This window comes from Epinephelus fuscoguttatus, linkage group LG16, assembly GCF_011397635.1.
Source record: "Epinephelus fuscoguttatus linkage group LG16, E.fuscoguttatus.final_Chr_v1".
Taxonomy (NCBI): Eukaryota; Metazoa; Chordata; class Actinopteri; order Perciformes; family Serranidae; genus Epinephelus; species Epinephelus fuscoguttatus.
Window position 1 is genome coordinate 12,560,517 of NC_064767.1, and position 144,179 is coordinate 12,704,695.

At 40.5% G+C, this 144,179-nt stretch overlaps 5 protein-coding genes across 6 annotated transcripts; 4 read left to right on the top strand and 1 right to left on the bottom strand.

The window, feature by feature from the left end:
- The first annotated feature begins 2,795 nt into the window (after window positions 1-2,795).
- Window positions 2,796-18,987, top strand: kif11 (kinesin family member 11). The gene is made up of 27 exons (XM_049600937.1): window positions 2,796-2,958; window positions 3,181-3,290; window positions 5,756-5,885; window positions 7,260-7,357; window positions 7,467-7,545; window positions 7,682-7,867; window positions 8,211-8,335; window positions 8,455-8,545; window positions 9,111-9,256; window positions 9,334-9,430; window positions 9,572-9,667; window positions 9,787-9,875; window positions 10,832-10,919; window positions 11,893-11,966; window positions 12,075-12,189; window positions 12,628-12,699; window positions 14,602-14,737; window positions 15,130-15,302; window positions 15,485-15,610; window positions 15,795-15,950; window positions 16,330-16,469; window positions 16,584-16,744; window positions 16,833-16,951; window positions 17,261-17,483; window positions 17,930-18,099; window positions 18,472-18,582; window positions 18,716-18,987. The coding sequence occupies exons 2-27, from the start codon at window positions 3,217-3,219 to the stop codon at window positions 18,824-18,826; spliced, it is 3,186 nt and encodes a 1,061-aa protein (XP_049456894.1). The 5' UTR covers window positions 2,796-2,958; window positions 3,181-3,216; the 3' UTR covers window positions 18,827-18,987.
- A 4,842-nt stretch (window positions 18,988-23,829) lies between these two features.
- Window positions 23,830-27,368, top strand: LOC125903592 (uncharacterized). The gene has a single exon (XM_049600601.1). The coding sequence runs from the start codon at window positions 23,958-23,960 to the stop codon at window positions 24,846-24,848; it is 891 nt and encodes a 296-aa protein (XP_049456558.1). The 5' UTR covers window positions 23,830-23,957; the 3' UTR covers window positions 24,849-27,368.
- Window positions 27,369-29,874: 2,506 nt separating this feature from the next.
- Window positions 29,875-51,896, top strand: slc22a15 (solute carrier family 22 member 15). The gene is made up of 13 exons (XM_049600325.1): window positions 29,875-30,016; window positions 31,579-31,728; window positions 31,827-31,959; window positions 35,408-35,572; window positions 35,853-35,982; window positions 37,493-37,553; window positions 38,353-38,519; window positions 40,644-40,784; window positions 42,302-42,387; window positions 43,800-43,908; window positions 44,002-44,074; window positions 47,198-47,356; window positions 48,259-51,896. The coding sequence occupies exons 1-13, from the start codon at window positions 29,933-29,935 to the stop codon at window positions 48,283-48,285; spliced, it is 1,485 nt and encodes a 494-aa protein (XP_049456282.1). The 5' UTR covers window positions 29,875-29,932; the 3' UTR covers window positions 48,286-51,896.
- A 148-nt stretch (window positions 51,897-52,044) lies between these two features.
- Window positions 52,045-63,290, bottom strand: LOC125903415 (uncharacterized). Of its 2 annotated transcripts, XM_049600326.1 has the most exons (3): window positions 63,201-63,290; window positions 62,978-63,111; window positions 52,045-55,067 (listed from the first exon to the last, which is right to left on the bottom strand). In XM_049600326.1, exon 3 carries the CDS (start codon window positions 54,847-54,849, stop codon window positions 53,389-53,391), a length of 1,461 nt encoding a protein of 486 aa, XP_049456283.1. In that variant the 5' UTR covers window positions 54,850-55,067; window positions 62,978-63,111; window positions 63,201-63,290; the 3' UTR covers window positions 52,045-53,388. The 2 variants fall into 2 exon arrangements, with proteins under 2 accessions (XP_049456283.1, XP_049456284.1); XM_049600327.1 differs by lacking the exons at window positions 62,978-63,111; window positions 63,201-63,290 and adding an exon at window positions 61,742-62,081.
- A 6,046-nt stretch (window positions 63,291-69,336) lies between these two features.
- On the top strand, window positions 69,337-108,027 carry LOC125903437 (TBC1 domain family member 12-like). The gene is made up of 13 exons (XM_049600372.1): window positions 69,337-71,080; window positions 83,443-83,578; window positions 95,732-95,856; window positions 97,814-97,896; window positions 98,169-98,286; window positions 98,381-98,487; window positions 98,782-98,865; window positions 99,081-99,175; window positions 99,517-99,588; window positions 101,770-101,898; window positions 101,995-102,104; window positions 102,308-102,566; window positions 102,875-108,027. The coding sequence occupies exons 1-13, from the start codon at window positions 69,639-69,641 to the stop codon at window positions 102,944-102,946; spliced, it is 2,832 nt and encodes a 943-aa protein (XP_049456329.1). The 5' UTR covers window positions 69,337-69,638; the 3' UTR covers window positions 102,947-108,027.
- The last annotated feature ends 36,152 nt before the right edge of the window (window positions 108,028-144,179 follow it).

The window sequence follows — 144,179 nt, forward strand, 5'->3', positions numbered from 1 at the left end:
TGTAGTGCAGTAAAAAGTACAATATGTATCTACCAAAATATTACAGACTCTCAGTTTTTGAATTTAAAGTAGGTCTATACTCCAATAATATCACAACACCCACCCATCAATCAATCTACAACTTTTAGCCACACAGAGCTAAGCTTCATTAGTTAGCTAGGTAGCAACAGCATGCTATGTCCTCCCGCCTGTTTCACTCAGAAATACAACACGATACTGAAGCTACAAACTCTTAAGATGCTGTTTCATTGACTTTTACATATAAGTAGCCTATTTGTATTTACTTTTAGGAAACTGTCAAGTCCTAAAAGTCCTAAAAATATGCAAAAATAAAATACAAATTCACATATGTTTCCGTCCACTCCTGCTGTGTGATTATGAGTTCACTGGTTGATGGAGCTAGTGGTGCTAATGCTCCAGTTGATGCCGTTACACCACTGCAGGAGAAGAAGGTCAAATCTCACAGGATGGAAGTATGACATTTCTGTTTGTTTCATGTACTAATGTGAGGAAGGTTACAGCCTCTTCATCGCTCTGCACACATCTGATGTTCTCAGTGCTTCACTTTCAGCCACACGCTTCATGCAGGTCATCATTTATCCATGAAGTCTGTGTCTGCTTGTTTTTACACCTCAGACAAGGAGAAGCTTTTTTGTGACATTAAACAACAACAAAAAAAAGAACATTTTTTTGTTTTCATTTCATGTTTGTCTTTGAATTCATGCATGCATAAATGTGTGTGTGTGTGTGTGTGTGTGTGTGTGTGTGTGTGTGTGTGTGTGTGTGCATGTGTGTGTTAGAGGGGTTGCCAGAGCAAAAAGGGCAACCCCCTCATCCTCCTCAGGGGGCTGAGTGGGCGGACGGTCCACAGCAGATGGATTGCTGCTCGACATTGGTCACTTCATAAACCTGAAACACATTTATAATATTAACATGATAGTTTTGATTTATTTATTTAAATTGTTTTTTTAGTCATTGAATTGAAATACTGTGTTAAGAAGTGTTTTTATGGAGTGAGAGGAGGTGTTACTGAAATTAATTCATCTGTACATTTCTGTGCCCTTTGTGTGTCTTTGTGTTGTTATATATATGAATATCAAATAGATATTCAGTTTTTATTTAAATAAAAAGCCATACAATATTGTGTGTGTGTGCAAATGAATGTTTAGAGCAGCAACCAAAATGTTTGTTGTTTTTATTTTGTTTAATATTAAAGTAAAAGTTAAACATGTCTGTAATAATTATAATTACATTCATAAACATGATTGTGTGTATGTGAAACTGCTAGATTGAGTTCTCTCACAGTAAACCTGTTTTCTCATGGTGTTTCAGCTGAGTGTTTCTAAAAGCAGAAAACAAGGTTTCTGCTGAAGTCTGAAAAAATGGTTATCTACTATTGCACCATAAATAAAATAGATATTAATAAAAATTAAAACATTTAACAACTTCAGCTCATATGAACCTTCAATGGAATGCCAACAGCACTCTGTCTGCTCCAGTAGTGCCCCGAAATAATATTATTTTGTAGGAATATTTACACTTGTTTAGTATACGCAAGTAGATTTATTCGGCCAACACAGCAGAAACATTGTTAGGCCTCAGCATCCAAGGCTTCAGCCTTGAATGTTTTATGAACAGCACCATATCTGAATATAAAGGCTAAGTACCTTTTTCAAAAATAAGAATAGGCCTTAAAATGAAACAGAATAATTTCAAATAAATAAATATAAGCTTTGGATTTAATAATGTGTCATTCCATTCATGCATTAAAGTAAAAATAATATGCTTTTGTTGACCAAAAAGGTAAGTTTTGGTCCTCTGTTTCACACACTTTAATGTTGCAGCTGGTAAAGGTGGAGCTCTTTTTAAATACTTTATCCACTGCTGGAGAGTTGAATCTATAATAATACATCATAATTCATTAGTTGATTCTATTTTGGGTTATTAATCTGACGCTAAAAAGTAACTACAGCAGACGAATAAATGTTATAAAGTAAAAAATACAATATGTCCCTTTGTAGAGGAGCATAAAGTAGCATAAAATGGGAATACTTATTTACATGTACCTCAAAACTGTCTAAATTTTAATGATAGCTGTTGAAAAGTATTCTCTTTCTACTCTATACTGATTACTAATAACTACTTATATTTAAATAAATGTTTTAAAGGCAAATAAGCTGCCAGAGAGCATAAAAAAGCATCAAAATTGTCAATTTATGTCATGTAGGATCCTCCATGCCCCCCTACAGTGGTCTGGGCTAAACCCCCAGAGTCTGTAAATCCTAGAAACACCCCTGCAACTTAGGGCGATCCTCTGCTACCACGTGGAAGACATGCTGTAATTATTTTTTTTTGCATAATTTATTACAATAAAATGACTAAAATTGTGCTCACTGCACATTAAAGATGTTTTGAACAAATATTAGACCTACATAAAGCAAATTAAGAGTGTTTCTAAAGTATTTCACTGAATAAATATCCTCCTAAAAGTATAATGAATTATTGTTTTGTTTTTTTTTTAAATAAAGACCTATAATGTGTGCATTAGAGTGTTAGGAAAAAAAATCAGAGTACGTGTTAATAAGAATATTTCAGATAAACATCTTTGTTACCTGCAACAACAGTTTTCAGTACAATGTCGCCACCTAGTGGAACTATTCCGGTACTTATACTATACTATCTCCCGTCATGCTCCGCGCCGAAGCCGTCACGTGTGTCCTCCTGACCAATGGCGTTGTTTGTTTGGCCGTTACTGTCCTGTCATTGGTTCAGGAAAATTTAAAAGTACCGTTTGAAATATTTTTCTGTCGGAGGTTTTAGTGCGCCAGAGGCTGGCTGTGGAAAGACAGTGCTGGCGGAGGAGGCAGAAGACGTTAAATATAATTTACAAATAATTTTATTAGCGGAAACAATAAGCGGATAACGAAAAAAAGGAAGAGAACGACACACCGTGATTCGGTAAGTTACGCTGGGCTAACGCCAATTTAGATTTAAGCTAGCGCTAGCGCTACCTAACATGCTAATTCTCACTCTTCTTTAGCTTACAGCTTTTCTCTCATATATTTAAATGCTAACCGACTACCGTCTGTGATATTTGACAGCAGCTGTTAATGGATAATATTGTCTCAGCATTATTGGTGTATTCATGTGCTAATTTAAAGTGTGTAACTGTACTTCCAGACTGATTTTTGCGGAGGACAACGTCTCTCTGCAGCCATGGCTTCACACAACCTGAGCGGATTAAAACGGGAGGAGAAGGGGAGAAACATCCAGGTCGTTGTCAGATGCAGGTACGGACAAAAAACTACTTCAGGTTATGTTTATCTCTTTTGTGGTCAGTGTTGAACATTGTGTCAACAGTAAATAAACTTTAACAGGATCTAAGTCTGTTAAAATGTGCTGTAATGTGGCAGCAGTGGTGGAATTTAACTTACATGTACATTGAGTTACCTACAAGTACGTAGTAATTTAAAACACTTGTACTTGTTATGTGACTTTACACTTCTAACTTGAAGTACAGCTTAAACGGTTAATTGATTTTTTTTCCCAGAAATTTAATTAGCAACTATTTTGATGATGTAAAGCCATGTCATATTTGCAGTTTCACTAATGTGAAGACTCCTTTTGATAATGTGAATAATTGCAGTGTATCAGTAGTAATGCTGAGGTTGTCACTTTGGGGTCTGGGTCATTGTGAAACCATTTCCTACTATTTTCACTATATTTTAAAAACTAAATAATCAAAAAGATTTAAAAAATAATGAGTAGATTAATCCATAATGACGATAACTATGTTGGACATAGTAGTATAACAGTCACAGCAATGTCTATGTTTTTAATGCTTTACGTACATGTTCCTGATCCTATTTACATACTTTTGCTGAAGTAACATTTTCACACGGGCTATTTTATGTTGTGGCATCATTGCAATACTTCCTCAACAACTGGTCACATTTATTTACATGTATATGAGTTTAATTTATTCATTGACTGACTCAAAGTTAGATTTAGGGCTTAATACTCAATACTAGGGTTATAGTTAAGGTGTATATATCTGTATCTATCAATCGATCTATTCGGTTAATTGAAATATTATCAAATGGCCAAGCTGCAACTTTTTAAAAAAGGCTAAATGTGTCATGACATACCATTATAAATGAAACATTGTGGTGCTACAAAGATGCCTTTTTTAAAATTTAAAAGTAATACACACACAGAGAATTATAATGAGGTGCTGATAAGTGTCGCACACTCTGGCTCCGTATGCATTTCTTATATTCTGATGGCGTGTCAGCCTTTGGGCTGTCTTCAAGCTCGACAAACACAATGAGACACAGGTACACTGATCTGTTGTATGGACCACACCTTTTTCCACACTGTCGATGGTGACTAGGTGATCATGCCACAACATTAGTTTGAACAGTTAACAATTTTGAGGCCTTTTATCAAATCAAGACCTTTAATCAAAATGTTGTCGGGTGGTACAGCCAATCACATGCCATCGAAACAAATGACAACAGCCACTACGTATTGTCTACCACATTTCAGTGTAATATATTCTTTAATTTACAATATTCAACGATGTTAAAAAGGCTTATTTGATGATATGCAAAAATTATCATTCTAACTAGCATATCGTTTTGCACTACATCTGACCCCTTATTTTGGGAAGTAGACAAACACCTGTAGACCTGTAGACAATGCTACAACAGCATGTGATACTGTTGTGTACTGTACTTCATTCAAGTCACAGAGTTAAGCCTCTGTTTTTCTGAATGAAAAGTTGCTGACAATCTTTCAAAAACCCAGAATGCTGTTTAACAACCTTTCCTGCTGTTTTGAAGGTGTTTTACAAATCCTTAAAGACTCTTGTGAACATCTGGATCAAAGCATATTCTGTTTGCTGCACCATAAAAGAGATTTAAGTAGTTTCCCGTAGTGCGACTCAGACTGGCTGCTTGTTTTATTAGAACAAGTAAAACACATGACCTGTCAGGTATGGGAAATAACATTACTATAGAGAAATGTAAGTGATATTAAAACCTTTCACCTCGCACAAGCACCATTTCAGCTTCCCATGTTTGTTTCCATATTTCTTATTGTGATATAATTTTAATTAAGATTATTAAAATATTTATAGATTCTGGTAATACCTTCAGAAAAGGTGTATGACTTCAACGATCTTGTGGATTTTTCAGAGACCATCCAGGCTTTATCGTTTATAAAACCAACTGTCAATTGAGTGTGATGATAATACATGATGAGACATAAACTGCGGCTTCATTTTTCCATTCTTAAAGGAAAAGATTAACCTTTAATCCCAGCTGTAAGTCTGAGACTGAGGCATTGACGAAAGACAGCAACTACAGCTCTCTCGTCAGTGATTTTTAGAACACTCAGAGTAACATGGATGAGTGCTGCTGCTGATGTTAAACAGCTATAAAATGGTAAAAGGTTAAGCAGTCAGACAGCAGTAAGTAGTGTTGTGTAAAAGAGCGACACTCCTTTTGCCCTAAAATATCTCAAATCTTCTTTTCAATCCATTTCCAGCATGTTTTAAATGTTTATCAAAAGAGCGTGTTGTAATTAATTCGACTTTATGCATAAAATACATGTTGTTGTTGTTGTTGTTGTTGTTGTTGTAGGATGTGTAGCTGGTTGGTAAATTAATCTGTCAACCAGCCTCCTGACAAATCCCATTTCTAAGTGTGATGTATCAGAGAAGTCACATGTGTCTCTGCTGCGTCGTTTTCAGGCCTTTTAACACGATGGAGCGCAAATCATCCTACGGAGTCATGGAGTGCGATTCAAACAGGAAGGAGGTGACCGTGAAGACGGGAGGGATAAACGACAAGGCGTCACGAAAGACCTACACATTTGACATGGTGAGTGGATGCAGATGTGCATTTTGTCTTTGTGCACTGAAGTATGACACAATGTGGTGTTTTTTCTGTGGGGGATCTTTGTGTAGTCCTAAACATGAGCTGATCGGACATATTTTAATGGACCTGTATGAAAATCTGATCCTGACTTCACTGGACTCTGCTCTGTTTTGTCCACTTAAGCCTGAAATAAAACTGAAAAATGAAACTTGTCTGTTGTGCAAGAAGCTTCACGCTGTACAACTGCAAGTGTGTTTGTAGTTCCAAAACTCCAACAGAGTGATACGTCTTTTCTCTCATGGATCACGTCACATCAGTTTCAGGAGTCACATTCTCTCTGTTAATCTTTCTTTTGTATCATATCAACAATTTAAGCTAATTAGCCTTGTACAATAAGGATCATCAAGTGCAACATCAAAGAAATAATCATGAGCATTCTGTATTGACCATGTGCTCCTTACACTTACCCATATTTCAGATCTGATACTGTACACACACCCTAATGCAACCCACCTAAACTGATTTTGGCATTGTATATATTGTGTAGATTTTGCACCTTATTGTTATCTTAGACTTTATATTTGCATTCTTACTTTGTATTGTAAGTGCTGCAGCGCAGTTTCCCTCAGGACAAATAAAGTTTTATCTTAATATTTTTAAACTGGGACCTTCAGTATTAAATCAAGCTGTTAAATGTAAGTTATGTCAGTAGTAGGTACACCTGTTATTTCAGTGTGTCAGATGCATGTTTAAAAGAATACTTCACCCGCAAAATGACCATTTGTGTTCCAGCTACTCTGCGCATGTCACGTAAATTCTCGAAGAATTTAATGTTTTTCTTACATGCCTCCAAAGTGAATGGAGAATCCAAAAGGGCCAACATTCTTCCTGAATTGAATGCTACTTGTCCATGCATGAGACTGTTTGTACCAACATGTTTTTATATCGTAATTTTATGTGAATATTTTCGTGGTGGGAAAGCACTGAGCATATGACTCTATAAACGAGACTGCACACGTTGTGTGAGAGTTTCTAAATGGATGTTTTGATTTAGTTTTGCTGTTGTTAAACGTGGCCCCCATTTATTTCAATACATGAAGAATATTTGCCTTTTATGGATTCTGCGTTCACTGCGGAGGCATGTGAGGGGGGGAAAAAAGTTTTCCTCATATATTCAACATGACAAGCACAGAGCCATAGATATACAAATGGTCATTTAGCAGGTGTCTTATACCTTAAATCAACATTTAGGTAAATATGAAAACTTTATCAGAACGTCCACAGTTGATAGCATGGAATAGGAAGGTGTACCTCATTGCAGAAGTCCACTGTAGGTTAATTCTCTCTGTTGCATTTTTTTTAAATGTTTTTCTATAGGTGTTTGGTCCAGCTGCCAAACAGATTGATGTGTACAGAAGTGTTGTTTGCCCCATTTTGGATGAAGTCATCATGGGATACAACTGCACTGTTTTTGCGTGAGTCTTCACTTCTGTTCTGCACTGTACTGTAGTTATTCATTGATATGCTTATTTTTTCCCATTAACATTAAATAATAACTTGTCGCCTCTCTGCTGTGTTGTTCAGCTACGGTCAGACTGGAACAGGAAAGACGTTCACCATGGAGGGAGAGAGGAGTCCAGACGAGGAGTTCACCTGGGAGGAGGTGAGGAAAGAGCCATAAATTACTTGTATCTCTTCTGCCTCCTTTTTTTTTTTTCTTGAACTGCATAATCAGATCAGACAGTTACAGAGCTGTATGTGGCTGAAAATAAGCTGATTAACTGTTTGGATTTTTTTAGGACCCTCTGGCTGGCATCATCCCCAGGACGCTGCACCAGATCTTTGAGAAGCTTTCCGAGAACGGCACCGAGTTCTCCGTCAAAGTCTCCCTGCTGGAGATCTACAACGAGGAGCTGTTCGACCTGCTCAGCCCCAGCGAGGACGTCAACGAGCGTCTGCAGCTCTTTGACGACCCGCGTAACAAGGTAACCTGTGTCAAATATCTGCTGTTATGATTCCAGGATTTGTCTTTGGAAAGTATCCTCCACTCCGCTGTATTACTTCTGTCTTCTTTAAAGGAACTGGGAAATGCATATTTTGCTTTTCTGAAATTGTCTTATTTTGCTTTTCCTCAGAAAAAAGCAATAGAAATATATTTCCTAAATTTCACAGTACCCAGTGAGGTGTTTCTGAAAGCTGTGAGGGACAGAACTTGATCAAGCTCAATACATGTCTCTTAAAATGTAGATTATGTGCGAATATTGTTGCATTGTGTTGACATTTTTCTGTCTTTGATCTCTGTTCTGACGGCTGTGTTGTGTGCTGCAGCGCGGTGTGGTGGTGAAGGGTCTGGAGGAGGTGACGGTTCACAACAAAGATGAGGTTTATCAGATTTTGGAGAGAGGATCAGCCAAGAGGAGGACGGCCTCCACGCTCATGAACGCCTACTCCAGGTACTCACTGAGGAGACTAAACTGTACTGCACTCTTCTGGATGATTTCTGTACCAGATACGAACAATATCTGCTACTTTGGATGATTGTTTACTGTTTCCCTCTCGTATCTCTGTGTAGTCGCTCCCACTCTGTGTTCTCGGTCACCATCCACATGAAGGAGATTACCCTGGATGGAGAGGAGCTGGTGAAGATCGGTAAACTCAATCTGGTAATGATCCTTTATGATAAATATGAGCAGTTTAATGTAATAATGTGATACTTGCTTATAGATCAATACACCAATCTTTAAAGAAAATCTTTAAGTAATCCTTCTCTAACAGTGATTATTAGGTTAAAATAAGGTCATTATAAGTTATCAGTTATGTATATTGTTATATTTAAAGTGGAAATAGATGAGTGTTCTGCTTTAACTTGTCATTATGAAATGACTGATCGCTGTAAAATATTGACACCACTGGTGTTTAGATTGCTTTAGATTGGTTCCCTGTCACCAGACACGACCTCCCGGGGAAAATCACGGCACAATTTATAGCGCAAACAAAGTGCATCAACCAATATGTAACCAAAACAAAAAGAGGATAGCACTTTGGTTATTCCTGCTAGCTGTCACTTCCAATACTGGGGGTAACTGCAAAGAACTTATGACGATACTCACTGGTAACTGGAGACGTTGGCTACTGACAAACAATTGAATTCTGAACAGTCTGGAGTCAATTAACAGATTTTTGATTCAGGCAAGAAAAGAAGCTGTAAACATGCCTCCTCTCCCCCAGGTGGATCTCGCCGGTAGTGAGAACATCGGGCGTTCGGGTGCGGTGGACAAGCGAGCTCGCGAGGCGGGGAACATCAACCAGTCTCTGCTGACGCTGGGCCGAGTGATCACCGCTCTGGTGGACAAAAGGCCTCACATCCCATACAGGTAGAGTCAGCGTTCATTTGTGAATCAAATCAAAGTCAAATTACTAGTTAGATAAATAATGTGTACTTTTCCCACAGAGAGTCCAAGCTGACCAGAATCCTGCAGGACTCTCTGGGAGGACGAACCAAAACCTCCATCATCGCCACCGTGTCGCCTTCCTCCAGCAACCTGGAAGTACGTCCAGTTGTCTCTGTGGAAACATGTGTCTCCATGTGCTAATGTTCCTTCCAGAGATAACATTTCTGTTGTTTATACGCACTTGACTCTGATTCAGTGCATGCTGCTGATGATGTAATATTCATTCTGTCCGTGCAGGAGACTCTGAGCACGCTGGAGTACGCCAGCAGAGCCAAGAACATCATGAACAAACCTGAGGTCAACCAGAAACTCACCAAGAGGACACTCATCAAGGTAGATGGGTCTAAAGGCCGAATATCTGCTGCATGTTGGGAATGGTGTTTGATTCAAACGGTGAAGTCAAACAACACATTTCAGCATCTTTAATGAAAATATTGTTTGTTTCTATGCAGGAATACACAGAGGAGATCGAGCGTCTGAAGCGTGACCTGGCCGCCACTCGAGACAAAAACGGAGTTTACCTGTCTGCAGAGAACTACGAGTAGGTCACATGAAAGCACCAGGAACACAGTTTTATTTGTTTTACTGGAAGTTATTCTTTATCCACATAACACCTGGTACATCACAAAAACCTGTGGAGCTGAACATTTTGAAGTTACGGCCAGAGAATTTGTCGTTTTTTAATTGCTTGTGACAATTAATCAATTATTCTAAATTGCTGTTTATTTTCTGAGGTTTAGATGCCTTATTTAAGAGTGTTAAAATTTAACTTCCTGTTAAGTAGCTCCAGTCTGTAGAGCTGCAACAATTAATTCATTAGTTATAAATAAATAATCAACTAATTTGATAATTGAAAAGAAAAGAAGTCAAAAGCTTCTTGAATATAATTTTTTTTCTGGTTTCTTTCCTTTCCTATGACAGTAAACTGAGTATCTTTGGGTTGTGGAAACATCAAGTGATTTTAGGAGGCCATCTTGAGCTTTGGGAAACAGATTTTTCTGACATTTTATCGACCTAACAAATCATCAGTTAATAGAGAAAATAAACAACGGATTAATCAACAATGAAAATTATCACTAGTTGCAGCCCTGTTATTGCTCATGATTCATGAATGCATCCATTGAGCAAACCCGTTAATCGTTCAAGAAATAATAACAATACCCCCAAAAAAGTCCAACTTTATCTGAATGTGCCATTCAAAAATCATTGTAGAGAAGATATCAGGTTATTTATTGCCACTTGGGTTTTTTAATGTGCTTTGCTTTTTATTTTTTATAATAAACTCAGGTGGTTATTGTGTGTTTGAAATTATTTTTCCATACACTTGTTTTTATTTAAGAAAGGAAGGCTTTTATTTGAAGAAACAGTGTTTTTAATAAGATGTACATTCACATTTAGAGATGTTGGAGGCAGTTTGCTGTACGTTGTGTCGTCTGTTCTGCTGTTTCAGGTATGAACTAACAGTTCTGTGTTTGTGTGTGTGTGTGTGTGTTTCAGGCAGATGATGACTCAGATCAGCGCTCATGAGGAGCACTCAGTTGAGTACACCGAAAGGATCGCTGTCATGGAGGAGGAACTGAGGAAGGTACGTGAGCTTCAGGTTACTCAACATGGCGTCAAGCTATGACTTGAAAAACAGCTTGCACCACTTAAGTTATTTACCATTTAGAATTAAAATATTTACTAAAATTTACACCAGAGCTGCAACAATTTATTTTCTGTCAATCAATTAATCAACTAAACAGCAACTACTTTGATAATCGATTAACTGCCATTTATAAAGCAAAAATTCTAATCACTGTCAAGTTCCAGCTTCTCAAATGGGATGGTTTGCTGTTTTTCTTTGTCATATATGACAGTAAAACTGACTTTCTTAAGGTCAGTCAGACAAAACAAGCAAACTGAAGACATTATTGTTGCCTCTGACAAATTGTGAATACAATTTTTTAAACATTAAACGGGTATGAAGTCAGTTCTTATTAACTGTTGTCATCTGGGAACATGTCGAAAGCTGAGAGACAGGGATTTTCCCACAGCTTAATAAACTTGTGACAACACTAGTGTTACTGATTTCACCTCTGTAATGTGACCAGGGTCCCTATTGGCGTTGGGTTTTAATCCAAAATATTACCAAATAATGGCTTTTGCTTTTTGCTTTGACACCAAATCCTTCGTCATCATCTTGAAACGTTTTATTAACGGGTAGCCCCTTGACATGAACCATGTCATTTTTGAGGGGGGGGGGGTCCGACACAAAACGTACAACACACCTCATTACAGTGGACACAATCACAACATACAACATAGATACATGGCTCTCATTTACCGACCCACCCTCACATCATTCCCATGAGCCCACAATACCTGCACATAATCAAAGGGATGTAAATGCCACAGGACACCTGGAGGACCAATATGATGATGATAATAACAATAAAAAGCTCATCTTGTTGATCAGCTGTTTTAACTCTTGTCACGTGATGTGAAACCTGACTCCAGCTGCTGTGCTGTCTCCTTTATATCAGTAAATGTCACTCACACTTTGTTTCTCTCTGCAGGTGACAGAGCTGTTTTCTGACAGTAAAACCAAGCTGGAGCAGTGTACTGTAGACCTCGATGAGAAGCAGCAGAGGTGAGGGATTGTTCTTATAAATCCTTTAACATTTGAAATGAGACCGCAGGAGTTTAAACCAGAGTCAAGCTCTACATTTGAAGGATGTTTTTTGTCTGTGTGTGTCAGGCTGGAGGAGACGAGCAAAGACCTGCAGCAGACCAAAGACAAGCTGAGTCAGGAGGAGTTCATCTGCTCAGAGCTCACCTCAGCTCAGGAATCCCTCTACGACACAGCGGGACAGGTACGGACGAGCCTCACTGACGCTGACACATGATGCTTCAATGTACATGACGCTCAATTTGAAGTGTGTTTATCTGCTGAGGTTTCATTAACTATATTTAGGTGTTGGCTTGTTTGAATTTGCTTTTCTGTCCTTCTCTTTTTCTGTTCCTTTTTTTTTGCCCATGTATTTTCCATACTGATAATAATGTCACTGTTTCTTGTATCATACTCAGTGCAACTTCCTGTCTTTTAGCTGCTTTGGACCAAACTTCCTTTTCTCCGAAAAGTTTAAGAGTAACCTCTTTTGCACTCAGCTTTTAAAATTGACAGACATTTACAAGTGCCATGGATTTGAATACATGCTTAAGTTTCAAAATGAGTTACTTAGTTTGTATTTGGTGAGAATTTTGAATGTTAAATAATATTTGTGTTTTCATTTTTGTGTTTTCTCTCTCAGCTGCTGAGTACAGTGAATGCCAGCACCAGTGACGTGTCGGGCCTGCATGACAAGCTGGACAGGAAGAAAAAGGTCACATTTTTCAATCGGTATATCCCTAAACTTAGCGACGTCATTGTCCCAGATCAGCTGAGGACATGACACGAGGAGAGAATTCCCCATATTGCCTAATCTAAATGAAACCCTTAAACAAGAAGAAAGAAGAAATGCATTGCCTCAGAGCTGGAAAACTGCTTTCTGAGCACATGAAAAGTTTTTAGGTTTTGCAGATTTGTGGTTTTCGCAGGACTCCTTGACATCAAAAAGATTTAGAGACCCACAAGTTGCACCAAACAGATGAGAGTTAAATCAGAGTCTGTATTCTCAGAAGGCCCAAGGGAATGATAAACTGATGAAATGTAATGTGTTTTGTTAATAATTGCTTGCACGACAGCTCTCAGAGGAATTTGACAGTAAAAGTAAACATGAGTGAGACAAAGAATGACTTTATTTTGAGCAAAACAAAACAAAACATCAACATGCTTGAAAAGGAGTAGTACACTATATATCATCCCACCCCTTCTCAGTATTCATGTCTCACTTAAAAAGGAAATGATCAGGGCGTCGGTAGCGTGGTGGATAGTGCCGATGCCCCGTGTATAGAGGCAATGCCTCGCTGCAGCGGTCGCAAGTTCGACTCCGGCTTGCAACCCTTTGCTGCATGTCAACCCCCACTCTCTCTTGCCCTATTTCACTCTGTCCTGTTCATTAAAGGCACCCCCCCCCCAAAAAAAACCCCAAAAAAGATCAACAGCTATCCCAAACTTATTTACAACCATTATTAAAGAAGAATAAACAGTCTCAGATATGAAATATACAAACCCCATCTCAATCAAGCCCAGATAAATAAATAAACTAGCCCATCAGCGTAACCCCTCTTCATCTGCATACCTACTAAATATACTGTCTGTACATCTTTTTAAAGAGCTCTGTAGTTGTGCTTCCCTTCAACTCATCTAACCCAGTCCATATATCCACCCCATACACTGAAATACACAGACTTGTCAAGGTTGTACGAACACAATGTTATCCCCCCCCCCTGTCACAAAACATTTTCTGAATATTGCCCAGAATTAGACTATCTCTTGCTTTGTACATTGATTTGTATGGTTTTGAATTTAACCAAGTCCTCGAATTTCAGTGCACATGACTTTTAAAAACAGTGTGTTCGTGTGTTCCCTATGTCCAAACATTATGTACTGTCCTAATGGTGCTTTTTTTTTCTTTTTTTTCTTTTTTTTTTTTTTTTTTTTGTAATATGTGTAATGTATGTGAATTACTTTTATAGGTGTTACCAGACCTCCACACAGTAATTAAGATGCAGTAAAACGAGTGAGCAGTAGATGATTTATAGTGATTTATGGCCCAGTGTGACTGCACTGCTCCTCACCAGCTTTGATTGGATGTGACTTATTAGAGATCTCCAGCTGATTTTGTGATCCAGTGTCACTCTAAGGAATATATTTTCAGGCACTTTTTCTACATCAATATTAATTGTCTTAATTTGCACTTGCTTATCGATTTTTCGACTTCCAAATAACATGATTCTCAAAAGCAGCTGTAAAGCCTCTCCAGAGCTTAAAATATGTAATGATAGAATTATATTTTAATTATTGATTAATCTGTTTAGTATTTGTAGGATTAATTGAGTAATCTCATATGATAAAAAATTACAGAAAATTATGAAAAAGCCTGTCACTTCAAATGTTGTGTTTTGTCCGACCTACAATCCAAAACTCAAAGATAGTCAGGTTAAAAGAATAAAGTTTCCTCTCGCTAATGAAAAGTTGTATTCATGAGCAATTAAAGCACCTTTGCCTAAAAAAGTGAATGAAGTACACAAATACGACCTTTAAGTGGCCGTAAAGATCAGCAACTCCATCTGTGCACCGGTAACTTTACAGGACTAACAAAACACTTGATCTGAATCCGCAGGTGGAGCAGCACAACAGTCAGATCCAGCAGAGTTTTTCTCAGCGGATGGAGGGAGCGTTCAGCAACATGCAGCGCTGCGTTCAGCAGCAAGGAGCCAAACACCACAACATGCTGAGCGGCTACTCGCAGGCCATCGGTGAGAACACAGAGCTGCAGGGATCCAACCTGTAGGAAAGAGATAAACGTGTGAAGTATAGAATAATCAGAGGGTCACTAAAATCGACTCTGAGGAGCAGGAATGTGCTGAAGGAGGAAAGGTCAGGGGTCACCAAAATCATTAGCATTCAATTCTTGCCATCCATTGGACATCCACAGAAATTTTATTGAAACTTGGTTCAGAAATATTGTTCCTGCCCTCAGAAATTAAGAAGGTTTAGGACCAGAGATACTGCTGGAAGGACAGGTATGAAGTGTAACCTACAAATATTTAGGAAAAAGTTTATCTCAGAAAATGAAAAAGCAAATTTAGTTTCAATTTTATTTACAGATTAATAAAGGTTACTAATGTCTCTGTGCTTTCCTGTCCAGACGGTGTGCTGGTGATGAATGAGGCGGCACTGAAGGGAGCTCTGACCACCGTCGAGTCCGTCGTGGGAGGAGTCGGGCAGCTGGTGGCCGAGGGCGTCGCTCGCTGTCAGGACAGAGTGAAGCAACAGGAGGCGCTGTGTCAGCAGGACAAGGAGAGTCTGCTGCAGCTGCTGGTGAGGACAGAGACAATCTCCACAGTTTAACTGACAAGACGAGGGTTTCTCAAGGCGAATGTATTTGGTTTGAAACTGTTGTTGTGACTTTTTTTTTTTTTTTTTTTCTAATCAGGCCATTATTATCCCAAAATCAAAGTTCAGATTTCCTCAGATTTTGTTAAATGTTTTTGTGTTTGTAGGAAGAGCATCGACAGGACATGGAGGAGGTGCTGGTGGTTCGGACTCTGATGGGTTTGTCAGCTGTGAAGGAGCTCAACGACACTCTGAGAGCCACCGTGGAGACGCAGCGAGCTCTGGCTGACAAGGTGAGTCCATGTCTCTGAAAGGAAAGGAAAGAATCACCTAAAATGATTTTCAGTAGTTAATTGTCTTCATTTGTGTTATGAAATAAGTGATTTATAAACACGTTACTTAACACCTGTTGTCACAGTGTCTTACATGAACTTGTGCTGAAGGCACCTTATCATTGTCACTGTCTCCTGCTCTCAGGTGGAGGCGATGAAGGAGGTGGGCGTGTTCTTCGGCAGCTTGGTTCGGGAGCTGGCCGGGCTGCGGGAAGAAGCCGTGCAGGGTCTGAGCTCACTGCAGGCTGAACATGACAAGCTGGAGGACGAGATCAGACAGGCGCAGGACAGACACCAGACGGTAAGAAGTGAGCTGTGAAACAAGACGCAGACTGATTGTTTCAGCAGCTTCTGTCCAGCTTCCGTTTGAATGAGACAAGAGAGATTAAAGTTCTTTTGTCAAAGACGACAATTCTACTTGACACCATCCTGTGCACCTCGTTAATCGTCTATGCACATTGCGTTTTTGCAGCAGAGCCCTAAACATCTCAAGTCATACCTGATCAGATTTTATTGATAAGGCTCCATTTTTCATCTCTGTGATGCATATTGTCACATTTCCATGTCTATAGAAATTGTCACCCACCTACTTTATAGAAGGCGAGTTAGTTACGTTGGTCACAGATATTTCTGTGAATGTAAAATGAAACTAACGTCATCACTGTGCTTCCTGCTGTCAGGGTATGAAGCAGACCATCCAGTGCCTGCAGGACCAGCTCAACTTGCTCGCCATGGAGGCCATGAGGGACTACACCGACCTGCGCTCAGCCTCCAAAGCTCTGCAGAAACCTCTACAGCTCCTCCAGGAGAACATCACCAGGTGAGTGTCAGACACATGGACAAGCTACAAACACAAATCCTTGTCAAAGTCAGATTTAGGGTAAATTTTCAGCCACTGAAATTGTCTTACATCATTTTGTGTGCCTGTGTGCAGCGGGTGCAGCACAGTAGAGCGTCAGGCCTCGGCTCAGGCAGACCTCCTCTCCTCCACCTCCTCCTCCCTCGCCTCCTCTCTGCGTCTGACCACCAACGAGAGCCAGCAGGCCCTGGAGGAGATGACGGGCTGCTGCTCTCACCTCCACAGCTCTGTGTCTGGTACACAACACATCTTTTAACCCTTAAACCTTCATCTAAAGTACAGTCAGTGTGCATTGTTGCTGATGCTGTTGATTGGTGGCTGCAGGTCTGGTCGAACGTGACGTCCAGTGGAGCTCCAGAGTCAGGGAGCATGCAGAGAGTAAAGCCCAGGAACACCTCTCCCTGACGGGGAAGATTTCCACTGAAGCGCAGACTCTCCATCAGGTAAATATGGCCTCTGACCTCTGCATGTTTTAACTTTTATTTCTTAACTAGATTTTTCTGTGGAGTTTTTCTTTAAGTGAACACATTCATGTCTTATTCACTGATGATTTTATCTGTTAAACTCCAGTGTATGTGTCTTAATTTTCTTTTTATGTATGTAGAATGTTTTATGGGTGAAAGTCAACTCCAGATTTCCTATAATGTGGGTCAGTAAGTTTGAGGTTTCACTGTATCGCAACAGACGCTTCACCCTGGGAGATGAAAGTTGTTGTAGCATGCCTGTACTCTAAACCCTTATTTTTTCTCCAGAGCGTGGAAATGCGCTGCAGTGAACAGCTGAGAACAGCCGAGGAGGAGCTGTCTGGTCGGAAGGAGGAGGTGAAGCGGGCTCTGGTGGCTGTGCAGAACCAGACCTCCCAAGACCGGACTGTCCTGGACCAACAGCAGGCCGAGCTGCAGGAGTACGTGGAGACGAGCCAACAGGTGGTCCAGGGCTTCCTGCAGGAGGAACTGCAGCAGGACGTTCCCACGGGTAAATTAAATTCTCGCTGTGTTAAAAATGTAATATTCTGCTGTAGTTTTTTGTGTATGAGAGAACATATTGAGTCTTGTGTTTTCGAGTCCTTGAGCTGGTCCACATGTTTCCCACGGTCATGGAAAAACTGGAAAAGTCATAAAAATAAAGTGATGGAATTATGTTGTGCGTAATGTTATTGTTACAGTAATCTTTGATGTATTATCTTCCAGGTAATGTAACATAACGTAACATAATTTTCTCCTCACGTTCTGTCTCCCGTTGTGTATGCCAGCTAGCTGAAATAATGTTTGAACCGAGTTTGAGTCTGATATGCTTTTAAAAAAAAAAAATAGAAAAATCATTATGGGTCCTTGAAAAGTCCTGAAAAGTTTTAAATGTCCATGAAAATGTGAGTTAACCCAGAGTCCAGGTCACTAACGCAGTTCTGCTGTTGCCTTCAGGTGCGACCCCCCAGCGTCGGGAGTTTGTCTATCCCAGGCGGCTGGAGAAGTCGCGAAGCCGCGGTGAGCTGCTGGAGATCCTGAGGAGGCAGCAGGAGGAGCTGCAGGCCGCTATGGAGGAAGAAGAGGAGGAGCAGGAGGAGGAAGACAAACACAGCCAGGTTGATCACGTACGTTAACTCTTGTTTTTTTTCCTTTAGTTTCTCCTGCTGATTGTTGTTGAGCCTCCACATTGTTGGTTGTAGGATGGTTCAGGTTCACATAAGCTTATTTAATACCTGATAGATTTATATGTTTTATTGAGTCCAGTTTAAATGCATTCATTATATTGACTAACTTAATTGTCTGGCATGCTTCTCTGGACATTTTTGGTTCATACACTTCAACAATGGTGGTTCATTCCCTGTTTTTCAGGTCATTCACATTTATTTATGTATTTTATTTATTTTGCTAAGCTGAACTTGCAAAAATGCTACCTGCTGGCTGGACTAGTGTTATTTTTGCTCAGTTTTCACCACCACGTTGCTCTTTGTTGTGTTTAGGACTCTCTGGAGGACGAGCTGAGTACTTGTAATGAAAGCGTGGCCACGGAGGCGTCCTTCAACGACGAGAACCTCGTCTTCAACGAGAGCAAACGCGTTCCCTTCTTCAAGGTGGGCGGCAAAAACAACACACTTTTTATTTTAGTTAAAGGTTGAAAAATGTCTCCAAAGGAATGCACATGTGACTTTCAGCACATTTTATCATACATTGATAACAATGATTTTATAATTTTACATTTTCCAGCAAAAGAAGGGCAGCAAGAAGGAGGCGAAGACCCTCTCCAGGCCGAAAGCAACAGAAAATGAAGCCTCAACACCTCAGAAATCCAGACTGCCACTCCGCTGTCAGAACTAAAACAGTTTTTAATATATTCTTCTGTAACAATGTTATTACTGTCCAACTCTTGTATTTTAAGTCTTTCTTGTCTTCTGAATGTGGATGTTGTGTCACGAGGTATCACTTGTTTTTAGTACCAGAATGGTCTCGACGTTTTCAAGTTGCTTGTAAAATTAAAGAGATTTATCTACTTGTTTTATATGTTGGTGAATTATTGACTCCAGTAGATACAATTCAGTTGTTTATTCTGAGAGGTGAACAGGATTTCTCACGTTGGTCCAAAATGAGAAACTTAGATTTGGTGAAAATGTTTTGACAGAAGAAACAGGATCTGTCACAATACCTGCACGTGTACTATTCACAAGTGGTCTAGTTACGTATTTCCGGTAATTTAAGCTCCTCAGACTGTGTGCAGGACTTTCAGAACTCATGAGGCTCTTGATTTGGACAACAGCATCAGCAGCTCAACCAAGCCAGGCTAGCTGTCCCCAAGAAGTTTAACTACTCCTGAAGTGAGCACAAATGTGGGTATAGTCAGGTTCACAAAGTCCAGAGGGGTATTCCAGGTAGGAGGTTCAACAAACTCTGAGTCTAACCCTGAACTCTGAGTTGATTTACCCTGAGATGGGAAACTCTGAGTTACCGGTTCCAGAACAGCTGATCTGAGTTAGTTCAGTCAACTCTGAGTATGTTCACTCTGAGTTCAGCCGACAATAAAAAGCCATCATCAATGGAGCTCTGACTCCACGATTCACTATGGCAACAGGTAAATAAAAGAGCGCCTCCATTTTAATCCAGTGGATGTAGAGATATTAATGCATGTGTAGCAGACGGTGCACGTTTATCTGTAAAAGAAGAGCCTGAGTCAGAGCGAGGAAAGTGTAAATAAGTTTACCATAAAGTTAATAAAGTTTTATTCAGTGTTGTCCGTTTATTCATCATTTATCAGACTTACATAATTCTTAATGAAGATAAAGTGGTGGAATCTGACTGTGTATCAGGCTGTAGATACATTACATTATATTAATAATCTATAATAATATATTTGTTCAGATTTAATCTGATGGGGAAAACACAGGAGGCAGCAACTGAAAAACAGGAAGATTTAAAACATATAGGCTAGGCTATAGATCAAAGACATAAAGACATGACTAAACTCACAGTGTGACCCAGTAATAATATGTTTGGTGATTTGCACTTGAAAAGATGTTAAGGTTAAAATACAGTAGATTTTAAAATGCTGGACATCTATTTGTATCTTGACTCAACAGCATTCAGTGACTTTATTTCAGCTACAAATGTAGTAAATTTAAAGACACTGAAACGCTGCACCATTGCTCACTCAGAAATATGAACATATAATCCCCAATATTAGGCTATAGGAATTATGTTCCATCAGTGCGACCAATGACATCAGTGATCATTAGTCATTGATACTACGTGTCTAAAGCTTCATACCGATTTTTAAAATTTAAATAATTAGACCTACACATTATGTGCAATAAACATTTCAGAGCTGCTCTAACAGACTGACAGTCTGGTCCTTGTGCACAGTGTTATACAAAATAATAAATATAAAAAGGACAGAGGTTTGATTCTGAGCTGAGGGTGAATTCTCGCTGTGTAATATTTGAATGTAAAGACAAAAACTGATGTCCAAAGAAATGATTGATGTGCATAAACTCAGTAACTTAAGACAGTCCTGAGAAACAAACTAATATCCAGCAGGATTTAGACTGTGACAGACGGACTGAATGAATGAGGAAATGAAACAGGGTGTAAGAGGGAGGAGGCAGAGAAAAACTCAGGGTTTATTGAAGAAAACCTGTCAGCGAGCAGGTTAGGTTCACAGACTCAGTTACCATGGTGATTGACTCAGAGTTTGATTTACCTCTCTTTCTGGAACTGAAAACCCAGAGTTTCCCTCATCTCAGGGTTAACATACTCAGAGTTTTCACTAAACCCGCTTTCTGGAATACCCCACTGATTTCAATCTTTGTTCAAAATCTTTGGGGAGTTTCCAAACATGTTTGGAAAGTTTAGAGTATGACAAACCCCATCTTGCACTTTAAAAATGGTGACCACCCATAACATGTTTTTAGCTGGATCCCTCGTGGTACATCAAATTGTTTCGGAGTTTAGTAAACTACATATTTTTTCAAGCCAAGAAAACAAATGGAACCATTTCCAATACATTTAAAATATAACCTGACCCTGCATCTGTACTAGAAAAAACAGATCTGTCAGGATGCTCAAAAAAGAAGACAAGGTGATATCTGATTTCATGTAAAATGCAAAGAAACAGAACATGAAGTTCTAAGTTTTAAGTGTAATTTGGGTGTTAACCTCCTACAACCCTGTGTGCTCATATACTTTTGGGATTGCTGCACCTTTTGCTTTACTTTTGCTTAACAAGACCTGTTGTCCTCTTTCGTGGACACTTTTTTTTGGCCATCGAGAGCTAACAAAAGCACACTACTCTAAATCAGTGGTTCCCAACTTTTACAGCCACAGGGTCCAGATTAGATGCCAAGTCCGTCTACAGCCGATCCCAATTCAGAAGTGGACAAAGTCCAAAACCTGATAAAACCTTATGGTGAAACTCCTTTATTCTTCTTTCTTTCGTAATTATGTTTGTAGTTTGATATTGCATACAATTTTTGGCCAATTCTAGCAACAGTAACAAGCTAGGACCCTGTTAATTAGAAGTTTGAGGACACTGGGACTTTATTATTGTGCTGTGGCAGCATTTCACACAGGTGTGAAACAAGATGTGACAGACTGTTTCTACAGACAATAAGGACATTCCTAGCTTGGTGTATGGAGCAAGGGAAAATTCATACAGAGTCACAAATCCATCAAATCACAAAGCTTTTGCCGTGTTCTGGCATTAAAATAATCAGTTATACACTTTATTATACAGTGTGACTAATTAAGATAGTTCTGTTGAGTTCAGTTCATTTTGGTCATTCTCCAACTTATAAAACACAAATGCACTTGTCGATAGACAATACATAAACACTGAGTTAAAGCTTTTTTTTAGCAATGTAAAACAACAAAACCGAAAAGGTGTAGGCTGAAACCTTAGCTTATTACATCTACCCTTTAAACATTAATTGTTTCTATCAGCTCCCTTTAAATTATACAGAGAAATAAGAAACTGACTGAAATCCACCCACCCATCCACTGAGCTACATTTGACACATTTGATTTCATCACGTGCTGTAATGCCAAAAATATAGAACGACCTAGCGTGATAGTAGTTAGTATACATATTGACACCCTGACTATACGTAAACCCTGTCCTACGTTAGTTTAAAAATAATATTTGTAGTTCGAAGTACAAGGACGACAGGAAGGCGCCCAATTACTTTCGGTTTCCACCGGTGTAACGGTGAATAACGTCTCCCCTTCAAATCACGTTCCACTCCGGATACCGGAAACTGCCTGTCTAAACGCGTAACTTACATATCACACATAATAACCAACTGTATAATGTTAGCCTGATTATTCGGTGTAGTTTTTGATGTTTTTCAACGTGCCTTCTTTTTTTCTTATCCAAATTTTCTTCAAATCTGCTGAAGAACGTCATTCTGGATGTGACCGGATGTGACGTAGTGTAGCTGCCCAACGCTAATGCCTGTGCACTTTAAATAGAATTGATTAAAAAAACAGTTAAAATCATTAAATAGAATTAAATATATCGTAAATATGTAATAGCAAGCTGTGTTAGTCGGTTGTGGCAGACGTATTCAGATATTTTAAGTCCTGTATTAAAACTAAAAGTACAAAAGTAAAAAAGTAGTCATTACACAGAATTTTTCTTTTTTTTTTTATGTATAGCCTACCAGTACTGTTATTATTATTGCTGCACTGATGTGTTCATCACTTAAATGTTGCAGCTGCTTACAGAGGAGCTCATTTTAATTACTTCATAAACTGCTGGTTGTTTAATTTATTTTATTTTAATAATACATCGTAATTTATTAATTGATTTATATGTTATATCAATCTGAATCTGTAATGTTTATTGTATTTATTATCTCGTATTTTTCTCTAGACATGGCAAGTTTATTTGTATAGCACATTTCAGCAACGAGGCTATTCAAAGTGCTTTACATAAAACATACATCAAGTAAAAGCAATAAAGGCAACATAAAAAGACATTAAATACAATCAAAAAGAGTTGCATTGGAAATAAAATACTACAATTAATTAAAAAGAGTTTAGTTAAAAAGAAAAAAAAGCTAAAACAGAATAAGTTACAGTGCAGTGTGAGGTAGCCTCAAGTTTGATTTAGTAATAGGCAGTGGCAAACATAAAAGTCTTCAGCTCTGATTTAAAAGAACTGAGAGTTGCAGCAGACCTGCAGTTTTCTGGGAGTTTGTTCCAGATATGTAGAGCATAAAAACTGAATGCTGCTTCTCCATGTTTGGTTTTGACTCTGGGAACAGAAAGCAGACCCGTCCCAAACAACCTGAGAGGTCTGGATGGTTCGTAACGTAGCAGCAGATCAGAAATATATTTTGGCCCTTAACCATTCAGTGCTTTATAAACCAACAACAGTATTTTAAAGTCACTTCTTTGACAGACAGGAAGCCGATCTGAGAACTGGAGTGATATGATTCACTTTCTTGGTCTTAGTGAGGACTCGAGCAGCAGCGTTCTGAATCAACTGCAGCTGTCTGATGGATTTTTTAGGGAGACCTGTGAAGACACCATTACAGTAGTCGAGTCTACTAAAGATAAATGCATGGACAAGTTTTTCCAAATCCTGCTGATATAGACTATTGTCTTTTTTTATGTGGTATGCTATGGAACTTTCTCTGTGTCCTTTACTATTATTATTATTATTATTATTATTATTATTATTATTATGTAATTATTAAGTGCAGGAAATTCGGTTTGGTTTCAGTGAGAGATCTGAATATGTCTTTCACCACTGGCAGTGACGCGGACACCTAAAACTAAATTCTTCCGGGTCCTTTTTTCCCCCTCCACATGACATAATTTTTCGTTGCTTCAGCAGAAACGCAGAACGAGGAAGGAAGGGTGTGGACGCATTGCCGAACTGTGGCGAACCGGGAAAGTCGTCGTTTTCGCTGATATGAAGGTGGATATTTATCCAGGCCTGCACTGAACCGTGGACATGGAGAAGATGGCGGCGTTGTGGCTCCTGTTTGCGGGGCTGAATTTCGCTCTGGCCGAAGATATACCGCAATACTTCATGGAGGGCGGCAAACTGACGCTGGACTTGAGGCCTCCATCTTCTGAACCGATCAACTACATCCTGTGGAAGTTCAGGGGTAACCTGCTGGGTGAATGGGTGAAAGATAAGGTTGGCTTGACCTATTACGGCACCTTTGAGGGCCGCACAACCCTGGACACAAACACTGGACGTCTGGAAATCAGCAGCATGACTAAAGCTGACGTTGGGGTGTATTCAGTGGAGATCAACAACAAGCTTCAGCCTGATCAATATAAGGCTGTGTTAATCGAAGAAGTCTCCCAGCCTGAGGTAGTAATAAGACCCTTGATATGTGGCACTACCCCGGAGAGCTGTACCGCGACCTGTGAAGCAAACACCACAGATGCTGGACCCGTCACCTACAGCTGGCAGATGGGAGACGGAGAGTGGAAGGAGTCGGGGAAGAACATGAACATCACCAAGGCTGACACTGCGGACGTGAAGACCTTTACATGCCGGGTTAAGAACCCACTCGGTAAGAAAGAAAGTGAACGCAAAGACAACCCGCTCTTCGGGAAGGACACGCCTGACGGCCTCGGTGCTGGGGGGATTGTGGGCATCATTTTCGGTGTGCTCATCGGGGTTGCTGCTGCGGTGACGGGTGTGGCGTGGCATCTGAAGATAGGCCCCTTTAGCCCTGATGGTACAACTGAACAGCCACTTAATGCTACCCGCACTCCAGAAGAGCCCCCTGGAGCTGAAAATCGAGAGCAACCTAATGACACTCCAACTGAGATAGTTCCTCTCAACAGTCCAGCAGCCCCAAGCGCTAACGGAGACCAAATCCCATGAAGTACTGGAGCTATATTCCTCATGGAGACACCATCAGATTTGTCCTCAGACTGCTTTTACTACATACATGTCAAGACAACATCCATGTTTTTATTAGCCCTCAAGCTGTGTGCCTCATCAACTGTTACTGGCAGCAGATTTTCACACTGCTGTCCCAAAGCAGTGAAGCTGGTCTGACAACAGACACATGGTGTATGTGTGTAGGTATTTGCTCATGGGAGCTGGGCGGTGTAGAACAAAACTAATTAGGAGATATAAAAGAAGGGAAGATAGATTGATTCAGTGCCAATTCAGCTACATTTCAGCCCTCAATTCGTAGTGTTAGAACAAACACACATGATCCAAAAAATATACGCCCAGCTCTGACAAAGTCATGCTTTTATTTTGCTAGTGACCAGGGTGGACTGCAGGAAATACATATGAGGAAGTGTAATACTCTTAAGAGATGATGAGCTCATTGAAGCTGAAAAAAAAATGCTTTGGTTGTAATAACTCACCCGCCATGGCTGTGGCAGTGTTTTATACCCTGCTTCACTCGACAGTGAAAGAAGATGGAGGTTGGAGACTAACTGAATGTGCCTCGTGTAAATATATTGTGCTTTTGAGATGAGCAACAGATGCGAAAAGATGACTGATGACTTTTAGGTGCATGTTCAGGGTTGATGCAGCAACTCATTTGGACCATCTGTATTTATATGAATAATCTGAATCAGTCTGCTTAAAGTTGTTTGGTAATCATCTGTTTTTATACAGTGTTTTCTGTAATTTGTGCTCTTTTTAGCTTTTATCTGTGTTTTATCCTCCTTTTCTTCAGTCGAGTATTTTCCTGTTTGCACTTCATGAATAAGGTAAAGATGAGGAAAACGAGCTTTTAATGTCGCTGGTTTTTAATTTATTTTATTAGGCTTTTTAAAGATGGAGTGCCTTTTAAATAAATGTGTGGCTCTACTACGGAGACTGTACATATTTTGTATTTCTCTTATTCAGTGATCAAACGAGGAAAACAAAAACATGAGGAAAAGGGGTACATGTACATTTGAATTTATAGAAAAAAAATGTTTTTCATGCAGTAGTTCAGTTTCATTTCATGCTCACACCGCTCTACATTTGCATTTATGGATTCAAAACTTAGCAAATAAAATGTGAAGATTTAAAGTAAAAACACGTCGTCCATCCACATCTTTTTATTTTCATATGTAACAAAAATAACAACAACTGTGTGTAGATTAATTTCAGTCCCACACGACTTTTTAAAAACGTAGAATTAAACATGAAAACCAACTGCGTGTGAATATCGACAGCTGAATTTAATTCAAAAGCATCGCTGAAAATGCAGAAATGTAAAACAAATTACCTGACAGATCTGAAAATCAAGAAGCTGAACTGCATTAAATGAATAAGCTAGGAGCTGAAATACATCATAACGATGGCCGAAGAGCAAAACCTCCTATCTGAAAAGCGCACACTGTTAATGCACACTGTTATTATGTGTCACAATACCGACTAGGTATTAGTGCCTCACAAAATGCAGGTAGGAGGTTTTCCCCACTCTTCCTGGGTCATTCTGTGGATGGGAGGTTTTGCACTTTGGCCAAAAGGTTTGTGCATTTGTAAATGCATTCGTAGAATTAAAGTAGAAGTGTTTCTGTGTTAGTATTAGAGGATTCAGGATTCATACTTCACCTGTTGCACTGCTGACAGAATATTTGTTAGAACTTTCCAATTTATGTTCTCAAAGTGATCGCTCCAGTGGTGCGATGAGAAGCTGCAGGGCAATGTATTTTATGTCTAAGAATGTTGTTACTGCTTTTGTTGTACTTTATTTTGCTGCCATTAAACAACACATTTGCCATAAACAAGCTCCACAATTTCAAACCGAAAAGTAGAAATCTTGTAATTCTCCCGAGCTTACACAAACATGTCAAATCAGTGGTTCAGTCCTGCTCTCATCATTGCAGAAACATTAAAATATGAGACCATTTCTTCCCGTCCAACATCCAGAGACTGTTATCTATCTTCATGACTACATTAGATTATGTAATGGTATCACAGTGTAATTCCCTGCTCTCTAAGAAAACATCCCTCTCCGCCTTTAGTTTATCTAAAATTCTGCTACTAGGATTTTGACTCAGTTAGGAAACCACACCTCACAGATCCCGGCTTCCTTCACTAGAGTAGATTTTAAGCTGTTTCTAATTATTTACGAAGCCCTCAGAGGCCTTGTGCCAAGTTATCTGATCTGTTATTGCCCTTTGTCCCTTCTCCCACCCTGAGATTAATTTACAAAAGTAATACAGCCTTTGTTGTCAGAGTTCCTCCAGAATCCAGAGTTGCAAACTTTGTCTCGTCTTTAAATCACTTTTAAAAAGCCACTTTTTATGAATTCCTTTTGGGTGATTTCACTTATGTTTTATGACATTGACATGTGCAAAGTGTTTGGCTCTCTTGTGCTCTGTTTTTATTGTAAAGCACTTGAATTGTGTTTTGAAAGGTGCAATAAATAAAGTACAATATTATTAATCTGTCAATGACTGTTCATTAGACACATCACTGCCGTGCAACAGTCTCGAATAACATGCAGGTCCTGCATCACTCAGATACTGTGTTTTATTCTCCTGCAGGCAAGTAAGGATTACTGAAGGGACCTACCTTGCACATGCCTGGAGCATGGGTGTGTAAGTATGATAATAATCACATATTTATAAGGCGCATTTCAAAACAGTTACAAAGCGCTTCACATGTCAGTAATTAAAACAGACAAGACATGAAAACAACAACTTTATAAAGAACTGATTAAAACACTTCAGTGTATAACTGAGGAAATAACAGACAGTCTAAATGAACTTAAAACTCGAAGTAAATCATGAAAGGCTCTCTGATAAAAGTGTGTTTTAAGAGGGGACTTTAAAGAGATCACTGACTCTGTCCCTTTTAGTCTTCAGCCAGGCATCTGGAATAGACAAAAGAGCTCTGCCTGAGGACCTCAAAGTACATCCTTGTGTGCACGCCACTAAGAGACATAGACACAACATAGGATTTAGCAGTCCGCTAACTTGAACGAGGATAAAATTATTTAATCTTGTAGCTCTTCTAGACTTTACAAATCTTATCAGACTGAATGGAGTAAATCCTGATAGTGAAATTAGTCGTTTAACGGGTTGTGATGCTCAAAAAAATGTATCCCTGATTTACAGATGTCTTTTTTGCCATCTAAGTCAATGAGTAAAAGTCTTTCTGGGCTGTAGGGTATCATGTGACGGACCCTGATGGTGTAATTTCACAGGTAAAAATCGTCCTCAAAGCCTGTGACACTTCCTTGGGGCCTGGTACCTGTTCCAAGGAAATAACAGTACCGCACCATACAGATGTCTCTTTAAGTTTTATTTCCATCCTTCAATCCTCCGCAGACACTGTGAAAACCACAAAATAAAAAACATAAAAACAAAATCTGAAATACAAATTTTTCTTAATTACTTGTAGAATCTCTCAACAAATGTCCAGGATTTAGACGTGCCCAACAATGGCCTCTGACGTGAATTTTCTGATAATAGACAGGTCCCAAAAACTTAGCACAAAAACAGAAAATATAATGAAGTGTCCAAACAGGCCACTTAAACAAATATTATAATCAGATACAAACCAAATAAAGGTGCAAAATGACAATTACCATGTGCGCGTCTTGGACCATGCAGAATATTAATATTTTGGGGTCGGTGTACTTCCTTTGCTCTGTAGCCATGTTAGCGCTCTCTCTAGTCATGTTGTGACCTATAACTCTTAATCAAAATAAATGTACATAAAGAACAATTCATTTTTCTGTAACTGGACAATATTTTTAAGGTGGTATATTTTAAATCATTTTAAGTTACCTTTTTAACAACATATTTCTTACATTTTTTATTCAGTTTTTAATGACAGTGAATTTAAATGTGAATGAAATTCTGACAGGAAATGTGAAATGCATTTCAATTAAATTTCAGTGAAAATGTCCCTCAGACAGATACAGCATGTGTGTACAGAGTGTGTCAGTAAACCCGGAACTCCGTTAGCGCGTTTAGCACTTCCGGTTCTCTCGTCTAAAGTCAATACGTTTTTTGAATGGGATTTTGGTAAAATGCCCCAAATAAGGTCTGTGGTTAACAAAAGCTTAAGCGAGTTTCAGGTTTTGTTCTACGACATAAAACACGTCAGTAAATGCCCTACTTGTGAATTTTGAAGCTTTACTGTGTCGTAAAAAAAGGCGGTTGCTAACAAGTTGCTCAATACGACTACAAACCCTGTCGGGGACATTAAACGTCATCACCCCCGAACAGACGAGAGTGCTGGCAGTCCGCCATTACAGCTTCTTATTTAGCTTAAACAGTCCGATTTCCCCATTATACAATGTTTTTAAAATAAAGCGGCCGAAATCAGTTGAAAGCTTAGTGGCGGTGACGTCAAGAGTCATGCGACCGTGGAGTAGTCATGTAGATCGTTAAAGCCTAACGTTAGCGTTTTACTTCTGGCGATCGCATTTAAGCTTCAAATGCAGTATGAAAGGTGTTCAGATGTGAAGACTATCTCGCTGGACAAAACCTGTAAGTATCATAAACTTGTGTTAGCCACAGAGCTTATTTTCTGACATAATCCAAAACGCAATGCAAAAATCACATTCACGTTCTCTTCCGGGAACCAGCGCTATGCTAAACTTCCGGGTTTTGACGTCAGCCCTGGCACACTCTATTGGTCCTCTGTTGGAGAGGTGGGGGGGCTTTTGATTATTTGTGCCCAGGGTCCCATTTTCTGATATTCCGCCCCTGTTTACAGATAGTGGGATACTTTTAGGAATCAGTGTGCGTGTAATGAAGTGACCTCGCTCATTTATCAACTGTGATATTAGTAAAACATTATTTTGGACCACTTGTCATAGAAAATTCATTTTATCTTGTACTTAATATTTGAGACGGTACCTGTCGTTATTTGCAAATGGACGCGGAAGTGAAACCGGAAGTGAGCGCGGATGATCCTCTCACATTACGCACATTACTGTCCTCTCTGGTGGTGATGCTAAACTAGAGAGCCGCCGCTTGGCCGCCTTACCTGGAATGGATTTAGAGGAAGCTTTTCAAGTTGTCGGCGAGTTTGGACCTTACCAGAAGCGGGCGGTGTCTGTCCTTGTTCTGACACAGGTCAGCGAATTAAAAAATATGTGTTTTATAAACGCGAAACCAGAAATGCTCCTGCAAAACAGTCGTAGCGGGACAGAGGTAACGTTAACGCTACGTGGCTCTCAGGCTCCAACAGTAAACAGAGGGATGTTTAACGTTAAGCCTTTGAGTGTGGACCAACAAAATAACATTTATCTATAAAATACTTTTACGTTTGAGCTGTCACGGCTTGCTTACAATTCAGCAAGGCTCAAGCTTCGAAAGTGCACTTCTCGAGATAGAGAACTTTGCACCAGACTTCGTTCAAAAAACGGGATGATTAGTGTTGCCTTGTTTATAGGCATGTTTAGAAATGAAGCAGCCCATATCTCGATGTACTTTACGTATGTATTTGAGCAACTCATTAGTTCGGCATATCATAGAAAGAAATATTAGTAACGGAAGTATATTATTCCCGCGTTGTTTACTGAACAAAATAACACCCCCGCGCGTCGCATTCCTAACGTTACAGCGACACGCACCGCTAAAGATACATTTTTTACAAAGGAAAATAGCTCTAAGCCACATTAAATGTCTGCCGAATTTATCACAAAAGCCTAAAAATGCCCTAAAGGGTTGAAATAATTCCCTGTTTGTCCTACATTGCCTCCAATATCAAATGTAATGGAAAATGTAGCGGTATTTTAATGAGGTTTGTCATAGAACAAATTTTACATTTACTAGAAGGCCATAGCTCACACGGATGTCAAACCTATGCCGAATTCATCACAACAGCCCACATATTCCCGGATGGTTTTAAGTAAATTCCCACTTTCTCTGTATTGTCTCCAACATCAAATATAATCGTAAACTTTCGCGTATTGATATGAAGTTTGTCAAAGAGAAGTGTTTACTGAAAGGAAATAGCACACAGGGATGCCGAAAGCAAGCCGAATTTATCACAACAGCCCACGTTTTCCCACATGGCTTAAAATAATTTCTTACTTGGTCTGTATTGTCACCGGTATCAAATTTGATCTTAAACATCTGCATTTTTAAATGAAGTTTGCTATAGCGCCCTTTTTTGGTTAAGCTTGTAAACCCTAGTTGTCTTAAACCTCACCAAACCAAGTAAGGAGAGCTTAAAAACATTTTAGCAGGGGCGGAAATATTGCACTGGGGCCCCTAGGGTCAAGGGGCCTGTAGAAAGAGCAGGCCCTTGCAAGTGATTCTGATTGCCACCTTGGAAATATACCTGTGTTCAAAGATACTATGCACTAGGGCCCATCATAATAGGGTCTACCTCCAATGCTGTATCCAGGTCTCTTTATACATCCATGAGCCCAACGAAACACTGGCTGTAGATAGGGCAATCCTCACTACTAGATGCCACTAAATCCCCTAAATCAGAGTTTCAGATGACATATATTGCTGTCAGCCAGGTCTGAAACACAGAACATGGTCTAATCCTTTTTATGACGGGTGTGAACATGTTTTTAGAGCATGCTGATAGTCGCAGTGGTGGTGCTTGTAATATGATGCGTGTTATTTCTAGCAGAACCGTCTCTCAGCTGGTTGATACTGTGCTGATCTGTGTGTTTCAGGTGTACATGGCCTGTCAGTCCATGCTGATTGTTCTGATTGGATTCACGCCACAGTATCGCATCGAGCAGCAGGACGGTGTCCCATCCAACCAGCAGGAGCTCCTCCAACACGTCACCTTTACCGAGGACGTCGACTCCATAGTGACAGAGGTTAGGGAGCCAGAGTTCATGTTTACTCAGCAAAGACCTCTGATTCAGCATGTGTGCTTGTTTGGGTCCGTGAAGTCCACTGTCTCTGTGTTCCCCAGTGGTTTCTCATCAAGCAGCAGGCATATAAGGTCAGCCTAGCTGGATCGTTGTTCTTCGCCGGGCTTCTGGTCGGGAACATCATCTTTGGGCCACTCTCTGACAGGATCGGCAGGAGACCTGTCTACTTGACATGTGAGGAAAACCAATGGCCACGATAAGTCAGATTTGTCTCAGTGAAGTTGTCCTGGAGCTGTTTGTTATTGTAGGGCCATATGTTAAAATGTAGATTATTTAAGTTTTAGGCCTGTTTTGATTTTACAGATTTTAATTTACAGCTTTGAATTTATAGAAAATAACCACAATGTAGAGCTGCAAAATAGTTTTTTTCCCATGGTCATGAAATTCCTGGAAAAGTTATGATATACAGTACAGGCCAAAAGTTTGGACACACCTTCTCATTCAATGCGTTTTCTTTATTTTCATGACTATTTACATTGTAGATTCTCACTGAAGGCATCAAAACTATGAATGAACACATGTGGAGTTATGTACTTAACAAAAAAAGGTGAAATAACTGAAAACATGTTTTATATTCTAGTTTCTTCAAAATAGCCACCCTTTGCTCTGATTACTGCTTTGCACACTCTTGGCATTCTCTCCATGAGCTTCAAGAGGTAGTCACCTGAAATGGTTTTCCAACAGTCTTGAAGGAGTTCCCAGAGGTGTTTAGCACTTGTTGGCCCCTTTGCCTTCACTCTGCGGTCCAGCTCACCCCAAACCATCTCGACTGGGTTCAGGTCCGGTGACTGTGGAGGCCAGGTCATCTGCAGCATTCCATCACTCTCCTTCTTGGTCAAATAGCCCTTACACAGCCTGGAGGTGTGTTTGGGGTCATTGTCCTGTTGAAAAATAAATGATCGTCCAACTAAACGCAAACCGGATGGGATGGCATGTCGCTGCAGGATGCTGTGGTAGCCATGCTGGTTCAGTGTGCCTTCAATTTTGAATAAATCCCCAACAGTGTCACCAGCAAAACACCCCCACACCATCACACCTCCTCCTCCATGCTTCACAGTGGGAACCAGGCATGTGGAATCCATCCGTTCACCTTTTCTGCGTCTCACAAAGACACGGCGGTTGGAACCAAAGATCTCAAATTTGGACTCATCAGACCAAAGCACAGATTTCCACTGGTCTAATGTCCATTCCTTGTGTTTCTTGGCCCAAACAAATCTCTTCTGCTTGTTGCCTCTCCTTAGCAGTGGTTTCCTAGCAGCTATTTGACCATGAAGGCCTGATTGGCGCAGTCTCCTCTTAACAGTTGTTCTAGAGATGGGTCTGCTGCTAGAACTCTGTGTGGCATTCATCTGGTCTCTGATCTGAGCTGCTGTTAACTTGCCATTTCTGAGGCTGGTGACTCGGATGAACTTATCCTCAGAAGCAGAGGTGACTCTTGGTCTTCCTTTCCTGGGTCGGTCCTCATGTGTGCCAGTTTCGTTGTAGCGCTTGATGGTTTTTGCGACTCCACTTGGGGACACATTTAAAGTTTTTGCAATTTTCCGGACGGACTGACCTTCATTTCTTAAAGTAATGATGGCCACTCGTTTTTCTTTAGTTAGCTGATTGGTTCTTGCCATAATATGAATTTTAACAGTTGTCCAATAGGGCTGTCGGCTGTGTATTAACCTGACTTCTGCACAACACAACTGATGGTCCCAACCCCATTGATAAAGCAAGAAATTCCACTAATTAACCCTGATAAGGCACACCTGTGAAGTGGAAACCATTTCAGGTGACTACCTCTTGAAGCTCATGGAGAGAATGCCAAGAGTGTGCAAAGCAGTAATCAGAGCAAAGGGTGGCTATTTTGAAGAAACTAGAATATAAAACATGTTTTCAGTTATTTCACCTTTTTTTGTTAAGTACATAACTCCACATGTGTTCATTCATAGTTTTGATGCCTTCAGTGAGAATCTACAATGTAAATAGTCATGAAAATAAAGAAAACGCATTGAATGAGAAGGTGTGTCCAAACTTTTGGCCTGTACTGTATACAAATGTTTCTTCCAGGCCTGGAAATGGTTTGTAATTAACAAAATGTTTCGGAAAAGTTTTGCATATACATGGCTTTGGCTATTATTTAAAATGTGTTAAAAATACCAAAACATGTCTCAGTGTTACGCGATACATGTCCCTTGTATTACTAATTTAAAATCTAGTGTTGTTTAAACAACTGAAGGGACATGACAGCGGTTAACTTTGATGTATTACTTATCAGGAACACTCAGTTTCAGGCAAGGTTGCAAAACAAGTATTGGACATGCCCTTAAAACAAACATTTGTTCAACAAGAAAAAAATGCATACAAACTTGTCAAAACTATGAACTAAAGACCCGTAAAAATGCATTGACATATATAAATATATATATATATATATATATATATATATATATATATATATATATGATCTTAGGTTTTGAGATATCGTCTTAGATTTTGAATATTGTAAGAAATTGTAATATCGTAAGTGTTATAAAGGCTGTATTACAGTAAAGTGATGTAATTTCCTGATCTTACCAGAATGTTCCAGCTAGTGTATATTTTGTCTTTATCCATTATCGTGTCACTGTCAATATTGTCAGAATAATCCAGAGTTTCCTCTGTCTTACATCCGTTGAGTCAGGATGAGCTGCAGACTCAGTTAATTGGCTTTCCCATAAATCCCTCATGATAACAACGATTCCAATGAGTTCTGTGCAATGGAGAAAGAGAATGCTGATTCTGGATGGGCATTCTGTATCAGCAGATGTCCTGTTATGAGGAGTTAGGAAAGTAAAAATGCATTGGTGCAGTTTTTTTCTTCACCAGCAAGTTGTCTAACTGTGTGTGCCTGCTGGACAGGAAGTGAGCAGTGGGTTTATCAGAGCTAACTGGAAAAATTGAGATTAAACCAGACTGCAAATGTGCAGTCAAACCAAAACAGAAATAGAAAGAGGCGTAAAGAGACAGTTCACACCACAGGGCTCAACAATAAGGATTGCCCGATTGCCCGGGGCAAGTAAAACTCAAGGTCGGGCATGTAAACTAACAACTCACTTGCCCGATCGGGCAAGTTGCTAAAAATCGTAAAAGTTAATAACTAATTGATAAAATAAATGTATTTTAAAACGTGCTCTTCTGCTCTGATGCAGCGGTCTCTCTGCCTGAAGTCACAGGCACAGCTGTGTAACAATGTCCTGCCCACAGCCCCCATTGATATTATTTTGCGCGATGGACGCTTCATATAATAACATAACAATATACTATTTATGGTGTTATGCCATCGTGCCATTTCTGTCTCTACATGGTCACGCGTTAACAATTCTCCTCTGCTCACTGTATCGTGCACGGCGGAGTTCCGCCACACACAGGTAAGCACGCTAGAGCGGCTCGGGCCGCATTTTCCTGACCAAACCTGACCCCGAGCCCGGTGCAGTTTATCTGCATTAAACCTTTGGTAACATGTTTTCTTTTTGGTTTTGTATTAACTTGAATATCAGTCAGATGGCATATATTACAATTGGCATACATAATAAAAATCCCCTCTTAATCCAGGTCCCTGCTCCTCCTCGTTCTCCTCACCTCTGTCTGTGTCTCTCAGGTCTGTTTTTTGAGGTGGTCTTTGGTTACGTGACCGCCTTGGCCCCCAGCTACGAGGTCTTCGCCCTGTCTCGTTTCCTGGTGGGGCTGATGAACGGCGGCATCAATGTCTCCTGCTTCGTTCTCACTCAGGAGTACGTGGGCAAGTCCTACTGGGCCATGACTGGTATGTGAACACCAAAACAATCCCATCAGACATCACTTCATACGATGTCTTGGTTTTTTCTTGCTGCCAATTTAGCTGAATGTTTTTTGGTTATAGCTTTTAGAATAGGAGGATTTTAAAGTGAGTGTAGAGCTTAGTGATATCATATCAGATTGTACCGTAGCTGATTTTGGAAGGATTTAGTTGCAGGTTTGGGCTTGAACAGGCCATGCAGCTCTCACTCCATCCACAGAATGACCCTGCTTTGTCCTAACTACGTGATATTTCTTTCTTTCTCCAGGGACGTTAGTCAACATGAGTTTTGCAGTCGGCATCGCCCTGTTTGGAGCTCTGGGCTACCTTGTCCGGCCGTGGAGGAACCTGGCCATAGTCGCTAACTCATCTGGTGTCCTGTTCTTCCTGCTGTCTGTGTGAGTACAAACCTCAGAGAGATGACTTCCTGCCCACATCCACATAATATCGAGACAAGTATGATGCACTAATGGCTTTTAAAAGCCTCTCTCTCTCGGGGGATGACTAAAACCCACAGAACAAATGGGATGGATTATTGTGTCAAGTGTGATCAGCACTCGTTTTGATGCAATGCGGGAATTTAAAGAATGTAAATAAAATGCAAATAAATCAGAATACAATAAATTTAACAAACTTAGGAGTTTTGCATCTTTGATCTTATTTTCTAAGATTCACATAAAGCTTTAAAAGACCAATAACCATTTCCAATCATGCTTTTGTGTTTTATAAGCATTTGCTGTGATGAAGTACACAACAAAAGTCCAGCTAAGGCTACTGTGCACCTCGGTGTCCTTAGCTGGAGGGTCCATGTTGACAGTGTGTGCTCTTGGCTACAGCAAAGGCTTTATTTCTCAAGGTGTGGTGGATCAGAGGATTGTGTTTTTATGTTATCAGGCTGTCCTAGAGAGTGTTGTCGGGTATGGTCTGTCAGCATGGTGTGGGATACTGACGATGGAGTTAAAATCTAAACTTGCTTATCTGGTTCATGCAGCCATGAAGGTCATGGTTAGGAAGGAACACCAGTCCCTCCAGTCACAGTGTGAGCAGTCTGTTCTCAAACAAGCACAGATAACACTGTCTGACTCTTCTCACATTCTCCATGCTGAGTACGAGCTAATACCCTTGGGCAGACGATACAGAATGGCCAAATTTAAACTATATCGTTTTAAAAATTAATTTGCGCCAATCTCAGATAAGCTTTTATAATAATGATGTTTGATGCTTTCGGGGCGTGTTGTGTTTTGCTTATGGTGCTCTGGTGTGTGCTGGTGTTATGTGCAATACTGTATGTGTAGTATGTGTTTCATTTCCTCTGGACTACTATTGTAAGGAAGCAATACTTGTGCAACTCCTGAGTCCAAGACAAATTTCTCTACAAGGACAATGAAGTATATCGTATCATATCGTGTCGTATTGTATCACAGCGTATCGTATCGTAATAATCGTATCATATCGTGTCAATTAATTTTTATACAACACAGATATTAATAGAAACCAATAATTACCTGGAACTAAAGAAAAAAAAATACAAAAATTCATTTAAAAAAATCTTAACCTGTCAAACAAGTATTTAAAAATTAAAAAATAATCACCAAAGTAACATATAAACAACGTGTGTTTGTAAGTTAAGGAGATAAAATTATAAACACACTGTTTTACTTTTCTCTAGTGCTTTTTTGCATTTAGTAGTAGTAAAAATCTTAAGAGTGATCTAGTTGCTTACCATCGTGGTAATGTTATGAGTATTAATGAGCACTAGATGAATATTAAACAACCTCCACATTTCTGATGCATGTTTTTGGAAAAAGAATCCGCTGTCGGAAAAATGTAAATCTAATGCAACCCCAGTTTGTTGAAACAAAAAAACATTTGTGCCAATACAATAATCTCTCGCCTTCTCTCCTCCAGAGCTCTTCCAGAGTCTCCTCGTTGGCTGTATTCTCAGGGTCAGACGGAGCGAGCTGAAGAGGTAAAATATATTAATGGAAGTGTCATGTTGGGGGAAGTTGGGTGTCTATAAAGCTGATAGATTTAAATGTAGCATATAGAGCTTTTATCACTCAGAGAAAACAGCATTTTTTTTGTAAATCTCCACATCATCTTACAACAGAATGAATTGTGGCAGAGAAGTCAGAAAATGTCCCTTTTTCCTGCTTGACTTATTACGTGTAATCCACAATGAGCTCTGGGAAGGTAGGGCTTAGAAATTATAAGATGTTTGACTAAAATGACCACAGGAAGGTCATCTGCCAGGTAGGGTTGAAACGTGGTCATTTTTCTGATGGTTTTACCATTTCAAATTTTGATTTTCATTAAAATTGTGTTGATTACTGCCCTTTGAAAAAGTCAGAGCAGGTTTGTTTTGTTATAACCTTGTTTACAGAGTAGGCGTGCAGCAGGCAAACCCAGTAAGGCCACTGGTCCCTGATTCTTGTCTTACAGACGCTTGAGCAAACATTTATAAAAACAGGTTGTTTTTATATTAGAGCATATTTGATATGATTTCATATGTTTACACAAGTTACTAGATATGTTGTTATTGTAATGTTCATGCAAACGAAAAGTAAACCTTGGTGAAATGATTGCAGTTTGTGCATCAGTACTGTAGTAATATTGATGACTGTGATTATCTGTAAGCTCTGTTTTAGTTTTCATGCTGTGTCATCTCTACTGCCAGGATTTAAACCATTTTACCTTAGCGTCTATCTATCACTGAATTGTGCGTCATTTTGAAACACTGTCCGATATTGTTCGTCTCCTGTTTTCAGGTTCTGCGCTACATGGCGCTGAGGAACGGCAACACTGCCAACAACCTGATGCTGCAACGTGTCGGTGCTGCAAAGGCCGGTAACCGCAACAACAGGGGAGCGGGTGTCCTGCAGCTGGTGATCCATCCAGTCCTCCGTCTGAGGACCATGGTGCTCATGTTTGTCTGGTGAGTGTACCACCACAGAAGAAGAGCAAAACATGCAAACTGCTAAAACAAATTTAGGAAAGCAGAGTTGTTGGTTTAAATCCTGTTGCTACCACAGACTCAAATCAGAGCCACCACTAATACTTTAACTACAGTATCACTTCTACCAGCACTGCCAGAACTTCACATAGAATCTCTGCTCATATTGAAACTACTAGAGCTAACCTGAATGCTTTGAACTTTAAAAGTGTCAATCCATGAAAGGAGGTGGCCAGTGTCAGACACAAATGAGGCCAGTGTTTTCAGCAAGTGAGATGAATTGCTGATGGTTGTCTGTGACTGTCAGCTGTAGGGAAGCCCTTGATTTGCATGTAGAGATGAGGCTCACAGAACACCCTCTCCTTCCCTCTCTAATAGTCTCTCTGACACAAACACACACAGCAGTGGCATTAAGTCCTTTATTTCCACAGTATAGCCCCATTTCCACCACCACATTTTTGGTATGGTACCTTTGGAACCAATAGTAACCCTTCAGACATGGTACCTAGACCCTAGGGTTTCCACCACAAACAGTACTCTTAAATGTGGGCGGGGTTGTTGTCACTGCTCTGTCCAGCACTCACTGTATTTCCTCATCATCAGTGACACAGATGGAAATCAGCACCTCATCATCCACAGAACGAGGCTGCACACCCACATTTTCAGAACAAACTAAAACAGGCTGTAGTGAGAATCTCTCTCCATGGGATCTTAAAAATAGCTGGTTTGTGCATTTAGTCCTTCTCAGGGTCACATTGTGATGGCGTAACAGATTTTAAATCGATTTCCTCGGCTCAAGGAAAGTTTTAAAAATATAAAACCTCCAAGGATCAAAAAGTCATGTGAGAAAGAGTCATAATTGACCTTGTTTGCAGTTCGAGGTGTCCTGTCAACATGTTTACAGACATGACTTTGACAGTTGTTTTTGCTGCAATACTGCGAGTGGCCACTGGGGAAGAATTGGAGGCATGCTGCTTATAATACTTAAAATTTCCCACTGTTTTTAAATGAAAATGTAGCTTCTCTGTTTTTCTGTAGGCTATTGGATTGATTGTCATGGCATTTAGGTGATCACATTGCAATACAGTATGTCATAAATGTCCTATCATACTGTTGGAAGGAGCGGGCTGATAACTATTTTAATACAGACTTTATGCCTTATGGGGCTGGTTATGACTTTATGACTTGGTTTTGTGTCTGCAAATAATTTTACTTTATCAAAATGCAAGAATAAAGTTGCTGGAGCTCTGAGTATTGCCATAAATTTAATGTCACAAATGTTGCGCACTTTGTCCTTCAACCTGTCTGAGGTTACAAACGGTCGAATCGTCTGTAGGAACTAGCAGAATGTTTGTTTCTATATAGTTACCAAAGTGAACAGGTGATGGACGGTAGAAGTGAATCATAGCCAGGAAATTCGACATCTTGTATAACTGCGGTGGTTTGTGGTCGACACCATACCATGGTAATTATGTCATAAAGGTCACTGTCAGGTAACAGAGTGTGAGAAGGACTGTGTTTCTTTTATCGATCGTTATGCTGCACAAAAAAACCTATCTAACACTGACAAACGCATCTCTACATGTCCACAACTAAAAAAACTTTTCTCTGACTCAACCCTGTGGACTGTTTTTCGCTTTATCATGGCTGCTAAAGATCCAAAACAGACTTTTGACCTCAACTTTTTGTAACAGTTTTCGTTTTCTGTCCAGTTAGCTGCCTCAGTGAGCTTCAAGACTTGAAAAAATATGTTTCTTTTTCTTTCTTTTCTTAGCGGAGTAAATCTGTTCAGTTTGATGGTACTCCCACAGGTCAAACAGTTGTAGTGATTTCTGCTGCACAGTTGGCAGTAAACGAACTCCCCTGGGGGAAAAGACGGTGCAGGATGTGCCTCTGGAGACAGGAAAAAAAACAAGATAAATGTCAAAGAGCAGTTAAGTGTCTGTGAGTTCACTCACCAGAAACTATTATGATACTACCAAAAACCAGAAACACAGGAGATGTATTTTTCACTATTTATCACTTTTTAAACCAGTTTGTGTGTTTGTTATCATATCTACTTACCTGCTGTGTGTGTGTATGCATGTGTGTGTTTGTATGTTGCAGGTATGCGTGCAGTCTGGTGTACTATGGTCTGACTCTGGGGGCCAGTGACACATCTGGTAGCCGTTATGTCAACGTAGCCATGTATGGCCTGGTGGAGCTGCCTGCCTACCCGCTCTGCATATACTTCATCAACAAACACTGGTGAGACACACACACACACACACACACATACACACAATGACAACCCAGTGTGACACCTGATACTTGCAGCTCACACCTCCATGTTTGGTCTTCCTGTTTGGGGGAGTTGTTAGTGTATGCTGAGTATTAAACCTTGTATCTCTTGCTATTTGAGGATTTATTTTCTGATTTGTTACCTTTATACAGTTCTTTTTACGTATTGGTTCGTATTTCTGTGTAGTATACAGAGTATGCCCCTAGTTTTCAATGCAAGGATAGAAACCAAATGGCAACTTCTGGGGCTGAAAAATGAGGCCAACACTGAAGTGCCAAAAACTGCAGTTCATCTAACGGCCACTTGAGGCTGACTCCAGAAACAAGTTAATCTCCATAAACCCCGTGTTAAAATACCCAACTTTATAGCAGAAATAAACATGTTTACAGCCTGGTGCTAAAAACGGTTTTGGTCTGTACAGCTGATTTCAACTTTTATGACAACAGTACAGAGGCTGAATTTTTATACACTCACCTGTTTACATTTTATTAAGGCTCAAAGATACATATAATTAAAGGCAGGGCCGCTTGGTGTCCTCGGCTTCTCAGTCAAATCCGCCCCTTGCTCCAACTCCCAACCTCCAACCACCCTCTCGCCCAAATATGGTCACCTCTGACTCCAAAAAATCAAGGTGGTGACCGCTGTAATTCTAAACTCAAGGCTTCACAACAGGATTACAAATACCAATGGCTGACGTCACGGTAGATATGTCCATTATTGTTAAGGTCTGTTATAGAAACACCACCGCAGAAATGGCAGAAAGGTTAAATTTGAGTGTTTTTCGCCATCCAATCTTGTGGAAAATGCGCAAGGAGCAGTGCAGAGAGAGAAACACAGGACCAATAATGCATGGAGGCAAATAAGTGAGGAGGTTGGCCTGTCAGGTGTGCAGCCAGTTTCAGGAAATACTTTGTTAAAAGCAGTATGATCTACTACGCATGCCATGCACTTTATATGTTACACATGCTACCAGTGTTAGCTAGCTAAACATGCTGTCGAACTTTTCACTGAGAAAAATATAGTATTATGGGCCCTTGATAAGTTATGGAAAGTTTTGAAGTTTTGTCCATGAAGATGTGTGGGAGCCTGTGAGTAGAGCTGTATTACATTCATTAGTCTGTTGGCTAATATGTTTTTATGCTAACTTCCTGTGGGACGGTGCACACAGTCAGTCCGAAATCTGCCGCAAAGTTCAGTTTTTCAATGTACTGGAGGCAAATCCCAACCGAAAAAAAGAGGTTCTCTTTGGTGTGACTGGACTTCTGGTTGACCTGCACACGTACACAGAGCTGTGTGGAAACGAGGCATGAGTCTGTTGATTTGTACGTGTATATATTTTCATTAGCTGCCTTCATCTTATCTTGTTTTTGTCAACTTTGTGTCTATGGCTTTAGAAAATGTTAAAGGCTTGAGGCAGATAATGTTGTGAGGTGTCCAGGATGAAGCATGCACTGATGAGTTGTTGTTGTGTCCTGTCCTCCAGGGCTGGGAGGAGGAAGAGCATGGCTAGCTTCCTGTGTCTGGCTGGCTCCGCCTGCCTCTGCACCATGTTCATCCCTGAAAACACAGGTGAGACACTGGCGGCTACGTTTACGTGCACACTAATATTACGAACGTCACTTTTCATGCATTCAGAATGTGCGTTGAAATAGTGTTTTTTACCGCAGTTTGTGACACACAGCCTCTTGCCTGTTTACAGTCGGCTCTGTGCGTTGTCATGGATGCATTGTACACAAACCAACTCGCCAACATTGTGATATGTGCAAATATCGCAACACTGACCTGTTCAGGGAGGTGGTTGTAGGAATGAAAGAGGGAGGCTGTGTTGGCACAGTCTGACAAGGCCTGTTTTGATGCAAAAAACAAAATGTTCCAGCTGTTCTACTTTTCCATTAATCAGAGTATCAGTGTCTTTCTTGTATTAAGAGCAAAAACCAGACTATTTTATGCATTTAAACGTACTCAGTGACACTCACTTACACAGAGGAATATACCTCTGAGCACAGCTGAAGTGGGTTTAAATATGGATGAAACACACCCAGCAGGTCCTGACCAGTTGAACATGTCGAGTAATTCAAACTAGCTGTTCTCTGAGGCTGATGTAACTATGTTGCACTACCACAGTGTCAGCCAGCTGTCATCAAACCAGCAGTCTTACTAGTGTCAGTGAAACACTGGAAAAATATGTGACACAAGTAACTTCTTATTTCCTTGTCAGTTCACAGAGATTTTAATAGGCATTTCATAGCAGGGAGGCTTTTACAGCAAGTGATGATGATTTATCAAGTTGTGTTTGTGCCCACACCCAAACTCTGATTTTAACTGGTCCATCCAGTCTTCACTTTACTTTTAAACTAATGCTCTTATCTCAGACCACCTGAAATCAATTCCACATTTGATGAAAGGGACAGTGCGGATATTTTGAAGTGGGGTTTTATAGTGTTCTTAACCACAGTTAAGAAGTATTGGTGTAATGTACTGCTGTGGAGGAGAGCAGCAGCACAACGTATTAGCCAGCTAAAAAAATCAATATCAGTTTAACGTATGCTCCACCAAACTGGGGGCGTGCCAACCGCCATCCACTGCAGGTAATACACTGACTTTGGATAAATACCTCAAACAACCCCTCTTCAAAAGATCTGAACTATCTCCTTAAGATTAGTTTGGATTAAATATAGACTAAAACTAACTGTTCAGGGGTGAGCTGTAGTTTTCAGAGATTGCTATGACTCCTAGAAATCATTATCCTGGGGTTTTAGCCAACTTCTGTTGCCCTACTGTGATGTATTCTAGGGTTACAGATTTCCACAATAAACACAAATATAAAAGGCTTGCAGCGTCCAAACTCCAGAGATTTGTAAGAATGGTAGCTGCTGCTCCTGTGGTCCAAAATACTGATTAAGCTATGAATTATTGTTCTGAGTCCCATCAAACATTTGCTCCATGTTGTGTGGTCAGCGCTGGTTAATTTGTGCCTGCAGGGACGTTGCTGAGCATTACGTCGTTGGCGCTTCTGGGAAAACTAATGGTCAGTGCAGCGTTCAACATCGCCTACGTCTACACCTCTGAACTCTACCCAACTGTTATCAGGTAAACTAACCAGTCACAATCTGCATGTTCTGCATCACACATACATCATGCTGTCTGAAGTTGACCCAGTGTGCCTTTATTTATTTATTTCAGGAACGCTGGTTTGGGCGTTTGTTCTATGTCGTGCAGAGTTGGAGGAATCCTCGCACCGTTTGTTCCTTCCATGGTAAGAGGGTGTTTGTTTGCAGCTTAATAGTCCACATTTTCTCTTGACAGAACATGAGCATCAGCACCAGAAAGCACTTTATCACAGTTTCTATATGACATGAAATATATGACATTCATTGACCTTCATTAGGAGCCAGAAGGAGTGGGTGGGGACATAAAACTAGCGGGTAAATTAGTCTTAAATGGATAGTTTGGATCTTTGTAAGTGGGATTATACGGGGTATTTATCCAAATTCAGTGTATTACTTACAGTAGATGTCAGTCGGCATGTCCCCAGTGTGGAGAAGCAGGCTGGAGTCTGAGGGGAAACTAAAAACAACAAAAAGTATTTCAACCAGCTGAAAAATCAATATCCGATAAGGTGTACGCCATATTTTAAATATTTTCACCTCTTTACCTTACCGTTACACAGCGATTTCCAGTGGGGAACTGAAGCCATTATATTGCTTCCCTTAAAGCTAGACTCCATTGAGAAAAGCAATAATTTAACACCGCTGAAGTCAGAAGCTGCTGTTCTACCGTTGCCTCTATTACTTGTTTTGTTTGTGCTATTGTGTGACTTTGGCGTTTAAAAGGGTTGGATCAGAGTCATTAAAGTCACACAATGGCACAAATTAACTCACTGATTGAGGCTTCTGTGTTCAGAGAGCTAAAATGACTGTTTTTGTCAATGGAGTCTGGTGGTTTTGACGAGAGTATAGATGTGGAAGTAAAGCTGTTGAGGGCTTCCCCATCAGAACCAGGTGTTTGTGGCAAGGGGTGAAAATACTCTCGGTACAGCGCACACTTAAAGTGTCATTGAGTTTTTGGGTGGCTAAAATAAGTTTTGCTGCGGCCCTCCGGCCACAGCAGCATGTTGCTTAGCTTCTGTGTAGTCACAACTGCTGCTTCTTGAAACTGAGGGCGTGCCGACTGCTATCTACTGCGTGTAATGCACTACTATGGAAAGTACCTCAAACAACCCCACTTAAAAATATCTGAACTTTCCCTTCATAATACATTCAGAAATAATGTTCACACCCTTTATTTTTGAAGTATAATTTACATGTGCATCAGTCAACAAAGGAGGCATGTACATGACCTGCATGTTGTGTTTACAATACACGGTTGTGCTGAACTAGTCAGAAACCTGGCACCTGCCTTTAAAAATGCCTTTTACATGACACTTTAAATGAAGTACATAATATTACATTCCCTCCTACATGAGACTTTCCAACAGCATACATGGTGAAAGATGTTAACAGCAGAAATTTCCCCTTTGAATGAGTTAACATCACCTCAGCTAACCCCTGTGGGCAGTTGGTGTGACGTGAACCTTGGGTTACAGTGACGCCTAGTGGTGGTAAAGGTGAACCAAAATCTCAAGGCACACCTGTATTTATATCTGTGCACAACAGCCTCTATAATGTGTTATCACTCTTATAGCGACGTAAATGATTGTTTTAATTTCCTAATATCGAACAAGAATTGACAACCAACTGTTAGTCATGAAATATTTATTAACAAGATGCATCAAGAATCCATTTTAAACTTTTAAAATGACATCAAAGCACCAATAACACAACCATTTAAATGGGAAATAATGTAAGATAATATAATGTGTCACATACTTATAATTCAGTCGCACGAACAGCAACAAATAGTTCCCCAGGAAGTTTTTTATAAATTAAATTACATTTTTTTAGGTAGAGTGTGCCTCTTTCTCACGAAATTGGTGCACACAGCAGACCGATACACTCAATAAAAAACTCCTTCATAACTATTTGTACAGGCCCAGTTGAATATTGCAATGATAATGTGTAGGTATTCCAAAATCCTGCGGCACACCTGGATTTGCACCTGGATTTTTTGAATGTTCTATGAATTTGTCATTTAAAACATATAAACAAGTACTGTAAAGACGGTCTGTTCATAAAGCCAGACTGCCTATGCCAGGGGTCTGCAACCTTTGCCATTAAAAGAGCCATTTTTGATCAAAAATAATTTGAAAAATCTGCGTGGAGCCGCAAAACATGTTTGAGCCTTATAATCAAGGTAAATAGCCTATTAAGTCTAAATTAGCGTATACTTATGGTCTAAATAAGCATTTGTTGATATGTTTTACCACAAGGTGGACACTGTGCAGGGCACTATTAATAATTATCTGGTACTTTGATTTTGCAGAGCTGGCAGTGAGAGCAAACAAATCTGTCCACGCACTACTACATTCTCTATTTTATTCAATTTACTTTTTTGGATTTGGCATCCATAGCTAACCAGCCACTGCTGGGTTGGTGCAATATAATAGGGCTATGTGCAATATAATGAACTGTGCAATACAAGGACATTTCAGTTTTCATCCTCTTTTTCTATGGTCACTCCTGATCTAGTTCCTCCTACTGTTTATTACTTACTATGTGTATATTTGTACTGTTTCTCAATGTTTCTCCTGTATCTCCTGTGCTATTTATGCATTTTGTTTTTATGTTACTAAAGTAACAACAACCTGCCTAGGGACAACAGATGGAAATTAGCCGTGGGCTACAATCTGGCATATTTACATGTACTACTGCACTATGTTTATTAATATGTACTGTCCCTACCTTAAATAAATAAATTGTAATTGTAATTGCTATCAAGGTTCAGCAACATTCAGATTCATAGAATGAATTTCCATAGACTTCTTTTCTCAAAGGCTCAAGGAGCCACTGGACAGGGGCTTAAGAGCCACATGTGGCTCCAGAGCCACAGGTTGCCTACCCCTGGTCTATGCAGTAGAAGACACAAATACTTTTGATACTGGTGCTCCATGAACAGAGGAAATAGATTAAAAGGGCTGTGGCCTTGGCTTTGCTCAAGAGGAAGGAAACTTACAACTGCCAGAGTACACTGACGTAGTGTTTCCCACCCAGAAACAATCTGGCAGCCGGCTGGTAACAAATGATCTCTTATAGAAATCAGGGTTCCTTTACAGTACATTCCCTCACATTACCCACAGTGTTATGGTACAAAGCTGGGTGAAAGTGTCCCTTTAAGTGGCTTTCCAACACAACTCTTACAACACAGGTTTTTCAGAAATATTAATTGTTCACTTGTGTGTTTTTCTGATGTCATTGTCTGTGCCTTTGTGTGTGTGTTGCAGCGGGCTCTCCACGCGTCCATGCCCTTCACTGTGTTCTGTCTGAGCGGCCTGTCTGCAGGCTGTCTGGGCCTCCTGCTGCCTGAAACCCTCAACAGACCTGCAGCAGAGACTCTGGAGGAGCTCAGCAGCCCGACCCACAGCCGAGTGCTGGAGAGCAAGGTGACACAACACTGCACATTCATCCAAACTACACTGCACTGTCATGCACACAGCACAGGAAACTGAGGTAGATGCTAAGTGAAATTGTGTTGTAGTGTCCTGCCTGCGAGAGGCTGCTGGAAGTGGGATTCTATTCTTTATGTTTTAAGCTATTGTGTTTCATTAGTGTGTCATGTTTTAATTGTGCAGTGTTGGTTGCTTCTGCGAACTTCTTTTCCCTCGCATATTTGGAGCCATATTTAGCACACAGCACACAGTTCATTGTATTATTTGCCGTTCCTATCGAAAGTGTAGATTGAGCTTTTTCTGTGTGGCTTCTTTGGAGTCTATAACCGAGTTTTCCTCAGCAACTTTTTGCCGTACAGGGTTTGTTTCGACATCCTTGAATATGACGTTGGACATGACCACAGCTAGAAACACTGATGCGTGTAGATGATTGGCCTACACACATTGGCCTACACTGGTGGACTCGCTCCACGCCTCCAAATTTGTGGGTTGCACAAAAAGCATGCAGTTGTAAAGAATACCCACACTGACACCAAAAATAGTCACAAAATGCGGCCATTCAGAAGCAGACTGGAGCCCTGTAATCAAAAGCAGAATGCATTGATTTGCAAAGAGATGTATTTTCAATTAAATACAGTACAAAGACAAGATGTTTTGTAGTTTAGCAGTCCGGGGTCGCTGTCGTCGTAATTTACAACCTACACACAGCCTGGAAGCCGCCCACTGGCCCACTGGCCCACTGGCACTGTCTGCTTGTGTCTCCTGGTCTTTAACTGTTACGTCCTTAATCAGAGTGAGCGCCGGTGTGCTCAGCCACTCACTGCACGGAAGGCAGGGTAGGGCGATAAACAGGAAAACAAACATACATGTCTTACTTTTCTTTTTTGTTCCTCCAGGCTCTTTTATATGAAGATGACAAATGAAAAATCAAAGCACAAATGAAGCCAGCGGCCTCCAGTTGTCATCACCAGAGCAGCTCAGAGCAGCGGCACAGATTGTCCTCACCTCATTCCTTAATATGGAACTACTGCCTCAAAAAACGGTGAACTGACCTTTTAAATTAACTTGAGGGACCGATCACCATGTTTACGTCTGTGAACTCTGACATTTCAAATGGGGTGTGGGAAGTAGATGCTGCCTTCAGAGAGTGTGCGTAACAGACTCGACGGTTCCTCATGTATGTAATTTTACAGAAACAGTCGAACAGTCGACCCCGATCCTTTTATTTAATTTCCTGAATATCGTCATGGTGCTTGTGCCTTACTCGGAGGTTGACAGCCGAGAGAGGCAGCAAAGATATGACTGAACTGATTCATGACTGCCATTACATGTCAGAGATGGCGGGAAGTTGGAAAACCAAACTTGCCGCCAGTGACAGTTCCCAAAACAGAGTTATTTGACATGACGCCACACATTTTTAGTTTACACATGTGCAGTTTTTCTTAAAATACAGTGAAGTTAGATTTTTTTAGGAGTGCATTTATTTCCAGGAGGAAATGAGCCTGATGCTCTTGTGTCTCCGGCAGCGTCTCTAGCTCCATCCTGTACACATGCTAAAGTGTTAGCATGCAGTTGCTAAGAGTAGACACACACTAATTGGGGAATGTTTACAGATTTGATTGGGTACAACGTTAGCTGTTGTCATGGGAACAGGAGCTGAGTTTGACACATGTTGTCAAGATTAAAATCTAGCTGAATGTTTTTTTGGGTGTCCGACACTGTAAAAGGTCACAGTACATGTTCAAACCTGTGACTATGAGTGTGTTTACATGCACGGTTTTCAAAGCAAGTGGACCCTTTTCCAGTTGACCTATTATGTCTCAGAACAAACAATCAACAAACAAGTGAGCTACGGTTAGATAGCGGCAAACTGGTACCATGGTGGACAACTGTACAGCTCTGTTCATTTTGTACGTCAGAAAACGCACAGCTCTGGATGTAGATTTCGCCATGTTGTTACTGGCTTCTTCTTCTGTCAGGCATTTAATGCTATTCGACTTCTGGGAAGAATTCAACTCCCAATTACATTACCTAGGTGTGTTAGTCCGACTTTGACAAATTCAATTTAGTGTGATTACAGTCGGACTAAAATGTTTATATGTATTTTAAAAGTCTGGTTTTAGTCGGCTAAGACAATAAATACATTTTTTCTAATGTCGTGTAAACATACTGACTGAAACTAAGTCCTTGTCAAGCAAGAGTGACGATTCTCACTTGACCAATCAATGGACTGCTTAAACTGAACTCAGCTGAACAGGATTGCTTGGTGAAAACGAGAGTCTTGATGCCAAACATATTACCCTGCTGATCCATCAGGGCACCGTCATACAGGACATAGTTTAAGTTTTCTGTGCAGCAGGTTTCACTCATCAGAGTTTTAGCTCTTTGTGTAGATGACAGGAAAACCCGTCGCTTTTTTAGCAATAGAGTTTAAGTTATACATTCTTGTGGCATAGAGGTGAAGTCACATTACACTCACTTCCTGCGATTTTTCTCCCATTCACTTTAATGGCAGTTTGTGTGACTCACAGGTCAGCACTACACTGGACACAACTTGATCACTCTCAAACTGTACCGTGCCAGCAAGAAATATAAATGAATAAGTAACAAGCAAAGAAAATAAAACACAATGCCCGGCAGTCAGCTTTTTAATAAACTCATCAAAGCTTTAATCATTTCATCATCATTTTATGCAAAATCATGCAACACTACAGCCTGAGGGTCGGTCATGAGCTGAAGGCGGAAGTTTTTGGACCTCGTGGGGGAATCATTATTATTGTGTAGGTCAGATTTTTTTTTTTTTTTACTTCAACTTTATTACTATTATTATCCCGAAGGAAATGTGATCCGCAGCAGGCATTGAGACGCCAGAAATACGTAAAGTACAACATCAGAAACAAATACAAAACTGACTGCATGAAGCTGGTGACAAGTGGGTCCAATACAAGTCAGTCATTTCACCCCAGCTGTGGGCTGAGTTATGTTTATTTTCTCTTATCATGTGTGGAGGGGTTTAAAGGCCACAACTAAAATATAAATGATTATCTAATTAAATGCTTAAACAGATGAATAAATGTATAAATATATTGCTGGACAAGTTTGACAAGAAGAAACATAGCGACGCTGGTTCTGTTTAGTGGGGTGCAGCAGTTTTTCTGCGTCAATAGAGCGACAAAAATGAATTTGGACAAAAAAAGAAAATTATGCTTTTGACCGATGTCTGAGCCCCATTTTAACATCACATTTCACCACCCCATAGCATCCTCGTGTGCACTGCAATGCACAGAAGGACATTTCCTGTGATCTTTTCTGGCCAACAATAATTCATTTCAATTTAAAAATACATCAGCAACCAGCTTATCTTCGGTTTTTCCCAAATCTGTTTAACGTTAAAACAGAACTAAGGAGGAAGCAAATCTGGTTGAAGTTAATAATCTGACATTTGAGTGACTCCTTCTTTACAACGATGATTCCCAACTGGTTGGTCCCGCTCCAAAAGTGGGTCCTGAGGGTATTCTGAATGGACCACAAGTGACTCACAAATGTTTTAAATCTGTAAAACCATACCTTATTTTGAAGTACAGTGAATTTCTGGCACAGAGCTTTTACTTTGAAGTGCTGTTTCCTGCTGTAACGGTCAGCTGTATGACAGAGACAGCAAAATAGCCCAATGACACAGCCAAACGCAAGTATGACGCTGAATATTTTCACCTCTGTGGACCTTGAACAAATGACTAAGGCGAAATCTGGACCCCGTAGCTGCACCAGTTGGGAATCACTGCTCTATAACATGTAAAGCAGTGATTCCCAAAGGAAAATGTTGTTGGAAATTCTGCCGTGTTTCAAGCATGCTCAACTGTAATTGGAGCAAAGAGCAAAAAGGGCGGGACCTCATTTATTTAAGCATTTTATTATATGATTATTGATGTATTTATATATTTAGTTTCAGCCCTTAAACCCTCTATGAACCTCAAGGTCTGTGTGTGTGTTTATGTGTGTTTTGGATGCAGTCTTTGCCTCTTAACAAATCTGTAATTGATGAAAAGTCTCAGACACACATTTATGTAAAAGAGTAAACAGAATTTACACATAGTGTCAGCAGCAAAGCAAGAGGTGCTAACAGAAATTAATCTTCAGTCAAAACCACCACTCTTCTTCTTCTGTGTGTGCGTCAAATGATTTTATCACTGCCGTCTGTGCCTTTAACTCCAAAGTTCAGATTTCAGATGTGAAATGTTGACACTAAATCCTATGTAAGATATAATTTAGATGTAAATAGAGATATGAAGATATTAGTCGACTGAGATGTTTTATATGACATCATTTTGTATGGTGTATACAATCATGCTATTACAGTGTGTGCTATGTAGACGATGTAAAATGTCTCTGGGTCCTTAAGATTTTAAATGATCTATTTATGCTGAAGTCAGTAAGCGGTTGAAAAATCCAGTTGTCTCGTTTCGTTCACTATGATGACACTCAGGTGGATGCAGAACATACTGTTGTTTATACAATTAAAGTTTGTGTCTCCTAACACTTCCCAGTGTCATTTTCTCATTCTGTCATAGTTCAACTTTTTTATCTGCCAATAGAAAGAGCCTGGTTTTGATCTTAAAGTCAACCCATAATTCAATACACGGGTCAGTATGAAACATGCACATACATTTACTTACTGTACTAATCACAAATTTAAGTTACTTCTTTTCATGCCACCCAATACTTTACACTCCACCTCATCTCAGAGGGAAATACTGTACTTTATTTTTTTACCCCACTACATTAATCAGGCTGCGTGGCTGACACTCACCTTTTCAACAGTTTCTATGGAAAGATAGTGAAAGAGAGAAAGAAAAAAACAGAAGTCATCTGTTGTAGAAATTTCTGTAATAAAATTTATTTAACAAAGGAAAAAGCAGTTCAGAGTTTTATTGCAGTAATTTGTGTGTACATGGGGCTCATGCCTTCACAACACAAAGACCAAAGAAATAAAGTTTTACTCTCAAACTTTTGTAAATAGATTCGTCTCATACGCCTCCCAGCTGTCTGTACTAATGTGTAAGCAAAAGAAGTGTGTAAGAGTGCTGTGAGTGAGCGTAGATTCTGTTCTAACCTAAGAACAAATCCCAGATAAGAAAACGCTGGTAACGTCAGAGTCTTCTTGAAACTGTGTAAGTGAGTCCTTGTATCCTTGTTCAAATTTGGCACAAATGTCCACTTGGACTCAACGATGAACATAGGGTGCTTTCATACCTGCCCTGTTTGGTTCAATCAAATTCAAGTTCATTTGCCCCCTAAATGCGGTTCGTTTGGGCAGGTGTCAACACAGCAGTCACACTCAGGTGTGCACCAAAACAACCGGACTGAGACCTTCTTGAAGAGGTGCTCTCAGTCCAGTTACAAACGAACTCTGGTGCGGTTCTATTACTATTTACTACTGTTTACTCAGACTGCATGACAAGGTATATATGTCACCAAAATCTAACCTGTACATTGTTGGGTCCAAGTGGACGTTTGTGCCAAATTTGAAAAAAAAAAAAAAAAAAAAAGCCCTCAAGATGTTTTTCAGATATCGCATTCCCAAGAATGAGACAGATGAGGTCACAGTGACCTTTGACCTTTGACCACCAAATTCTCATCAGTTTATTCTTGACTCCAAGTGGACGTTTGAGCCGAAATTGAAGAATTTCCCTTGAGGCGTTCTTGAGATATCATGTTCACAAGAATGGGACGGATGGACAGGTGGAGGTGGCTATCGCAGGTGTGGAGGCATAACAAGCAGAAAGGTCAGATATGTTGGACCACTGAATTTAAATCTACATCTTTAAATGTTACACTTACAGCTGAAAATGACAACAGAAATTAACAAGTTTGCCGATTTGACGTCTTCGCAATTCAAAACATTTGCCGGTTATCTACCAGAAGTGTTACCGCGCCATCACTGGTGATTCGGTCTTTACTTCCACCACCACTGGGGTGTGTGTGTGTGTGGTGTGAAACTCTAGAATCTCCTCCACCTCTGTTGCCCATCACTCGTCGTTCTCAGGGTAAGCCAAATAGAGAAGGGACCCAGAAGGTCCCATCAGCTGCCCTGGTCTGTTACAGTGTCTTGCCCAGTGGTTAGGGTCCCCGCAATTCCAGCATCCGCCGCCCCAGTGGCCAGCATTGTGTGATTGGCTGCTCAGCGCTTGCCCTCTGCCTCTCCCTTTGTTTGCTTCTTGCAGAAATCGGAGCCATTCCTTCACGAGCTTGTCTCTCTGCTTAGCTCTAGCCTGCTGTTTCTTTTCCTCGGAGATTCTCATCTGTTTTTCATGATGGATGGCGTGAGCTAGGATGTTTGACAAGCGTTCTGTTCTGTAGGTAAAGCAACTTTTGCTTACCTGGTCCATGATTTGCTTATCTATGCCAAACAGGAAGAAGCCCTTCAGTACTTCTTCATATGGGGAATTAGTTTGTGGGTCAGCTGGTGGCGTAATTCCGCTGTTTTCCTTGAAGATTTTCGTCAATCTGGCGAGATAGTCGCACACCATTTCACCATGCTGTTGTTTGCAGTTATTTATCAAATCCCATCTCGTGATGGCTGGGAAAGTTGATTTGATTCTCTCGCAGAGGTTCTCTACATGTCTGCGATATCCAGCGCCCGGAGTCCAGTCATAACACATGTCAGTGTCTGGCCAGTCTCCTTTTACTTTCACCCATTTCAGTCCCATGCAGTGGAGAAGGAGACTTCTGATTTCTCTCAGACTCGGTTTGAATGTCTGCACCACCTGCGGCAGCTCTGCAACAAAAGCAGCCCCTCCTTGTTTGGCGACATTTGGAAGTTCACTGGCAATTAAGCGCATCTCATCCTGTGTCCAGGCTCCGTCGCCACACGTCACCACATATCTGGATTCTCTCATATTATGCACCTCAGTCATTTTGATGCCTTGGGCTGTCTGCATGTCCCTGCCAGCCACAGGGACAAGCACTTCTCGTACAGAGGGGAGGATGGTGGCCTCGTGAAATGGAGATGGAGAGGTCTTTGGGACCGGCGTGGTTTGCTCTGCTGCGTCCAGCTGTCCTTGGACATCCCTCTCTGGGTTAACAGGCTGTTGGATCTGAGGATCCTGATGTGCGGCTGAGGCAGGAAGATGATCCGGTTCTTCCTGTGCATGTGAGTGCTGAGGACATGGATTTGTTTTCCCACACTCCCTCTTGCGCGTCCTCCCACGATTTTGTCGTCTCTGTCTTCTCTCTGCCTCAGTTTTCCACATCGTCAATGCTACCCAGTCTATTTTGTGTTTCCCCTTTCTGTTCTCATACATTTCCAGATTCTCTTGGAGTTTCTGTATCTGAAATACACTAAAACTACCATTCTCTGGAAATCCAAATTTCTCTACCCACAAAGGAAGCTGTCTACAAGTGTACTCGCCATATTTCTCATACATAATTTTTTCACATCCCCTCAGCTCTGACTTCTTAACCAAAGGTTTGCTGTTACTTTTCCCCATTATGTTCAGTGTGTCAGAATGTCACTCTTCACCTAAAGATGTCTTTTGTGGTCTCTAATACTGTATCCCCTCTCTCTGTGGGATGCCGTTTCACACAGTCTCTCCTCTGGCGATCTCACAAGCAGACTCCTCTCACACAGGGAGTGGATTACAGGTCGTCCTCAGTGGAGGTTGACTTCCTGATGTTAAATCCTTTCACCAGCTAGAGTAGATTCGACCTGTGAAGGAAGTGGAATGAGGAAAATGAGTTCGGCAGTCAACATTAATGTCTATCGTTCATTAGCATACTTTGAAAAACGTTTAAAAGACTAACACTGACACCCTTTCACATCTTCAGACAATGTGTCATGAGTCAGAGAGTTTTTAGCCACGAAATAAATTTATTCATTCATTTTCCGTGACTGCTTATTATGTCAAGGGTCACGGGGGGGGGCTGGAGCCTATCATAGCTGACATTGGGCGAGAGACGGGGTACACCCTGGACAGGTCGCCAGACTCACAGGGCTGACACATAAAGACAGACAACCATTCACACTCACATTCACACCTACGGACAATTTAGAGTCACCAATTACCAAAATGCATGTCTTTGGACTGTGGGAGGAAGCTGGAGTACCTGGAGAAAACCCACACTGACACGAGGAGAACATGCAATCTCCGCACAGAAGGGCTCCCCCACCCAGGGTTCGAACCAGGAACACTCTTGCTGTGAGGCAACAATGCTAACCACCACACCACTGTGCCAGCAAAATAAAATTTTACAAAAGCTGGGCATCTTGCAGAGTCACTATTTGCAAGATTGTTAGCTTCAAACAGAAAAAAAGTGGACAGACATTGCTGCAGCCCTCAAAATCCCCAGGGAGTATGGAGTATGCTATAGCTAGGTAGCTAACCACTGTCCCCATCCATCCATCCATCCATCCATCCATTAGCCTAATTGTAAGCTAACATTAGCTACTTTACTGTTTGCTATTAGCCTACAAGCAAATCAGCTGACGGTTTCTAGCTTCGCTCACAACAAGTGGTTACATGATGTTTTATAGGTGAGTTTAAGTATTCAAAATGCATCATAAGCCCCATCAGTCAACCTCTAGTTTATAACTAGTCAAGAACATCCATAAGACACCTATGATTCATTATAGGTCACATCCATAATGTTTTATGACTGTCGAAATAGACCAACAGGAAGCATTATGTGTGTTTATGCGTGCAGTCATAGAGCATTATAAATGCATTATAATTCACTATAAATGCCCTCATAACGCATTATAGATATGGTCTTCACAGACAGTGTATTACTTTATTTTAATTATGCAGAAGCGTACAGTAGTAACACATTGATATCAATCAGATGTAATAAATGTAATCAAACACAATTAATCAGATACAACCAATTCTTTCCCCATCCTTTTCCCTATTGCTATTTTACTTACGACCCGCTTGGATTCTGAAGAACAAGGCTAGAAGTGCTGAGTGGATTTAATGTGGACAGTGTGGTGGAAGTTTTAACACATGAGATCTGAAATAAAGAGTCTGAAACACCAGAGATGTCTTTGAGTCGTTTATTGCTTTGCGCATAGGGTCAGACAATCATGCAGAGTGACATGCAGTCTGCAGAGTATCAGATGAAGTGCGTTTCAACAGAGGCACATTCGTAAGTAAATCAGGAAGGAACTGATAAAGGGAGTGTATACAGCTGCAATAACGGCAGCCAACTGCAACCAGTTCCAATGTAGACACAGAAAAAACATAACAAGCCATATATGGTTTTGGATTATATGAGAACTTGTGGAGAGAACAGTCATGTAGGCAGTGTGATGGAAAATTCCGGTATTTAACCATATTTAACCTATAATGTGCTCTGCATGTGTTGTACACTCATGTTCTAAGGTTACTTGTTTTTATGAAACTGAACTTCTCACCTAATGATATGTGTTGCTCATTTAACCCCTACTGTGACAGCAGTGTGAGATCCAGCAGAGGACTAATGGAAGTAAGTTAAGGCTTACGAGCCAGGGAGGCTCCCACATCATGTGTCCTTGTGGGCCTCAAGAGATGTTGTGTCTTAGGCAGAGGTGGGTTGTAAGTAGTTACATTTACTCAGTTACATTTACTTGAGTAACTTTTTGGATAAATTTGACTTTTCAGAGTAGTTTTAATGCAAAATACTTTTTACTTTTACTTGAGTTGTATTGTTTTAAAGCAACAATACTCTTACTTGAGTACAATATTTGGCTACTCTACCCACCTCTGAGTACATAATTACACACACACACACACACACATATATATATATATATATATATATGTACAGTATATATAAGAATATATTTGTGTTTCTTGTGCCTTGATTTATGTTACGTTTGTAAAGATTTAATTTATTTTTGTTTTAGTTAAAGGGGTATCGTTTAAAATACATGAATTTGCAGATTATTATTCGTGATTGATTGATTACGCTCATGTTCTTATTTTACAAATAAATCAGACGTTACTCAACAGTTACTCAGTACTAGCCTGAGTGTCAGACTGAAGCTCCCAGAACCTTCAGTCTGACATGGCTTCCATTGAAGGCGATTTACAAGGGGGAGGGAATTTGATTTTTCCCTAACCAATCAGTAGAGATCAACGACTCACCCAGAATCTGACGTCATTAGTATCCATGCCTCGGGGGTGCCGAAAACAAGCGAGCATTGCCCGTTTAAAATGTCTCCGTCGTCATGCACGCCCAGCTGCATCGCCGTTAAATCCAGTTTAGCAGCTTCCTTAATTTGGTCCTCCATTAACGCGAGTAGTGGCGAAATACCTCAATAGCATCGTTAATGTGGTCTGTAGGATCTGTAGCGGTCGCCATTGTTGCTATCCTCACTAGTTACCCACCGGTAGCCTCGCATCACCAGATTCACTCTGAATTTTGTCTGGATTCTGATTCCGGTCTTGGGAGCGGATGCGGTATTCACCAAATTCACCAAACTAAAAGTGTTCACCATAGTAAAACTTTAAATTCTGGCGCACCATCGATTTGGGGTGATGAGGGGTGTAAGAAAATCGATTAACTTAATGGCTTGGGGCTTTTCTTGTAAATTATATTCTTTAAATTAAAAGTTTCACCGCATTTTTATTAGCTAGGTGCTTTTATTTTTACGGAAAGGCACATCCATTGAATTCCGGATCCTGTCTCACTCGCCCTGGTTCCATTTCCTTACCAAAACCTATGACCAAAACGGCCACTAATGGCCCCAGACTACCCACCGGCGTACAGCTTGACATCAGCGTGGCGCTGATTGGCTCATCGCTAGACCCCCGGCGTTCATTGGTCCGTCCATTGTTTGGACGAAATAAATCGCAAATTCATTGAAGTATGCCAGACCAGTAATGCAAGCCTACTCAGTTGAGTGGGCGGGGTCTATGGTCTGGAACCAGGCTAACTCAGTACTTGAGTAGTTTTTTCACCAAATACTCTTTTACTCTTACTCAAGTAATTATTTGGATGACTACTTTTTACATTTACTTGAGTAATATTGTTCTAAAGTATCAGTACTCTTACTTGAGTACAATATTTGGCTACTCTACCCACCTCTGGTCTTAGGAATGCTTACTGCACAAACCACCTGAGTGCCATATATTTTGATATGCATGTGTTTTGGGAACTATAAAGATAGCATGGCTGAAGAACATCTAGGCACTCGCTCACTGACTGTTCATGCAGTTGTATGTGTGAGACTTTTTCTTTAAACTGTTTATTGAATAGTTGTTTTGCCACCACAGCAGTTACTGGAGTATTCCTCTGGTGAACAGCTTACAAATAGCAATAGAGCAGAGGTCACATAAAGTTATAGGTTATACAGTAGCTTTCCATTGCAGCAGGATGATTTCCAACACGCTTGGAACCGTTTCAGTCCATGGCATCAGCAAGAGAGCTCTGCTCATTAAGGTCTCGTTCTCAGGTGGGAAAAATCTGCTCAGCTCCAGTTCTTGTTCAGAGTGACGCAGTGTCCCCCAGCAGTTGATCGGGGATCTGTGCTTCTCTAAAACATTGAGTTCTTATACCTCTTTCTCTATCCTCCTCATCAAATCTCCTCCTTTACAGTCCCTAAATTAGATCATAGGTAAACACAAGGCAGAGCTACAGTTGGCGTGATCACCTTTGCTGCATTTTTATTATTATTTCATTATTCAATTTCATCTGCATGACAGTCCCCTGAGTTCCCTTAATTGCTTTGCTACCTTTGTGTATTCTCATTTAAGACATGTTTCATTTATGCTTATTTTGCCTTAGCATAGAATGTGGTATAAGGGATTTTTGCGCTCATCATATAGAGGTTTTTCCCTTATTAGGTAGTGTAGCTAGATGGTCAAGTCTTTTACCTTCTCCTGCGTCAACAGGGAGGGGGATGTTTGGCTTGCCCATGCTTATGGCCTGTGACTTCTGCCTGTTTTACATCTCCTATGTTTGGAGACTGGTGGTACCGGCGTTTGGCTGGTATGGGTGGTACTCGTAGGTTATAAGGTAATAAGATTAATGTGAATTTTCCATGCTCATAGTTTACCATGAGAATGCTAAAAAGGGAAGAATGTGATGGAAAATTATGGGTATCTGACAATTTATGGGCATCTGACCCTTCTTTCACCTATAGCGTGTCCTGCATGAGTTACTTTTACGAGGGAGCTTATGAATGATTGTAAATTCTGTAATCCCTCATACGACAGTAGTAAGATATACAGCAGAGGCCTCATGAATAGCAGGCCAAAGGTGAACCTCTAAAGAGGCCTTCAAAGAGATGACCTTGTTAGTCTCAAAAGATGTTGGGGCTGAGAATAACAGGGTCTCTGGCGCCATGTATTGTGACTATGGATGGGCATGTGTTTTGGGTAACTATAAAGATAGGGGGCTGGAGGACATCTAGCAGCGCTCACTTTTACTGACTGTTCATGCGGTTTGTACTGTGTGTGAGACTCCATTCGCGAATGCTTAATAAAACTCAAGAAAGACAGCCGACGTGTGAAGACTTTTCTTTGAATTGTTTATTGAATCGTTATTTTGACACCACACAAATGCATTTGACAAAAACATTGTCTCCTTTCCCAGAAGTTCAGCACTTTTTAGGTCATACCCTTCAGCAATATGAACTGATGTTTTGCTAAGATTTTGCTGATCTGTTAATCAAACCATTCTCATTTTCCCCGCCCACCTGTGCCAGCTCGGCAGTCTTGGTACTTTCCAGTACCAAGAGTCCTTTCATTTCCGTATTCACTGATTGCACAAAAAACATGTCATGAAGTGGCAGTACGTTTGCTCTTAGTAAACTTTATAATCATAATGATACATTTTTTTTTTTTTTTTTTACACATTACTCTATAACATTAGTTCAACTTTTGTCCAGCTTGACTTGACGCATAGTGGTTACTACAGGGGGCGGTTATTTAAAGCCATTTTCTTGTATATGAATTAGTTTTGATGCTACAGTTGCATATAAGCCATGACTGTGGACCCTAGTGCGTGTTGCCATGCACTGCCACCCACTGGCCAGGTGTTTTAAGTGCAACACAAATCTCTGAATACCAAGATGGCCGACGGAAAGTAAGATATGTCGTACAGCTCAGGAATTTATCACCAATCCTACCAGAAATAGGAGACCCTTGCAGGTAAATACAACTTATTAACAATCAAGTAACATCTAAGAAGTAATACAAATATTGATTTCATGTTGGGAATAAATTACAATTAATCACCTGTCCACTAATCATGCAGCGCTGGCTATATTTCAGCTACAATCAATACTATTACTGCAAACTTGTACTTCATCTGCAGTGACTTTTGCTGTAAATAAATTAAACAGTGTGTTATCCGAATGTGACTTGCAGGAGGTTATAAGGTTGAGGAGTCAAGAGCAAGGAGCTGATTGAGGGAGGAGGTGAACATTTTATCTTGTCCTGTTCTTGAACACAGAGTAAGGCACTGACAGAGTTTGCAGAGAAGAATGCAGGGAGAGTGCAGAGGCCAGGAAATGTCCATGATGTCCATACTTAATCCACCACTGATTCATACTTTAAGGGCAGACACCCAGGTGAACCTAAATAAAACTTCCCCAGTCGGTTACTTACAATAAGCCATTTTTAGCATACATTTTCTGAAATTGTATGACTCAATATCTGATTAAATATGTTTTAACTTGTGTATATTTCCAGAACAAAAATCTGATCATTGGATAAAGCCAAAATTCTTGTTTCATTTTGTTGTCATGTCAGAGTCAAAGATTTTTACAGGGGACATTTTTATATCTCTTTTATCACTCCATAATTCCGAAAATACTGTCAACAGCCATGAAAAAAAAAACAATTTTGCCATGTTTTTAGGGATAAAATGTTCTCTAAATCAGGCCACGAATGATATACGAATAAACCCCTCGATGAAAACCTTCAGAATATAGATTGGAATAAAAAATTCAAACTCAGTTGTCCAGACATTTAAGTATTTTAAACTTTTATCCCCATATTTCCTTCTCATTACATCCACGACCGGACCCTCCAGAGGCCGAGCCCCAGCGGAGTTTCTACTCCCCATCCCGAGTGAGGAGACCGTGCACGGCCAACAACACAGACGTCTCTGTGAGGGTCGTTTCGTTTCTAAGGCACAAACAATTTAAAGCCCACATCCAACTGGGACTGGAACCCAAGGATGTTTCACACAGTTAGGCTAACTGGGACTTTCACCCAAAACTGCTTTACTATTACAAGGATTCCAACTGGGACTTTCACCCAATGATTCCTACGGTCAGGGCGCTTAACCCTGACGTCACGGTTGTGGATAAAATAAAGAATGAAAATATTATGTCGAATTAAACCCCTGATTTTAGGAAAGAAAGAATTTAAAAGTCAATGTTTCAGTGCTCACCAGATGAATTTTCGCTAAGTTGAATTCGTGGAATCCCAGCGGCAAGGATCTGGGCCGCTTGCGGTCAGTCCTCCCTTCCCAGAAGAGGATTTGAGGTTGGAGGCTGGAAATCTTTTTTTTTTCTTCCAGGATGGCCTGTCACTGTCCGCGCTCCGTGCCAGACGATCCCTCGAGGGATCCCACTTCTGACACCAAAATTGTCGTGGAAATTCAAAAATAATTCTCTGCTGCCGGTGAAGAATGAAAACGAGACTTCTGCCGGCCGACAAAGTTTTTTTTTATCCTCTCAGCTGAGAACAGGTCAATCAACATGCAAGCGAGCGGTCAAGATGAAGAAAGACCCTGAGCTTGGGGGGAGCTAAACATTTATACCTGAAGACCGCCCCTCAGTGGCCTGGGAACGTCCTTCAGGGGTCTTCACAAAGGTCTTTGAATAAGTTGCTCTTTGCTCTTCTTTCCCAGGGTGTTGTTTCACACTTGGGGCATCCTGCAGGATTTTACATGTCATTGTGAGAGCAAGAGGTCCAGACACAATACACAAAATGGATGTTTGCTGTGGGGACCAGTATCCCCCCCCCAGGGTGATTTTCCACGCCCGGGGCATCCTGCAGGTTCATCCTGCAGGTTCAGACATAATACGCAAGATGGAGACCTTAAATTTACAATCACAGGAACCAGACCAGGCGTCTAATTGAGACAGGTGTTAAACTGTCAAAATGTGTAGCCAGACCAGGCTAGTAAAAGGGACTGGGCTTTTAATTAAAGTTTTATGGTAAATTGTCTTTCTTTTAGTTTATTATTTACAAAGAAGGTCAAACGGTTAAACAGAGCAAGCAGTCTGCAGAGGTGTGACAAAAACAGGATGAAAAACAATTTCCTTTACAGTCAGAATCAGGCATCACAAATTCATTTTTTGAGAAGGAAATAGGCTGAGTCAAACTGGTTCAAACCAGTTCTGCAGTTAGGTATAAACAAAAGGTTACATGAGACTCAAGGTACCAAACTTCACTGATGTGAATCATTACTCAAGGTGTTATACTGCCATTTTGCCATCTTATATTATTGTTTTTTTTTGTTGTTGTTTTTTTACAATGTATTGCTATACTCTGTACTCATTTTTAAAAATTTCTGTCCAACAGAGGTTTCATTTGTTTGACTTTAACAAACAGTTAAACTTCGTATCGAACATCACACTGAGGGACATGGAGAAGGAAAAGTTGTTTTGTGATAACTTACCCCAAAAAAGCAGGAGAGCTCAGACAAACTGTGAAGTTTCTGCTGGCATGAAAACAGTTAATCTTCATGTCCTCTGTCTAAATGGATCTCCCAGAGCTGGTCAGGCTTGTGGTCACAGCAGGTTTATTCCACATCTGCATTTATCACAGCAGAGTAAAATGGTCATCTCTGTTATGTTTAAAATTTACATCCACACTCTTTAAAGCCACGTACTGAAACACACCTGCATCATGTCAAAGGACAATAGAGTAGAACTTTCATCCCTCGTGGACCAACAGTTTGCTCTTTGGCTAGACTGCTGCAGAAAGTCTGTCTCTGAGTGATAAAGTTGCTGAGGGATGACGTCACACCATTGGTGGTTGGAGTGGGAGTTTACCTCTTTAGTATGGAAGCCCAGTGATGAAAAAACAATTCTGTGAGTAATTATAATGAGAAAATAAGTCGAAATAATGACTTGACGTATATCTCAAAATAATGAATTAGTATCAAAATAATAACTTCTGTCTTAAAATAATGAAGAAAAACATTCTAAAATAATGACTGACTTATTTTAAAATGATTTATTAATGAGCAACTTATTTGTATCTGTCTTTCCTGGGCAGGCAGACAAAAAAAAAAAAAACATACAAGATAGCAAAATACATAAAAGTTCATCTGTGTAAAATAATAAATAAAATATAGCCACCAGCAGAAATTTGATTATAATTTTTTTGTTATTTTTGAAAAATTATTATTATTATTATTATTATTATTATTGTTATTATTATGAGAAAGTTTCAAGTTTGGTGTCAAATTTCATGTCTCTTATTCCAGTTCATTGTAACTTCAGTAAAGGCACAATGTGGCATATAATGCTAACTAGGCCACGCCCACAAAAGGAAGACTAATTGTTGCATTACTGTTGCAGCTTGCAGAAATATGAGACATACATTAAAGAATATACAATATATACTTATATACAAGTACGCATGAAGGAAACATACATACATACAAACATGCATACATACATACATACATACATACATACATACATACATGCATGCATACACAATACATACACACATACATACATACATACATACATACATACATACATACATACATACATGCATACATGCATGCATGCATACACAATACATACACACACACACACACACACACACATAAATACATACAGTACAGGCCAAAAGTTTGGACACACCTTCTCATTCAATGCGTTTTCTTTATTTTCATGACTATTTACATTGTAGATTCTCACTGAAGGCATCAAAACTATGAATGAACACATGTGGAGTTATGTACTTAACAAAAAAAGGTGAAATAACTGAAAACATGTTTTATATTCTAGTTTCTTCAAAATAGCCACCCTTTGCTCTGATTACTGCTTTGCACACTCTTGGCATTCTCTCCATGAGCTTCAAGAGGTAGTCACCTGAAATGGTTTCCACTTCACAGGTGTGCCTTATCAGGGTTAATTAGTGGAATTTCTTGCTTTATCAATGGGGTTGGGACCATCAGTTGTGTTGTGCAGAAGTCAGGTTAATACACAGCCGACAGCCCTATTGGACAACTGTTAAAATTCATATTATGGCAAGAACCAATCAGCTAACTAAAGAAAAAGAGTGGCCATCATTACTTTAAGAAATGAAGGTCAGTCAGTCCGGAAAATTGCAAAAACTTGAAATGTGTCCCCAAGTGGAGTCGCAAAAACCATCAAGCGCTACAACGAAACTGGCACACATGAGGACCGACCCAGGAAAGGAAGACCAAGAGTCACCTCTGCTTCTGAGGATAAGTTCATCCGAGTCACCAGCCTCAGAAATGGCAAGTTAACAGCAGCTCAGATCAGAGACCAGATGAATGCCACACAGAGTTCTAGCAGCAGACCCATCTCTAGAACAACTGTTAAGAGGAGACTGCACGAATCAGGCCTTCATGGTCAAATAGCTGCTAGGAAACCACTGCTAAGGAGAGGCAACAAGCAGAAGAGATTTGTTTGGGCCAAGAAACACAAGGAATGGACATTAGACCAGTGGAAATCTGTGCTTTGGTCTGATGAGTCCAAATTTGAGATCTTTGGTTCCAACCGCCGTGTCTTTGTGAGACGCAGAAAAGGTGAACGGATGGATTCCACATGCCTGGTTCCCACTGTGAAGCATGGAAGAGGAGGTGTGATGGTGTGGGGGTGTTTTGCTGGTGACACTGTTGGGGATTTATTCAAAATTGAAGGCACACTGAACCAGCATGGCTACCACAGCATCCTGCAGCGACATGCCATCCCATCCGGTTTGCGTTTAGTTGGACGATCATTTATTTTTCAACAGGACAATGACCCCAAACACACCTCCAGGCTGTGTAAGGGCTATTTGACCAAGAAGGAGAGTGATGGAGTGCTGCGACAGATGACCTGGCCTCCACAGTCACCGGACCTGAACCCAATCGAGATGGTTTGGGGTGAGCTGGACCGCAGAGTGAAGGCAAAGGGGCCAACAAGTGCTAAACACCTCTGGGAACTCCTTCAAGACTGTTGGAAAACCATTTCAGGTGACTACCTCTTGAAGCTCATGGAGAGAATGCCAAGAGTGTGCAAAGCAGTAATCAGAGCAAAGGGTGGCTATTTTGAAGAAACTAGAATATAAAACATGTTTTCAGTTATTTCACCTTTTTTTGTTAAGTACATAACTCCACATGTGTTCATTCATAGTTTTGATGCCTTCAGTGAGACTCTACAATGTAAATAGTCATGAAAATAAAGAAAACGCATTGAATGAGAAGGTGTGTCCAAACTTTTGGCCTGTACTGTATGTATATATATATATATATATGTGTGTATGTATGTATGTATGTATGTATATATATATATGGTTAGAAGAAACAAATTAACAAACAAAAACCAGAGATATATTTGAGCGTACAGTAAAGCCACAGATGTGGCTTGTTAGGTAGGTGTGGAGTGTTTTCATTGACCAAGTAAGGAGGCTGCCTTAATGTTTATCAGCGTGGACTGCAGGATGCAGCTGCAGACTGTCTGCTTTGTTGGCGTGTTTCTAATGTCAGGGTGACCGCAGAATGTAGAAATAGATTTTAAGAGAAGAAGAAGTTGATCACCCACCCTGAAACTCTGTTGAGGGTTGATGCCGCCCGCTTGCAAGTGTGCTAATGAAAATCAGAAAGACACTCTTTGTTTGTGAGCTCTTTCTGTCAGAAATTTCAACCTCATATTGTGTGCAGGAGAAATAAGCTTTTATTCTAATTATAACCCAACAGATGGTTTATTTAGTTTGTTGGTGGATTTTTGAACAGGCCTACACGGTACAGGCCTAGGGGCCCCAAATGTCGGGGGCCTCCCTGTATGCATGTATGTATGCAAAATAACCACAGAAAGATGCAAAGGAACTACAGAAGGACACAAAATATCTACAGAAGGCAACAAAACAACCACAAAGAGACACTAATCACAAAAAGAGACAAAAAACAACAATAACAGAAAAAAGAGAGGACAAAACCATCACAAAGTCTTTGTCTTCTCCTATACAGGAGAGGTGTTGGGGCCTTCAACTTTGTAGCTATATTGAACATCACAGTGAGGAACATGAAAAAGGAAATGCTGTCATGTGACAACTCAACTCAGAAAAGCAGAAGAATTCAGAACCATGAGTTTTTTTTGCTGCTCTTGAAACAGATATTCTCTTAGGCGTGTAGCCCATTAATCGGTGGACATGGAGAAGCTGATGGTGTTTTGGCTTCTGTTTGCGGGGCTGAATTTCGCTTTGGCCGAAGATATACCGCAATACTTCATGGAGGGCGGCAAACTGACGCTGGACTTGAGGCCTCCATCTTCTGAACCAATCAACTACATCCTGTGGAAGTTCGAGGGTAACCTGCTGGGTGAATGGGTGAAAGATTTGGTTGAGTTGACCTATTACGGCACCTTTCAGAGCCGCACAACCCTGGACACAAACACTGGACGTCTGGAAATCAGCAGCATGACTAAAGCTGATGTTGGGGTGTATTCAGTGGAGATCAACGGCAAGCTCCAGCCTGATCAATATAAGGCTGTGTTAATCAAAGCAGTCCCCCAGCCTGAGTAGTAATAAGACCCTTGAGATGTGCCTGTAACTCGGGAAGCTGCATCGCGACCTGTGAAGGAGACACCACAGATGCTTGACCCATCATGTACAGCTGGAAGATGGGAGACGGAGAGTTGAAGGATTTGGGGAAGTGTCAGAAAGTGAACCCCTCTTGAATCTGTGCTATCAAAGAAACCCCCCAGACTCTGATCTCTGAATAAAGATTTTAGGGGCTGTGATGAGATCCCTGGCAATCTTGGCCCTCTTGGGGACTGTTACCTACTTGGTGTGGTGGAAACGAGAGACTGTCAGGAAACTTATGTGTCCGTGTTTAAAAGGTGATGATAATGCAGCTTAAAGTGGAGGATCGCCTTCATTTCCCGTCAGCAGCCATCAAGAAGGAATACGGTGTGTTTTTACTCAACTATAAAATTAAAATTTGAATGTAAGACTTTTTTTTTTGCTGTAAAACCGCTTTGTATAAGTTCATGCTCAGTGCTGACTGATTCTATTAACCATCTATCAGAAGTCATTTATCCATTTACCATATTTCGTCTTGTTTGGACACTGATGCTTGCTTGCTAACCAACAATATTGTCACGACTGCAACTGTATTGACATATTGTTATTAAGATGATGGGAAACTGATTATAACTCAGTGTAAAAGAGTTTCCTTGAATAAGTGTGTGTCTGTGTAAAGCCTTGCAATAAAGAGCAACTGCATCATGACTGTTGTCAAGACAAATATCTGCTGACATCTGTGGAAAAACACAAGTACAAAAAATACTATGTCAAAAGCTGCGGTGGAATATTATTTGTGGTAAGTGCCATTTTTACCATAGCCATTATCATCTACATCTGGGGAGGGAACCGTATTCAGTTGACACGTTATGCAACCCAACGCTTTATGGGGGTCCTCAGGGTATGTTCTGAGTATTTAAGAGCATTTTAAAACTAAAATCTTAGATCAGGGGTTCTCAGAGTTTTGATGACTGAGTGCCATTTTAGGGAGCCAGCATAAAATGGAGGACTGCACAGGAAAGTGCACACACTATGAATTTTTAATGACTTTTTAAATGACATTTTTTTATGATGTCGTGACACTTAACAGAAACATGACAATTGTGAGTGATATATGCTACAACACTCATATTACATCCTGATTTTACACTTTTTAATACATATGAAAGTACTGAAATAGAGACAGCATAGTATTGGACATTTATTGTACCCATAGCCAGTGGTGGACAGTATGTGTATCTGCTGACATCTGTGGAAAAACACAAGTACAAAAAATACTATGTCAAAAGCTGCGGTGGAATATTATTTGTGGTAAGTGCCATTTTTACCATAGCCATTATCATCTACATCTGGGGAGGGAACCGTATTCAGTTGACACGTTATGCAACCCAACGCTTTATGGGGGTCCTCAGGGTATGTTCTGAGTATTTAAGAGCATTTTAAAACTAAAATCTTAGATCAGGGGTTCTCAGAGTTTTGATGACTGAGTGCCATTTTAGGGAGCCAGCATAAAATGGAGGACTGCACAGGAAAGTGCACACACTATGAATTTTTAATGACTTTTTAAATGACATTTTTTTATGATGTCGTGACACTTAACAGAAACATGACAATTGTGAGTGATATATGCTACAACACTCATATTACATCCTGATTTTACACTTTTTAATACATATGAAAGTACTGAAATAGAGACAGCATAGTATTGGACATTTATTGTACCCATAGCCAGTGGTGGACAGTATGTGTATTTATTAATTTGCACTTAAATAAAGTTAAAAAAGAAAGAAAAAAGTCTTAACCCCAAATTACTCTACATTTACCGTCAGAAGAATATAAACAAGAAATGAGCTCTAACTTATTCAGATACAACAGTAAAATCCTGCTTTTACATTAATGCACGAGTAATGATAGAATAACTGTCAGAGGAAAGTTCCTTTTATAGTTAAAGTATTTATTTTACTTACATACTTTTACTTAAGCAACCCTTTAAAAGCAGGGCTTGTAGCAGAATATTTTACAGTGTGGTGTTAGTATTTTACTTCAATAAATAATCTGAATACTTATTTTATATTATTTATTTTACTGCAATAAATAATCTGAATACTTTATTTTTTTATTTATTATTTATTTATTTATGGGGTTAACGGGGTCAGGGATCCCTGGTGCAGTTACGCAGAGCGACCAGCAGGCGTCGCTGCAAACTGTCAGCGAATCAAAACTCAGCGAGCGAGTGGAGGGGGGCCATGACGTCATTGTTGGGGTATTTTCAAGATGGCGCTGCAGCCAGCTCAAACGCTGAGGGGATTTAATTAATCTTTTTGCCCGGCGGCGACGTTAACCTCGCAGGAAAGGAGGAGAACAGCTTGTTGTTTTAAGACGCCGACGAGGAGCATGTTACACCCGGTGAGTGTCAGGTAACGCTGAAGGCTAAAATGGTAGCCCCTTCCTCCAGGAACAACAAAACCTGCTGCTGCCGTTGCTGCCGCGGAGCCGGGCCGACCGGGCAGGAGGACTCGTCGCAGGATTTTGTGCCCGGGGCCGAGGCTCGCTCGACGGACTGAGTGGTTATGGAAACGACGAAGGAGAACGGAGGGTCGTTTGCCGTCGATTTGAACGAGAACGAAGAGGAAGGAGGAGGTCACAAATCTTACATCGCACTCAAAGACCCCAGCACAGCGCTGCTAGCCGGTGTCAGCGGGGGTCAGGAAGCTGGGAAGGGTCATATTTATGTGACCGGTAACGGGAGGAATGTAAACAGAGACGCCTCGGTACAGCCGCCCCCACACAACAGGGACATAATGTTGGATTTGGTCGCGGCGGAGGAGTACCTCCCCGGACAGTTGGCTGGCAGCTGCGTGATTTCGGGGGTTTGCGGCGACCACGGCGGCCTGAACGGATTTACTGAGTCATTCGGTCAGGAGGAGCAAGCGATGGTCGGGCTGGAGGGAGGAGAAGGGGGAGGGCTCGGCCTCGCAGGGACCACAGTCGCTTCCTGTCCAGCTGTGCTCGGGGGTCGAGTTTCATTGGAGATGCGGCAGCACCCTGCGGGGAAGAGCGGAGGGGAAACCCCGGGTTCCGGCGACGTTACCCCGGTAGAAAAGGCGACTGGTGCCGGCTGCATCAGGACTACTCTCCCCTTTGATCGGCTGCCATGCTCGGGGAAGCACCAGCGGAACTGCGCCTGCACCGCCGCGGCCCTCCAGTGTCCAGATGTAAACATGCCCAACGGGGATGTTGACAGCCCCGCTTACGGCGGCCCCGAAGCGGATATCTCTTTCTGTAAACAGACAGGGGTGTTTTCCAGCCCGTTGCTTTTTGGCCAGAGACTCGGTTTACGCGACGTGGACTGTGAGGAAATGAAAGTTGCCAACGGTGGTTTACACATCGTGACTACAGCCAGAGCAACATGTGACTGGCCCGACTCGGACTGTTCCCCCGAAAACAACATTTATTTCGACCATGGGGCAACGCAGGAAAACGGGTCCGGGTCGGGACTTTGTCTGAGGAGCCAAAGCCACCGCCCCGGGGCATTGGTGTCTCAGTGTCCGGAGGAGGATGCCCCAGCTGCCGCAGAGCTCCCTCACTTCCTCGACTCCTCTTCCCCGGTCCCACCCGAGGACTCCCCCACCCTGGGATCAAGTGCCAAACCCCCCTCGCCCTGCCCACCAACCCACTCCAACGTGAACGGTGACAGCCCGCTGTCTGAGCCCAACATCAGGGAGGATGAGGAGGATTTCAGTGACCTCAGTTTACCCGTCAGGCCGCAGAGTTTGAGGACTAACCTCAACCTCGCGGTGTCCCTCAGCTGTGATGCCACACCGTTATCCCCCGACGACGATGGGGGGTTTTATTTTGGAGACGAAGGGTACGAGGAGGACTTCCGGAACGTGCTGGAAGCGGGTCGCAGACAGAGTGCCCCGGACAAGCTGCCAGACCTGACCGAGCAGACAGACAGCTCGGACCCCAAGCTGATGCCAAAGAGGTTCGGCATCGCTGATTTCTTCACCAGGTAAAATGAAGTGGTGTCTCTGAGTCACATGTAAACACACAACGTGCGAAGGCAGGTGACGTGGTAAAGAAAAGCCCCAAAGCTATGTCTGTATGCTAACCACACAACCACAGCTTTATCCTAAACATACTCACTACCTGATTTTATTTACACTGTAGGACCTGTCCCCATGCACTAAAGACTGCTCATGCATCTTAAGCTTTTACTTCAGGGAAACATGTATTTCACTTCTCAACCATTTGTAGACTTCACTGTTCTGCAAAATATTTAAAAAAGGAGGTAAGTCTCTAGACACTTCACACAGCTTTCCACTCCTTTGTGCACCCACCTCCTAAAACTGTAGATTTTAGAGAATGCAGTGCTTGCTCACCTGCTTGCACATCACACACCAGAGCTGCAAGTCACCCGTATTTTCATCATTTAAACAGTAAAGCTGGCAAACATTTCAGTTAGCTTTTATTAAATCAGTCTGATCAGAAGTCAAAAGTACACAAATTTTTAATTTTATCACAAGAAAGAAAAACAAATAAATCTTTGAGCATCGTCTCAAACGCAGAGATGACAACAAACTCCCGACACAATCAATTTCGACATTTTTTGGCAGGTTGAACTGTTTGCAGTTGAAATGAAGAGTGTGGAGAAGTGTGCTTGGATTCTGTGTGCAGACCGAAGCGTCTGAAGCTAACTTGGCTAGTAGCAGGCTAACAACAACATTCAACTAGGAGAAAAACAATGCATATTTACATCAGATATTTTATTGTGGTGTCTTCCTGTCCCTCCTAGTCACTGCCACAATGCAGCATTCATCATATTCTGTTACTTGTATTGTTTCATCAGAAACAGGGATGTAAACAATCAACACTCTGCATGTCAAGTTTGGGTCAAGCCACCTCAAGCTCAAACTGATAACACAGCGTTGTTCTTTGCCCTACAGTTTGCCCTCACCGTCAGTTGATCAACAGTGTTGCAGGGTCGGTTGACTTTCTTTAGTGTTTTTGGACATATATTTACAACTCCCTCCTCAGCTTGTAACGTCTTGCATCTGGTCCAGATGTCATTAAATTAACATATTTCAAGTTGTAATGTGGAGCTGGCATTTTGCTCAGCACCTGCACATCTGTTGCAGACGTGACAAATTGATTTTATTTGGGGATATATGTGGTTTAAATTTTTGTGCTCCAATGAGGTAATTGTTTGGTCGGTGTTAACATCTGCCCAGTGAGAAAGAGATCATGATGGGGGGGATAGATGGCGGCATGTGAACTTATTCCAGTGGAATCCTGAATGTTTGTCAGGAGTATTTTGACACAGTGATGTCTTCAACTGTCTTGTTTCGTCCAAACAGCAGTCAAAAACCCAGAGATGTAGTTTAGAATAATATATAACAGAATAAGCCAGCATTGGAGTAGACTACGCCAGAGAATGTAAACTATATTGGCGTGATAAATGACGTACATTCTCAAAATTGTTGATTAATTGACTCATAATTTCAGCACAATTTCAACCCGGTCAATGGTTGGTCTCTGTGACTGTGGCACACACCTGCTTTCCTCACTAAACTGTCTCTTTATGTGTTACATAGGGAAGAGATGGAGAGAGAGTGTGTCGTTATAGCAGGTTTGGAGGACGTTAACAAGCACTGGGAATTTCCTGTTCCAGTTAAATGCAGCTGTGTACTTAAAAATAAGGAGAGACGTCTTGCTATAGAAACCCAGGCAGAGACATTATTACACATACATATATGTTGGCTGTGTTTCTGTGGTGTTTGATAGATTACATCCACGACAGTTCACGAAGTTTAAAGAAAGATGGTGACAAATTCTCAGTAAGAGTTAGTACAGGGAGGCAGGAGCGGCTGTGGAAAGGAGGTGCAGAAAATCTTTTGGGCTTCTAAACTTTGTTTAGAAAGACGTTAGTGCAGAACAACCAGCTGCAAGATAATTTGATCCTTTCATTTTCAGCCAGTTGTAGATGACCAGATTGCGTGTGAACACAATTCGACTACATTTCTCTGCTCCTTCAAAAAACAGAAAACTGTAAGCACAGTTTGGTTAATGCAAAAGATTCACATATTGTTTGAACAGTGTTAAAATAGTGGCTCTTGAACATTTTTTGCTTGTGATTCTTCACTACGAAGCAGTGTCTGCTTATAACCGCTCATCACAGGCTGACAAAAACTCAGGGAGGAACTCTTGAGTGGTAAGCAGTTCAGTGGAAAAGTGATTTTCCATTCTCGTACTGTTTCATTTAAACAGTCCTTTGTGGCCTGAGGATGTTAAACTATCCAGTGACACAAAAATAAAATGAGACAGCAGTCAAAAAATAGTTCAGTAATAGCACATTTATGTAGCAGAATATTGATTCTCCCTGATAATTCATCTTAGTGGGGTCCTCAGAGTTTGAGAACTAGGTTACTAATATTAAACATCAGTGTACATATATTGTGGTCAGCTGAATTTAGAAAAAAATAAACCATAAAACTGAAGGAAACTAAATGCCCTTATTGTAGTTTTACTTACAATTTCTTGGTCATTTTATGTGATAATTGCCAGCGAGACAAACAGACAAACAATGCGCACCAACATTTAAATGTGACATCACTTTCCAATCAGAGACCGTTTCCATCAGCATATCAACACAAATGCAAAAAAAAAAAGATACTTTAACAGAAACAAGTAGCAAAAGTGCAAGTATTTATTGAAGTTTCTTAAGTACACAAATCAGCTTAAGGGTAAGATAACTGTTGAGCTGCACTGGATGTAAGTGGTATTTCTCTGTTTGTGTATGTGTACAAGATAAAGAAAGACGGAGTGAGACAAGGTGATTTAATCAGTATTTAATCATTCTAGATCATCTACATATGGACAAGAGGCTTGTGCTCATAACAGTACGATATGTAAACGCTTCCTTCTGCGCAGTGATACAGTTGGTGGGTGTAGTTTGGTAGAAAGAAAATAGTTCCTACACGAAACTGCTCACAACAAGGTCTGTGGATTATCTTGAGTAACCAGGTCATGATTTCTGGAAAGAGACATTGCTGTTTAGTTTTTTAAAATGTATTTGTTTTGGCGCTTTCGGCAGCATAAGCTGAGTGCTTTATAGTTCAAATATATTGAAGAGAAGGCAGACATCTCTACAGCCGATATCTCAAACATTCGACAACTCACATCAGAGCAATCTAGCCTGATAAATTGCACTGTGGGTAAGAGGAATAATATGTATTTGGATATTGGGGTGAGGTGTCCCTTTAAGTGCACACAATGAGGTGGATAATGATCACCTGCATTTAATTTAAATCACAACCTACTCTCATCTTTTCCTCTGCACATTTGTTGATGTGTGCTCGTCAGAAGCTTTTTGCAAGCATGGATATTCAACAGTTTCTTTGGTGTTTGACATTTAGCAGCTAATCAGATTTCTGCTGCAGAGATCCAACTGTGTTCATTTCTTATAATCCCTTCCACTGGAAATGACAAACAAATTTCTTATATCCAGAGTTACATGCTCTGAAATTGTGAACTTTTGTCCACATGAACCAGCAAAATTTCTCTTCCATGGTAATATTTACTGGTTTCTAAGTCTCCAACAAGAGAGGCAGATATGCTGTGGGTTAATTCCATATTTAATATTAGTTTCTGCTCTTATGTAAGGATTAAAGAGGATGTTAGCCCGGCGAGTTGACCATTTGACACACATCAGCTTCTTTTCATAGCCTTTCAGAGCTGCAGTCCGGGGCCTATAGCTGTGTAATAGCTTGCATGTTAATCATGCCCCAGTTCAGTATATGTGCAGGAAGTGATACAGCAGGGCTCAGTGAGCATTGACTCAGTGCAGCCTTTTTCCTCAGGGCTTAGCCCACATTCACTGCACCCTCTGCTCCCTCTGCTTTCTATTTCCAATGCCGATTCATCACACGTTTAACCTCCGCACTGCTGCCACGATGCAGCCGAGATGTTGTGTCTGTCCGCCTGCCAGGCGTGATGAAGACTACATGTTCTCAGTTCCTGAAAAGTTGATATTTTTGTCACAATCAATGATCCGTTTCAGATTGGGTTTGAGCAGACACACTCACAGGTGGTTGAAAAAAATAGCATAATTACGTCTAAAAATACATGTGACCTTTGACAGTAGGTATTTATGTCTGTGCCACTCATGGCATTTACAGTATTTGATGCTACATAGTAAAGGCAGAGGAGAAGATGTGTCGCTTTTTAACACAACATTCTCATATTTCCTTTCCTCAAATGATCCTAAAACAAATGAGAAAGTCACAAAACAAATAACTACAGAAAACAAAACAAAAAACAACCACTTTCTTAAATCTACGTGTTGATGCCTACCGTTATTTTAAGGCCACAAAGTCTTCTACCACTATTTATAATACCTTAACCTTCTTATCAGTACATCCTTTAACCATTTTTTGGACCCAGCCTTGTTCCCTTAAAACTGTGCTCATCCTGGTCCAAGTACCTAACAACACTGTCAAGATGGTGGTGTCAGACTTTTGGCTCATTGACTGTTTTTCGGTGCTCATGCTGACACCAGCAAATGGAGCCTTTTCAGAAATCAGAGTAGAGTCGAGCAGGTTGGTTGAGCAGATCAGAGCTGCAGCCCGGAGGCAGACAGATTGGCTGGTAGTTGAAGGGATGTTTGCTTAAACCTGAGACGCTGCAGGAGGGAGAGTTCAGCCGGCTTTTACAGCCTCATCTCTGCTAATGTACATCCGGGCCAAACACAACAATACTGTCTCACAAACATGCCGACAACAAGCCCAGAAATAAAGAATATTTATATCATACATGCTAGTCTTTGACTCAGACAAGGACGTTAGAAAACATTAAGCGATGTGGATCTGGAAATTCCAGAAATCCTGAAGACAATAACGCCCCCTCAAAAATAGCATTTTAAATTATTTCTGTGATTTATCCTGGCCTTATATGAATAAAGGAAAGTCTGCTAGCTGCTAGGCTAAGTTATGCTAATAACGCTAGCGTATTGTATATGTGGGGAAAACGTGTTTAATATAAAACAACTGTTTTGTTGGTGAACCTTGTGAGTTACAGTGGAGCTGAAATTTGTTATTTGTTGCTCTTGTTCCCAGCTTCCCATGTGTAGAGGAAAAGTCAGCCATGTTAAATGTCATAGCTTTGTCCTAATAGCGCTAGCATGTTGTATTTGTGGGGAAAACGTGTGTAGCAAAGGACAACTGTTTTGTCTGTTAACCTTGTGAGTTGTAAAGAAGGTGATTTTTCTACTTGTGCCTGAAATCGTCACTATTAAGATGTGTTTAATGTGTGTTTTAGGGGTGTTTTGAATCAATCAAACTTTACAGCACTTCACAGAAACCCCACTGCTGAATGGCGTTTGGAGGTGTGACTGCAAAGTGATACAGACACATAACCACACAAGTATAAATGGCAGCGTAGGCGTAGAGCTGACCCACAACTATAAATCAGGCTGTTAGCATAAGGATGGGATTTCTTGTGTCATAGCTGGGAAAACTGATACAAATGTGGATGAGATGGATGCAGCTGAAAGAAAGAAAATGTAGTCAGCATTAGAGTTGTCTTTAAGTTGTTTCCTACGATATTTTGTTTCATATTGTGCTTGTTTTTTTTACTAAGCACACAGTGTATTCACTTTCCTCAGTCTAAGGGAGACGTTAGTTTGCACTTGATTGGCTCATTTCTTACTAAATAACTAACCGCACGAAGTGCCTTTTACTTAAGTTGACATCTTTATCCAGTTTGACTTAGACTGATTGCAGTGTAAATATTTGATCAACAACATTACAAGTAATAATGAGCAAACTGAGTGGAACTGCACCCTGACAGCATTCCTGTAAAAGCCATACGAGGAAGTGAAAGAAGGCTGAGGAGAGTTTGAGAGCCAGAGGGGTAATTCTTTCTGTTTGATTACTGACGCAGTGAAATCTGGTGTGACTGGCAGGTGTAGGAAAATTTCTGTTTGTTAAATCTCCGTCTGCGTCGGAGCCTGGTTTTGGTTTGGATGCGGGCCTCAGCAGCTGGCTTAAATGTCACGGCGTCTCAGAGGAAATCCAGACAGACGGAGAGGAACGCCGAGGAGAAAACAGCCCGGCTGGAAAACCTCCACGCTGGCTGTTTGGTTCACAGTGCTGAGTGCAGGTCAGGGAGGGTCAGCAGCAGAAGAAAATAAATCCACTCAACAAATACAATCAGGAATGCTACTTCATTTAAACTACAACTATTAGCCTGAAGCTGTTTAACAAACCAAAATGCTCAACTTTTCACCTCCTGCTTTGTATTCACACTCGGTGACTGTTTTTGTCAGATTCAAGCTTTTAAGGGTCAATTTACCCATCCATTAAATCATGAAAATTACAGTGCTCCCATCCTGTTTCTAATCACCAAGAGCTGGATACAACTGTTAAATTGACAACATAATAACGCGGAAATGGCCTTGTGTTCAGGAATGGTGAATAACCACACCAGTTTTGGCAGCATTTGTAGTGAGATTCTTACACAATGCGTACTTGTATCAAGTGGTATCTGGAGAGATGGTTAACGTGGCTATCGAAAAACACAAGCGCATTTTATTTTAATGTTATGTTACAAATTTGGCATTAGAATTTTTGGCTTAAAGTCCAGATGAAAAGGCATTTTGAGAGTATCTAGCTTGAGTATCATGACATCTTTTTGAGTGATACAGGGATATAATGTGGGGAGGATATTAATATATATTGATTTGATAGTGGAAATGTCAGTTGCTGAAGCAGTCCACTGTAAAACACCTTGAACATAATCTGGAGCTGTCACAGATTCATCTTTCCTCAAAGTGAATGAATTCTAGCTAGCAGCCTGCAACCGCAGAGGAAATGAAAACACACTGATGTAGCATGCGGTTGCTGGCTAGCTAACTTTGTAGGTTAGTTCAGATTATTTGAAATGGGGTTGTATAAAGGTACTTCTCCATAGTCAATCTGTCAGTTCGCCCCCAGTTTGGAGAAGCTGGAAGAAGCAGGAGTGCTAAAATGGAAGATAAGCAATGTATTGCTGTAAACAAGGGCAGCAGCAAAACGTAATTTGGCCACCTAAAAGAAAATCTACAACAGAATAAGTATGTTCTATATTGAGAGTATTTTCAGGGAAGCCATTGACAGCTTCAGTGCCAAATGTTGCCCTCTTCGAAACAACCAGCCTCCATTGACAAAAACGGTAATTCTAGCTCTCTGAACACAAGAGCTGCTGGTCTACTGCTGCCATGATCAGTTAGTCTGTGTTATTGTGTGATTTTGGTGAATCCGAACTAACCACTGTAAACGCCAAAGTCACACAATGACACAAACAAGCCATCTTATTACAGCAGGGGTAGACAAGCAGCTCCTGAGTTCAGGGATTTAAATTTACTGTTTTTCTCAATGGAGTCTGGCTTGAAGAGAGCGATGTAACGGCTTCAGTTCCCCGTCAGAAATTGCGGTCTGACGTAAAGGTAAGCAGTGAAAATACTCTCAAAAAAGCATACACTTAAACTGATGTTGATTGTTTTAGATGGGACTTTTTTTAAGTGGCTAAAATGCATGTTATTGCTGGCCCCCATCTGCAGCAGTACATCTCTTTGCTTCCATGGTGGTACTCCAGCCTGCTTCGCCAAACTGGGGGCATACTGACTTACATCTCCTGTAGGTAATACATTAACTGTGGTTAAGTCCCTCATACAACCCCACTTAAAAAATCTGAGCTATCCCTTTAATCTTAGCTCTGTGTAGCTAAAAGCTGCAGACGGACTGATGGGTGGATGTCATGATATGATTGGTTGGTACTAGCTTATATCAGCATACTTCATATTTTATTTTACAGGAAGAAAGCATGATTGGATTTTGATACCAGAATAGGAAGAAATCGATTTTTTTGTGTTTTATTTACATATATTTTTGTCATATATCATTAAATGGGAGCACAATACGAAAACCGGTGAACTATCACCGGAACTGTTCGACCAAAAACATACACTTAAAACTTTTTGGCTATCAAGAAAGCTTGGAGTTTATTGCTGTTAGCTGTAACTCTGTGGTGTTTGGTTTGTGGTAAATGGGCCAAAAAACAAAACAAAAAACACTTATAAAAACCCATCAGCAACGTCTCTTTCCAAATTCTATGACACTGCAGGCCGAACCAAAACAGCAAGCTTTTCTGCTCTATCCCCTCCTAATTCCCTTTGTTCATTTTCATTACTTTACACGCTCAATTCATGCTTGGGAATTAAATTAGCTCTAATCACCTCCGTGGTGAATTATTTACGCACACTCATCCTGTGCACTCTACTCAGGGAATTAGGTTAGATCCTATCACACACATGCTCACACTGTATCTGTCGCATTGCATTTACTGCTTCTTTCCTGCTCAGCTAAATAAAACAGGAGCCTCAGTGTAGTGCCTTTTTATAATTTTCAGCTACAGGTGTGCCGCTCAGGTGTCGGGAGAACAAGGCTGCTTCTGATCTGAGGAACAGCTTGATGTAACCGACACAAAGGGAAACATTTTGTTTTACTTTTTACATGCAGGAGTATGAATAGTGACAACCTCACCTGTTGCATCTGCCCTACTAACACTACTTGTAGCTTTTTTCTTGTCTCTAAAAGGTGGTGAGCATTTCAGCTGGAATGTTTGGGGATTTGTAGAAGCTGATCTGTAGCAGGTTCAGTGTTTGATCCTCTTTATTTTTTCTCTGTGTTAAGGCTTCCCACAATTTAACCAGAACGTTTAATTTAATGTAGAGTATGACTAATTTAATTTAAAGAGCAGCTCCCTCCAGTTGGAAAATCCTGGCTAAATGGTCACAAAGTTGAGAAAATAACTTCCTCTTTTCTGTTTCTAATGCGTTTTTTCGCATATTGCACAATAACTACAACAAGAACAACAAAGAAAACACTTTCTACTTCTTATTTACTACATTTCAGAGGGAAATATTATGTTTTTTACTTAACTACAATTAGCTGGCAACTTAAGGCATTTCACAAATTAAGATTTTTATACACAGAACATGAAGAGCATATAAATATGTCTTGTTATTTATTAAACTACCAACAGTTTTGATAATTGTTGAGGTGACTTTTTTGTGAAAAAACATTTCATTGTTTGCTTTATTTGTTGCGTTTCCTGTTCACAGTTGTAATTAGTAGTAATGCTGAGGTTTGGACTTTTGGTTGGACAAAACAAACATTGTGAATGTGTCACTTTGCCCTGTGGGTCATTGTGACAAACATTTCCCAGTATTTTTGCAAACCAAACAAACAGTCAGTTTGTGGAGAAAATAACCATCAGGTTAATTCATATTGGAAATAATCATTAGTTATTAACAGTTTTGGGGCATTTCTTGTACTTTGAAGGTCCAGTGAGGAGGATCTATGGGGATATATTTGAAGAAATGGGATGTAATAAAGCTTATAAGTGTGTTTTCCTTAGTGTGTAATAACCTGTAAATAAGAATCGTTGTGTTTTGGTTACCTTACAATGAGCCGCATATATCACAGCTATGTTTCTACAGTAGCCCAGATTGGACAAACCAAACACTAGCCATTGTGGTTAAAAGCCCATCCCCATCCATCCATTTTGTTTTTGGATACGAAGAGACCTCTGGGGATAATTTAGCACTTGGTAAAAACCTCCTGAACAGTGTAGGATTTAGTAGCATCCAGCGGTGAAGTTGCAGAACTGAAACTTCTCCCATGTGCCAAGCATGTAGGAGAATTATGGTGGCAATGCAAATATGCTAAAGGCCATATCTAGAGCCTGTGTTTGGTTTGTCCATTCAAGGCTACTGTAGAAACAACATGGATATCCATGGAAAAGGACCTGTTCCTTATGTAAATTTAAATGTAAATGTAATTTTAGAGTAACGAAAACACAATGGTTCCTATTTTCAGGTGATTTTAAACCAATGAAAACTGAATATTATATTCCATTTCTGCCAATAGAGGACACACTGAAACTTCAAAGTATAACTAATCAAGTTTGTCATGGTGTGTGGCATCACCTGTAATGTATGGTGTTGGGTCTATATCAGTGTAATTTTGCTTCTCAAGGATGCAACTATAACTTTCGTTATTGATTAGTCTGCAGATTATTTTTTCCAATGAACTAATTTATTCTCTGGTTTATGAAAAGTCAGAAAATCCAGAAAATTGCATCACATTTTCCTGGAACACAAGGTGACATCTACATAATCAAATAGCTTGTTTTGACTAACAAAATACAAAACCAAAAGTTACTCTACATTCACTATCAAAGAGGAAGCAAATGTTCACAGATGAAAAGCAGTCCGTCCAAAACTTTGTCCGTACACTGGAAGCACATTTTTCCTGAAAAGGCTCTCCATTCTTTTAAACAATATTAATATAAGTGTTAAATCTATTTATATCTATATTCTCACACACACGCACACGCACACACACACACACACACACACACACACACACACAGACAAACACTTCAGAGTGAAGAAAGTTGAGCGTGCAGAGAGAGGAGGAATAATATTTGCTTGGCTGTCTGCTTAGGTCACAGTCTTATGTGTGTGTGAGAGTGTGTGTGTCCACTTCCTTTTTATAATTCCTTCAGTTCCTCTCCCTCCTTCCCTCTTTCTCTTGCCACCAGCTGACCAGCGAACGCTGAAACGAATGTAAAACTGTTGATCTGGCAGCTTTTTTTCTTTCTCCAGCGTCACTTCAAAAACTGCTGCAACTGCACGACTGTGGTCAGAATGATGATGAGGGATTAATTCACCACATTACGTCTTTACTCTTTGGAACTGCATTCCTTCCCTCATTTGTTTTTGAGGATCCTAATTACCCTTTTCTGCAGCTTTTGAGTTTGACCTTTTGAAATTGAATCACAGAAAAACATTGTCTTATTCTTAAGGTCTTGTTTCTTTAGAAGAGGGCATTCATGCTTTATTTTACAGGTACATAATTTATTTGTTATTGCCTAGGAACTTTCCTGGAAAGAATATATGCAGTTTGGAATTAACTAGAGAATAATATAGACATGTCCTGGCAGTGCAGATATATGATATAAGATATAAGTACCCACTTCTTTATCAGAGTTTCTTTCATAATTCCAAAAAGTTTTATGTTTCAATGTTTCCAATAACTAAAAACAAACAAACACAAAGGCAGGTAACCAAACAGACACTGACATAAGAAATGAAGTTATGTGGTAACAATAATGTGGTAGGCATTAGTACAAGGTAGCAATTACAGATGCACTGTACCAAACCATCAGACCCTTGTCAAGGTTAGGGTGCTCCATCCACATCTGTCCCATTCTTCTTTTTCTTTAAGATTATTTTTATTATTTTTTGCGTTTATGTGACAGGACAGAGTTAAGTCTGAAAGAGGGAAAGAGAGGGGATGACGTGCAGCAAAGCGCCATGAACTGGAATCGCACCCACAGCCTTTGCGGCAAGGACACTGCCTTTGTACGTGGGGAAACCCACCCTAACCACTGAGCCACTGGACACCCCTGTCCTATTGTTCTTCAGCTTCATCATTTCTCTAGTTCAGTCTTTTCAAAATCTTTATCTTTTTGACCCCAAGAAGACTCCTGTATCTGACATTTTGAAGAATATGGAAATTATGTAGTTACAGTAAGTGGTTGGGAATACTTTGCACATTGGCTAGTTGTTGTATACGATAATGTAGAAATGCTGATTTATTTATTGGAAACCTTGTTCCTTACCTTGGCTTTACAAAAAAAAATCTAAAAGGGATACTTTGCCAATTCATCCAGCACTGCTTGGCTATAATGTCATAATGTGAAATGAAGTGAGCGCCATACTGTTTCCTGTATTGTAAAAACGGAGGCTGAAAAAAATGAGATGAAATGGTAAAATTAAGCAGTGTTGACCACCATATTGTGGAAAAACGGCCACTCGACCACTGATGGTAAAGTGCAGCCAGGTGAAGCTGCAGATGTCAGGTTTTGAGTTTCAGTCTGGCCTGCAGCATACGGAAAGTTTTGTGGGTCGGAGTTTTTCTGCCCACTGTTGTTGAAGAGACACTTTTTGGATTATTGCTTTTATGTTACGATTTGTGGCTTCCTGTGTGGAGACAGCTTCCTGTAGCGATAATATCATCCACAACAGAATTACAGTTGGACAAACAGGGAGGATGTGCAACATCCATCTCAGTTTGGATGGGACCCTCCTGCACACATGCTTTGTGGATTTAAATCATTTTTTTTTATATCAACATTTTATTCAGTGAGACTTAAAGTATATATGAAAGTTCCATGAAAGATGTTATAGTCATGAGTTCAGTTCTCTTTAAACTGAAGAATATAGTGAGCAGATCAGCAGCAATAATGTTTTTTCTGTCTCCCTTTCAGGAGCCTGTTTTCTAGGAAATCCAAAGAGCCCAAGGCGTCGTCCCATAATGCAACAGGGTGGCGACTGTTTGGCAAAACAGCAGCCAGAGAGGATGCTCCACCTACAGACCCTGACTCCACATCGCCCACACAGCAGGTTGGCTCTTTAAACACTCTGACATTATCCCCATTATCTTGCCTTGCACAGGAACATTTCAGGGTTTTCTAGTTTGTGAAAGTCTGAACAGAGGCGGAGGAGTTTTTTCCAGTGTAGTGCTCCTCAAGTCTTGGATAGACTTGAAACTCGTCTGGTTAAATCATCAGTGCAGAAGATGATCAACTGTTTTGGAAAAGATCCGGTTCTTTGATACACCGTGGACATAAAAACTAAAGGACTGAGGTTAATTACAACTCTCAAGGTGCATTTGAGTAAGAAGCTTTCAGTCATTTTAGAGTTTAAATTAAATCAGTTTCATATTCTGGGGTTAGTTTTGGTTGAATTTCAAAATTACAGCCCTTATTTTGTTGCCAACTGCAATGACTATGTTTACATGCACACCAATATTTCACTATTATCAAATATGACAATATTCTGGATTAGACACTGGTCATATAAGTAGCATATTTTGATCAGGCTTTTTTCCGAACATAGCATTTTCCTTTTTAGATTTTGAATATGTTGATATTATTTGGGTTTTAGGAACATTGCTTGGACATGTCTACAGCACATTCAGAACACGTGTCTCAATTGGGGTATTTACCGCAATATGTGACACTGCCTCTTGCCTGTTTCTGGTCAGCTGTGTGTGTCGTACACAAACCAACTTGCCAGCAGTTTGCAAGACTGAGTCAGAGATGCATGCCCAAAAGAAAAGCCCACATTTCTGGTTGGAAGGTGAAACACATCTACTTTAAACATTATGAAAGACTTTGATATCAACAGGTTTGATATCAGCAGTAGGAAACTTAAGCCCCTTTTACAATGCCTGTTCATGCCAGGAGTATCGCGCCGTTATGCTGCCTTGCCATTACGTTTATAAGGTACGATTGCAGAAAGGGGGGACAGAGTTGTCTCACTTTTAATCCGCCATGGGAGGTAGTAACAGTGCTGAAACAGCGTATGTATAAACAGGACAGCCAGCAGGACAGGTGAGTTGTTATGTGTGTGACCCAAGCAGCTAATAGCAGTTAGCAGCTAACTCAAAAATAAAGAACAGCAACAGAAAATGTCCACAAATTGGGAAAACAATGAGATTCGGGAGCTCCTTATGCTCTTAAATTGAGGTTGAGATTAGCCGCCATACAACAGAGATGGTAAATTATTGTTATAGCCATGTTAATGCCATCGTTATTGTTTATAAAGAAGTCCCGGCGTGTATGCTATATGTCAAACAAGAGGCTGACGCTGTTGTGTTAAACGTTAAGCCCGTCTTGGCTCTTTTGTTTCTGCGATGCCGGCATGCTATATAAAATCACAGACTGAAGTGGAATGATGCTGCCGTCGTTTGGTTCTGTGTAAAAATGCAGAGGTAGTATAACGAAGGGACTTGGTAGCGACCCTATAGCGCGAAGGGCTTTTTAAAAAATTTATTTTGGCACAAGCAGCTCCAGCTGTTCCACTTTTGCATATTTTGATTTGATAAGCGTCATGTTAGGGCACGTTAATCAGAGTATGCACAGCTGCACGTGTACTGGAGCATTAGTGGAATATTCACTTTTATTAGCCATGTAGACAGCTTAGTAGGAATATTGTCTTTTTTGGAATAAGGGCAAAACCTGAAATATTTTGTGCATTAAACATAGTCACTGGCAAAGCCTTCTGGATTTGTTACAGCTCTGATTTGTGCCTCTAAATGATCTGCTTCTTCTCCCTAGCAATGGTAGCTGAGGCTCATGGATAGTGTTGCATGTAGCTGACAGAAAAATAAAGCATCTCAGACGGTCATATTTTAAACCTGTAGTACTGGGTTATCTAGGTTATGTCCTATTTGAATTAACACTGAGGACTTTGTTAGAAGAAAACCTTTAAATGGAAATATCCTACTAGAAACAATAGTGTCTGAACCAAAGGCTCCTCTCCTGTGAGACCCTGACAGAGATGGCTGACAAAAGCACTCATCATCACCCCTACACAGATCACAGTAAAGTAGTAATGCTCACGAAATGAAGCATGGGTATAATAATAGATAATATTGTACAAAGCATTGTGTGCCAAGTCAGGGAGGAGGTTGCTATTATTTTCCAATAATGGAGGTCAGATAAGAATCAGCAGGGTTTCGTAGTTACCGTGTTACTGCAGTGCACATTCACTGCACTAGCTTGATTTCTCTGGGACTTTAATTTGTGAAAGATACAGACGACTTCTGCCATATTTTCACCACGTTTTCACCACTTTAGTACTGTGTGAGCAGGGCTGAGGCACAGTGCAAGCCTTTTGCTGTGTCTGTGACTGGAAACCTGTGATTAGGACAAGGACAAAATGGCAAAATCTGTGAGCTGCACAGAGTGTGAGCGACTAACTGAGACGATAAGGCAGCTTCAAGTGAAGAATGAAACGCTACAGCAAATTCGTGAAAGTGAACAATTTATTGACTCTGTGGCAGCTAACATACAAGGGGCTGATGGACAGACTGGTGTATATGGAAATACAACAAATGTGGAGCATACCATCGCTGACTTGGCTGACACAATCCCATGGATATGTCCTAACACCACTGGATCAGCTGCAGAGGCTCCCAAACTGGCCTTTCCTAACGACCCTTCCTACTGGCACAGGACTGGTGCTCGACCAAAGCATCAACTCCAGCTAGGACTTGGTCTGATGTCACTAGACGCAGAGGCAAATCCAGCAGGAAATCAGTCAAGAGAGCCCCAACGCTCACCCCTCCACTTGAACTCTCTCTACACAACAGGATGCGATGCACTGGCTCCAAATGAAATATGTGACAATACCAACTACACTGAACCCAGGCAGGCCAAGGCTATCCAAAATGCAAGCAATAGCCCCAAAACCACTGCTAGACCCAGGGCCAGAAATAAACTATGCTAACTCCACACCTGAGAAGCCAAGGGCCAGGAGAAGTATCGCTAACACCACACCTTCAGCCAGACACCATCCTGATCGGAGACTCAATAACCAAGCATGTAAGAATGGCAAAGACTGAAAATCTAACAGTGCCTGACACGTCTGTCAGGGAGCTAACTGAGCTGTTGCCAGTGATCCTCTCTACACACCCCAGTAACATGAGGATCATCATCCATGCTGGGTCTTTTGACATTCTACGAGGAAAAACTGGCTCTGAGATCCTGAAAAAAGACTTTACCCTGCTCCTAGAGAAACTGAGTGACTGTCAGTCACAAAATGTGTTCATTTCTGGCCCCATTCCAACCCTGGGGAAAGGAATCGAGTCTTTTACCAGACTCCTTGCCCTGAATACATGGCTGACATCGGCATGCTTCACTCATGGGATAAAGTTCATTGACAATTTTAACATCTTTTGGAACTGTAAGGATCGTTTTCAGCGTGATGGGATTCATCCGAACATCACTGGATGCAGACTACTCGGGGCCAACCTACGTCATGCTCTTGGAAGGCCATACCAAAACAAGAATGGACAGATAAGAGCCAAGGACAAGTACGTGGCACAGAGACAGACAGCCTGCATCTCTCCCCCTTCACCTGACCCTTTGCTCCACATCACCCAAGGCATTCAGAGGATGTCCCTGTCCCAGTCAGGGATCCAACAACCTCCCTCCTGCCCTTCACCACAACCACCAAGGAGCCAACGTCGCCCCCCTCCAGGACCGGCGCAAACACTAAGGAGCCAACATCGACCCTCCCCACCACCACCACAATCACCACGCTCACCAATCAAGGAGTTAGTTAAAGCTGCCACACTAAAGCTCAGTCAAATTGATGAACTCTTAAATAGTAGCCCTAGACGTCATCACTCAGGTGCCTGTCAGAGATGAGTCAGACCCCATGCCACTTCCTTAAACATACCAGCAATCTTAAATAGCCGGTGGCATGGTCAAACACATCATGAAATTGAAAAGCATCAGCCAGAGTCATCTCCAAGGTCTGTCATTCCTGTTTTGACTAGCATCAGGAAAAACAGTGTGTATTCGAAGCGCACAGCTACTCTATCTAATCTTACTCCAGTTATGCGTCAGCCACAGACTGTGTCAGACAATGTTAGTACACTAAACTTAGCTTTATTAAATATCAGATCTCTGGCTGGCAAGTCACTATTAATTAATGATTTTATTATCAAGAGAAACCTTGATTTTATGTTTTTAACTGAAACTTGGTTAAATGAAAACAACAATGCAGCAGTACTTATTGAATCAGCCCCCCCAAACTTCCATTTTATCAGCTCAGTTAGAGAACTCAGGAAAGGAGGTGGAGTAGCCACTTTATTTAAGGATGTTTACCAGTGCAAACAGTTGTCATATGGGAAGTTTGAGTCTTTTGAATATGTTGCACTGCAGTTGACATCCTCCTGTCAAGCAGTATTAGTAACCATTTACAGGCCTCCAAAATATAGTGCACACTTTGTTGATGACTTTTCTAAACTATTGTCTGTTGTCTGTATTGATTTTGACTGTGTTGTTATAGTGGGTGATTTTAATATTCATATTGATAATCCCAAAGGCGGCAGTGCTTGAAAGAACTTTTCTACATCCTGGACAACTTTGAACTTTCCCAGCATGTAACAGAGCCAACACACAATAAGGGACATATTTTAGATCTAATTATCTCCAAAGGGCTCAACATTTCTGAGGTTGTGGTGACTGATGTTGCCTTTTCTGATCATTACTGTGTTTTCTTTAAAATGGCCATCTCCGCTGACACCAGTAAAAGTACAACAGGGGTAATCAGAAAACGCTATATCAATGAAAACACCTGTACACTATTCACCAGGATTTTATACCCACACCAGCTCTGCCCTCAGTCTCTGTCAATGATCTGGTTCATAGTTTCAGCTCTAAAGCTATGAATATTATGGACAATATTGCCCCCATGAAGGTCAAAGTTGTCTCTGGTAAGAAAAAACCACCATGGAAGAACACCACACAGGTAAAAGCTCAAAAAAGAGAATGTAGAAAAGCAGAACGCAGGTGGCGAAAAACCAAACTCCAGGCTCATTATGACATCTATAAGGAAAGTCTGCACATCTATAGCTTGGAGCTAAAAAGGGCGCGGCAGTCCTTTTTCTCTGAGATTATCAACAAAAATAACAACAATGCACGGACTTTATTTACTGTTGTTGACAGTGTCAGTCCCTCCTGAACTGCTATCCACCAAGGCATGCAATGACTTTGCTTCTTTTTTCCCAGACAAGATTTCAAAGATAAGACAGACAGTCTGTAACTCCAACACAGTGGCTATTTCACCTGTGCCTCATAAGACTACTCCAGTTAATTTGGCACTTTTTCACCCATTAAATTATGCTACTTTGACAGACATAGTTAGAAACCTTAGGTCCACTACCTGCTGCCTTGACACTCTGCCTACAAGCTTTTTTAAAGATGTTTTTAACTGCATAGCATCAGATATACTACAGATAGTCAACTGTTCTCTTCAGTCAGGCCTTTTTCCAACGGCCCTGAAGACTGCAGTCATTAAACCTCTCTTAAAAAAGCCTAATCTGGATGCCTCAGTAATAAATAACTACAGGCCCATATCAAACCTACCATTTTTAGGAAAGATCATTGAAAAGGTTATTTTTCAGCAACTTAACACCTTCTTGGAGCAAAACAATATCTTTGATGCCTTTCAGTCTGGATTTCGAGCACATCACAGCACTGAGACTGCACTTGTAAAAGTTTTAAATGACATTCATCTGAGCAGTGATGCATCAAAGATTTCGGTTCTGGTATTACTGGACCTCAGTGCTGCATTCGACACAGTTGACCATAACATACTGCTCAACAGACTAGAAAAGTTTGTGGGACTTTCTGGCACTGTGCTAATTTGGTTTAAATCTTATTTACAAGACAGGGATTTCTTTGTGTCACTTGGCAATTATGAGAACAAAGATTACATGTGGAGTTCCTCAAGGGTCCATTCTTGGGCCTCTTCTGTTCAACATCTATATGCTCCCTCTTGCTCAGATTATGGAATATCATAACATCTCCTACCATACTTATGCAGATGACACACAACTTTACATAACAGTGTCACCAGATGACTACAGTCCCCTACATCTGCTAAATAAGTGCATTGACGAAATCAATACGTGGATGTGCCAGAATTTTCTACAACTAAACACAGAAAAAACTGAGATAGTTGTTTTTGGCCCCAAGGAACAAAGATCAATAGTCAGTACTCACCTTGACGCCATGACACTAAAACCTACAAATCAAGCCAGAAATCTTGGTGTAGTTCTGGACTCAGACCTAAATTTCAATAGTCACATTAAGACAATTACTAAATCAGCCCACTACCACCTTAAAAACATAGCAAGAATAAAAGAATTTCTGTCTAAACCAGATACAGAAAAACTTGTTCATGCTTTCATTTTCAGCAGGCTGGACTATTGTAACGGTGTCTTCACAGGCCTGAGTAAAAAATCAATCAGACAACTGCAGCTCGTCCAGAACGCTGCTGCCAGAGTCCTCACCAACACCAAGAGAGTGGAGCACATTACACCAGTGCTTAAATCGCTGCACTGGCTTCCTGTGTGTCAAAGGATAGACTTTAAAATCTTGTTACTTGTCTATAAAGCACTAAATGGTCTCGGGCCTAAATACATCTCTGATTTACTTGTACGTTATGAAGCATCCAGACCCCTCAGATCATCTGGAACAGGTTTACTCAGTGTTCCCAGGATCAAAACCTAACAAGGTGAAGCGGCCTTTAGTTTCTATGCTCCCCGTCTGTGGAATAAACTTCCAGAATATCTGAGGTCGGCTGAAACTGTCAGCTCATTTAAATCAGGGCTTAAAACATTACTATTTACTGCAGCTTACCAGTGAACTAGATATATAACTTATTCTAAGGATAATCTGTAGCTATTGTTTTTATATTTGTCTGCTGTTGCTTTTGCTTTATGTTTGCTTTTTAAATACATTTTCTGCACTGTTTTTCTTGCTTTTAGCTTTTGTTTTTAATGATCTATTGTTCCTTTAATGTTTTATCTTAACATATTTCCCTTGTAAAGCACATTGAATTGCCTTGTGTATGAATGGTGCTATATAAATAAAATTGCCTTGCCTTGCCTTGCCTGCCTCTCACCCTGCTTTCCTGTGTAATTGTAAAAATGGCGAGAAAATGCGTGCTGAATCAAAGTGTTGTAATAACTGAATTATCGTTTAAGATGGCGAACAAGGAAAAATGACAAATGTTCTCTGGTTCCAGCTCCTCTGATGTGAGGATTTGCAGCTTTTCTCTATTTTGTAAATCATAAACTGAGCAAGTTTGTGTTTTTAGACGGTTGGTTAGACAGAACATATTTGAAGATGTCAGACTGGGCTCTTAAGACTTATTGCGTGTGTGTTGCATTTACGTTTGAGCAGGACTTTTAGCATAGTGGAAGATGAAGTCCAGATGCTGCATTGTATTTCTGCGTCACCAAAGAAGTTTCATCTTACAAACACATTTTGTCGTGAGATGTTTAATTGGTTGGCCTGATGCTGTGTGTGTTTGCTTGCCATATGCTCCAGAGGCTCCAGAGGCTAATGCTGTTAGGCTTTATCTGTTTACATACAACATGGTGGCTGGAATGAGACTGTAAAATGGATTTAGTGTGTGTGTGTGTGTGTGTGTGTGTGTGAGAGTGTGTGAGTGTATGTGGTCGCTAGGCAACTTCCACACACTGCCTGCAGCTGAGGATGCAGATTATTACTCCCCCCACCCGTCCCATCCCCACACACCCCTACACACACACACATGCACACAATTCAACCCTCTATCCTCCACTAGCTGCGTGATATAAGGCCCTGCCAGCAAGGACACACATACACACTCAGACACACACAGCTGTTCCTCTCCTGTCATCTAGAGCAGGTGGTATCCTGCACACACACACACACACACACACACACACACACACACACAGTGCAGCAGCAGCTTCCTTCTCTGTCGTTGAATTTAATTAGACAAACTTTGATTTTCATATCAGACAAACACTGAGAACTGTGTGGAAGCAGCTGTGTCACACACTCAGCAGTCCTTCAGATGGAGGCCTTGGCACAATCCCATCTTGCTAGAGTACTCTCGATGAAGACGGCAAATCCTAACTATCTTTCTATTCCAGCTCCAGAGTGAATCTCTGAACCTACTGTGTTATGTGAAGGCAGGGGAGACAGACTAACATTGAGCTAACGTTGCCGTCTGACAGCCCTCGGCCTTTGCGCCCGCTCTGCTCACATGATGGCAGCCAGAGTCAGATGATTCATCAGGAAAGGAGCCGTCCAGATGTGGCTTGGCTTCAGTCAGTTGACACGTCAGACACAAAGCTGAGGAGGAGAAGAGGGAGGAGGAGGAACAGGAGAAGGAGGGCTTACTTCATTCACCCAGTTTTCTTTGAATTCAGTTGTTGCAGCAATGCAGGGCTCCGCTCAGAGACTCTGAAGGACAAACGGGTTACCTCCAAAAATTATAATCCTAACTGTCCTGTAGTTTGCAGACTTTTTACGTCTTAATGTGACTCCTCAGATCTTGTCCTAAACGTAACGCTCTCTATAGCCAAAAGTACGTTTGCTAACACTTTTACTTTGGTTTTTGTGTATTTCTGACCCGATACTTGAGCCGTCCGACTCATTTAATCTGAGCGAATTCAGATTCGTTGGGTATCTTTTGACATTCACTGCACAGGGAGAGTGAAGACCGGTCATGGCCTGATCAACATCTCCTGACAGGCCGTGTTTGGATGAATTTCTTATTAAATGTTAGACATTTTGGTTGGCTGTCTTCAGGCAACGCCATGAGTCGATTCCCCAAGATCATTGCCTTTTCTTCACACTCAGTTCTACAGTGTAGCCTTTACACAGGTTGCTAACTTGCTAACTAACTTGTTACCTGGTGTATGTGTATGTTTGCGTGTAAGAGACAAAGAGAGGGAGATTGGGACAGACGTGGCTCTTTTCATACGTCTGCCCGTGGCCCTGGAGCTTTCAAATGAAAATGTAGTGACAGTTTTCAATAGCCAAAACAGTCCAGAGGGGCCAACGGACCGTTTTATTGTCTCCTTTACACATACTGTGTGACCACTCAGGTCATAGCTTAACAGTCAGACCACACATTAATTGTGACATGGTGTCTACAGGTCCTTAAAAAGTCCTAAAATGTCTTAAATTCAGTTTCGATGGGTCTTAAATATTTTCATTCGCATTAGCGCGAAAATATCTCTAGCCTGACAGACCCAAGGACTGTTTTCAATCATTGGACGCATTGAAGAATTGCAATAATAAATAGCATTTATGACAGCGATGAAATTTTGTTTTCTTTTAATATTAAACACATTGAACTTAAACTCACCCAACTGTTGTCATTTTCCCTTACTGTTCCTTTTGTGTATGCCCTGCTGAACTTGGATACACTCAGATATTAAATATCAAGACACAAGCCAGAGACCCACAACAATGTAATAGCACGCTACATGACCTGATTCTCAGTTACCAGAGGCCGAAAATCTTTGGTATACTGCTGTTTGTCATAATTTGGTCCAGGCTCCATAGTTTCTATGAAGGGAAATCTTAATGCATCAGCATACAGTGATATTTTAGATCATAGTTTTCTCCCAACTAACTGTCAGCAGCCTCGTCGCTAGTGTGTTACCTACGTGCCATCTTCGGCGACCCCATTTCCTAGGTTAAGATTTCAACCCTTACCCCTTGTGGCTCGATTCTGAAGGGCCACTACCCAGTCAAGGGCACTCCAGAAACAGAGGTTGGGCCAAGATAGGTGAATTGGGATTTGGCCTTTGTCTCCTGATCACCAACATCAGTGATGGACCTCACTGATGCTCTTGTGACTGAATGGGAACGAATCCCTGCAGCCATTTTCTGGTGGAAAGACTGAAACAAGAAGAGTGGAGACTTAAAGCAGCACATTAAGGCCCGTAGTTTTAGAATGAGATGCTCAGCCACTGTATCAGATGTTGCTGTGATGTTTGGGGGTCTGCACACTTTTGGCCATGTAATGTAAACTGTTTAAATGTTGCAGATTTGATTGTAAAAACCATTTAATCTCATGTAGGTTGTTCATTCATCAGTAAATTGTCAACTGGCCCCACTGCTTTCCGGCCACCTTCCCCCTCATGGCAAGTGATTTTTCTCTCGGCTTTCAACCGTCTGCCCGATGATAAACTCTGAAATCTTAATGTCCACAGTATTTTTACTGATCATTTACAGAGCAGCTTTCCTGGTGCAGTTTACTGCATCAGTCACATGATTTTACACATATGACTTTCACTTCATAGTGAAACTGATGACAAAGCAGCACCAGTTGAATTTTCCAGCCTCAGAGTCAGAGAGTGAGCTCTGTCTCCCTCTGCTGGTGGTGCTCTAAAATCAGTGTATGAAAGGCTTGTTGTCTTGTTGACCCACAGCTGTCCCTTCCGTGAATGAACTGTTTATTGTGCATTGCTTCGACCGTTAGACCTCAAATATATGCAAGCACTCGCTCACACATGGACACAAACATTGACATTCATTAAGCTGCCTAGATAGGCCACATGTACGTACACACATGCACTGAGAGGCAAAGTTACTACGTACATGCTTGGTAGCTTTGATAGTGTGAGTGCACACATGCGTACATGCCCTCAAATGGACATTTATTCAGACTGTCTGCAGAGCCTGTCCTCCAACAAACCAACAGCTTCTCTTTGTGCTGAAGCGGATGAACAATCACCCTGTTCATGAGTGTGTGTGTGTGCGTGTGTGTGTGTAGGCTCTTTGCATAGCTGTTTGCAGATTGTGGTTCAATAACGTCCCTATTGTTAGTGTTTACATAAGATAACAAAATGTTTTGAAGAATTGAATTTATTTTAATTTAAATTATTTTAAACAGCTGCGGCACTTGACAAAGTCTAATCACAATGTTTACTAGTAGCTTCGCATCACATGATCTTTCTCTGCAGGTGCAGTTTACCAAGCTGTCATTGAACTGTGGGTGTTAAAAATGAAAAATTCCCACGATTTTAAAGAGTTCTCGTCCACATCGGCTAAAAAGTCAAGCTTGATCAAGTGCATGCTTGATCTTGGAAACAACAGTTAGCAAAAAACCTCACCACAATGTCATTTTAGTAGCTTATCGGAAAGGTTCTTAAAGGAAAACTTCACCCATAAGACATAAGAAAACAGCAAACATATGGATTTACTGATTGACTAGAAATGACATTTAACAGCAAAACTAAATCAAACATCTGTGCCGTATAATCCAAGTTTCATTTATCCAGTCCTATGCTCAGTGCTTTCCAAACACATGCATTTATGCTAAAACATAACTATTTAAAACTGAAAGTGAAACTTATCTTTGCTTTTTTTAAAGCCAGACTCCAATACTAAGACAAAAATACATGTGTTTGGGAAGTATTGAGCATACGACTGGATAAATGAGACTTGGATTGTACTGCGCAAGGTGAGTTTGTAAATGGATGCTTCGATATAGTTTTGCTGTTGTTAAACATCATTTCTAATTAATCTATAAATTAATATGTTCTCTGTTTTTCATGGCGGCATGTGAGAAAAATGTTTTCTTAAACTAAAAGTAACATGGCTTGACAAATTGATATACAAATGGTCATTTTGTGGGTGAAGTGTTTCTTTAAGGTGCACAGAAAATATGGAAATTCAAACGTCCACAATGCCATGACAACTTGGTAAACTCCATCTACTGAAGCTCATGTGATGCAATAAAATGGTCCTCCTGGTAAGTTGTTTGGGTCAAAATAGAAAAGGTAAATTGTGGAAATGAAAGCCTGACTAAAAACATTTATTGCTGCTGGCATCAGTTCAGATTCAGCAACACTGATTTTCTGGGATGGATGAAGCACATTTCCTTGTAATGAAGATAAAATGATGACATTGTTCAGGCTTTGACGGGCTGCTATTTTCTAAGAGGGCTCATGGAGTCTGTTGGCGTGTTTTAAAATAAGGTGTTCACATTTTACTGTCCAGTACATCAGCAGATACTAATTCATCTACGAATGCAGACAGAAAACTTAAGGACCATGCACTTTAGCTTTTCAGAAAGGCAGATTAAAGATACCTTTAGAAAAGCTTATGGAATGTAATCTAGGTTAGAGATGCAGGATTTTGGCTCTCAATAACAGCCTCTGTGTTTGTTTAACGTCCACAGGAGGACAAGGGAAAGGACTCGGATGTGTCCATGTGTCCTCAGCTTCCCTCAGCGACAGCAAGGAGGAAGAACCTGGAGTTTGAGCCTCTCTCCACCACAGCTCTCATCCTGGAGGACCGGCCAGCGTGAGTACCAGTTAGATTTACATGTGGAGCTGTAATAGCATCTTTCACTGGTCCAGTCTGAGAAAATGTGACTGATGGTGGTTTCATATTGATTTGAATATGATATGATGTTTTTAATTGGGGCGCAAACAAATACGGACCTTATTAGTTATATTATTCTTGTTAATGTAAAGGTTCTATTGCAGACTTTTAAATATTACATATACTTTTACATCCTGATTACAATAAAACAGGTTTATAGACACACAAGCAGCCCCTCATGAAGCTGTATTGGTTAGAAATACAAAATCTTTGATCAGATATTCCTTTATTCTAACCTCTAGTGGGGTGGGGGTTTTCTGCGTGTGGCACCAGAGGCCACATTGTTAGCTCAGTTAAATTATTTTTTTCTCTGTATGGTTACCATTGTAGGACATTTCAATCATTAATTGAATGTTTCAAACCGAAAAAAAAAAGAAATCAAACATTCCCTTGCTTCAACCTCACAGTTGTGGCAATTTCTTGTTTTTCTTAAATCAAAATGCAAAACTCCCGCACCCCTGAGAGCTGACAGGTGCAGAGGAGAAGACCGTGGCCTGATTATCATAGAACAAAAAAACTCCTCCACAGCGTCTGCAAATGCAGTAATATGACATTTATTGTGAACAAGAACAATGTTTTGGTACAGAGACCTTCATCAGGTTGTCAAGACAGTGTGCAGGAGTTCTTTGTTTCCTTGTTTTTCTAATTTAAAGCAAATTTAATATGTTTGTTTTTGAAGTGTTGGACTCTGGGAAATTATGATAATTATTTTCACAGTTTTCTGAGATTTGATAGACCAAACAAATAAACAATTTATCCTGAAAATAACTGTCAGCTTAGCTAGAGTAGTCTGTGAGCTTGACATTTAGCATGGTGTAAGTTCAGCCTGTTTTCTCCCAGCATGTTGAACGCCCTGCAGTCATAAAGATGCTGAATGTTCTCTTTATAGAATAGATTTTCTGATGCAAACAAACCAGCTTCTAGTCTCAGGTGTAAATCCTGATATGCAGCCACTCTGTGTGCTGTAAATTTAAAATAATTCAGATTTTAGTAAATTAAAATCAGGTTGAAAAGCAGTGTTTTGCTGCCCTCTCTAGTTAAAAGTTTCAGGCCTCGTTTATCTCTGACTTCACCCAGTATCAGATCACGCTATAGGGCTGTTACAAAGTCCCTTCATTATGCCACCTTTGTTTTTTACAGAACCAAACAATGCCAGCATTATGCCGCCGCAGTGTATGATTTTATACAGCGTGCTGGCATCGTGGAAGCAGAAGAGGCATGACACAACAGCGCCAGCCTCAAATGTGACATACAACATATGCCTTAGCAGAGTTCCATAAACAATAACAATGTCATAACATGGCAATGATAATCATTTACTGTCACTGTTATGTGGTGGCCGATCTCGTCCTCTGTTCGGAGGGTAAGGTGCTCCTGGATCTCATTGTTTTCCCAATTTGCGGACATTTTCGGCCGCTGTTCTTATGTGAGTTAGCTGCTAACTGCTATCAGCTGTTTTTTTTTTAAATCTCCTGGATACGGGTTCCATGTATAACATGCTGTCAAAATGTCACAGTTGTCCCACCGATGGTCCCGTCTTGATTCTGTTCTGTTTCTGCCTCTGCTGCTGGCTTTAAGACGAGACAGCTCTGTCCCCTAATTCTGCGTCTGAACCTCTTATTAAGAACAACAAGGCGGCATAATGGCATGAAATTCCCACCTTGAACAGGCAGTGGAAAAGGTGCTACTGATGCGTGTGGCTGGTTGCGGTCAGAAGTGTGCTCTGTTGAACCTGTAACCACACCTGACAGGGGGCTCCAGGGGTCTTGAAGTACACCTGATTTTTTTGGGATGTAAAGTACTCTTTAAAGTGTAAAGTGGTTGATTGCTTGTTTCCCTGACTGTCTTTTTGACTGACACATTTTCTCTCTTTCAGGAACTTACCTGCCAAATCTTTGGAGGAAACTCAGAGACACAAAATGGAGTACGAGGAGATGGTGGCAGGAGCAAAGAGAAGAGGTAGACACACACAAACAGCAAGTGAGCTAAGAGCTCACTAAGAGCTAACTGTAATGGGTGTCTAAAATTACCCCTTTACCGCACTTGCCAAAACAAAACAAAGAGTTTGTTGGCAAGAACAATTTTCCACACTTTACTTGATGCAGAGCCATTGCTATGCTTTGATTTGATTGGCTCAGGCAGATATACAGTGGCCAGCAGGGACAAAGTTAGTCAACATGAAGATTAAAGGCAAAATGCTCACTCAGTCTTTGTCTCTGTTTCTCCTTCAGAGATGAAGGAAGCTCAGAGGAAAAAGCGTCAGATGAAGGAGAGACATAGACAAGAGGACAGCATCTCCAACGCCATGGTGGTCTGGAACAACGAGATCCTGCCGCACTGGGACACCATGTACGTCTCCACAGTCCTCTGTGTGTGTTGTGTACACAGTGTGTGTTGTGCAGCGTGTTTATTTTGCTCATGGTGCCTGTGTGTGTGTGTGTAGGAAGGGAACGAGGCGGGTCAGGGAGCTCTGGTGGCAGGGACTTCCTCCCAGTGTGAGAGGAAGAGTGTGGAGCCTCGCCATCGGCAACGAGCTCAACATCACACCAGGTACAAACTTGCACACATTAAATACATTTTTGTTAAAGTCAGCGAATCCCAAATACAGACCCAAGTTAACAGTGCATTTATCTATGAATGTAATGTACCAAAGCCTGGTATATCCTCTTCTTCTGGACCTTAGAGCTCCACTGTTGTTAAAAAACTATTAAAAACACATCAGTTAGCCGCACTGGCCGACGTGTATCTTCATCACTATGAACACAGACACAATAACTGTCATATCTGTGTCACGGATCCGATGTTAAAACCTGACTCATAGTTTGTGTTTTTCTCTCCGTGCAGAGCTGTATGAGATCTTCCTGTCCAGAGCCAAAGAGAAGTGGAGGAGTTACAGTGAAACCAGTTCAGTCAACGACAGTGAGAGCGGTATGTCACACAGCACCAGTCTGAACTCTAAAAGCTGAAACATCACAGTAAAAACTCTTAGACATAAATATAGTCATATACGGTATATATATTCAGGTCTTATATAAGCTCTCTGTGGTGCAGTCAACTGAAATGTACTGTGAGATAAAACCATGAACAATTATTTCAACTTAAATAACACGCTGCAATGTTTTGCTTGTGTGTTTTCCTGTTAGACGGAGGAGCATCTCTGGCTGACAGAGAGTCCAGTCTGGACCTCATCAAACTAGACATTTCCAGAACTTTCCCCTCTCTCTTCATCTTCCAGAAGGTATTTGATCTCTGAACAGACACAGGAATGTCTGTGTGCTCATGTATTTCTACCATTGTGAGGACAAGTTAGTTTTAGAGCTTAAGTCATTTTGTCTGGCTGTCACCATCTGACAGTTAAAGGACCACACTGTGTGCGTACAACTTACATCACTGACAACTATTTCCCAATTCGTGAAAGCGGTGTCGTTTTAGTTCATTGTCATGTTATTTGTGTCTCATCTACCTTCACCATCTCTCTTTTATTTCCTACTTTGTATGAATCTTCGCTCCATTCATCCCGCTTTTCCTCCTCCATCTGTTTGTCTCTAAATCTTAATACCCTCTCTTTTCTCTCTGCAGGGCGGTCCCTACCACGACCTCCTCCACAGTGTACTGGGGGCGTACACCTGTTACAGACCAGACATTGGCTATGTGAGTTTGCTTTTTCTTCCACCATCAAAGAACCCTGTTTACAGACAGATTTGTGTTAGATGTTATCCTGCAGGGTTCGAAATAGTTTGCTTATGTTTGTCTCTTCACAGTGACATTTGGTGTCTCATATTCAGGGCTGGGTGTTGTTTTGATACTAGTGGTGATACAATACCTGTGCTTTGGTACTGATCCCACAATAATATTATTTTCAAAACATATTTAACCAGGGGTCTGCAACCCTTACTATCAAAAGAGCCATTTTGACAAAAAAATAAATAAATGCCGCAATTTATATTTGTGTCATATATTGATGGCAACACAGGCTATTTAATCTACATTAGCCTATCACCCTTCTTAATGGGTCTAAATGAGCATTCACTAATATGTTTTACAACAAAGTAGCTCTACAGTGGGCTTTTTGTGATTATTCGATACTGAGACTTTGCAGCATTAGTGGCGAAAGCAAACAAATCTGTCCATTTGGTATGAAATTCTCTGTTTTCCTCTGAGACATTTTCTTTTTTTGGATTTGGAATCAATAGCTACCATCACTAAGGAGACTCAAGCTTAACCATCGTTCTTGAGATTCAGCAAATTTCAGGAAAAGGTGCCAGGCCGTAGACATATGACGCACATAGTAGACGAGATGTTAAAACATTTATTTTTATTCAGCGTATAAGCTACACATTCATGAGTTTGGAAAATGTAAGAATCACTTAAGGCGTACAGCAATGATAAATTAAATTTAACTGGTGAAAAATAACTTAATGATTTCCATATAATTTTTTGTCAAAGCCACAGGGACTCACTGGACGAGGGCTACAGAGCTGCATGTGGCTCCTGAGCCGCAGGATGCCTACCCCTGTACTTAACTGAAGTCTCAAATGTTAAATGTTCTCTAAACACAAGCAGACTTACTTTACTTACATAAAATGGTCTAAGAAAGTGGTAAAATTATGATTTAAATCAGCAACTTTGCTTTTAAAAATACATAAACAAGATTATAAATCTGACCAGACATTTAATGCCATCTTTCAAGAAATATTTAGGTTAGATATGTAACCTAAATTATATTTAATCCAAAGTGTTGTTGAGATGGTTGCAGTACATCTCAAACAGGCTTAATTATCAGTTGGAAGCTACTTGGGCTTTAGTTTCTGTTATTCTCCAAAAAACGCAGATAAAGTGAGAAAGAAATAACATAAGGCAAACTGACAGGAGGGATTTTTCAGTTGGGATGTGCTTTCTTCAGTCCTCAAAGAATAAAAATTGTAAAACAAAGACGAATACCTCAGAATGTGACGGTTAAATGTCATCATTAATATACACAGTGTTTGGATTTTATTCAGGAGCATTAATAGAGCTCACTTTGCAAATTTTTTGGGGCCCAATAAAATGTCTACTTTGAGTCTGTTCTGCTCCTGTCCAGGGGGTAAGGAGCGCAACATAAAAGTTAACAGGCCGTTGCCTCCCTAGTCCCAAAATCAAAGTCTCAGCACCGAATGCAGTTGAAGTAGATCCATTTAATACTACAAATGGAGAAATTCAGACAGTAAATTTAGGTCAAAACAACAAACAAAAGAATCTCCTCAAAAGTGCTGGCTAACCCTACATGAAATATACTGACAAACAGGAAGACATTTCTTAAACCCAGCCCCTCAGGATACAGCAGAACAGGAGCAAACAGTACAAAAGAAACTGGCAACTCACGCCTGCAGCTTACAAACATTTGCACAGATACTAACAGACCCAACTAGGGCACCAGGCCTGACAAAGTCTCACAGATTTATCACACAAAGGAACTAAAGAAGCGTTTGTAAGCCGAGGAGAGAGCCGAGGCGCTGCTGTCACTGGGCTGCTGGGAACTGAGGCATTTTGAAAGACAGGATGTTGTGAGTGGATCAATCAGCAAAAGACAATCCCCAGGCTAAACACATGAATGCAGCCAGTCAGAAGGAGACAGCTTTAGGTTGACAATCAAGATCTTCACAAGAACAGAGCACACACTCTCACAGAAACTCAGAAAATGGCAAAATATGTTCAGGGTCGTAACAGAATCGTGTCAGTATTTCAAAACTGAATGCCATCTTTTAATCCTTGACACAGAAGCACACATTAATACACACACTCACATTCTGTCTTTCATGCTGATGTGGAGTCTGTGTTGTGGTGATGTTTCAGGTCCAGGGCATGTCATTCATTGCTGCTGTGCTGATCCTCAACCTGGAGGAGGCTGAAGCCTTCATCACCTTCGCCAACCTGCTCAATAAACCCTGTCAGATGGCCTTCTTTAGAGTCGACCACGAACTGGTACACAAACACAAAAAGACTCAATAACTGTTATTCATTTTTGTTCACTCGTGACCCCGTCCTTCATCGTCTCTTTACTCTCTCTCTCTGTGTCAGATGTTGAAGTATTTTGCAGCCTTTGAGGTTTTCTTTGAGGAGAATCTGCCTCGTCTCTTCAACCACTTCCAAACCAACAACCTGACCCCTGACCTCTATCTGATCGACTGGTGAGTTATTAAACACTCCATTTTCTGTCTAGTATGCTGCTGATGTTTAGGTGGGCATTCATGAGTTTGTATTTCAGCTCACCTTTTTCTCCTCTAATTGAATTGCCACCTTTCTTTCTAGTTTTTGCTCCTATTTTATGATATTACACTACTTACGTGTACTTGTTAAGTAAAGGTATTTTTTTTGGTGCGTCTCTGTGCAGGATCTTCACTCTGTACAGTAAGTCTCTCCCTCTGGACGTGGCGTGTCGGGTGTGGGATGTCTTCTGCCGGGACGGGGAGGAGAGCTTGTTTCGGACGGGGCTGGGTATCCTGCGTCTGTTCGAGGACGTCCTACTCCAGATGGACTTCATCCACATCGCTCAGTTTCTTACGCGCCTGCCGGAGGACCTGCAGTCGCACACTCTCTTCACTGCCATGGCCAACACTCACATGATCAGCAGGAACCGCCGCTGGGCTCAGGTTAGCATCATACTAAGGGTGCTGTCAGGCCTAGAGTTTTCTTGCTTTGGTCCGAATTAGGGACTAATTGTGTTACACAGTTGGATAATGGCAGAGAGTTGGTTCGTGTTCTCACGGCAGCATTTACAAGCGGACCAGATCAAATGTCTTGTGTGAGAACGCTGCTCTTGATTGGTCACTTAGGGGGCAAACAAACTTTAGTTCAAGGTAACCAAACCAAACAGGGCAGGTGCGAAAGAACCCTAAAACTTCAGGGCTCAAATCGTTTAAACTGAAAAGTAATGATTCATTCTTCTGTTTTCTCGCAGGTGTTTTCTGCACTGATGAAGGACGGAAATAAAGAGATGGACAAAAACACCAGCCCGGCTTTGAGAAGCTAACACTAGCTAACCTTGACGCTAACGCCACCTTTCTTCAAACTAATCATCGAGCTGTGAAGGTTGAAGCTGGTGCTAGCCAGCCACAAGAGGCTAATTGCAAAGCTTGAAGCTACGTAGCCTGAAACTTCCATTCCAGAGGCGTCGCTACGGAGCTTGAAGTGAACATGAGCCAGCTGTGAAGGTGGGAGCTGAACTTTTTAGGCCACAGACGAGCTGCTAGCCTGAGCATCCAGTCAGGTGAAGGAGAAGTCTGTGCTGGAACCAGAGCGGGAAACCAAAGTGGTTGGTTAGTTCTAAACTTCAGCAGCCATTGTCAGTATTTCACCAGACAGATTTTGGAGACTGGTTGTTTGAGCAGCAGTGTCACTAATCTACCAGCCTAAAGCTGGAATATTAAAACTGACTTTCAGATGATATTCTGTGTTATTTCCTCTGCCGGCTGGGAGGGAAAACTCACTCGCTTGTGGAAATTCTGCCTCCCTGTCGGGACTTTAAACACCACTAACACCGAGCATTGCGCCCTGTGTAATTCTCAAAGACTCAAATTCTAATTTTCGGTGCTAATGATTTTCTAAAGGCTTCAAAATGACCTCTGTGGTTTAATTATTAATTATTATGTAGGTCGTTGTGGTTTAAGTTCACACTATTTAATTTGCTGCATATTTTTTAGCTTGAACTCTGGATCTAAAAAATGATGGGAATCTGCAGTAGCATGGCTGATGCTAATATACTAGCTGATAAATTAGGCTCCCACTTTAACCACCTAGCTTTTTAAAAATGTTCATCTGTAGGCAAATAAAACAGAATATGGGACATTTGGGCGGGAAGAAAACATTTTGTACAATGTAGTCTTTCTAGTAATTATTAAGGAATCAAATAATACACATCTCATCAGTGATCCTAATCAAGTACGAGCAGATTATGACTAAATATTTTGTGATTTTGATGTTTTTACAGGAAGTCAATTATTCCATGGTCCACTGGGCTCAAGACGTCTTTTCTACACGTGTTAAATACTTTATCCTTAATATCAAAATCAAACTGTTAATGTGCAGAAAGTTAGTGATGGTGGATATATGAATCCACTGTCATTGTTAGTGTTCAACCGGACAGATTTTAGATGTTAGTTCTGCCGGTAATTCATCAACATGAATTCATAAAAGGTGGATTCATATCCAAAAGGAGCTAAAAAGACAAAAGTATTTGCTTTTGATCATGTTTTTTGGGTCAGAAATATAGCAGTGTGAGGCTGTTGCAGTTCAATCAGTGTTCCAAGGATCCAGATTTACCCTCAGAGCACTTTATACATGCAGCACTGAAGCTACAACATGAACACTGGCTGTCAGAGGTGCAAAACTACACTGAGCGAGCTCAAATAGATTAACAGGGCATTAAGTGCCTCATTGTTTCCTCTGTCAGCGGTTAGAGGGAATCAAACTAGACGACCAAGTTTGCCAGTTAGAGCAGATTAGGTAGGAACATTTAGGTAAAACATCATGCAGATATAGGAGCAGCAATACCGTATTGGCTTTTTAGCTTTTGCTAGTTTCAGCTTGAGAATGAAGCTTTTTAGTCTTTGCAGCAGAACTTTTCTCACTTGTTCTAAAAAGAAGTTTATATTGAGGAACAGTGCTTCAAGAATGCCCGCACATGTTACAGCATTTCCATACAAGGAAGTTAGTTTGGCAAAAAAATTTTTTGAACATAATATCTTCCTCTTAAACTTCAGATTTTGTCTCAACAAACTTTCCTCTATTGGTATGTTTAGTTCAGAGTCTGCTGCTGACCTGACTTCACATGCTGATATACTGCCCCCACTGTTTAATGGCTGCACTGCAGAGTGCAGACACATGACTAAAAATTAGCCAGTTCATTAATTAGTTGATCGACAGCCGTTTTGATAATTGATGACTAGTAGAATTCTCTTTTTGCACTGTTGGATGGACAAACAAGACATCTCTGGACATCGTTTTGTGAAATTTGACATTTTCAAAAAATGTTTTCTGACATTTTATAAATGAAATAAATAAGAATTATGCAATTGTTGATTGCTGATTATTTTTTCGATTAACTGTTCGCAAAGAAAATGTCAGAAAATCATACAAAATGTGAAAAAACAGTTTATGAGAGCACAAAATAATGTCCTCAAGTTGCTTGTTTTGTTTGGCCAACAGTACAAAACCCAACAACATTCAGTTTAATATCATAGAATCTAAAAAAAAAAACTACAAAAATATTCATATTTGAGAGTTTGGAAACAGCAGCGTTGTTATATTTTTGCTTAAAAATGGAGTAAGAACAGTTTTAGATGAACTGTTTCTACAACAGGAACCGTTTTCTGATTATTTTCTCAATACTTGATTAATCGATGAAAATAATCTTAACTTTTAGGGGCACACTCTGTATGAACATACGTGGGGTAGCTATCATGTGTCAGTAAAAACAAGTACTTAAATGCTTTAAAGTACTGACTGCAGCAACATAGCTAAACTTAGCTCTCCGTGCTAGAAGCCCTCAGTGATCCCACGTGTTAAAATCTGAATTATAATCTCAGAGACAGTTCGTCACCCCGTCGGGTCTCGCGGCCTGTTGAAGTGCTTTACCGTCTCCGCTCTGTCACTTTGTGTCCAACACTCCTTTGATTTACACACACTATAAATGTAACCTTCACCTCCATTTCATCCCTACCTCTCGACAACCTGTCAGCACACCCGCACACACACTACTGATGGCGAATACTTTCCACTTACCCACCAGCAAATGAGCAGGCCTTAAAAACGTGGACCAAGCAGCCACTACACTCACAGTGTGAACTACCGTGTCGACTGCAGCTCTTTCCCCTGGTTGTTGAAGCGGAGAACTCACCAGAGATGATGAGGCAGTAGAAACAGGAGAGGGTTTTATTTTTATATAAACATGTTAATCTGGTTATTAAGTTTCTTTTCAGTTTGTGAAAACTATCCAGATCTCCCTAATTTTAGTAGTGAGTGAATACAGTGAGAGACCTCCAGGTTGTCTCTCTTCTGGTGAGTTTTTCTGCACTGTACTAACGTCACACCAATTGACTCCACGAATAAGGGTTTGTTGTTGTACATCAACCAACCAGAAGCCAGTATGCGTGTGTCCAGTATTGTTTTTTCTTTGTGGGAGGGGATTAAACTCATCATCCAGCCATGTTGTATGTGTTGATGGTCTTATGAACGAACTGCTAAACGCTGCGTTCATTGAATCACATGGTTTAGATTCAGCGGAGGTGATTTAAATGTATACTGTTTTTGTTTCAAACTGCTTTACGTTCCTTTACAAAACTACAAAATTCCTACAAATTCTCACACCTCATATCCTCTCTCATCTATTTAGGAATTTGACCAAAGTGTTAACGAAGCACTTGACCATAAAAGATAGAGACTGGGAATTAAGTCAGAATCACAATGAGTTTTTCCCAGACTGAGTTAGCAATACAGGTGTTGGAAGCAGCTTGATTTCATGCAGTTAAACATACATAATAGTCACATGCATCATCCAGTGCATGTCCTTCGAGTCTATCAAAGAGCATCAGCTACATGTCCAAAAAAGTTGAAGGCTTTCTCTCACATCACTTTGATTGCTCTGTTAGAAACGGCACTTCCTCAAACTCTAAAAACACCTCCAGTGGATCTACACACTCCTGTCTTAGGTAACAATAATCAATCAGTGAAGGCAAGATTAACTAATTAGCACTTTGTGATCATGAGCTGTTTTTTATTTCTTTTACAGGTACACTAATTATACTGAGTGCACTGACGCTCCGTAATGAACTTTGAGTGAAATGCAGAGAAACAAACGTAATGAAGTCATTTCCCATTAAGATAGTGTCAGTTTAAAAGGTAATAGTTTCACAATAATAAACATGTTTATTCTCCAGGTTTCCATTCATGTTATGTTTTTCTTTTAAAATCTGGTGTCCTAACACAAACCAGGTGTGACCAATGTGACTCTGTGGTTGGTTTTTGTATGAAAACACTTTCTGAATTCTTATTTTCAACACATCTGAGTGTTTTTTTTAATAGCTTGATGGACTGTTTTTCTCAAAATCAATTTGCAACAAAATAGCGAACAATAATGTTTAATTCCGTTGATTTTAGGTTGGATTTGACCAAAATCAAGCTTAAAATCCAAAACTGGAAAACAAATAAACTTGTAACATGAATTCCTTTGTGATAATCGTAACATTTTATTTTAAGGCCTTTTTTTTAAGAAGATATTTTTAGATTGATACTGTCAATTGTTACAGTTTTATTCCAGTATTAATGTGTATGATACACTGTCTGAATGTCATGTCAATTAATTACAAATAATTGTTTTTCTGAAAATCTGCTTAAAGTGCGTCTAAATCAGTTTTTAAATTAAAATGTTTAATTAAAAACAAAAAAATTAAGTTACACCACTAAGCAGATTTATCAAATGTTTTTTTTAAAAACTGTTTTCCAGTATCCATGCTCAGCAATGATCCTCGCTCATTCTGAGTGAACAAACTGGTATAAAACATCAGCTGTTGTTAGTGTGTACTTTTTAAACACCTAATAAAACTACGCGTGATCCCAAACTAGACACACAGGTGTGTTGAAGATGAGAGGCTACTATCTGTGTGTTTGTACTCATCTTCACTCTTTTAGACTCCTCAACATGGAAGATAAAAGTGCAATATGGACTTGTTCTAAGGCAGGAGATACACTGACAGTAACTCAGTGTACGCACGCAGAATCCTCACTCCAGATTATTGATGAAATGTTCAGAGAGCTGCAGAGGGAAGCTGCAGAGGGAAGATGAGATGAAGTGATATTACTCCCTCATATGTTCCATGTATTCCTTTTTTATTTAAGTTGCATGGTCGCTCTCGGTTGTATTTTATACTTTCATGTACATTCATTTAGCTTTTTATGTTTGTCTTATGTGTGTTTTATTGTTTTCTTGTTAAATTTCAGTGTACAGTTTTGTTTTCATAATGCCTTACAGGTGATGTAAATAATCTGTAAAAATGTTCTTTCTTTTCATATAATGGCCACTAGTTGAATGTGTAAATAAATATCTCAGCAAACTGACTTCTGTGTGTCCTTTAAACCTCAATGAACTTCATCTGCTGATGTCTACAAGTTATACTTTTAAACGGTAAAGGATTTTTGAACGACATGCTATATTATGACATTTCTTCATGATTTTGGACTATACTATGACGTTTTTTCACTATTTTGGACGCCATGCTATACTATGACTTTTTTTCAATATTTTGGACGCCATGCTATACTGTGATGTTTTCTCACTATTTTGGACGCCATGCTATACTATGACTTTTTTTCACGATTTTGGACGCCATGCTATACTATGACTTTTTTTTTTTTTTTTTTACTATTTTTAACAACATGCTATACTACGATGTTTTTTCACTATTTTGGACGACATGCTATATTATGACTTTTTTTCACGATTTTGGACGCCATGCTATACTATGACTTTTTTTTCACTATTTTGAACGACATGCTATACTATGACTTTTTTCCATGATTTTGGAAACATGCTATACTATGACTTTTTTTTCCCTCACTATTTTGAATGACATGCTATACTATGACTTTTTTCACTATTTTGGACACCATGTTATACTATGACTTTTTTTTCACTATTTTGGACGCCATGCTATACTATGACTTTTTTTTCACTATTTTGAACGACATGCTATACTATGACTTTTTTCCATGATTTTGGAAACATGCTATACTATGATGTTTTTTTCACTATTTTGAACGACATGCTATACTATGACTTTTTTCCATGATTTTGGAAACATGCTATACTATGACTTTTTTTTCCCTCACTATTTTGAATGACATGCTATACTATGACTTTTTTCACTATTTTGGACGCCATGTTATACTATGACTTTTTTTTCACTATTTTGGACGCCATGCTATACTATGACTTTTTTTTCACTATTCTGAAAGACATGCTGTGCGATAACCTTTTCCCAGTATTTTGGATGCCATGCTATACTATGACTTTTTTTTTTTTTTTTTTTACTATTTTTAACAACATGCTATACTACCATGTTTTTTCACTATTTTGGACGACATGCTATACTATGACTTTTTTTCACGATTTTGGACGCCATGCTATACTATGAGTCTTTTTCACGATTTTGGACGCCATGCTATACTATGACCTTTTTTCACTATTTTGAATGACATGCTATGACATTTTTCCACGATTTTGGACCCATGCTATAATATGACTTTTTTTTTCTCACTATTTTGAACGACATGCTATACTATGACTTTTTTTCACTATTTTGAATGACATGCTATGACATTTTTCCATGATTTTGGACCCATGCTATAATATGACTTTTTTTTTCTCACTATTTTGAACGACATGCTATACTATGACTTTTTTCAGGAATTTAAACGACATGTATACTATGATGTTTTTTATTTTGAACAACATGATATTTTTTCACGATTTTGAAGGACATACTATACTATGACTTTTTTTCAATATTTTGAACAACATACCATCCTTTGACATTTTTTCATTCTTTTGGACCACATGCTATACTATGACTTTTTTTCAGGAACTTGAATGACATGCTATACTATGACTTTTTTTCACTATTTTGCACGGCATGGTATACTATGACATTTTTTTCTTTTTTTTTGACGACATACTATAGTATGACATTTTTTTTATTCTTGGACTACATGCTATACTATGACATTTCTTCATGATTATCAACAACATGCTGTACTATGACATTTTTTCATCATTTTGTACGATGTGCTATACCATGACACCTTTTCATGATTGTGGACAACATACTAAACTATGACATTTTCTCAGTATTTTGGACAACATGCTAGACTATGACTTTTTTCAGGATTTTGAATGACGTGCTATACTATGGCGTTTTTTCACGATTTTGAACAACATGCTATACTACGACGTTTTTTAGTATTTTGAACGGCATGCTATAGTATGACATTTTCTCACTTTTTTGGACAACATGCTATGCTATGACTTTTTTTCAGGAATTTAAATGACATGTATACTATGATGTTTTTTCACTATTTTGGACGACATGCTATACTATGATGTTTTTTCACTATTTTGGACGACATGATAGAAGAGTAAGACATAAAAGATGACTTAAAAAAGTCATAGTGTGGGATGGGGTAAAAACGTCATTGTATAGCATGTCGTCCAAAATCATGAAAAAACTGTCACAGTATAGCATGTTGTCGATAATCATGAAAAAAGTCATAGTGTAACATGTTGTTTAAAATAGTGAGAAAAGGTCACAGTGTAGTACATCTATCGTCCAAAATCATGAAAAAAGTCATAGTATAGCATGTCGTCCAAAATAGTAAAAAAAAAAAAAAACGTCATAGTTAAGTATGTCATTCGAAATCATGAAAAAATGTCACAGTATCGCATGTTGTCCAAAATCATAAAAAAGTCATAGTGTAGCATCTCGTCCAAAATATTAAAAAAAAACCCCATCATAGTTAAGTATGTCATTCAAAATCATCGAAAAATGTCATAGTATAGTACATCATCCAAAAACGTGAAAAAATGTCATAGTATAGCATGTCGTTGAAAATTGTAAAAAAGACTCATAGTATAGCATGTCGTCCAAAATAGTGAGAAAATGTCATAGTATAGCATGTCGTCCAAATTAGTGAAAAAAAAGTCATAGTATAGCATGTCGTTGAAAATTGTAAAAAAAAAACCCATCATAGTATAGCATGACGTCCAAAATACTGAAAAAAAACGTCATAGTTTAGTATGTCATTCAAAATCATGAAAAAACATAGTATAGCATGTCGTCCAAAATAGTGAGAAAATGTCATAGTATAGCATGTCGTTGAAAATTGTAAAAAAGACTCATAGTATAGCATGTCGTCCAAATTAGTGAAAAAAAAGTCATAGTATAGCATGTCGTCCAAAATAGTGAGAAAATGTCATAGTATAGCATGTCATTCAAAATTGTAAAAAAACCTCATAGTATAGCATGACGTCCAAAATAGTGAAAAAAAACGCCATACTTTAGTATGTTATTCAAAATCATGAAAAAACATCATAGTATAGCACGTCGTCCAAAATAGTGAAAAAAACGCCATACTTTAGTATGTCATTCAAAATCATGAAAAAAACATCATAGTATAGCATGTCGTCCAAAATAGTGAAAAAATGTCATAGTATAGCATGTCGTCCAAATTAGTGAAAAAAAAGTCATAGTATAGCATGTCGTTCAAAATTGTAAAAAAACATCATAGTATAGCATGGCGTCCAAAATAGTGAAAAAAAAAGCCATACTTTAGTATGTCATTCAAAATCATGAAAAAACATCATAGTATAGCATGTTGTTCAAAATACTGAAAAAAAAGTCATAGTATAGCATGTCGTCCAAAATCATAAATATGTCATAGTGTAGCATGTTGTCCAAAACAGTGAAAAAAATGTCATAGTTTACTCTGTTAAGTTTAATATATAATAATGTATCATTTTATATGATCACTTTTTAAATGAGAAATATATCTATCTGAAAAGTAACTACAGCTGTCAAATAAACATATTTGAGCAAAACGTAAAAGAATTCCCTCTTGCAATGTATTGAACTTAAAATATACAGTAGCATGAAACGAAAGTACCTAAAAATTTTACACCACAGTATTGAGCTAATTAACTTAGTTTCTTTCCACCACTAATCAGCAGGGTAAAACCTGCTTTAGTGAAAGACATTAAGCTCCAAGTGAAGCCTTTTCATCTGATGTAAAGGGAAGTAAAATTCTTCTAAGTGTTCCATAGTCATGAAGAAAGTTGTGCTGTGTACACTTGGGACCACTAGATGGAGTCTGATGACCAGCTTTAATCTGACTGCTTTAATCTTTGGACTGTCGGTGGACACATGAGGTTACTGTGAAGCACAGTTTATATTTGAATTTTTATGCAGCATGTACATGGGAAAAGGATGTGTAAAGCTACAAATATGCAGCTCAATGTTTTGGGAAGTGGTTTTCTGCTTGATTTCAAATCTCATAATGTTTTCTTTTAGTTTAATAATGAAATTTTTACTCACACCTTCCTGAGTCCTTGTGTTAATTTTCATTATTTTTATTTCATATGCAACTAGCAACAACATTCCCCGTTAGTCTCAGTCTGTGGCACATTTATTAGAGCTGTAGTTTAATAATAATATTGTTTTATCTTTGTTGAATTGAGGATGTGAGGACATTTGATTGTCTCATGATGTCCCGTAGATACTTGTTTCAAAACTACAGACAACAAACATCAGTATTACATTTAATATTTTCATAAAAATCCATGAAAATAAATGTCCACAGTTACTCTCAGTAGGTATACGTTATTTTATTTTCTTAATAAATAGAAGCACAGCAACCCGTCCATCCATTTCAGCTGCGAAACCAGTCAGCAACAACAAATATATCTTTTCAACATCACTATTAGTTCAGTATGTGGAGGTAACATCTGAGGACTGATAAAATCAGCATCCAAAAAATCTGATTTGAGCAGTTGATTCAAATCTGAGTGTGAACATCTGTGGTTTGAACCTCTTGGCGGTCAAAGCGGTGCAGATAAACGGCGACCACACTCAGGGATCTCAGGTATTTCCGAGGCCCTGCGGTGGAAGTGAGGCGAAGCCGCGAGGGGCCTCTCGCCGCATCTGATCGAGAGGAAGAATCTGTGGAGGTATTTGGCGGCAGTCTGGGGGCTTTCCTGTGGAGGTGGGGCTGGAGGGGAAGAAGGAGCCTGGTGCCCCGGGGGCCTCTGGGATACCACAGCAGGAGGCGGGGAGGCCGAGGTCAGGGCAGAGGAGGCTGCATGAAGAGGAATGGATGAGAGTTTAAAAAGCAGGAAAAACAGCAGCAGCAATAGAGAATAAATCTGTAAAAAATAAGTCAAATGTCCAATCAATCAGCTGCAGTGTTGACAAACACTGTTGTTCCACAGTGTAACGCACAATAGAAACAGACAACAGTGTGCCTCCTTCAGAGCATAAAGGAAAAAACACAACATCTTACAGTTTATGTTATTAATGTTCTGTATGTAGACTGTCAGTGCTTTGTTTAGTTGACATCTGGTTGTCTAGGAAGCCATAAAAAATATTTTTCCTGTTTTCTTTGAGCTCAAACATCAGCTAAGCTATATGAATAAAATCTATGCTGCATAGCCATCATTCTAAAGTGCTTTATGCTGAATTATAATGCAAAGTGTATATTTTATAGACTTAGATTTAATATATAGTTTGGCACTGGGTCTCTGATGCATCTCCTCTGTAGTTATTTTCAGAAACCAGAAACTGTCAGGACAAAAAAAGTAATTTGTTGAGAAAATAAATAAAACTGCAACTTCCCTACAACAAATAATAAAAAAAAAAAGATAAAAGCATGGACCTTTAAAACTTCAAAGTTGGGTAGTTTCAAGACCTTTGACACTTTAGGACACCTGTATTAAAGATTATCAATAGAGTTTATGACAATCGGGAAAAAATGCTCATAGTTTACATCCAAATCTCTCTCGGACCACACTCTTCTTTGGCAACACTGTTGCTTTCTTTGGTCAGTTGCAGAAACATTCAGGGGTCATGCTTCAATGCTTAGTTAAAAACATCCATTGAGTTTGGTGATGCTTGGACAAACTGTCGTTTATGGACAAATTTTGGTCAAGGCCAATGCACTTCTTTCGAACCAGTGGCGCCCCCTGTTGAAAGATTTCAAAATGATTTTACACACATGCTATTATTGAACATATCCTGTGAGTTTTGTACTGATTAGACAAACAATTTATGATTTATAAGCCCCTTTTACACTGCCAGATTTTCCGCGAATGTTGGGCTGTTTTGCCGGAAAACTGCGAAAGTTTAGACATGCAGAGGTGGAATGGCGAGTTGATTCGAGGTGCCCAATTTTCCTCCTCGTAGGGTAGACATATTGGCGGAACCTTTTCAGTTTAAACAGACTGAGGTGGCCTTCTGCCATGGGAGGGGCTGTTGAAGACTTGTGGGAGGAGCTGTTGATGACGCCACATGTGTGACCCACTGGTGGTGGATAATCAGGAAACAGCTGACAGCAGGAATTAGCGACGACTAGTAGCAAGAGGGAAATGCAAACCTGACAGACACTGTAAAGATGAGCAACTGGGGAGACAAGGAATTGCGCGCCCTCCTTGCACTCACAAACGAAGAGACCATTAACCGGCAGATGACGGGGACGGTGAGGAACGGGCTGACTTACGAGAGAATCGCAGAAGGACTGACCAGCCGCGGCTTCCCTCCCACGTCACTGTTTACGTCACACACTGAGCTACACGTTTTGTTGCTTGCTCACGCCCCCCATTGCCCCGAAATAGGCACATTCTGTATAAACAAAAGTAGGTAGGCGGCATTTTGCTGCACTCCCCGGTTTTGTTTTTATACTGCCAATGCTGAAAAAAGACTGATTGGGCTTTCCTGCAAATTTGCAGAAATTCTATCAAAAAGGGGCAATAGTTTGATTTGCGTTGTTTCATGATCAATTTTTACATTTGTGGCGCCCCCTTGTGTCTGATTCAAATGACACTTTCAGGATATGTTAATGGTACTTTTGTAGAGACTTCCTGCAAGTTTTGTGATGATTGGCTCAACAGTTTTGGAGTTAGATCCATTTACATGCTGAGCCATGCCCCCAACTAAAGTTCATTGGTCAGTACCTTCAAAAGACAATAAGATATCAACAAGCTCTTGATTACTTTTGATAAACTACAATGATGATCCACAAAAAATTGGTACAAATTGGACCTATGCTTTAGAAGGAGATGTCAAAAATGTTTTTTAATAAAATTTAACAAGGTGGGAAATCTAGTGGGTGGACCTAAATTGAATGTGGCAGTCTGGGATATCTTGACCATCATGTCATTGATAAGTATGGAACTGGGGATGAAAAGTTAAAACAACAGACATCTTTTATACGGAGCTCAGGAGGAAAAGAAGAAGAGGAGGTCAGGAGGAAGAAACAGAGGGAAGGGGGGTTGCAGACTACAGGTCAACACAGTGTTTCCTGTCCTCTGGGATGTCTGGTAGCTCTGGATGACTGGATCACTCATCTCTCCTCCTGCACTCTTTCATCTCTCCCTTCGCTCTCTCCCTCCTCCTCCACTCATCACTCCATCACCACAGGCTGTTTGGTTTCAGTAGACATTAACCTCTGCACCGCAGGGCTGTCCAGCAATCCTACCGCCGTTACCACGACAACCACACTATTTGATTGGCAGGTAAAAACTGGAAAGTCACCTATCAGCTAACACTGAAGATCCTCAATCTCCAGTTCTCCATATTTTGATATAGGCCTGTGATACATCATATATATAAATCGGGGTTAGGGACACCTTATCACACAGACAATCACTTAACTTAATTGACTCAACCTGTATAACAATTTTTATGTTTTTATGTTATTATGTGACAGGTTTATTTTCATCTGTTTCCTGTCTGAACCTTGGAACTCTGCGCTGGTACTCAGTTTTCACTCCATTTACACATTTATGGCATTTCACAACAAGTCTAATAACCTTCTTTCCACCAAAATTAGCGTCTATGTGCAGGTTTGTTTTAGATGTGACTACTTTTCCATTGCCAGTTGAAAAGTATGACACAGTAAGTGAACAGTAGAAAGCAACATGAAGGCAAGTAAAAATGTCAAACTGGTTACGTCTCTTTTTATATCTGTTACTTATTCAGTCTCGCTTTCGCACTTGGTGCCGACTGATTTGGAACAATCAAGTGATGGATGGTGACAAATCAAATTTGTGGCTGATAAGACCTGGTCGCAGAAGCTACTGACATTTATATGGGAAAAGGGGCAAAATTAACTTGTCCTCCTGAGTGTCATGATCCCATCATGGAGTTGGAGTCAATAACTATTTAGTCATTTGTCAAGAGAATGAATGCTGATTGTAGCCTTTCCCATTAAAGACAGAAGCCAGATGTTAGTGGGTTTTTGTCCAGTGGGAAAGGGGCTTTCGAGATTTATGTCCTGCTTTTTATTTTCAGAATAGGTTAGACCAGTGGTTCCCAACTGGATCAGCCATGGGGTCCTGATTTCTCCTTAGTCATTACTTCAAGATCCACACAGTTATATATATTTCATGTCATACTTGAGTTTAGCCATGTTGTCATTTTAAAGTATGACTGGCATGTAGAAGCTGACAAGACATACTTCCCAAAGACACTTCATTGGTGAACCTCCATGACGGTACCATTTGTGGTTGTTGGAGGGTTTGTGATGCAACTGCAAAGGTGTTATCGCTCCATCTATCACAGCCGTCATGCAGACAACAATCTGCGTGGGATGTAACGGGGCAGTGATGACAGAAACATCAGATTTGAATTTTCAAAGACCTGATGATGAGTTTCCTTTTGTTTTTTGTTTTTCATCTGATCTATAATTTAATTAAACATATGATCTGATAGTCAACTTCCTGCTCTGTTATTCCCTTTAATATCTTTCCATATGACCTCTTGATCTCGTTACAAAAACAATGGCCCACACTTTACTTTGACGTTTATCATGAAAAGACGGTTTTGCATGAGCCATACACCGATGTGTGGCTCATCGGTGTGTGCGTCCTCTTCTGTTTTTCCAGTGTCGTACATGTCCGTGTCCATCAGCACAAACACGCAGAGGATTAATTGAAAATCCTTTGTGACTGACAGGTAGCCACGGAGGGTGACGCACAGCAGGCAGGAAACAATATAAAGGTTACATTTTACATCCAAGGTAACCGATGGTCTTATCAACATTTGGCCCTTCATACTTTATCCTGGATCCACCTGTTCATGTCAAACTATGGAGGAACAAATCCTGGTGAGTTAAAGATGAAGCTGGTGATATTTTTTATTTTTCTTATAGTCAACCAATTCAGGAAAAGACCAAAACCAACAATGCGTCTCTCTCTCTCACTAACGTCAAACTTCCCTACCCTCTCTTTGGCTATCAGCTCCATGGCCACTGGTTCCTACTAAAGGTGTACATCTTTAAAAAACACCTCATGAATATAATATTTCATTTTTTTTGTTTTTAAATAAAGGGACGTTTATTTCTTAAAACAGCTGCTCACTGTAGTTTTGAATCAAACAGACAGGAAGAAATAGTGCATTTGCTCCAATACCAGTATCAGGAATGCCTCCAATACTGCCTAAAATGCTGGATAGGGTATTGGCAAGTACACGAGTCCATGCACTGATCGGATACCACATATTTTGTTCATATACTTTGAAGTAGTTTCACATCTGGATAGAACGGCAATTTTCCTGGAAATCAACGGCTCTAAAACAGTAGCCTACACAACGAGCTGCACTATGCAGCCACTGACAGCTACTGTCTTACAGCGGCGAAGAAGAATTGATTTCTGGTAAATAGTGTAACTTCAGCTGTTTGCAAAATGTCAGTAATTTGACAATATTTTACACCGGAAAGTCCACAGACAGTTTATTGTTTAACCTGAGCTTTGCCATACAACAATGACAGCAATCATTTCACATCCAAACAATAATAATAGTAAACCGCTATTTCTTTTTTTATTGCAGTGGTATTGGGTTAGTCCTCGGTATTGGCCAACACTTAAGTTTCAGTACTGGAAAGAAAGGACAGTATTGCCATACCTGTAACTTTTATGTACAATTCAGAAATGTTTAAGATACAAAGAATCCTGCACGTTTCAGTTCTTAGAAACTCTGGACCTTGATTCCTTGATTCATTCTCAGTCAAGAGTTTGCCTTTTTTTAGTTTAGCATGCTGAATGAAGATGATGAACACACGTTAGACATTACGCTTGCAACAGCATGCTAGATCCTACTTACCTGTTGTTGAAATATTCAGTGTGCAAGAACTGTTGAAAATAATGGAACCTAATTGCCCTAGCCTGGCAATCCAGACTCAAATCTAGAAAGATTTTGAGTCTGGCCATCACCGATACACCCTTCCTACCCAAGGGGCGGTACTAACTGAGGCATTTCAAATGCTGCCGCACGCAATTGGATAGCACGATGGCCAATCAGAGCAAAAAAACAAGGTGATGTATTCATTACAGTAAGCCCCATTTGATTGCTGAACAGTGGGGCTAACTGATATACTATGCTTTTGCCGTATCCCGTCAGCAAACCGGCAAAAACGTCCTTCCTGGAAACAAAGGCTTCTGGGGCAGTCTTCTGTTCCTGTCTCAAGGAAAAAGATAAGTGTAGTTGGCTTAGCGTTTCTTCCAAAGCTAAATTGAATGGACGTGGCCCTTTGGCAGCTGCCATCTTGGCTGTTTACTTTCCGACTCCTACGGCGCAGCACTGTAGTCATCATGTTGCGTCCACCCAGAGCTCGCCTCTGTCAGATAGACTGATCTGATTGGTCCGATTGGCGATTCAGCGGGCTCTGCTTGTCGGGGCCAGATTCCTGTGCAGTGTAAATTCGAATTTGCTAGGGGTGGGGCATCTGGATTTCCAGGTTATAATTGCCCGGAAAAATATTAGTATTTTACTATTCTGCAAGTCAAGGATACCTAACGTTTGCATGTTATTATGCAGCGGATACTTTAAAACTTTTGTTTCTTTACGTTTAAACAATGTTGGGTTAATGTTCGGTCAGGTTTAGGCACAAAAGCACTTGGTTATGATTGGGAAAAGTTTTCATTTTGGCTTAAAATATTCAGCTCTGGGGGCACAATACCCACTGGAAATATAGCTATGTCTTGTCAAAAATCAATCACTCCTCGTGCCACTGACTCTGCCACTGAAGAAACAGCGACAGGTTGCTAAAAAACATCCATGTTTGGTGTCCACAGTGGTCTGCGGCTTTGCAGGCGTCTTGCTTAGGTGACGTGCAATCCACCATCTCTGTCTCCATCTTGTCACCAACTGAGGACAAAGTCAGCTCATGTACTATGGCACATAAAACATGTTGATATGATAAATATGAAATGTGGTTTGCAAAAATTTACATTGCCAACATTTTCTTCTGGTGACAAGAGCTTGTTTTAGACCTCCAAATGAATTGGTCCTCTGAGTTCTTACAGAGGTTAACACAAAAAAGAAAAAACAAATAAATCGGATTATAAGGATGTGTCACCTAAACTCATAAAGTTTCTACATGAGTTGTAACCCGGAGTGTCGCACCTGTGGAAAGGCTCAGACCTTTAGCAGTGGCAGAAACCAGTTTCCCATTAGGTCAGTGGTCGCCCCGGGAGGCCAATTCTCTTTAGCTCCCCTTTCACTCCTCACACACCAAATACTGCCGGGTCGGACGGAGGGAAAGCTGCTAGGCGCCGAGTTGCAATTAGACGCTCCATTATATAAAGGCATATTCAGATAACAGGGGCACCAATGAGGTCAGTACGTGCCTTTTGTTGTGGGATTAATGAGATTTTTAATAAAACAAAAAAAATGCCCCCTTCCTTATTGTAATGACCTAATGAGTGGGTCGGTGGCGCCGGGCCATGTTGGTGGGAAAGTCCCGTGGTCATACCAGTCTATCGGTGGCCCCCCTCCGCTTCATCCCTCCGTCCTTTCCCTGCACCTGCATCCTCCCAGTGCTGCCCCGTGCTTTCCGGACCCCCCGCTCCAGTGTTTGTATTCAAAGGAGTGTTTAATTACCATAAAATGCTATCTGCATTTAGCCCTCTGACACAATGAATGGCAACATAGAGCTCATTGAGGTTATCAACAAGGGGACCACTGGTCAATTGGGTCATTGATTTGGATTGTTTGACAGACCTGGAGCCAAGGCCGCAGGAGCAAGCAAAGTTCAAAAATCCCCCTCAGTTGAATCGAGAAGTTTGTCACAGAATCTGTTGGAAGGGGCTGTCAGGAGCGATTAGGGGGCATGAAAGGGCTCAGCGATCAAACGGGTCCTGTCCCAACGCTGCACATTTAATTAGAATTTGCATGTCTTTGTTCCTGACCCTTCAGCAGGCATGATCTGATTACAAGGGTGAACAGTTACCACCAGGGGAAAGGGGAACTCGCAAAGTGCAACTGCGCTTATTTGTCTAACAAAAACTGATCAGTTTTTAAAGATGAAAACAAACTCTCGTCCTCGCCGGGTCTCTGCGGCGAGCCGGAGGATCAACAAAGCAGCTGGAGGGGACGCTCAGGTCGAGGTGCTTCTGAAACTATTCCTCCTTGTCTTCTGCTTAATTTCTGTCTCCCACTGAATTGTGGGAGTTTGGGGAGTGGGGAGGGGGACTGAGGCGCTCGCTGGCTCATTAATTGGGAGGCACAGCGCCCTTTGACCCCAATGATGCAGGGTGACATTGCAAACGAGGAGAGGCGATTGGCTAGCAGCTTCAGCGGTTGAACGTGCCACCAGTGGTGTTCCAGAGTGGAAAAGGGCAGCGTGGAACAAAACATGCTCTCCTCCTTTTTTCTTTTGTTCTTTTTCCTCTGTGTTATTTTCCGCTCTTGAGGTTTTTCCTGTCTCCTCTTGTTTACCCCTCGCTCCTCTTGTCTGTCTCACATGTAAGAAATTACATTTTTATTATTTTGTATTTATTTTTTAAACTCACACGTCTAACTTTTCTGTCTCTTCTGTGCAGTGACACTTGTTGCATGTCGGCCCGTCCTGGAAAATGACTTATTCACTGTTGCTCTTACAGAAATGTCTCTTTTTACTCTTGAAGTTTTTTTTTTTTTCATTTTTCACTTTATTAATCAAATAAGTTTTTACTTACTTACTTATTTTATTTATTTTCCTCTTATATATTTGTACAGACCCAAGTATAGATCATTATGAATATAGAATTTCATCTTTTTTGGGGGGCTAAATTAATAAAACTGACTTGATTCATGATGTTGAGTTTTTAGATTTAAACCCAAAGCTGATTTTAAATGGAAAAAAATGAATTTTATTAAACAAGGAAAAATGATTTTAGATTTAAGGGATCTAGAAAAGTTTTGGGGGTTTTTTTCTCCCAGATTACAATAATGTAAGATTATTTTAATTGGAACAAAAATGTGATATTAATTTACTACCATGTTTAAACATAATAATAACTCTCAGAACTATGTCCTAAAACATGTTTGATATATTTAATGCTTTTATTGTGAAGCATTTTGTAATAATTTTTGTTTTGAAAAGCACTATATTAAATAAATCTGTTCTTCCTGTCAGGCCATCAGATGTTTTGTTTACTGTTATAAAAAGATAAATTTCAACAAAACTTTAGTTGTATTATATATATTAAAATAGTTGCAAAGACAAATTTGATTTCTGAACAGTGTGTGTGTGACAATGAGTGTGTGTGACAATGAATAAACCTCCATATTTTCAGTTCAACTATTTGCTCAAGTTCAAGTAAATTATATTGAGAATAAGTAGGTTATGAATATCTAGACATATTTAGACAAACCAAAACTGCTGTTACGTTGAATCTCATCTCATAAGCTGTTGAAATGTTACAAATCCTCTATAAACTCTCTGTAGACAGTATATTCAAATAAAGTGCCACCAAATACAATACTGTGGTAGACATTTAATTTGGCGTAATGTAGACATAATTAAATAACCTACCTGTAAGCTAACTATCCAGATAAAGTGTTTTCTTATATCTTATATCATCTTTAATTGTATTTTATTGCTGTATTTTAACTTTTGCAGTATTTGATGTTTTACATCTTGGATTCTCATTTTTAGTTGTGTTATTTTCTTTTTATAGGCAACCTATTGTCTCAGCCTGAGAGCAAAGAATTTAATTGCTGCTCCACTGTAACTGTGCATTTGACAAAGACTTAAACAGTTTTATTTTTTAGGTTACTGCAATTTCAGTAAGTATTCAGTGTCACTTTTTTAATGGTACGTTATAACAGTTGTTTTGAAATGGAATTCAGCTGTAAAGTGATCATCATGCTAAAATAAAAGGTCAGATAAATACATTTTTTAACCTGTTTGAAACTGTAAATGAAACTTGCATATAGCTGAACATTTGGCAGTGTGCAGGTGTTTTTAAACCACACTAAAAAACTAAAACTAAAATAACACTTTTACCTTATGTGTTTTGTTTTTTCTTTTCACAGCTCTGTTTTTAAAACAAACACACTAACATTTGGTTTAATAATTTGTCATTTAATCAGAATTAATTTTTTTATTTGTTTCACTTAAAAGTGCTCATAGCTAAATAAATAGAAGTCATCATCATCATTACCAATCATTTATATTACTGTTACTGCTCTTGTTGTGTTTCGTTTCATTTTCATTTTATTTGTTTATTTAATTAATTAATTTTTATTTTCTTTTTATTTATTCTGTAAAGCCACTTTGGACACCTTGAAAGTTGCTGTATAAAGTGCATTATTAATAAAGTTATCATTACTAGGATTCTTCTGATTCTAATAAGGGATGGATACTTTTAAATTAGGCCTACATTATATAAATATCAATCTTTATTAATATTTTATAATATTATTATCATTATTGTTATTTTACAGTTATTCTTATATGCCACTTAAAATAAAGGTGTAGATTATGTTAAAATACATTATCATCATTTTAAGTATTTTATTATTATGACAGGACATTCAAAAAACAAGGTATGGATCACTTTAAAAAACCATTATAATAAATTAACCCAGTTTTTTAAAATACATTTTTGTGATAAATGGTTTTAGACGGTTGCTCTTTATTATCTATATCTTTACTATCATTTATCTTTATTAATTTAATTCTTCTCTAAAATGTTTTTACATTTTGACTCTCTTTTCTCCATCTCTGTCTTTTTTTGGTTCCTGCTTTTAATTTTCAAAACGAGCTCCAAACCTTTTTACCTTCATGTTTGTAAAGTTACGTGTAAATACAGATTCGGTTTTCAGTGTCGGGCTCTGACTCAGTAAAACGTGATCTGATGTGATCTGAAGGATTCATGCGTTTGGGTCGAAACTTCTGTAATTGTCGGGCCTGTTTTTTGTGTGATGGAGGTCATTAGTGTGTTGTGTTTGCATGTCGTCTCCTCTCCTGTCTTTGTTGAAGTGTCTCCAGTGTGTCTGGGATGGAGGCACGCACCCTGTCCTGCTCCCACGTCTCTTTACCTCCACCCGCCTCCTGAATAACCACCTCCTCTTTGTCCTCGTCAGTCTTCTCTCTTCCTTTACCTCTTCTCCTCCTCATCCGGCCTTTCCACTGTCTCTTCTTTCTCCTCACTTTTTCTTTCCTGTTGTCGGACTTCTCCTCCTCTTCCAGCTTCACAGCCTCGTGCTCTTCTTTCTACTTTCCCTTCATCGTCAGCTCCTTTCTATTTACCAGACTAGAATGCTGATTTCAATTCTCGGTCTGGAATTGTGTTCATATAAAACATTTTCTGTTTTGGAAAGGTTTGCTTTCTTTTCTGTAACCAGTCAGAAATCACTGACATATGCGTCCTGCTGATTCATGTTTTGGTTTTTATATTAGACTGAAGAAATATGCAGATTTAATTTGATTTACAGAAATCTCTACACTTAAATCTCATCAGTGCTTGTCACCATTTTTCTAGCCCTGACACCTAAAGATGACTCCCCAGACCTGATTAAAAATTGCTAAAAATTGTAAGTGATCAGAGGCCTCGCATCCAAGAGTGCAAAACTGTGAATGTCTTCTAGGCGAGACTCTAGGTGAAATGTGCACTACTATCCATTTATTTCAACAATATCTCCTCGCTTTAAAGACAAACTCTTCACGCCACCTTCCAGTGTTGCAGTTTTAAACAACTGCAAACACTTTTGATTTCAAATTTCATGCTAAACTAATTCTGTCCAAGTATAAACCGACCCTAACTTCTCCTCTGCCTGTTTTATCTCTCATCCACCTCCTCTCCATTTACAACCATCCTCCTTTATGTTAATGTCCCTTCATGTACTACTCCTCCACCATCTCATCTCTCTACAACTACCTTTCATGCTACGATTCCTCCATCTAGTCCTGTACCTTCTCTTCATGCAACTCCAACTACGTTCCTTTTTTTTTTTTTTACCTCAACAACTCTCCTGTCTTTTTTGGGGAGATTTTCTCAACTATTAATGGCTTCATTTAATCGAACACCTGCCTGGGCTAAGCTGGTAATGTTGGATAATTCTAACTATAAATGGGTATACAGGTCTTGTAAGCAACATGTTCAGATTGGATATTCTGAATCAGGCCCTTTTCCGAATGTATATTTTCCGAGTAAGAAAGAGAAACACACCTACTTTTAAATATCATGAAAGACTTTGATGTCAGCAGGTTTTTGGATAAGTGAAAATACAGCAACACTGATCTTTTCAAGACAGTGGTTGAAGGAATGAAAGAAGGAGTTTGTGTTTCATACAGCTGAACAAGTCCTCCAGTGATGGAAAACTTCTGGCACAAGCAAAAGTTGTTGCACTCATCTCTATTTTACTGTGATAAATGACATGGTAGGACAAACTAATTGTAGTATGCAGAGCGGCATGTAAACAGGTTAGTAGAAATATTGTCTTTTTTGGAATAAGGACAAAACTGGAATATTTAGTGCATGTAAACACAGTCAATGTGTCCTGAATTTCACTGGAAAATTCCAATAAGTTTTATAACTGAGAAAGGACAGATTTACATCTACGTCTCTTCTTCGCCGGACATCGTCACAACTCGCCACCTGTTAGAGCTGGCAGTCTGCTGCTGTATTCACACAGTTTCGGTCCACTGTTCCTCTTGTATTTTCTGTGACGGTTTTCTCTTGGTTTTTTATAATGAAAATGTACTTTGTCAAAAAATGACGCATGCGTTTACGTCTTTGAATCTGCCTTGCATTGTCACAACTCGCCATCAGTTGGAGCCGCTGGTCTGCTTGTACTTTTGATGACGTTGTTTGTTTTGTGAATGTCTCGCAAGCGAGAAAGACAGAAAGCCCTGGGAATCACTTTATAGCAGGTCATTTTCCAAATGACAAAGGCTGACGTTGGAATGACGAAAGTTGAAATGATATGATTTCGCTCGCCGAGCTCAGTGCACTCAGGCAGAAAACAGGCTTCTTGTGCTCGGCCACGGTTTCTGTACTCCCTGAACCCTGAAATAATGACCCTTCCTTGTTCATTAGTGTCTACGCGGTCAATCATAACACATCAGAAATGAGTTTAGCATTCAGGCGCAGGACAATTGACCTTGTGTGTGCCCTTCCTCACCAGCGAGCTGTCACAGGGCTTCATCCAAATTGAGGCAATTAGCTTCGATGTGTCTCCCCCATTAAGCTGAGTGTCTCCTCTGTGTCCTAATGACAGCAGCAGGACATGGCCTAATCAGCCGCAGCGTCTCCCAGAGTTCACATCCACTCCTAGCTGGCACATCCAGGGAGAGTGAAGAACTGGGGGTACCAGCCAAAATCTGTCTGCAACCAGGCAGCATGAGGAAAAGGTTCAGAAAAACAGTGGCGGTGAAGCTATGGAAGGTCAAACTGATAAATACAAGAGAAAACAGCTCTGGCTCAAAGTATGAGTCGTCCAATATACACATGGGTGTAAGGTAAAGTCTTCAGTGAGTTCTGTCAAATTGTGAATCACTTGATTGTCTTTTGGGAGCTGCTAAACCAGTGGCCCCTCCCTCCCCCCTTACAATTGTGGGTCAAGGTCAAGGTTGAATATATTGTATGTGCTTTGGTACAACAGGGCCTGGATTTCACTGTGAGACTGTGTATTGCATTTAATTTCACTGATTTCTGCAAATCTAGCCATTTAAATGCAAGAAAGCCCTGCACTCATTTACAGTTATGTCTGGTAAATTTCAGCCAAAGTTTGTATCGTCAAAGTTTGACCCTTGGGCAGACTGGCCCAAACACTGCATCAGACAGACCGACTTCCACCCTGATCAACACCCCTGGTAAGATCTCTCTCCCTCTCTCTACAAGGCAACGAGCCCCCTCTGCTGTTGCAGCATCTCTCGCTGGCACACAGACAGATTTCAATGAAATGAAATTGAAGGCCTGCAAAGATGATGGACCGCTGGCGCAACCAAAAAGGACTAGTGCAACTAGTGCAGCGCCAGTAATGTCAACGTTAACAGCGTTAATTCTCAGGCTCCTCAGACAGGTAATGGTAATATTACTAAGGTGAAACAGTAGTCTAAAGACAAGTTTCAGGCTAACTGGCTCAGGAAATATCCAATATGCAATGATTAAACATTCACAGATTTATTTGTCATATACTTAATATTTCTCAATATGTACAATTAATCAACGTCAACCTCTGAGCAGGACACACAAGTCAAGATGCATTTGGACAAGTTCAAGTTTGATGACAAACAATTGCCTATTGAAACTTGAAACATCTTAAAAAAGTACTGTACTGATTTAGTGTTGTACTTCCATAAAGTTGGGAGGCTCATCAGGGAATGGTAAATCTGTAGAAAAGTCATTGCTTTCTTTTATCTGCAAGCGCCACTGGCTTTTGCCCGGATGTCAGCCACATTGCATAAGAGCATATCTGCATAAAATTGAGCTCATCTCAACTTTCCCTGCAACACCAGCTTCCATTCACAATTACGGCAGCCTGCCGTCATCTTTCTTTGAAGAAAAAAAAAAAAAGTTTGGGAGAATGGGGAAAAAATGGACATAATTCTTACAGATATACAACAGTTCACATCAGGAAAATTTCATTTGGCCTACATATTACTGCATGTGACCACTCAAAGTGCTTTAACACCACATGTCACCTTCACCAATTCACACACACAGTCACACACTGGTGACTGGTGGGTACAAGGTGCTACCTGCTACTTAGTAACCATTCATGTACTAAAACACAGATGGAACAGCCATCAGGAGCAATCTGGGGTTCAATATCTTGCCCAAGGATACTTTGACATTCGAGCTGGAGGAGCCGGAGATTAAACAGCTGATCTTCCAATGAGTGGACGACCTACTCTACCTCGGACCACAGCCGTCCCCTATAAAAGAAAAATTGCGCACTGGCAGATGTGCTGTAGTTTTATAAACAGAATATTTTTTGGTGCACGGCATTTTTGGCTTTTGTTCGCACATACACTTTTAGCATGGATCCTTTTATAAATTAGGCCCCTGATCAGACTTTTGCAATTAAACAGCCTCCAGATACCTGTAATAATTTGCCAACTGATCAAAAAACCTACAGTCTCTAGCTTCTATATAAACCCTTCTAAAGCATTTGTTTTTTGTGTGTCATGGTTTCTTTTCTATTGCTTGTATTCATATTTGTCATCACTCAAAGCATTTTGCTCAAACAGACCTTATAGACAGCAGATATGCATTGTCCAGATTCTTTCTACCGATTGGGGGATCAGAACTGGCAACGTTCCAGTCACAAACCCACTCCTTTAACCTCGAGGCCACCGCCTGGGTGCCTAAATGGGATCCGCACTGATGAGATTCCTGTCCAGTTGACCTCCCCTTGTCCTCGTTCAGTTGAAACATCTCATAATACATCCTGACCTCACATGGTCTGAGGTTGTTGGGTTATGTAAGCTCTCTGGACTGAATTTACACGCACAGTTTGTTCACGGGGTGGCAGCGGATTCAATAAAGTTAAGATAAAAAAGGTATCACAACATAGCAAACACAAACACTGATACTGATCTGTTGCTGAACATTTGTTTTCTCCGGTAGTTCAGAAAAGGGAACTATGTAAAACCAAAGTAATACTTACTGTGGTTTTTAAAGCACTCATTTTGATGCATAGTTTTGTTTTGTTGTTGGGTCAAAGCCGTGTTCTTCCAGGAGATTTTAATTCTTTAAAAACCTGTTAAAGAAGGTGAAGAGAGATGGAAGAAGACTGTGACTTGACATCACTCAATACTCAAGTCTGCATTCAAATTGTGTGCAACCACAATTCCAGAAAATCAGCGAAAGAAAATGTGAGTGAATGCACATTTCCAGAGAGATGATGCCAGATGAACCTCAAATGAACAAAATGTGATGGAAAAACAACATATACGTTTGTCTCATGTATTAATTTGAGGAACGTTTCGGTCTCCTCATTGGTGCACAAACATCTGATGTTTTTGTCTGATGTATTTTTTATCTCTCTAGTGAAGCAAAATACATTAAAGTAGTCACATGATTGTTGTCGTTCATGGTTCTGGTGAACTTGGTTGCATTTTGCTTTCATCAATACAAGTGTAAAAGCTTCTCCATATAGACTAAGAATCAGTATCATACTGTAGACAGTGCCACTCATTTCAATATTTGAAAATTGCATGTTAACAATATTTCAGTAGCATGCAACGTAAGCTAGCTAATAACCTACCTCATAGTACCATGGTTCCCACGAGTCAAAAATAGGCTTGGCAGGAAGGTCATCCCCAAACCTGTCGTCTTCTGGTGACCTGTTTCCATCACACTCATAAGACAGACTTATAACCTCGAAGCAGTGAGGATGCAGAGTTGTGATAAATCCCATGCAAACTGATCCATTATGGCACCTTCAATTCCCCAGATATCAGCTGTTCAGGCTGCCACACTGTTCCGTTTACTTGCCTTCCTTAAGAAACATTGGTGGTGAGGCGCCCACTAGCTCACCTTGTAGAGCAGGCGTCTCATGTATAAAGGCTGTGTCCTTGCCACAGAAATATCTAAAAAAAGAAACGTCAGTGGTATTATTCAGGTTGAAGTAAAAACACATACCCTTGACACAGGTCTGAGGATTTCTGCTCAAACTGGTTGATATAAAACTGTATTTGTAAAACGCTGCCATTGTTAAAAAAGGTCAAGACTTACTTTGGTAGGCTGAATGAGTGTACCTTGTACTGTGGGGAAAGCTGAAGCAGCAAAAGTCTCATACAGCAGGAACACGGGATCCATCATCATGACATGTGTGAGTCAGACACACCTCCTGGTTTCTCCAGTTCAGAGCTGAAGTTTGATGAGGTGACAACAAGCTTGGGGAAGTTTAAGTGTAATGCTACTATTCAATAGTAATACAAGCAGTTACACAAGGCATAATATGACATATTTGTTCAGCATGCACCACATGCAGGAGATTCATTAACACTGAAGTAGCAGCAGAACCTATCAATCGAAGAGAAAAGGTAAAACTGTCAGTATGTTTAGTCATTCACTGGATCATCCTAAGGCGATATTAACAGGTCAGATATTCACCATGTTTAAACTTAACTAAACGGATACAATGTCTGTAAAATTAGCTGCTAAATCTGAACAAAATTGGGCTAAATTAAAATTACAAAATTGTATCATTAGCTACTAACTTTGTCCATAATACTTATACTAATAATATTGATAAAACTGTTCCATTGATAAAAAGGTCTATAATAAGGTTGAGGGTAAAATGACATTAGCTTCTAACTTGGTTCATCACAATGCTCATGAAGTCTCAGTAACATTAGCTGCTAAGTAAGTTTGTTATGACAACAAGGTGAGAAATGTTAGCTGCTAATTTGGACGTCCCTGTAGTAACGTTTAGTTAAAATTACACAGAGTCAATAATGTTAATTGCAGTCTTTGTTCTTTAGACTTACCATGACATGCTCCGTAGAAGAAGCTGAGAGGCTGTTCCATGCAGAATGAGCTCCAATATTTCTACCCAAAATGCACTGCACTCTACGTCACTTCCTCTCTTTGGTCCGCTGGATAGTCCGTTTGCATTTCCCACTGTAAGTGAACTGCACCAGGGCTCACTTGCAAGTGAACCGAGACCCCCAGTTTTAAAGCGGACCAGGGTTCGCTCGTTTGGTCTGCACCAGAGTTCCTGTGAGTGTTCACACCCCTCCAGACGAACCAAACTCTCCATGGAAGTGGACCATGGTTCATTTAAAGCGGACCAAATAGCACCAGTGTGAATGCATCCTGAGTCATCCAGGCTTTAGCTGCTCAGGAGGGGGAGATGGGTCTGGTGACTCTGCAAGATTATAGTTTGAGGTTTGACTCTTAAGTGACACATGCAACTCACCTGTAAATGCAGGCAAATGCCCCACACAGGAGAGAAATCTCAATCCAACCACGTTGCTTTCCATTTATGTCAACAAAATCAACTATTGTCTGATAAATAAATATATATTAACATCCCTTGCAGAATAGAAAGCTAGTATAGGATGAAGTTGTAGCTGTTACCTTAATGTAAAAGTGATGTAAAATATTTAATTGAAATGCTAAAACAATAAAATGTCAGTAACGTAGATGCTAAATATTACCGTTTCAAACCCATCACAAAGCTACTGCTGCAACTACCAAAAAAACATTAGCAGCTAACTTCAGATCACAAGGACACTATAAACAAAATATAATTTGTTGACATCAGCTGCTAAATTAAGCCATAAGACTGCCAATGCTAATCAAATATACAATGCTAACTCTGGCCATAACAAGGCCAATGCTAACACTAACACAGCATACATTCAGGCCATCACGTTGCTATTGCAATGTTAAATTAATCATGTGTCATTTGAGCTGCTAAAGCTGTCTGTAACAAGGCTATCTTAAAAGGTAAAGGTAGAAAAACTGATACAAATGTCAGTCACGTTGGCTCCACTAGCCAGAGATAGCAGCTATGTGCCACATGCTCACCACATGCTGCAGGATCCTGACGCAGCTCCAACAGCTTTCCTCCTCCAGATCATTGCAATCACCTGTGTTGAGGCCGACACCCAAAAGCCAACCTGTAGTGATTTAAACTTTAAACATATGCCAATGGACAGCTTTCCTGGTGGTGCTTACTTACTCCTGGTTAGCCAGTAGCTACTCCTATGCATCACTTACATTTCTACGACAGGCAAAGAAACCACAGAGATGATTTTAAAGTGTAAGTGGGAGACTTACTTATTCAGATGCTCCAGATAGGTTAAACCATGCTCGTGTAGGATTCTCATGTGATGGCAGGTGTTTCAACAGTATTGATCGACAGCACAGGTATCCACTCTTGAAACAGCCTCATCATTCATGGTTTTAGATGTTTTACTTTTACTTCAAACTGACATGTACTTTAAATAATCTAATGATGTGAATCAAACCATTTATTTTAATATATGACAGCTGTAGGTTATCTCTTTCCAGCAACGAGTTATTAAGGAAATTGTAGTACCCATGATCCTTTGCAATCACTGGGTCATTTTAACTCTTATTACTCCACTAAACGTAAAGGTCCAGCAATTTATTAACTGTTAGGAGGTGAGGATGAGATAGAGGACAAAAGGGAGGAACGGAGGAAGGTAAAAAGGGAATAAAAGATAAAAAAATGTCCATTAAATAAATAAAAACAGATGAATGACAAAAGAACAAAGTGAGTTACAGAGCTTGTTGGTGTAACGGCATCCGTGCCTGCCTGCTGTGTGTGTGTGTGTGTGTGTGTGTGTGTGTGTGCCTGTGTGTTATTCTGTGAATGAAATAAAAGCTTGTCTTGTTTAGCGGGCCGCTAACAGTGAAAAAGGCTAATAGGGCTGACCTGCCGCTCACCCCGGAGCAGCAGAAACAGAAAGAGAAAGAAAAACAGAGGGAAGAGGAGCCGGTATTCTTCTTGTGCACGAATGAGAAGGGTGAACGAGGGAACGAACCAGCGCCGGGTGGCAGATTAGTTTAGGTTGTGCCCCTCTGAAGAATGAAGGGAGAGATGGAGGGATGGAGGGAGGGAGGGATGGATGGATGGATGGGAGGCTCCAGTCAATAGAGCTGCTGATGAGAACAGAGAGGGACAGAGGGGAGAGAGGAGACAGAGGCAGAGGAAATGTCTGCACGTGTTTCTGTTTGATCAGGGGAGTGAAGAGACTAATGAAACCAAAGCTGTTTCCCTGTTTACAGTTTTGTGGTTTTGTTTTAGCTGCCTTTACATTTCAAAATGCACATCTGCAGCTCATCAACAGACAAAAACATGTGGAGAGCCCCTAATTAAACTTGATCTCTCACCTAAATAGCGGATCTCCAACAATATTTTGGCCATCATCTTTACAATGACTGGATTGTGGGTCGTTTAGCGCAGGATATTTCTCAACCTCAACAACGAGTCTCTCATCTATTCTTTGTCACACAAGACACAGCAGCAGCTACAGAGCTCTCTTAATACATCTATGGTGGGAAGAGAGTCGAGCCGCAATAGGAGCAGAGAAGAGAGCTGCTACGGGAGCTTAAAGCAGAGAATGAGTGGGGGAAAAATGCATTTAAGTCACTAAGCTTTGCAGTCTATGCTATCCATGTGTCTGTCCACTCTAGCTCTGTCCCATGGACACCCATTATCAAATCCGAAATGTCTCAAACACATCACGAAATATAAACTGTATTTTCTTAAAAACAAAGAAAGAGTTGATTTTTGCTCTTTTCACATCATTTTCCCGACAATCTCTATTTATCTGAATGGGAATTTTTATGTTGTTTTTTTTTTTAACGATTTTTGTACAAATGAGGCAAAGGAAATTCATAGCACACCATTCCCGATCATACTGCACGTTTTGCTGTATATTTTGTGATTGTGCTGGCAACGCTGCGAGACAAGTTTCGCGGCAGAATTTTGGTATGAAAGAAAAATAACAAGAAGAAATGTCCAGGACTATATATAGTTGCCCTGCTCTTGCACAGCAGGCACAGAATTCCACGCTTTAACTGCAAAATAAGCTTTAAAATCCACCAGTGTTGCAGCCTTGGAGAGAACAGTGCACTCCTCTTCTTTGACATATTTTAAAATCACTGCTGCGCTTTCTCTCTCTGCGGTGCCAAATGTCAATGTAAATGTAAACCTAAATAAAGATGTAAGCAGCATTAACAGTCTCCGGTAAAAGTCTCCTCTATCTGACTGATATAAAGCTGTCACTTTATCAGACTGATGGAGAAGGCAATGCTGCAAAGTCCATGACTGAAAGAAGCACACACACACTTTCAGGTCATCTGCTGTCACCTCCTAGATGTTGGGGGTCTCTCTCAGAGGGAAGATGGCCACTCAGACATGTTATATGAGACACTGAGGCCACACACACACACTGGGACAGGTGGTGCTGATGTGAGTTAGGTTTTAAATTTCAGCTTTCTGACAGACGTCATCTTAAATCCTCTGCTGCCTCTGTCTACTTCTGCGTCTTGCAGAAGGGAATAAGTGTGAAGACAAACAGTGTGATGGCTGAAAGCTCTGGAGAATTTATTTTCAAATATTTGGACAGGAACAATGCTGCAAAGGCTATGTTTTATCTGCTGTTCCTGATGTTTTACGATGTAAACATACATAATGTTACAGACTTCCTCGCTTCCTGTTGTGTTATCAGTGACAATAAAAATGAAACGTCAGTCAGTGAAAGTACTCGGAGGATCAGATGAAGTTAAACACGAGGAGAAGTGATGGATTGTGCAACAGGAGGTTCAACTCTGACTTCCTGCAGCCGTTGTGTATTTGTTGTTCTAACCTTGTCAACTCAACACACCTCAGAGGTGACTGGCGCCCAAATGGCCCCTCCTCTTTAATAGTTTGTTCGTTGTCGGTCGCCCTGGGGATGCCAAACCAGGAAGTGACACCTTATAATAATCCCTGATATGTTGTTGTGGAAACAAGCTTCAGCACTTAATGACGGCTTTTCTTGCTCGCTGCCACCGCTGCAGTCACGGCAACCGCCTCGCTGCTTTCATCAGCTTCCAGTTGGGAAGAGAAGAGGGGCTGCCAGCTACTGACAGAGCAGGGACAGCCTGGAGTGTGTGTGTGTGTGTGTGTGTGTGTGTGTGGCTAGGCATGTAGTCAGGTTAGTTCGGTCGATGTGTGTGTGTGTGGTCAGTGGACAGAGCTGATCACAGAGCTGCTGCCTCCAGTCCGGAAACAACCAGCAGCTCTTTAAGTGTTGATGTTTTAACAAGACAAACACAGACCCCTGATCAGCCTGTCGCAGTCTCCACTGTCAGACTTTGGTCAGAACAATAAAACAGACACTGAAGCACTTTGTTGGAGCACAATGTTCACATGTCTGGATGAATGATGTGTATAAAGTGATGCGCAAGCCTATTAAAGTTTTCCATTTGATGGATTCAGCATCCCTTCTTATGTAATATTTAATTTCCTTGTTAATATTTCAACAAGTGTAAGAGGGAAGCTTGAATGCAGAACTGGAAAAGGAGACAATATAAATTGGGAAATGTTGGAAATATTTTTGACACTAGTTTGGATTTTTTGTGGACTTTTTTAAATTAAGGAGCTCAGACATCCAGAGGGAGCTCGGTGTAGAGCCGCTGCTCCTTCACTTGGAAATTGGTCATTTGAGGTGGTTCGGGCATCTGATCAGGATCCTCCCGGGCGCCTCCTGTTAGAGGTGTTCCAGGCACGTCACACTGGTAGGAGGCCTCCCCAACACACGTTTGAGACTGCACTGACCTGTCCTTGTTCAAATCACTACTCAAAATACATCTTTTCAAAACAGCTTTTAATGTGTGAATGATGTGTGTATTTTATTGTAGTCAATTTTATGATTGTTTTAACCAATGTAAAGCGTCTTTGAGTCCCTTGAAAAGCGCTCTATAAATAAAATGTATCATTATTACTATTATCATTAAGCTGCAGACCACTGCAAAAACATTGATTGTGCCCTCTAACCAAGTATTTTAAGCCAAACATGATCTTCTCCTAACCATAACCAAAACTTCACATTGTTGAAACATAATACATAACAACTTGCAACATGTATCGTAGCTCTAGTGTGCAGAATTGTACAATGCCAAAATTGTTTTTCTTGTGATTGGGTTGATAATGCAATATGATCTCTTGGTACCACACCTCCAGAATGGCATCAGTGGTGAATCACACCTCTGTGAAGAAATACTGAATATTATACGTGCACTCCTCCCACACTCTCCTGTCAGCCTTCAACTCACCTATCCACACACACCTTTATACATTCATTCATTTATTTTCTGTAACTGCTTATCCTGTTAGGGGTCACAGAGGGGCGGGAGCCTATCCCAGCTGGCATTGGGTGAGAGGCAGGGTACACCCTGGACAGGTCGCCAGACTATCACAGGGCTGACACATAGAGACAGACAACCATTCACACTCACATTCACACCTACGGACAATTTAGAGTCACCAGTTAACCTGCATGTCTTTGGACTGTGGGAGGAAGCTGGAGTACCTGAAGAAAACATTGACACAGGGAGAACATGCAAACTCTGCACAGAAGGGCTCCCCTACCCCGGGGGAAGAACTGTCTTGCTGTGAGGCAACAATGCTAACCACTGCACCACTGTGCCGCCACTTTTGTACATCCATCCATCCATTCTCTTTTATAGGGCCAGGTCATGGGGGCAGCAGGCCAGGCAAAGCAACCCAAACGTCCCTCTCCCCAGCAACGCTTTCCAGCTCCTCCTGGAGGACCCAAAGGCGTTCACAGGCCAGATGAAATATGTAATCCCTCCAGCATGTTCTGGGTCTGCCCCGGGGCCTCCTACCAGTGGGACATGCCCGGTACACCACTAACAGGAGGCACCCAGGAAGCATCCTGATCAGATGCCTAAACCACCTCAACTGTCCCCCTTTGATGCGAAGGAGCAGCGGCTCAATTCCGAGCTCCTTCCAGATGTTCAAGCTCAGAGTTCAGACACCTTTATACAGTGGTATGAAATGTATAGTTTGATTAAAAATGCAGCATGTCCAAATTATAATCCTTAAAAATACTTTAACAAGTAAAAGTTAAGATACGTGCAAGAAAATGACTTATGTAATGATTACTGCAGGATATGGATTCAAACCTAACACACAAAACTCATTTATATGCTGTGTAAGCAACTTACCTTTGGTGGGAGTAGTTTATCAACATGAAGCAGCAAAAGCATCATAGAACTGAGCTAGCATCAGAGCTAGGGTCTAATTTGAAAGATTAGGTTCAATCAGATTAAGCTACCATGTTTTGTTTTGCTGTTCACACGAGACAAAAAACACCAAATGTGCCAAGGAATTGGATTTTCACACACACACACACACACACACACACACACACACACACACCACCACCACCACCCAGTGGTTAGTGGTTACCAGGCAGGCTTACTGGTGCGGAACAGAGGACCAGTAAGGAGCTCTGAGATGCTAACTGACAGCTCCAGTGTGTGATGATGGGGCGGAGGGGCCTGAGACAGGCGTGGAGGGGTGGTGGTGTTCTTATTAGGCAGCACTGCGTGGGCTTTGACCTCTCACACACTTCATGAGTTCACTTAATGAAGCCCTGAGCCTCAGTGCCCCTCTCTGCTCCCTCCAGCCTCTCATGTATAACACAGTCGCGACAATCAGCAGTCTGCGGCGATTCTTTTGAAACCTCTGTCACAAAGAGTCTGGACACCTGAGGCTTTTATTTTGAAGTGGCTGCAGCTGTCCGCAGTTTTGTTTCATATAAAAATCTTTCAAGGTCAAAAGCAGCAGGTGATTTTTGAACGTGACGATGTTGGTGTCAAACTTGTGTCAAAGCAAACACTCATACAAAAACCTCTTCTTAGAGCACAAACTTCAGTAAGGAAAACTACATGTGCAGCTCCTCCTGTATTAACAACACTGCACCTGTTTTTACATCTGTTTTAGAGCTGAACATCTCGCTTTTTTCCAAATGTAGGAAGTAATTGAATAATAATTATTCCAGCATTGTTCATGGGGACAATTTTGAAGTCCTGCTTTACAAGTATTTCCATTTTGGGAGTTGTTCTACTGTAACTATTACAGTTTTTTATTCAATCAACTATTTAATGTTTTTGAAGTCTGTTTATTCCTGTCTTCACCTCAGTTCAGACCCTTGAGAGTGGATCCATCTCTTCGTGTTCAGTTAAACCTTTCCAACGACTTTATAACATCAAAATCTGTAGACACTAAAATGGCACCAAATGTTTCACTTTTACCTTTGATACATTGAGTATCTTCCTGAGACCCTGTGTCCTTAAATGACATCACAGTCTCAGTTTGTTGCACCTTATACTTCATTCTACCTAACTTAGACCTGTTGTCCTCAATGGTGGACAATGGTGTGCCATCTAGTGGCAGCAAAAGCACAGTACACTAATCCATGTAAAAACAAGATGGCAGCCATCTCTGCCAAGTCAGTCTGCAGCCAATCCCAACACAAAAGTGGACAAAGTCCAAAACCTGATCACGTTTTATGTCTGAAACTTTGTTATTTACAATTAATAATGTTTGTAGTTTGATGTAGCAACAAATTTGACCGATTTTAGCAACAGAAACAAGCTTTTATAATTGTCTTGTTCAAGAGCCTGGTCTCACTCCAAAGTCGTCGAAATCCTGTGCTTGGGCAGTGACTTGTGGCATCAGTAACCAACAAAAAAAGAAGTCCTTTAACATCGGCATGATACGCGGCTGGTTGCCGTTATAGTTTAACAGCGTACGGCAATGTCAGGAGGGGTGGTGGAAGGGTCCAACAAACACAGACTTTCAACCGAGAGAGCCAAACCCTGTTCTTTTTCCCTAAACCCAACCATGTGTGTTTGTTGTTGGAGAAAAAAAAGTCAATTCGCAGTGTTGTAACAATGTAGTGCTTTTATTTTGAAAGACACTGTGTATCTTGAAGGAAGAATACAGGACACGGTGTAACAGAACGTCAACGACCAACGCACCCAAGGTACCTTGCACATGGTATGTGGACATGGAAAGTCCATGACCAAAACGTCAATATATGTGATGAGGTCGGAGTGAGAATTTGTTGCATCTGAGGACATTGGGACTTTATAATTGTCTTGTTTGGGGACCTTGGGACCAATTAGGTGTGACTGACTAGTCCTACAGACAAAAGGACGTTCCTAGCTTGGAGTATGGATCAAGGAAAATTTATGCAGAGTCTCTACATGAACAAACGACAAGATTTTTAGATGTGTTGCATTATTAATAATTAAATTTTTGCACAACAATGTTCAAGTGAACACCTTTATGCTTAATGACACACTTGTGACTATTAAGATAAACCCTTCGTCCCCATATGAGGACATCTTTCTTCCCCCTCAAAAAACGATTTCCTGTTCAAAGACAGTGTTTAATTTTTTATACTTATCATGGCAGCCTGAACCCAAACATCTAGCAGACATAAAAAATGCACAGCAAACAGAAGCTGAGGTCTAACAGGGAAATTTTGTCATAAATTGGACACTGGTAATGTTGCTTTTTTCTTTTGTGATTTTAGTTGTAAAACTCAACATTCAGCGGAGCAGTTATTCTCCCTGCTCTCTATCTGTTGACCCCCTCTGCGTCAGCCGAGTTATGTCAGCTTAGCGTTAAGTAAGCTATGTCGTGTATTAAAAAGGACTTAGCAGCATGCCAGGTCCTTCAGTCTACAGCCATGGACACCAGTCCTCCCCCTAACTGCCCTGCAAACACGTGACTGGGAGGAGGTATTCAAATTTGTGCAGGTGATCATACATTTAACAGACACCAATAAACCACCAGACTGGACTTGATATTCTGCATTTTAACTCATATTTGCGGTGGATAGCTTTACCCTGGGAGAGTAATGGAATTTGCTTCTCTACAATTATCATATTTACCATAGTGCTGATTGGTACAGAGCTTATGTTGTAGGATGATGTCTGTATTTGGTGACATACATTTACTGACTTTTACTTCAGACTCCAAATATTTGTTCAGCTATCACATGAGAATTCCAGGAAAAACTCAATCCTGTGCAAAGAGGAGTTTAGAAAATTGTTTTGCTATTTATCCATATTGATTAAAGCTGGGGTTGGCAGTTTCTTTGTAGCATTATTGGGCAATAATTCCAATATAAACTTGAAGCATATTTTAATTCAAGTGGACTTCTGCACCTCCTCTTAGCTCTGTTTTCAGGCTTTAGAAAATCTTGCCCATGATGGGAGAATGTGGCGAATCACTGGTTATTTCAGAGAGAGGGCGTTCCTACTCTACAAATGCAGATGCTCGTGCACACCCCTTCAGTGAGAGCCTAATTCAATGGTGGAGAATCCTGGAGGAAGTTGTTATTGCCCACTCACCCACCTCTGTACATACTCTTATTTAATGCACATTTGTATGTATGTGTATGCTTGTGAGTTGTGTGTGTCAGCATGTGTTTACCTGTTTTATGTATTACGTTATTTGTGGAGATGTGTATGGGTGTTTGTATGTATTCTACATGTGTATATGTTATAGTACTTGTTTGGGGGAATCAGTTAACATGCTAATGGCAAGTCTAAATTGGTGGCCAGAGGGAGACTTAGCCATGACCACATGATATTTATATGTGGGAGCGAGGTTGAGGGATTGTGGTGTAGCTGGCTAATTCTTCTCATTCAGTCTCATCTGTAGTCTGACAAACAGAGACAGAGAGCAGGGCAAGGAGGGGCTGAGAGAATGAGCTGCAACTCCACAGTAAAATAAGTTTAAATAAACCATTGTGTGGGAAACACTGTGTTACTGTATGAAGCGCATGCATATGCCCGTGGTCGTCTGGTGGGAGGGGTTAAGGACGGGTAGAGGAGAGAGCGCTGCAGGTAGGGGGTGTATTTTCAAATTCTACTCTTCTTATTTTTTCTTTTTACTATCTCCAGTATTCTGCCTACCCCAGATTTAATAAACCAGAAAGCAACCAGAGAGCTGGCAGATCAGCCTCCTTAATTTGTTATTTTAACAGTAAAAGTCATCTACTGTCAGGTAAGATGTGTCGGTCTGATTGGACGAAAGGGTTAATCAGTAAAATGCAGAGTGTCATGACATGACTGGAATGTTTCATCAAAGCCAACTTTAATTTAATGTGCTGCAGGGGAGGGGTGGGACAGTGATAACTGCTGCAGATTACTGATAATAAACAATCTCTGTCAGCTACGTGTTGCACAACTGAATCATGGGAGAGCAGAGCCAACACATCAAGTGAAGAGTAAACTGTCACAACCAGACGATTAAACCACAAATGAGTGATGGTGGGCTTAGAAATATTCAACAATATCTATAATGATAACAATAAAACTTGATTTATGGAACTTGAAAGGAGACTTTGCGAAACTGTTTACAGAATTGTAGAAACTGAAAATGAAATACGAAGTGAGAGAAAAACATTAAGCACAACTGAGAGAAAATGAAATCAGATCAAAGAAAAATGAGGGAAAACATGTTGTTTTAAATGCCACAAAATAATAATAAAAAAATAAACAATGATATGCCTTTCCTACTGAGCGTTGTTATGCAACATACCCGCATACAACAGTTGATATCTTACAATTAGCACCCCTACTAGTTGGGTTAGATTTAGGAACAAAAATCATGGTTGGGCATGATGACACACTCTCCTGGGTCAAAGTCCTGTATTTCTTTGACCCATCCATTCACCCCAACCACCTCCCTTTGTCGCGCTTTACACTACCTCACCTGACTACCTCCTTTGCTCCCGTCAAATGATGGACAGCCTGCAGCACACAGGTCATGTGATCACAGTCTCACAACCTCGTCACATATGGACGCTTGGTCATAGACCCTCCACGTCCAGATATGATGTGCAAGGTACCCTGGGTGTATTGGTTGTTGATGGTCTGGGATGCCATGTCAACTTCAGTTCACTTACATGAATTGTCTTCTTTCAAAATACACTTCCATTTTCACAGGAAATTTACCCCTTACATACATTCATTCATTCATTCATTCGTTCATTCATTCATTTTCCATAACCGCTTATGCTGTTAGAGGTCACAAGGGGGGGCTGGAGCCTATCCCAGCTGACAATGGGTGAGAGGCGGGGTACACCCTGGACAGGTCCCCAGACTATCACAGGGCTGACACATAGACACAGACAACCATTCACACTCACATTCACACCTACAGACAATTTAGAGTCACCAATTAACCTGCATGTCTTTGGACTGTGGGAGGAAGCTGGAGTACCTGGAGGAAACCCACGCTGACACAGGGAGAGCATGCAACTCCACACAGAGGAGCTCCCCCACCTCGGGATAGATCCCTATGTCTCGAAACCCTCTTGCTGTGAGGCGACAATGGTAACCACTGCACACTGTGCTGGACTTTCACAGCCTTGACTTTCGCTCTTGTCCTGCTATGTTTCCCCCTGACACCACCAGGCCAATAAACTATAACAGCAACTGGCCGCGTATTATGCCAACGTTAAAGGATGGCCCTTTCTCGTCAGTGTCTGACGCCGCAAGTCACTGCCCAAGTGCCGGAATTCGATGTCATCAGAGTGAGACCAGGTTGCAACTTTCGCAGCGATTCAATACACATGGGTCGCATCAGTTTTAGAGATAGCAGGGAACAACCCAACTCCTCAAATCCCACCACTTTGTCAGTCGACATTGGCGTAAGACACGGACACACAGAGGCATGATAGTATGATATGCGCTGAGCAGTGGTCATTTCTAATGCCGCCAGCTACTCACGATGAAGTAGCAATCGAATGATAAAAAATAGTGAGTGAGATAAAAAGAGTGAGTGAATGGGTCAAATGAATTCTGGACTTTAACCTGACGGCCTGCAGTTCATTTCCTGTGTGGATTTTAAGCTAAATAGTTTACACCATGCATGTAACAAGTATAAATTGACATGCCATCCCTGAACGTCCGTAACAGATGTAGGATCGTACCTAGCATGCCATATTTAGACATGTAAGTCCACTGGCAAAGTGGCAAGATTTGACGGGTTGGGATGAGAACATGTTGGAGTAAGACCTGGCTCAAAGAGTCCCAGATGCTAAAGTCAGTCTCGACAACTTCACTACCTTCATGAGAGACAGAACGAAGGAGTCAGTAGAGAAAGGAGTGGTGCAGTCTGCATTTCTCTTAACAATAGGTGGGACTTGAAGCATTCATGTTTATGTCACAGAGGTCACACTGAGGTAAGCAGGTAGAAGGTGTGGTATTTTTACTGTCTCCAATTTAGGGGGATTTTCATAACTTTTGTAAAGGCACCAATTATCACAATGAGCACCTTTAAATGAACAGTGCTGACAGAGCGTTTATCCACAGCGCTCCACAATTTTGTCTCTCAGCCGCCCATTTGCACACAGCAGAGAGCTCACAGCTCGCTCCACCTGCTGAACCACAGCTGCCTTTACTTTTGACAAACTTTAAACACAAAGCCCTCATTTTTCTACCTTTGCACCCTCTATTTCAAAAGCACTTGAGGAGACCTTCCCTCTGATTCGCTGACAGATTGGTGGGGTTACACTCGCTGCTGCTGGGTGGCTGGCTGCTGGTTCGCGCTGACAGCAGGAACCACAGGAAGATGCCTGGAGGTTTCAGAGAGGCTGCTGAACTTTCTGCGCTCTCAGATTGATGATGAATTATAGGCTTTCATGTCGGTGTGAACGCTGGCGCAAGAATCCGGTGTGTCTGTGTGTGTAAATGTTTATATTTTCATCAGCATTTATTCTGTCATATGTTTGTGTGTGGTGGTTGCTAATTATGCATTGTTTTATTGTTATCTGTGTCTATTTAATATGTGTCTCTTTTCTTGTGTGTGTGTATGTGTGTGTGCATGCGTGCTATGTTGTCGGTTGCTTTTTGTTATTTGCCTCCCGGCTACAGGTGTGAACTGCTGTGCCCTCACTGTTGTGTAATTCAACCGTATTATGTGTGTGTTCCTGCGTGAATGTGTCTGTGTGTGTGTGTGTGTATGAATGTGTGCCTGTGGTGAATCCTTTAATTAACAGTAGTGACACCACAAAACACATCATTATAAGTGAAAATCCTGCATTTAAAGTTAAGTTTAAAGTTAAACTTAAGTAAAAGTAAACAAGCATTGAAAGTAAATTGTGTGCAAGAATTTAAAGTAAAAGCAGAGTCATGTGAAGGACGGCCGCAGTCAGACTGCTCTGAAAACAATAATCAAAATTTAAAGAATGAAAAATGTCAGGAGCAAATTTTTTCATCTGGTTGCTTCTCGGCTTAAATGAAACCACCATGTAAATATCCCAACTCTGCAGATACACACATTCTCTCTCTAGCCTCGTCACATATCGACGTTTGGTCACGGACTATCCATGTCGAGATATGAAGTGCAAGGCGACAAAAGAATGTGGTTCAGTTTAGAAAAAAACATCATGATTTGGCTTTAAATAAATACAGTTGTTTGAAACATAATGTCATTATGTCACTTTACATATGTCATGTGACATATGACATATGACATCTGTCACTAGCGTAGCATGCTACACATACAAGCACAGTATGTTATAATCTAATAACTCCACTGACTTTCAGTTTCACATGAAAAACCAGCTGGCTTCTGGGTGAAAGGCCAGAGCTTGCCTGACACATACACCTCCCTGCTCGCCTGCCATACAGGGTCTGACAGAGCAGCGGCATTAGATGAGCTGGATTGTTGCTCGCTGCGTCAGAAACAGTCTCCACCTGGTGTGTATCATACTGCTGCAAATGGTGCCACTGTGCCTTGGTCTCACTGACAAAACAGTGGTATTTGATGAGTTGAGGATCGAGCTAAAAATGGATTAAACTTGTTGTTTATGTGTACCTTAGTGTGTGTGTGTGTGTGTGTGTGTGTGTGCTTAAAACCTGTTCTGTGTGAATGTCCTCATTTTCGACCTAACAAACCATGGTGTGTGTGTATGTGTGTGTGTGTGTGTGTGTGTGTGTGTGTCTCAGATCTGTCAGCAGCAGGGTTTCGGTCCCCAGAGTCCAGAGGGATTTGGTCCCTAGGTTTGTTGACTGACCAGTAGGTCTCAGGCTTAAATCCCGCCTTGACCTTTGACCCTGACACTAATTACATATAGCCCGAGTGCTGACGGCTATAATACACCCCGGGATGAATAGAAAGCCTCCCAAGGTTGTCCACAAAAGACACGGAAGCCGCAGAGCCGAAGACGCCTTGAACCTTTAAGCCCGGCCTGAGACCCACGACTGTGAGCAGAGCTGGTGATCACTGCAGGGACGGAGGCGTTTCCAAAAGCATTAACGTGACCTTTGTTCAGCTGTAATCCCACAGACAAATAATATGATGTCAGTGATAAGGTGGCGTTGGGAAAGCGGGTCATGATTGTTCAGGATCAGGGGGGTCGTGGCTGCATTCTGGGACCTCAATTAGAAAAGACTTTCATCCAAAATAACTTCACCCAATTAAATCAAATCCACATGCAGGTAGAGATTCATGCAAAGACTGCAGTGGGCACAAGGTGGAAGACAGCCTTTGAAATCATTCTAGAATATCGGACATGAACAAATGTTTAGTACGTGAAAAACTTTTCCCTATGACAGTGACTAACTGTTGCCACTACAGAAAAAAACAGAATAGATGAAACAGAAAGAACTGTATCCAAAATTACTGGTCAATCAAAATAAGGAATTG

Coding starts and splice junctions, on each gene's coding strand:
- LOC125903415 (XM_049600326.1), bottom strand. CDS start 54,849: ATGGGGAAAAGTAACAGCAAACCTTTGGTTAAGAAGTCAGAGCTGAGG.
- kif11 (XM_049600937.1), top strand. CDS start 3,217: ATGGCTTCACACAACCTGAGCGGATTAAAACGGGAGGAGAAGGGGAGA. Junction 3,291..5,755: donor CAGGTCGTTGTCAGATGCAG/GTACGGACAAAA, acceptor CGTCGTTTTCAG/GCCTTTTAACACGATGGAGC. Junction 9,431..9,571: donor CTTCCTCCAGCAACCTGGAA/GTACGTCCAGTT, acceptor CTGTCCGTGCAG/GAGACTCTGAGCACGCTGGA.
- LOC125903592 (XM_049600601.1), top strand. CDS start 23,958: ATGGAGAAGATGGCGGCGTTGTGGCTCCTGTTTGCGGGGCTGAATTTC.
- LOC125903437 (XM_049600372.1), top strand. CDS start 69,639: ATGGAAACGACGAAGGAGAACGGAGGGTCGTTTGCCGTCGATTTGAAC. Junction 71,081..83,442: donor ATCGCTGATTTCTTCACCAG/GTAAAATGAAGT, acceptor TCTCCCTTTCAG/GAGCCTGTTTTCTAGGAAAT. Junction 98,866..99,080: donor AGTCAACGACAGTGAGAGCG/GTATGTCACACA, acceptor TTTTCCTGTTAG/ACGGAGGAGCATCTCTGGCT.
- slc22a15 (XM_049600325.1), top strand. CDS start 29,933: ATGGATTTAGAGGAAGCTTTTCAAGTTGTCGGCGAGTTTGGACCTTAC. Junction 30,017..31,578: donor CTGTCCTTGTTCTGACACAG/GTCAGCGAATTA, acceptor TGTGTGTTTCAG/GTGTACATGGCCTGTCAGTC. Junction 44,075..47,197: donor CACCGTTTGTTCCTTCCATG/GTAAGAGGGTGT, acceptor TGTGTGTTGCAG/CGGGCTCTCCACGCGTCCAT.